The 144,179-nt window shown below is 35.5% G+C and overlaps 10 protein-coding genes and 1 long non-coding RNA gene across 16 annotated transcripts in view; 6 read left to right on the top strand and 5 right to left on the bottom strand.

Annotated features, from left to right (window-relative positions):
• slc29a4a (solute carrier family 29 member 4a) overlaps nucleotides 1-15,818 on the bottom strand; it is a 42,010-nt gene extending 26,192 nt beyond the window's left edge. For 2 of the 3 annotated variants that reach the window (NM_001362610.1, NM_001080572.2), the window contains 6 exon segments: nucleotides 1,471-1,545; nucleotides 1,644-1,772; nucleotides 3,356-3,469; nucleotides 7,378-7,509; nucleotides 12,478-12,701; nucleotides 15,600-15,818. In NM_001362610.1, the coding sequence (NP_001349539.1) occupies nucleotides 1,471-1,545; nucleotides 1,644-1,772; nucleotides 3,356-3,469; nucleotides 7,378-7,509; nucleotides 12,478-12,640 (613 nt within the window). In that variant the 5' untranslated portion in view covers nucleotides 12,641-12,701; nucleotides 15,600-15,818. 3 annotated transcript variants of the gene reach the window in all.
• A 14,218-nt stretch (nucleotides 15,819-30,036) lies between these two features.
• On the top strand, nucleotides 30,037-34,258 carry atp5mf (ATP synthase membrane subunit f). The gene is given in 5 exon segments (NM_001303129.1): nucleotides 30,037-30,172; nucleotides 31,343-31,450; nucleotides 33,557-33,673; nucleotides 33,773-33,796; nucleotides 33,798-34,258. Coding segments are annotated over 5 exon segments (270 nt in total). The 5' UTR covers nucleotides 30,037-30,156; the 3' UTR covers nucleotides 33,803-34,258.
• Nucleotides 34,259-35,802: 1,544 nt separating this feature from the next.
• On the bottom strand, nucleotides 35,803-41,660 carry cpsf4 (cleavage and polyadenylation specific factor 4). 2 transcript variants are annotated; one of them, XM_087242075.1, is made up of 8 exons: nucleotides 41,255-41,660; nucleotides 41,098-41,148; nucleotides 40,852-41,004; nucleotides 40,677-40,772; nucleotides 39,806-39,899; nucleotides 39,630-39,702; nucleotides 36,723-36,896; nucleotides 35,803-36,632 (listed from the first exon to the last, which is right to left on the bottom strand). In XM_087242075.1, exons 1-8 carry the CDS (start codon nucleotides 41,355-41,357, stop codon nucleotides 36,564-36,566), a joined length of 813 nt encoding a protein of 270 aa, XP_087098201.1. In that variant the 5' UTR covers nucleotides 41,358-41,660; the 3' UTR covers nucleotides 35,803-36,563.
• A 1,844-nt stretch (nucleotides 41,661-43,504) lies between these two features.
• Nucleotides 43,505-46,251, bottom strand: bud31 (BUD31 spliceosome associated protein). Its single transcript, NM_001003860.1, is given in 4 exon segments — nucleotides 43,505-43,721; nucleotides 43,832-43,998; nucleotides 45,722-45,844; nucleotides 46,072-46,251. Coding segments are annotated over 4 exon segments (435 nt in total). The 5' UTR covers nucleotides 46,166-46,251; the 3' UTR covers nucleotides 43,505-43,670.
• Nucleotides 46,252-46,506: 255 nt separating this feature from the next.
• Nucleotides 46,507-53,506, top strand: pdap1b (pdgfa associated protein 1b). Its single transcript, NM_200210.1, is given in 6 exon segments — nucleotides 46,507-46,798; nucleotides 47,018-47,109; nucleotides 48,614-48,709; nucleotides 50,288-50,406; nucleotides 50,879-51,030; nucleotides 53,008-53,506. Coding segments are annotated over 6 exon segments (537 nt in total). The 5' UTR covers nucleotides 46,507-46,785; the 3' UTR covers nucleotides 53,073-53,506.
• A 1,720-nt stretch (nucleotides 53,507-55,226) lies between these two features.
• Nucleotides 55,227-68,572, top strand: shmt1 (serine hydroxymethyltransferase 1 (soluble)). Its single transcript, NM_201046.1, is given in 12 exon segments — nucleotides 55,227-55,283; nucleotides 56,219-56,315; nucleotides 58,278-58,423; nucleotides 58,583-58,698; nucleotides 59,090-59,250; nucleotides 60,067-60,148; nucleotides 61,171-61,383; nucleotides 61,460-61,576; nucleotides 63,740-63,862; nucleotides 63,981-64,097; nucleotides 64,189-64,299; nucleotides 68,128-68,572. Coding segments are annotated over 11 exon segments (1,446 nt in total). The 5' UTR covers nucleotides 55,227-55,283; nucleotides 56,219-56,228; the 3' UTR covers nucleotides 68,301-68,572.
• On the bottom strand, nucleotides 58,940-60,907 carry LOC147845975 (uncharacterized). Its single transcript, XR_015481102.1, has 2 exons — nucleotides 59,581-60,907; nucleotides 58,940-59,498 (listed from the first exon to the last, which is right to left on the bottom strand). It is a non-coding gene; the product is annotated as an uncharacterized LOC147845975 (long non-coding RNA).
• A 160-nt stretch (nucleotides 68,573-68,732) lies between the features above and the next one.
• smcr8a (Smith-Magenis syndrome chromosome region, candidate 8a) lies at nucleotides 68,733-74,368 on the bottom strand. Its single transcript, NM_001353855.1, is given in 2 exon segments — nucleotides 68,733-71,082; nucleotides 71,995-74,368. Coding segments are annotated over 2 exon segments (2,562 nt in total). The 5' UTR covers nucleotides 74,109-74,368; the 3' UTR covers nucleotides 68,733-70,634.
• Nucleotides 74,369-74,879: 511 nt separating this feature from the next.
• On the top strand, nucleotides 74,880-92,501 carry top3a (DNA topoisomerase III alpha). Its single transcript, XM_087244994.1, has 19 exons — nucleotides 74,880-75,250; nucleotides 75,328-75,387; nucleotides 75,932-76,005; nucleotides 76,565-76,640; nucleotides 76,736-76,844; nucleotides 77,468-77,611; nucleotides 77,695-77,865; nucleotides 79,673-79,776; nucleotides 79,890-79,964; nucleotides 80,379-80,461; nucleotides 80,545-80,752; nucleotides 82,699-82,884; nucleotides 83,822-83,951; nucleotides 84,052-84,165; nucleotides 86,488-86,653; nucleotides 86,785-86,931; nucleotides 87,025-87,147; nucleotides 90,016-90,716; nucleotides 92,239-92,501. The coding sequence occupies exons 1-19, from the start codon at nucleotides 75,080-75,082 to the stop codon at nucleotides 92,391-92,393; spliced, it is 2,997 nt and encodes a 998-aa protein (XP_087101120.1). The 5' UTR covers nucleotides 74,880-75,079; the 3' UTR covers nucleotides 92,394-92,501.
• Nucleotides 92,502-95,226: 2,725 nt separating this feature from the next.
• Nucleotides 95,227-121,416, top strand: flii (FLII actin remodeling protein). 2 transcript variants are annotated; one of them, NM_001257146.1, is made up of 30 exons: nucleotides 95,227-95,349; nucleotides 98,569-98,679; nucleotides 98,781-98,852; nucleotides 101,432-101,512; nucleotides 101,726-101,811; nucleotides 103,471-103,632; nucleotides 103,777-103,880; nucleotides 103,965-104,140; nucleotides 105,237-105,394; nucleotides 105,476-105,560; nucleotides 106,233-106,380; nucleotides 106,530-106,663; nucleotides 106,743-106,955; nucleotides 108,293-108,472; nucleotides 108,563-108,645; nucleotides 108,735-108,809; nucleotides 108,902-108,985; nucleotides 109,063-109,234; nucleotides 109,316-109,420; nucleotides 111,272-111,463; nucleotides 111,553-111,741; nucleotides 113,525-113,664; nucleotides 113,851-114,058; nucleotides 114,142-114,296; nucleotides 115,521-115,581; nucleotides 115,698-115,826; nucleotides 115,915-116,021; nucleotides 119,432-119,537; nucleotides 119,633-119,698; nucleotides 121,244-121,416. In NM_001257146.1, the coding sequence occupies exons 1-30, from the start codon at nucleotides 95,287-95,289 to the stop codon at nucleotides 121,376-121,378; spliced, it is 3,780 nt and encodes a 1,259-aa protein (NP_001244075.1). In that variant the 5' UTR covers nucleotides 95,227-95,286; the 3' UTR covers nucleotides 121,379-121,416. The 2 variants fall into 2 exon arrangements, 1 of the variants encoding a protein (NP_001244075.1); XR_015479879.1 differs by lacking the exons at nucleotides 111,272-111,463; nucleotides 111,553-111,741; nucleotides 113,525-113,664; ... (6 more) ...; nucleotides 119,633-119,698; nucleotides 121,244-121,416 and adding an exon at nucleotides 109,819-111,157 and having other exon boundaries at nucleotides 95,278-95,349; nucleotides 109,316-109,619.
• Nucleotides 121,417-126,300: 4,884 nt separating this feature from the next.
• Nucleotides 126,301-143,676, top strand: znf598 (zinc finger protein 598). Of its 2 annotated transcripts, none has more exons than XM_087242459.1 (12): nucleotides 126,301-127,453; nucleotides 127,613-127,725; nucleotides 129,359-129,488; nucleotides 129,573-129,784; nucleotides 134,970-135,187; nucleotides 135,300-135,408; nucleotides 135,484-135,659; nucleotides 135,744-135,828; nucleotides 137,413-138,260; nucleotides 139,055-139,211; nucleotides 139,984-140,128; nucleotides 142,716-143,676. In XM_087242459.1, the coding sequence occupies exons 3-12, from the start codon at nucleotides 129,435-129,437 to the stop codon at nucleotides 143,076-143,078; spliced, it is 2,367 nt and encodes a 788-aa protein (XP_087098585.1). In that variant the 5' UTR covers nucleotides 126,301-127,453; nucleotides 127,613-127,725; nucleotides 129,359-129,434; the 3' UTR covers nucleotides 143,079-143,676.
• Nucleotides 143,677-144,179: the final 503 nt, after the last annotated feature.

Here is a 144,179-nt window from a genome sequence, read left to right as displayed (position 1 = left end):
ATGGTAGGAGTGTTTAAAGATTCTATAAAATTAAAATAAAGTTGATTAGACTTTAGATTCAGTAGGCTAGTCTATGCACTGGTTCTCAAAGTGGGGTTTGCGGGACAATGACAGGGTGATTTCTAAAAGTCAAATACATTTGATTAAACTATTAGAATGACCATATTTTATCCATAATCCTGTGGAAATATAAATTTCTATCAACTAATTCCAAATGAACAATAATCTACGTATAACTGAAAAGTTATAATCTTGGTTTTTAATTAGATAATTTCATTAACATCCCAACTAGAAGGGACATTAACCTTTTGTCTTTCTGAATACAAGCTAAGGCAAAGTAATGCAAATTATCAGTTTCTTCTCTTCCTTTTCACTCATTTATTTTTTTACAACAATCCACAGAAGATATAGTAGTTTATAGTTACATAAAAAGCAACAACATGCAAATAAAAAGTCATCAGCCTTTCAATAATTATTGTTTTCATACATACATACAATCATCAGTGTATTTTCATTAGATTAACAGCACATCAATAGTATCAGATGCAGCACATAACACCGGGTTAAACTCTCTGACACCTTTATGGCAATCAAATACATTCAAAACGAACACAGGCCACAACTGAACATTGAGAATGATCTCTGAGTAGCAGTCTCCAAAATTAAACTAAGAATAGACTTGAGCTGAAAGCGTTGTGCCCACCAGTCTCTAGCTAAGGTTAATATTAAATTAAACAAATTATTAAATGACTATAAAAATTTTAGGTTTTTTGTTGTCAATATGCTCATGTTTCTATAGGCCTATTGTTATGTGCGCAACTTTTGTATATTTATAACCCCCCCCCAAGAAATGTGTGGGTCGTGAGTCACTGGTTTTGTTATTTTGGGTGTCACGGGTTGAAAAGTTTGGGAACCTCTAGTTTAAAGGATATCCATAAGCTAGTGTGCAAAATAAATACAAAATTTGCATTTAGAAGATATAAAACATCTAAAAGTTGCAGTTTGTCTCTTTCACCTAAATCTATCAATGATTTTTTTGACGTTACCTCATTCTTCAGTTTCTCATCAAATGCTCTGTGGTATCCCACATGCTTCGCCCCCTTCAAGACTCTTTTCATTTGCTTTTCATATGATGCTTTTCAGCTTAACCACTCTCACTGATAAAAACTAAACACTTTTGGCTTTTAAAAATGGGGAGGAGCTACAATATCTCCCGCCCTTTCTTTATGTCTCAGTAGACATTACTTCAAACATCGAATAAACATGCACATTTTAAAGCACTTCATTGGACCTTGAAGGATAATCTGCTCAAGCCATCAACTGAAGTCATCAGAGAAAGAACACTAGGAGCACATTTTTAGATTTTGATTAAAGGTAATTGCGACAAAATGATTAATTCACCATAAGACTACAATTTTGACGTCATGCAGATGTGGATTATGAGCCTATCTGATGGCAGAACCTTCTTACTTTCTCCGGTCATCACGCCCTGTGTGTAGCGTTTCGGAAGCATCCCCATGTAGCCATAGAAACTGGACTGCTGCACTGAAGACACAACAGGGGGAGACGCTGTTATGGCTGATAATGGCTGATTGAGAACGCAATGTACTGAGCACACGTCTGCAACCAGGATCAACACATACCTGTGCATCCGAAAGCTACTGTACCCATAGACATCAGATTGATGACGTACGCCTGCTTGATGGTGAACCTCTCCAGCCACACATCAAAAATGGTGACGAAAAGGAGAGGTCCAAGTGCAAAGAGGTAACCTATAAGACATGACACAAGTGTCAACAAATCTAAAATTGCACCAGGTTATGATTAATTTTGACAATTCTGTTGACTACAGGTCAATTGCAAAACACAATTATGAATTAAAATACACATTATAATGGCATTCATAATAAATTACCAGAATTACAATGTCATAAAAGAATAAAATTTACAAATAAGCTAGCAGAAAATTCATTTTCTTTGACAGTATTCACAATACCAATATATGCATATAGGATTATCAAATCTAACACATATTATGGAAATTGTCATAAATGGAATTTATTTATAAACATAATAATTTTAGTAACTCATTTCTAATAATTGATTTAGTTTATCTTAGCCATGATGACAGCAAATAATATTTTATTAGATATTTTTCAAGACACTTCTATACACCTTAAAGTGACATTTAAAGGCTTAACTAGGTTAATTAGGTAATAATAATATTATTATTATAGGTATAAATAATATACACATATATTATGTAAATAAAAATTAATTCTATTATTTATTATTCATGATTAATTCTATTATCTATTTTTCTATTATTTATTATTCGTGATTAATCATTAAACAGCACTAATATATACATATATGGATATTATTATTATTATTAGTAGTAGTAGTAGTAGTAGTTGTAGTAGTATTAGTAGTAGTGTACAAATATATAAAGTCTATAAACGTCAAACCACATTTAATTTTAGTTCTTTTTTGGTAATGAGTACAATTAATTTTATAATAGTTTGACAAACAAATGTAATCATATATTTGTATAGATTTGTACTTCACTCATGCTCCAGTATTCATGCAAAATATCATAACTGGCCATGCATGCAAGATGGCCAGACACAGTCACAGTCATTTTTGGTCATTCGCATAAGAGTAAGACGTCATTAAAAACTTTCTGCCCATTTATTTTTTTAAACTTGAGCGCATCACAAAGATAAAACAAAACAAAATAAAATTTGCAATGGTCATATGATTGGGGCTTGACCAATCAGCGAGGGATGTAGAATGATCCAGAAGAGTCATTTAGGGAAAGACCCATCTTCCTATTTGAAAGTCACAGTTTTAGTCCACCTACACTGAAACACGGACTTTTCTGACTAAAGAGTTCTGTTTTCAAATGTCAAAAGCTCTGAGGTTGTGTGGATGGCAAAAGTTGTGCATTTTAAAGCTAAATTGCACTGGTTGTTCTGCCACCCAATGCTCCTTACATATGTTAGCAGACACCTCTCTACAAATCCCCACAAGTGAGCAGATATCCACTTCAGCTTGGTGATTGGTAAAGTATTGGGTGGCAGAACACTGGTGTAAACAGTCTGATACTGGTTTTTCTGCTAGATGTGAACCATCTCAGTGTGTTTCACAGTATTTTGTCAGTGCTTTTTTTCAGGTTGAGATGAGCGATGCAGCTGTCAGCCTCCACCCTCTTGCCTCAGGCCATCAACTCCCGCTCTCTCTCTCTCTGTCTCTCCGTCTCTATCTCTCTCTCCGTCTCTCTCTGGTCAATCAGTGGCCTCCTCCTCCCCCATCTCTTTTTTTGTGTCAGTCTGCTCTGAATAAACACACTCACCCACAGTGATCCTGGTGTGCAGGCTCAGCATCTCCACCAGGACATTGTTCAGGATCACGGCCACTAGCGCCACAAGAATATACGTTAAACCCATGTCAAACACGATGGATGTTCCTGAAAGACACACAAGACAAAGACCTTGATCTTTATTGTATTTTATTTTCACACCATCACTGAATGGCAGGAACAAGAGTGATGCAGTTACATTCAGATGTCAAACCTGAAATATTAGAAAAATCTAGTTTTTGACATAGTTTAAAAGATGCATCTGAACTCTTTATACATTGTTGACTTTTGAAGATTTTAAAGTTTGCTTTAAACTGAAAATTATCAAAAAATATTTAGAATATAATAAAAAAATGTAACTATTACAATTTAACATTAGCAATTAAGATTTTTTACATAATATTTGATATATAAATCTTATATTACGTTAACAATCCAAAAAAATTAGCTTTTACTTTTGATAGATATATGGATTTTGCAATGTGTATGTCTGCAATAGTCACATTGCAGGATATACACAATGTTGAGTTGGGATTATAGTTGATCAACAATTGAGAATACATGAGATTTGTGTGGAGGTATTGCAAAGTGTAACCATAACAGAGTGAAACTTTATCAATTGCATGTGTTTTAAAGGCATTTCAAGAAAGTGTAAAGCATTAGGCACAATAATGTAAACATTTGTAAGTTTAATGAAGCAAAATTTTACTGATTTATTAATACAATGAAGACTATACAGTGTTATTTTACATTATATTATTCAATTTCTGTTTCTGAATACTGTTTAACTCTCTCGAAAACCATAAAGCACTGTTTATTTTACTTCTTCTTTCCTCTATAGTAATTATTCTTGCAATTTTATTATTATTATCTTTTATACATGATTTACACTTTACAAAATTGACCCAATCAATGATTTTTTTAAATAGAGCTATTTGAGATGTATTCATATCGCAATATGTATCACAGAAAAAAAAATTATCGCAATGACAGATTTTTTCAACATCATCCAGCCCTACACTCAAAATTATGATAGGGCAAAATATAAAATAAAATTGTATAAAAGAGGAAAAAAAAAAAAAAAAAAAATATATATATATATATATATATATATATATATATATATATATATATATATATATATATATATATATATATATATGTATAAAATGTAGTAAATAAAAATTTGTAGGTTGTAATTTTTTTTTTGCAATATTTTGCTTTAATATATATGTATAATCTTTATATTTCTAAAGATGTTCATTGACTAAAATATTATTTTAATGAATATATCTGTTTAATAAACCTGTTTTGTTCAAACGCACTAAAATATATTAGCTATGAGAAATGGAGAAAGGTATTAATTTTCAAAAAGAGGTTTACTCACTTGTGCTGTTTTTATTAGTTTTATATTTTATAAACAGCTATGGAACAAAACAACAAAACACGAGAAAATTCTCAGGAATTTCTTTGGATTAACAATTGAAGAGTTTGTTAGCAAAATCAGACAAATCCGTTAACGGTTATTTTTCAGATAGCATTTTTTTGTTGCGCACTGAAGAGTGCAATTACAAAATAATGATTTATGTTAAAAAGGGATTTTATTTTTTTCATTTACATAATTTATTCATGTATTGAAGAGTACAATTGGAGAAAAAAAACTGAATATCTGATAAAAAAAATGCAAAAATAAATTAAAACATGGTTATTGCTTTTTGCAAATAAACTCTACCATGACTGAATAACACTTTAAATAAATATAGAGCAACACTGAGCCATTTTTAATGTTTCTTGACCAGCAAAAAAAAAAAACTATAACATAGGGCTCTGCAATATGACAATATATATATCATAAGGACAAGATGAATTCTGTAGTTTCATTTGATGCTTGTCACAGGCCCTGTTTACACTAAAATGTTTTAGTTTTAAAACCGTGTTTTAGAATGAAAACGATTCACGTCCCCACTGGCGTCTCACCCAGCGTTTCTGAACAGCCCTCTGTCCACACTACACCACTGAAAATGCACATTACCTGACCACACACACACTCTGGCATGCACTGCAGTGTGCTTTGAGCACATCCACCCATTTGAGAGCTGTGCACATCTGACTGTTCATCAAGGATCTACCGCTGGATCTAATCTCACTATATATTTGTAAAACGTGATATTTAGTTCATCTTGTTGTCTTTATCTAACAACATATTCTCATATGACTTTGGTCATTTGAATCTATTACTTGTTCTCAGGTAACATGTTTTGGCTGAGCGCAAAGATAAGTTAGGGTAATATCTTAATTAATGTAACCACGTACACTGATTCTGCACATCTGACTGATTGCTTGCATTTATTTCCTACATATAAACTTATTGTACGCTATACTTTTATAATGGCCATTATTGATTATTAAAACTGATATTCAGCAAAAGAGAGGGTATGTTTCATAATTTTTCACTGAAAATGAAAGGATGCAGTTCTGTTATAGGCTCTGTTTTGTTATAAATATGCATACAGTCAAGATGATGCTCATATAAATATGTAGCTACACGACGCCTCAATATTTTGGTGTCTGTTAAGTTGCTAATATCAAAATGAAAACAGGCAGTTCATATCATGTTTTTATCTATTGTTAAGATAGCCAGGGCGATGTGAATGACGTTATACAGTAGCCTACACTGTTCCCTTTAAAGATTTACCAGACAAGTCCTCGGGAGTTTGTTTTCCATATCAGGCTTGCGAAGTCTGAACTTACAAGCAGAGGATGCAGGACTGAACTGTATGTAGGCTACTTAATATTGAGGAAAAAGCCCCAATCAGAGAGAAGAATGTCTGTATTCAGATGTCTCAGTTTTCCCCCATCCACACTGGCACAGAGCAGCAGCGTTTTAAAATGAAAAGGCCTCTTCAGCATTTCCAAAAAGCTCAGTTTTCAGGGCTTAAAAACTCCGGCATAGTGTGGATGGATGGCGTAACCGTAGCAAAACGTACACGTTTTAAAAATGAAAATGTATTAGTGTAAACGGGGCCACAGTCACCAGCGATCTAGCCCATGCAGATCACTGGAAAACTACAAATCTGCCAGCAAAAAAACTACATATCCAGTCATGCACCACTCACACACCTGGCTGCTCAGGACTAATCACATAGACTTTTTATACACCTTTCAAACACAAACACGTTGCTGAATCTTGTTTGAATTGTAAACATTAAAACGCGTTTTTCCTGCCTTGCCAGTTTTGACCTTCGCCTTGTTCGTTTGTTTGTTTGTTTGTTTACGTTGTTTACATTGTATGCCGCCTCCCTATTGACCAATCGCCTGTGTTTTGACTCTGGATTGTCTGTACACATCTGTTTTTGCTTCTGCATTGACTGTTGCTTGCCTGACCATTCTCTGCATAATAAACCCTGCATTTGGATCCACACCTCTTTTGTCAGCATCCCTGTTCACATTACAATGCTATATTGTTGATATTGTGGTGTCACAAAATACCTTGTTCACAGTAAAACTTTTTAATCATTTATATGAGCACAATATAACATTACACATCATTATAGGGGATGTAGACAAAAATATGTATTACAGCATCATGAGAAAGTTTAATTACCCTTTCTAAAGTTTAATTACCCTTTTTATATTTTATTCAAATTTATCTGATATTTATACATTTTTAATCAGATATGAATGAGTACATTTCTGAGAATATACTTTAAAATGTAAAAATAAAAATAAATTATATATATATATATATATATATATATATATATATATATATATATATATATATATATATCCTTTACATGTGCTGAATATATATGAACTATTAATTGATTGACTTTACAGAAATTGTACTATATCCTAATATTTTGTGATCATGATGACTTATAATGTGATGTAAGGTCATATCGCCCAGCCCTACCAAAACATTTTAAAAACTGAAATTTCAATCATAAATTACTGCCTTATTTTCATTTTCATTTATATGCCAGGAAATGATATGAGGCATGAATATAATGTACCTTCAAATTTATGATGCAGGTAGTCGACATCAGTGATGAAGCTATTGTAAGGCAGCAGGAAGCCCACTCCAGCCAGGAGCATGGCAAAGTAAATCCCATGGTAGCGATCATCTGGAACAGCCTCTTCAAACGCTACACACACACACACACACACACACACACACACACACATACACACACACAAATTACAAACACAACAACTGACAGTTGTAAACAAATGTCCTGTCCTTATTTTGTTTGTATAATACACTAAAACATGTTAATATTTTATAAGTTGATATTTTATAAGTTAATATTTTATTAGTTATTGTTTTATTATTTTATTTAGCTTTAGTATTTGAGTTTAGAGATGTAAGAAATAAAATTAGGTTTGTAAATGGAAATTCTGAATTTGTGAGATATAAAATGACTGAGTTATATACACTTGAAAGATTAATGTCAGATATCTAAACCTATAGCTCACAATTCTGACTTTCTTTCAGAATAATTCCTTTATTCTTTTTTTCAGCTTATCCCTTTATAATCAGGGGTCGCCACAGTGGAATGAACCGCCACCTTATCCAGCATATGTTTTATCCAGTGAATGCCCTTCCAGCTGCAACCCAACACTGGGAATTCAGAATTATTATTCTGTAAAAACACAGAACTGTTATAATGAAAAACTCATGAATCAGATTTCTAAGATTTTAACTTGCATAAAAATGATGATGAGAAAAATCTGAATGGTTACAGTTGAAGTCGGAATTATTAGTCCCCCGTTTTTATTTTTTTTCCCCAATTTCTGTTCTCCCCAAAATGTTCTCTGTTTTCGCCAAAATCTCGGAGAGATTTTTTATAACACATTTTTAAACATAATAGTTTTACGAACTTACCTCTAATAACTGATTTATTTTACCATGATGACAATAAATAATATTTGACTAGATATTTTTCAAGACACTTCTATACAGCTTAAAGTGAAATTTCAAGGCCTAACTAGGTTAATTAGGTTAACTGCGCAGGTTAGGGTAATTAGGCAAGTTATTGTATAATAATGGTTTGTACTTTAGACCTTCAAAAAAAATTACAGCTTAAAGGGGCTAATAATTTTGACCTGAAAAAAAAATTCTCAAAAAATAAAAACTGCTTTTATTCTAGCCGAAATAAAACAAATAAAACTTTCTCCAGAAGAAAAAATATTATCAGACACAATGTGAAAATCTCCTTAATCTGTTAAACATAATTTGGAAAACATTTTAAAAAGTAATTCTGTCTTCAACTGACTTCAACTGTAAATAAAACTTTTTTATTCTGTTTGAGAAATGAGATTCCACAGTTGAATTAGTTAACTTTTTACTGTATTATTTTAATGTTTAGTGCAGTTTAACATGTACTAGCTATGGTAATTACATGAATAATTACATGCAGCTTAACCTAAACCCTTACCACAGACAGGTAGTTAGTTTATGAAATTAATGTTACTTAGTACTTAAAAGAATAGTTACACTGTAAAAAGGGCACCTTACACTATCAGAAAAAAGGTACAGGGGGGTACAAATAATGCTCCTTAAGGACCTTTTTAAAAGTTGTACCTTATGTGGTACAGAAAAGACCTCTCATGATGCTGTTCTGTACCTTTATGGTAAAACTGAAATAAGGGTACACAATTGTTCTTATAAAAACGGTACATAAGTGTTTGACTCCTTCTTTATTACAACATCTATAAAAATAAATATTACTGGAAAGGCAAAGTGATTTTAAAAATAATTTTACACATTAAATCATGAATCATCATTTAAAAGCATATGCTTAAAGAAACCCATAAATATTAATTATTAAGTTCTATAAAACAAAACAACTGGTAAAACAAAACTATAGGTATTGTAAACTAAACTAAACATTTAAGGCATTTTAATAAACATTTGGTGAGCATTTTCTGATAAATACAGTTTCATTATTTATCTGCTACTTTTGGCGTTTGCTTTCTACAACACATGTGAGCTGGCAACAGTCCTGCATATGCAAAGTGTTCATGCAGACATTTTACGATTGTAAAGCGAATCAAACATTGTGCATATCTCGTTACAATACTTTTGCATAATTCTATTTTTATGTTTTAATTAAGTAAATTAAATGAACTTTTAAGTGATTAAAGAGTAAACAAATGTTTTATATTGTACATGGGAGAATGTATTCCTGTTACATTTTTGTCAAAAGTGCTGTGAAATGTTTAGCAGAAAAACTTATCTTTTGATTTGTTAAAGTATTTTTTAGTATTTATTGTAAATGGAAAAGGTGCATTTACACACAAAAAACAGTTTAAAATGTATTTGATGTTTTATATCTACTGAAAATAAATTGACGCAAATTGTATATAGCAGAATGCCTTTAAATAGTTCTTGAAGGAACACATTTGACACTGTTAAGGTACAAAGTGTCTTGTCACGGTAGTGGTACTTCATGGATCAGATGTGTATCTTTGATAAAGGTACAATATTGAATCTGCAGGTTTTAAAAACCAAAAGTACATTTTGATTTCCCATGGCACATATCAACACCTTAAAGGTACAAACTGCAATGGTACAAATTAGTTTCTTTGTCTTAAGGTACAATTCTGTTCCATAAATAGATACTGCCACATTGACAAGGGTTTGTACCTTCTTTAGTGCAACATTGTACCATTTTTTTCTGAGAGTGTAGGGTGCTTTCACACCTGTGAATCGATTCAGTTGTTCCGAAACAGAGATTAAAATTGTTACATTGTTGCTCTTTGCTCTTGGAGCGGTTCGCTTTCACACTGCAAAGTTTCTAAACGGACCAAAAGACCTAAAACAAGTCACGTGCGAGTAAACTCTCCTTACATTGGTCAGTGTCAGGGTTTATTTTGCAGCGTCCCGCTAAGCTGTCAGGAGAGGTGGTGGTTTGGTGGTGATTGACAGGGTGCGTGCGCGACGTGTCTGAGGAGAGACGCGGTGGGGAGGGATGAGAAGGGTGCGCGACGATGCCTATTTGAGGACTGGGAGGGAGACGCGAGATTACCAGGAGATCATCACTCGTTTGCGGGCTTCCAGAGACTCGTGAATCTTCCCGCCGTACTCATAATTCTCTCTTTATATAGCCGTAAGCCTATTACATATCCATAAAACACTGTGATATAACCGCGCTCGGATCGGATCGCTTTCTCACTGCAATCGAACCGCTCCAGGGTTCATTTCAATCGAGCTGAGACCACCTCATTCAGGCGGTCTTGGAGCGATTACTTTGGCGCGGAACAGATCGCGATTGCCCTGTTCACATATGCCAAACGAACCGCGCTAACTGGGCAAATGAGATACGTTCCGAAACAAAAGTGTAGGTGTGAAAGCACCCTAAGATAGAGTAGAACCCAACATATTCCGATCCTGGAACATCATTCCTGTTAGCAAACTAAATCCAAGCCAAATACCTACACATAAACCTAAACCTAACTGAGAGTTATTTCTAAAATCAGATGGAAAAATAGGTGAATAATAATGATGTATAGACACCAAACTATGCCTATAAGCCTAACCTAGAAATAAACAATTAAACTTTCCCTCAAAGCTGACAGGATGATTGAGATGTTGTTCTAGGATCAACAAAAAAACTGATCCAGGAACTTGTTGCACTTGATATAATCAGTTTTAGCTGTACGTTACTATGATAATGCCTTGCATTTCTGTGCATACAGGGTGGGCCATATATATGGATACACCCTAATCAAATGGGAATGGTTGGTGATATTAATGTCCTGTTTGTGGCACATTAGTATATGTGAGGGGGCACATCTTGTATCTCCACACGATGGACAACAAAGATAGTGGGGCCATTCTTCATCAATGGAAACCTCAAGGCCCCTGGATATTTGAAATTGCTACATGATGATGTGTTTCCCTCTTTATGCACTGAAGCTGGCATGTTCCCTGAGTTTTTCCAGCAGGATGGTGCACAACCACATTATGGTGTCAGGTCCGAGCATTCCTAGATGAACAGTTTCCTAAAAAGTGGAGTGGGTCAGTTAAATGGCCCCCAAGGTCTCCCGATCTGACACCCTTAGACTTTTATCTTTGGGGTCATCTGAAGGCAATTGTCTATGGTGTGAAGATACAAGATGTGCAGTACCTGAAACTCCGGATCCTGGAAGCTTGTGTTGGCTTTTCTCCTGCGGTATTGCTATCAGTGTGTGAAGAGTAGGAAGTTTGATGTGTCAAATGACCCTCTTCCTATTGAACAAACAAAAGTTGGATCCAAGATGGCCGACTTTAAAATGGCCACCATGGTCACCACCCATCTTGAAAAGTTTGCCCCCTAACATATACTAATGTGCCACAAGCAGGACGTTAATATCACCAACCATTCCCATTTTATTAAGGTGTATCCATATAAATGGCCCACCCTGTACATTTTGAAAATGGCTCTTGAGTTTGCATTTCTTATTTTGTATAATGCAAAAGATTTGTATTTTTTTATTATTATTTTTACATACAGCATAATGTCTAATGTTTTTACTCTGCATGTTCAGCTAGAAGAATCTATCAACCTCCAAAGAACCAGAGATCAAGAATTAACCAGTTCACAGATCAGTTAATGTAATAAGCACGACCTCTGTAACCAGGCAACATGAAGACACAGCAGACTCAGCACATAACATGATTAGACCCAGCTAGTACATGCCAAATAATGTCACCTTTGCAACCAATCCATGCCAAACCAAAATCAGCATTAAAGAGATAGTTCACCCAAAAATTACAATATACTTTTTACTCACCCTTAAATAATTCCAGAATTTATGGGTTTGTTTGTTTTCTGCTGAACAAAAAAATGAAATATTTTGAAGAATGAATAAAGCAGTAACCACTGACTTCCATACTAAGTAAAATAAATACTATGGAAGTCAATGGTTACTGGTTTTCAGCTTTCTTCAAAATATCTTATTCTGTGTTCAACAGAAGACAGAAACTCAGGCAGGTTTGGAACAAGTGAAGGGTGAGTAAATGATGACTGAATTTTCAGTTTTGGGTTAACTCACAACATACAGCTAATTACAAAAATGTTAATATTGCATCGTTATACTGAGACAAATCACATGCAGTGTAGACTCACCGGGCTCTGAAAGGGCCAGAACTCCTTTATCAGAGATGTCTTTGCCCTGACAGTCCTCTTCCTCCAGCTGGTAGCTCTCGAAACTGAAGCTCATCACCACGTTCCCTTCAGGGGTCTGGCCTGGGGTGGCCTGTTTACGTCTCTCTGCTCCTTTTGAGCCCATAGTCCCTCTTTTGGACTGGGATGTCTTTCAGAAAGGCCTTTAGCTGCGTGAGAATTTTGTTCTGTAAGAGGACGAAAAATATTTTGTTATGTATGCCAGAAAAGTACACTACTAGTTAGAAAACAGCAGGATTTGTTCATGTTTTTGAAAGAAGTGTCTTATACTCACCACAGCTGCTTTTATGTTATCAACAATATGATAAAAACTGTAATATTGTGAAATAGTTTTTATGTGTTCCTTTATTTATTCATGCTTGGTGGAGTAAATATCATCAATTATTCATTATGTTTGCAAACGCTTGATTCATACATTGAAAAAAATGGTTCAATGCAAAATTGATTACATTACAATTTCATTACAAAATTTAATATAAGCTGAATTTAAACCAAAAAAAAAAAGCTTAAATTAAATTTAGTTTGTTTAAATTCAGCCCATATAAATTGTTTGCAACCATCAAAAAAATCTAACAAATCCAATGAGTCATTTTTTACAGTGTATAGTCTATAAAACAGGTGAGGAAGAATAATATAAGCTCCTTTTTTAATAGTAATATTCCAAATATGTTCCAGAAAAACTATTTTAGCATCAAGTTATGTTTTCTTAAATAAACACAGCCTTGGTAGAGTGTAAAAAATGCAGATCCACACAATTAATTTATGTCCCAACATAAATTGATAAAGTTAACTTTCACATTTAAGTGGATTGAACATAAACAATTAAGTTATCCCAAAATAATCTCCAGCATTGTGTTGTTTCAACTCATTTTAAATAAGTAGTTTAAACAAACAGCAAAAATATTTTTTGGTGTGTAGGTAGATATTTTTTAAATAAAATAAATTTCAGATTTCAAATTCAGTATATCAATATTACATTAATTATTTAAAATGTCAAATGTTGTGCATTTAAAGTAAATGTATTTAAACATTATTTTAAAAGGATAATTCAACCAAAACTGAAACTTCTGTCAGCATTTACTCACCCTTCGCTTGTTCCAAACCTTTGTGAGTTTATTTATTCTGTTGAACACAAAATATTTTAAAGAAAGCTGAAAAACTGTAACCCCTGACTTCCATAGTATTTGTTTTTCCTACTGTGTAATTCAATAATTACAGGTTTTCAGCTTTCTACAAATCATCTTGTGTTCAACAGAATAAAGCAACTCATAAATGTTTGGAGTTGTGAATAAAATTTTCATTTTTGCCAAAATATCTCTTAATATAGTTTTATTAGTTTATTAATGTCCTCTACTTATCCATAATTATCATCACATATTAATCTTAACATCTTCAACAAATAAACAATATCTAAGGATGGGTCCAGGGATGTTTTATCTATATTTTTGCAAGCATCTCTGATGCACATCAAGTTCAATACACACTTTACAGGCATAATAACTTTTGATTGTACTCTTTTATATTGTTATAATTCACTGAGATGAAAGGACCCTGTGATGTCCAATTGGCTCTAGTGACCGAACACTGAAATGTAATAACAGCATGTGAAGAGCCGCCTCGAGCCACTGTCTGTGAAGTCAGCCATGCCATTTGACATTTCACTTTTGGCTACATACTGCAAAGTAATATTCTTTTCTATTTCTATTTGCATATGAATGCATGTGCATCACTACTCTCATGTATAGTCAAGGGATATATTGCATTTCTGTGTGGTTTATTTTAGGAAAGGACAGTCAGATGCTCTCAAAAAAAATAAAAGAAAATCTATTTTCCTAATGCAAATCAGCCTCTTCCAGCAAGCAGAGCCTTGGCCAGGATGCCACATGATATTGAAATTTCTTTCGCCTTGGAAATCTGCCAATGTCTTTGAAGGAGGATGGGGCCAGCAGAGCACGACTGCTTCAAAAGAAAAGCAATCTTTGATATCAGTGTTACGTCACTGACTAGAGAGCGGCTGGGCACATTTTGTGCCTCGTCTGAGCGTGTTGCTTTGTGTAAATAGTGAATAAACCAACTGGAAATGTTCATCATCAACTGTCGATCATTTAACTTTGTAAGCAAACAAAGATGTACAACAGCATATTCACCAAGCTGTCGTGCGGTCCGTATTATCACAGTGACTCATGTTGTTTAACTAAGATATAGCATGTCAACATGCAAATACAAGGCAGGAGCAGCACCTGCTTCTGAACTGTCAAGACCTGTCAATCATTATAGACTCCTCCTATTTACTATTGATGAGTAGTAAAGACACAATAATAACATTTATAAATATATAATAAAATATTCAAAAACTTTCTAATAGGACACAGAGAGCTGATGAATGCAGATGAACTATTGGAGAGGAAATTAAAAGACCCTGATTCCCATATGCATTGTTGTATATTTGTGTATAATAATGTTATAATAATTTAATAAGTGAAATTAGTGTGAGAATTTGAGATTTTACAAAACAAGTTGCAAGGCACTCTAAATGCAGTTTCTGTGAAAACTTTTGCACCTGCAAACCATGGTTTTATTGTAGTAAAAATGTAGTACTCGTGTATTCTGGAGTGTTGATTACCTTTTCAGTACAACCATATTAATACAAATGCCGTGGTTATAAACTATAGTTAATTTAGCCATTAAACAAGGTTAATTTGTGGATATAATTGGTTTAACTACAATAAATACCTTATACACTCTGGTTAGCTTACTTTTCATAAGGACAAAATATGCTAAATAAACTAATCTACTTAGCTAATATCAACGCTAGCTGCAAGGCTAATAAAACAGCTGTATATCAACACACGCCTTCCCGTGGACACATCACTTTTCTTCTTATCAAAATGTTTTACTCGTGGGAGAAAACCTTATTATGTACACAAAAATCGATATCTGCTTTATTTACCGTCCCTTGCCTTGTTATCGCAGCACATATTTCCATTATTCATCTAGCAGCTCTCATGCATCATTTTAAGACAAAAGCGATCCAGTCATCAGACAGACAACAGGTTCAATCTTACCCCCGAACAGTCAGATGCGTCTTTGCGCTCTTATTCGCATGTTCCTCCGTGCAACCGTAAGCCTTCTTCTCTAAACAGAAAACCGTTTCATCGTCCGTGTGGTGTTGTTTGGGTTCTCCGGTGTAAATATCCTCCTGCACAAGGTGAAGAGGAACAGAGCCGCTGTCATTCTCCCACCCACACAGCGTTTGAATCGGTCTGTGAGCCTCCAGTCTGTCAAGGCAACCGCTTTCATTAGGATACTGCTTTAAAGACGCACTTCAGGATTTTAGTTGCATGATGCATATCTATACAGCAATAAATAATGGACACAGAGTAAAAATATTTGAATATTTTAAAATTACATACATATGAGACTAATCATAAAACATTTTACGCAAAAAAATATTACGCAAAATTTTTCAACAACAAATAATAGACTGGAGTAATGTAGCTGAAAAGAAATTTATTCTTAGATCAAATAATAATAACAAATAATAAAATAGGTGTACAGTTTTTTTTTTTGTTTTTTTTTTTTTTGAAGATGTAAATATGTTTGTTTAACCATAACAAACAGTTTTAGGCTAAGCCAGCACTTTCCCTATCCAATCTTTTTTATATGAAAACATGGAGTAATCTCAAAAAACAACTTTGTGTACACTGACTGAACCAGACTGATACAATTGTAGTGGGTTGAGACATGGGCTGATGTGACATTATAATGACATTATAATTTCGCAAAATGTACAGATTGGCTGTACACACAAAAATGTCAAGGTTTTATTTTCCGATTTACCCATTCTGGGACCCAGTTTGAAAAAAATAGTTTCAGTCTCTCAATATGCTGGTTCGGTTTGGATGACACCTATACGACACAACATTTTTTGCATATACATCTACTTGTCATCCTTGTCATCTGCCTTAGATTTTGAAGTTTATTAATATGCCAAAGAGATCCATATACGACAAGAAGAGGATCTTTTGCAGTACTTCTAAAATTCATGCATATATTAATTTTAAAATGAAACACAGGGGATAAACATCAACAACAGACAAAATGAATACATTTTTAAATCCATCCATCTATTTTCATTTCAGGCCATGTAAGAACATTTTAAGTAAAATAAAAGTAAAATAAAACTATTTTAAATATGTGACAACTGTACAGACTCTAGGTATTAAATACTTATAGATTAAAACTAAACTGGAAACAGGTGTGCAACATAATCAGTAACTATGAAAAAAAGATATGAACATGTAAGCTGTATTAAAATTTAGTGGATGCATCCTATAAAGAACAGACATTCAAAGTGTATCTACTGAAGTCCACAGACTGAATTACTTTGGAAAATAGGATTGTCTACATGTGGTTGATTTGTTGCATAGCAACTTAAGACAAAATGCCATTGATGAGAAGCAGTCATTTTTATACTGGTCTTTTTAGATATTATTATTAAACTGACATTTAAACTCTCTAAAAACAAACAGTGTGTTCAAACTGTCTAAATTTGTAAGCCCTGGGTCCATTGCATCTCATAAAAATCATTTCATATTATATGTTGTTTGTATTTTTACCAGCTGTATTGACAGATATCCAACTTAACCGAAATGCAAAACTTACATTCAAAAGTGTGTAAAAATCTTATTATTTGTTTTATTTTAGTCGAAATGTACTGTTTTAAACAGCACACAATAAATTCTGGGATATTCTGAGCCATAACAGATCTGTCAGTTGTATCCTTTATTACCCTGGAAAAAAAAGAAACACACATTTGAAGGCCACATTTGAAGGGGGCTTTGAATTGAGACAGCTTTTGTCCTTCCAAAAGGAAACCATGCATATTTTGTTTGACATTTTTAGGCTAATTAATGTGTTGTACTTCTCAAAACATTACAGGGCAGCATTCAGCCTTGAACTTAATTTTGCAGTAGATGTCAAGACAGCATTACTGGGAGAGATCAACATTGACTGTCGATTAGGAAGAGCCCTATGATAGATTGCTTTATTTGCAATTTGAAAGAATCAATGGGACACCTTTGCATATTGAACATACTGACTCCAAGGTCTACATGCTACATGCATAATACACAATACTTATAAAGTGTCTGTGATCACCTATTGATTCAGAGATGGAAACAAAAACAAGTTGAACATGCAGCGTTCAGCTGTCAAATGACCTGCCAAAAAAACTATGCATTATAAAGCACCCTCTGTGTAAACACTGAATAACCTTTGTTTCCTGTTTATGATAAACAGTGTATTACACTTATTCTGTAACCATGTAAAAGTGAAAGTCCGCTTTATTTTTCTTCTGTGAGGTAAACAATTCAATTAGTAATGAGAAGCTGCAGACAGATTTCAAGTTTAGATTACAAAATGTAAAACTGTTTTAAACAAAATTATGCATTATTAATCGCTTGATGATGTTCTACATTTAACCACACTTATATAGTCATCCGTTGTCATCATTTTTTTACTTTGTTTACTGTTAGCTGTAAAAATGTGCATTTCTGAGATTCAATAGTGCAAGGTAACCATCTTGTTTCCATACATGACTGATTCAGAATACCACTAAAAACTCATGTGGCGACGATTGTTCTGTTTGACTGATTGATAGTGATGAGGAAGCAAGTCAATATCATTCAATCAATAAGTCATCAGTCTATGTATTTCATTCATTTTCACATGCAGCATTTGCAAGCTTAAGGAACTGGTGAAATTAATCCTTTCTACATGAGTTAAATGAGTGTGTCCTTACTCTAGATGCTATGTTAACCCAGTGGGAATCTAATTTCCTTCCCAGTGCCATTTCCCCAGAAGGCCTCTCTGTGCTTGTGTATTCACAAAGCTGACTCGGCTGTTTGATTAACTCTTCTATCACCTGCTCTGTTTTGTGTAGTGTTACATGGCTTAAAGGCATTTGCCCAAAGGCATTTTGTAGATTTTGAGCCAAATGGTAACGGCACTCTTTACCTTAATTTGAAAGTTTCCATATGCATATTGACAGAATGAATATGATCTGTTTGTTTCTTTATTAAGACTTGGTTATACAAGTAGGTGAATAAATAGATATTTATACCATGAGAACATTGGCTCATTTTGAAAATTTAGCCCTATATACGTTTCTGGAGACCGCAGATTATGTAGCCAGACGTACGTATGGTGGCATTTCATTTTAAAAATAAACATTATGTGGCGATATGATGCCATTCCAGCTAACTGATTACAGAGAGGAGTTGACCATGATGGCGGGGTGCGAGTCCGGTGAAGAACAATTCCAGAAACCAGAGTAGACAAAAACAGAAGCCAAAAAATAAAATAAACAAGTAAATAACAGGGCGAGAAAGTGGTAAAATCAGTCAGTCAGTCAGTCAGTCTACAGCAGCCTCTAGTGGATTTACATGAGAACAGCAGGCGCAAATGGCACTCGCGAGACAAATTTGAAATCTTAAAAAACGTACACAGCGGCCTCTTGTGAATTCGCGAAAACAAAAAAAGCAAAAAAAAACTAGCTCCTGGGACATATTTGGCGCACTCCAGAAAAGTATATAGCAATACTTTTTCAGAATGAGCCAGGGTTGCAAACAATGGGAAGGAAATTAACCTACACTGTAAAAAAAAATCAACAATTTTATGGTTTTGAAAAAAATGGAAATTAACGGCTGTTAAATTACGGAAACTTACTGTAAAATAACAGAGGTTGAATAACAGAACTTTACCAGAAATGTACATTTAAGGAAATTTCTGTAATTTAATGTCTGTTTCTACTAAATTTTTGTAACTTAACGGCCTTTATTTTTTATGTGGTTTTTTTTGGCACCCCAGCTGCTGGAAATAAACCATAAAATATGGATTTTTTTACAGTGTACAATATACAGTAAATAGACACATTTCAGCAAATAATTAATAATAAAACAAACAGGACCTTCCTCAAATGTAGAGGAAAGCCACTCTTATCATGAGCAATAACCAGCCCTGAACTTAAGAAAAAAAGAGTAAATTAACAAAGCACAGGTAGACACAGTAGACAACCATGGTAGCAAACAAAAAACACACTTGGAAAATAGTCCTGTGTACCAAAGCTCAGCCATAACATTATATGTTTAATATGTTATGTTATATTATATGATTAATATGTTGACCTTTTTGGATTTTCTGAAGCTTTAGAAACTAAAAATGTAAAACAGGTAATAGGTTAAGACCATTGTTATTGTTTACATCCCTCAAAATGGTCTACACACTCTTGCACACACATACACTACAGACAGTTTAGCTTATTCAATTCACCTGTATACCGCATGTCTTTGGACTGTTGGGGGAGCCAGAGCAGCAGAAGGAAACCCATGCAAACACGAGGAGAAAATGTAAACTCCACACTGAAATGCTCCAGCCAGGGCTAGAACTAGCGACCTTCTTGCTGGGAGGCGATTGTTCTACTGCGCCACCGTGACATCCAAGATGGAAACAATTTTATTATTAATAGACAAACCAGCGGGCTGACCGTCATCACAGTAGTTTAATAGCATTATTATTAGATTTGCAGTGATGTTTACAGTGGCCTCTAGTGAATCTATGATAAACGACACATATGAGAAACATGCCAATGTAATTGAGATTTTTAAAAATGTATATGGTGGCCTCTAGTTGATTTATGTAAATAAAAACAGCCCGAAAAACAAAGTCCAGGCTACATATTTCTTGATTCTCAAAAATGTAGCCCTGTGCTCATATTTTCCCATGTGGAAATGAAAATAAACTATGAAAAAGTTTAAAACACCATTTTTATTTCCTAAAGAGCACATTCAAACATGAACAAAGTTCTATTAAGTAAGGGAGGTTGTTATTGTTACAAAGCCATAAACCCTATTTTGGTAAAGGGATAGTTCACACCAAAATGAAATTCTAAAAAAAAATACTCACCCTTCACTTGTTCAAAACCTATTTGAGTTTCCTTCTTCTATTGAACACAAAGGAAGATATTTTTTAAATGCTAGTAGCTGATACCTATTGAGGTTCATAGTATTTTTTTCCGACTATGGAGGTTGAACGAACATTCAACAAAATATCTTCTTTTGTGTGTAAGAGAAGAAAGAAAGTTACTGTTTAAAGGTTTAAAACAGCACAAGGCAGAGTAAATAATGAGGTATTTTTCATTTTGGGGTTAACTATAAATTTAAAACTAATGTATTGTGTGCAAGTGTAAATATGGGAACTGTTAACACATAAAACTAAACCATAAAAGAATACAAGAAGCTATTTTAAGTTAAATTAATAGTTCCTATAGTACTATATCGACCAGCACACAATCAATCAATATTTAAGATTGCACATTCTACCTAAAACTAAAATGGGATTTATCAAAAAAGAGCTTCAGTTAACAAGGTCCTGAGTTTATCTCAGTAGTATAGTTGGCCTCTAGCTGAGTTTTGAGCTGATCGCTTCTTATTTAGTTAAGTGCAAGTAGCAGGGCTGCTGTTTCAGCATATGGTGCTGCAGGAAACAAATGATGAACCAAATCATGCACAAGATCCAGATCTGCGAGAGAGTAATGAGATATAGCTCAAACACAGTCCGATCATTAATCGCATCTACCACTGGGGCTTATAACACATCCTGAGCTGAACTGAAACTGGTATGAACAAAAAAATATAAACTGTCATTACAACATTTTCCAAACTGAATATACATGTATCACAAATCCCATTTATCAAAATGAAAAATATACTGTTATAACGACGTGAACAATACATGTAACAACTAAATTAGCATACACAACCACAGCAGAATTTTATTAATAATATTATTAGCATGTTGTCAATTTAAATGTTTGCACACTTTAAAGATGGATTATGATTGGCTCTGAATGTTTTTATTGCACTTGGCTGCACGGTGGCGAGGTAGGTAGTAAGTTCACCCACAGCAAGAAGGTCGCTGGTTCAAGCCTGGGCTGAATCAGTCGATTAAAAGTTTCTGTGTGGAGTTTGCATGTTCTCCCTGTGCTTGCGTGGGTTTTCTCCGGGTGCCTGTGTTCATGTGGGTTTCCTCCGGGTGCTCTGGTTTCCCCCACAATCCAAAGACATGTGGTAAAGGTAAATTGGGTAAGCTAAAATTGAACGTGTATGTGTGTGAATGAGTGTGTATGGATGTTTCCCAGAGATAGGTTACAGCTGGAAGGGCATCCGCTGCGTAAAAACATTCCGCTGTGGCGACAACAGATTAATAAAGGGACTAAGCCAAAAAGAAAATAAATGAATGAATGTTATTGCACTTTAATTAATGTTTCATTCAAACTACATTCATTAATACATATTAACAATGAAGAATTATTCTACATTCTTATTTATTGTTTCTTTCGACAGTTCGTCACCTTAGAATTATAAGGTTCTATCTGCGTTCTGAATGATTTTGAGATGTTGAGCTTTAAAGTTTTTGCATTTCATAGCAAACAGTATGTGTGTAACATTTGTTGTTGTTTTTTTAAAGTCTTAAAATGTAAACAACTTATAAAAAACATGCCATAATGTAAATAAGATGTCGTTTAATAAGAATATGTCAATAACTCAATTTTGACAAAAATGTCAGATAGAAATTTATAATTGTAAGGTGACAATTTGCCAATGATTTTTTAAAATTTTGTATGACGTTTATGAAGTCAAAACTAAAGTTTTTTGGTGTTACTATCAACATGTTAGTCAAGGTGTGCTCCAAAACAGTGGCAAAATGCACATTCAGAAGATATAAATGTTCAAACCTCGTAGTTCATCACTTTCACCAAAATGGATCAACAATTTTTTTGATGTCATCTTTAACTTTATGTTAAATTTTCTGAAAGAGCAAATGCTTTCCAGTATCTGACATGCACTGCCAACTTCCAGACACTTTTTTTGTCTTTTTATTTACCAAATAAAAGCATGTCGATAAAACATATTGGAGCCATTTACCTTATGCAAAATGCTATATTTTAAAGCAGAGACATGGTAAGTATTGATATTACAGACTGTAGATATCATGAGTTCAATTCATACTTTTTTTCTATAACGCTTTTTACAATGTAGATTGTGCAAAGCAGCTTCACATAGAAGATTACAGTAAATTGAAACTGTCAGTTCAGTTTTCAGTGGTAAAGTTCAGTTTAGTTCAGTTCAGTGTGGTTTAATATTCACTGCTGAGAGTTCAAACACTGAAGAGCAAATCCATATATGCGCAGCTACACAGGTCCCAAACCATACAAGCCAGTGGCAACAGCGGCGAGGAAAAAACTTCACCAATTGGCGGAAGTGAAAAAGTAAAAAAAAAACCTCGAGAGAAACCAGGCTGAGTTGGGCACGACCAGTTCTGGCCAAAACGTCTTGTGCAGAGCTGCAGTCTAGGCGTCGAAGGCTGGAGAGCGCTGGAGAAGCTGCAGGTGGGAGAGGTCACCGGCTGGTGTACAGGATGTCCCTTCAGGATCAATGCAAGAACTCGTCTGGGGTCTTACAAGGATTAGTCTCATGCTCTCCACTCCTCCATGACCACCACAACAGCTGCTCAGGATACAGCCTGGTCCAGGATTATGGAAACCTCTAGAATAATAAAAAACAGACTAACATATGCGCAGATGTCGTTCAAATTATGCCTTTTGTGAAGTGTTCCCGCTCCGGTTGCCCTAAATCAGTGGTTCTTAAACTTTTTTTAACAAGTACCAGCTCAGAAAAAATAGTCTCTCCAAGTACCACCATAATAACTGGTATAGAAATACATGGTAGGCCTAAATAAGCGGCTACAGCTCTGCACAGTTTACAAACATGGCAGATAAAATCTTATTATTACGAAAATTTATTATTGTCAGCCACTTTAAAAATATTAAATAGTTTGAACAATAACACACTTACAGGTACAAAATGAAGATAAATTAAACATCAACGTTTAAATTAAAATGTGATTTTAAAAATTAATTAAAAATGGCACTGTTCTTAAAATGTTAAAAGAAAATGGCTGTACTTAAAAGTAAAGTATTATCATGAATAATAATACTGGCCAGCCCAGGTGGGCCACATGCAGGCAAACCCATGTGGTGTAAGTACCAGTGTAAGTAAGCCACATTAACATAATAAATAGTTTGAACAATAACACACTTATAGGTAAAAAATAAAGATAAATAAAATGTCAACGTTTAAATTAAAATGTGATTTTTGAAATTATTTATGGCACTGTTCTTACAAAGTTAAAAGAAAACTGCTGTACTTAAATGTAAAGTATTATCATAAAGTAGCCTATTCATCAAAACCTGCAAACGTTACTTGGACCTCATAAATATAGGTTATATACATATTTGATCAATTTTGAAATATATGTTGCATGCATGTATGACTTATTTGTAGATCTTTGAAATCTAAAGGTTAACTTGTATTTTAAATATATGAATTGGATTTACATATTTAAATTAGAAATTAGATCTGCTTACTGCTCATTAGAGTAGGATATGTGTGTCAGAGAAGCAAGTGATTAAACTATACCTGTCAACATTGAGATAAAAATTTATGAGATATGCCCCCAACAACCGTTACAAGTATGCGGAGGAAAATAACCTCAAATAATTGAATACATAACAAACATTAGAAAAATGAAAATAAAATAAAGTTTAGCCTATTAAAATTAAAAGTGTGTTGATTTTTTTTAACTTGAATTATTAGAAGGAAGCCTGCGTACCACTTGTGGTACATGTACCACAGTTTGAGAACCCCTGCCCTAAATAATGCAGACTAACAATCCTTTAGAGGATTTGGATTTCAACAACATTTGTGTTTAATGTGTATGCTAATGCAAAGAGATGTGTCTTTAATCTAGTTTTAAACTGACAGAGTGTGTCTGCTTCCCGAACTGTGCTAGGAAGGCTTTTCCAGAGTTTAGGTGCCAGATATGAAAAAGATCTTCCGCCTACAGTTGATTTTGATATTCTGTGAATAATCAATTGTCCAGAATCAAAAAAGTCTGATGTGCTTTAGCTCAAGTGGCTGAGAGTGATATTAACTAAATGCTATTGGTTGTTTTCAAAATGATTTGATGAAAAATGTGCTGTTTTGGTGGCTGTGGCTTTAAATTTAAATGAGATTGTGCTCTTTTCAAAACAGGGCGGAGCTACAAACACCTGTTCTTCAGCATAGCAGCAGATTTAAAACAAGACTAACGTTATCACTGTGAAAAACGGACAATGTCAAAACAATAAGGTAGTCTATGGAGACTCCACTGTTCACATGTGCATCCTAAAACTACTTTTATAATCCCTCTTAGACGCCGAAATTAACTTTGACATGTACAGTGCTGAAACTGTAATGGTGGACGGGTGCTACTCACTTAAGGCTGTTCATGCTAATGAGGGAGACATCATCACTACTGGACAGGACTTTCCCATTTGATGACACATTCAAAGGGAGAATGTCAATCAAACTGGTTCTGAAGACAAGTGTGATGTAGAAAAATGTAATTTTACCATTAGAGACTGGCTATATTCACACACTGTTGCCACACAAGTGTATTTATACCACTTATAAAAATGTTTTTTGCATAATAGGTCACCTTTCACATTTGAGTTGAAATTTAGCTTACTTTATTGTAAAGTCTTACCAATAACAGTGCAAAATAACACATAATGTATGACATAAAGTCAAATTATAAAGCTGAAATACCCACTATCATCCAACACTCAACAAGAAAAATTAACTCACAACCAGTATTTCAGTGTGTTTGAGTAAATCCATTTAAATTAAGAAACATTATCTCTTTCTAGACCTTCCTCTATATTAATAATAATGCATTCTGAAGACTTTGTGTGTTATTAGCAAAGTTCTGTAAACACTGCTTGCACAATCCTGTAATTGCAACTGCATTTAATGATTTTGAAACATTATATCACACTGTTGTGATTGTAAATCTCATTTTGATGTATTGTTTTATTTTAACACTGAATAGTGAATTGTGGTCCCCAAACAAACCTGTGCCTGAGGCTCTCGCAAAACCACAATCCATCCTGAACCTGAACATATACTCGCAGTGCAAGTTGACTTCATCAGAACGGTGTGAACGCTACGGGGAATTACAACATGGGTTCAATTTAAATCATTTTCCTACCATTGAAATTAGGTACGAGGGCGTTAAGACTCCTAACAGCCTCAGGGAAAAGCTGTTTCAGAGTCTAATAAAGTTAGTCTGTGTACTGAGACTGTAGGAGGGTGAAGGGCTTTCAGAGGTGGCATTAATCATACTGTAGGCCTTGTGCATCCAATTTAAGCAGTCACTACAATAACAATTTTTTTCATGTATATGTAATTAAATTGAATATCGTAACTTAAAAATCATTAAGCTGTGTGCGTTAATTCCTATCAGGACAGTTATTGCAGATAGGAATAATGCAAAGCATAATGGTCTTTCAGTTCAGCAGGACAGACTTTTGATATTCTATCAAAACCAATTAATGGGGCGAGATATGCGATGAGGGACGGGTGAATTACTTGGACACACTTCAAGTGCTTTTTTAATATAATCACTGTAAACTGATTCCCCACGACAGCTCTTACAAGATTAAAAAAAAAACAAAGACTGTGATTAGAAGGCAATAGTTTAGAGGCAACTTAGGTTGGGAGATTTAGATTCAATCTGCATAGCATTACTAGAACCTTACTGAACGTTGTCAACATTTGAACTGCTCTTATTCTAGCCGAAATAAAACAAGACTTTCTCCCAAAGGAAATATATTTTCAGACATACTGAGAATTGTCCTGGCTCTGTTAAACATCATTTGGGGAAAAAAAATATTATATATATATATATATATATATATATATATATATATATATATACATATATATATATATATATATATATATATATATATATATATATATATATATATATATATATATATATATATATATTTTTTTTTTTTTTTTTTTTTTTTAAAGGGGGGGGCTAATAATTGTTTCTTCAACTGTGTGTGTGTGTGTTTGTGTGTGTTTGTGTGTGTGTGTGTGTGTGTGTGTGTGTGTGTGTGTGTGTGTGTGTGTGTGTGTGTGTGTGTGTGTGTGTGTGTGTGTGAATAGTGCTCCGCATATAAGTACACCTCTCTGTCTTTTAAATTCAGATTTTTAAAAGGAAGCTATACAATATTATATTTGTGCATATACATTAGAATACTTAGTACAGATGCCAAATCTGGAGCTTATCTAACAAAATAACTTATGAAAACGGCCCAAAAACTAGTCCACCCAAATGTATGTAATAGAAAAATATTGAATACAAATTTAAAAAAGAGAAGAAAATCCCTTTTTTCCTTTGGCTGAACCCACCAACCATGTAAAGACGACCAGTTTAATATGAAAATTGCTGATTTATAAATTGAAATTGCTGTCATTATTTGTGACGTAAACACGACAAATGTACCATGTTCAAAACTCAAACCACTATTTAGCACACATAGATCTTAGCAGTCACAAAGTAAGTCCTCAAAAAAAGTACATTCTCAAGAATCTCATCCAAAAAATCCAATTCTTGATGTAGTCTGTGACAAGGAAAATGCTGTAGGACATCCGAGTGTCCTATGCATACCGAAAACAATTGCTTTACTGCAACAGTAGAATAAGTATGATATAAGTGAGTTTGAAAAAGTGCTAGCAGACATTACCAGAACAGTCCACGCAAAAAAGAAAATTCTGCTAACATTCAGCCTCCAGTTTGAATTTCCTTCTTTTGTTGACCACAAAGCAAGATACAGTGAAGAATGCTGGAGGTAAAAAACAGCAGCTGACGTATGTAGTATTTTTGTTCAAACATGAATAATTGTTGTTTTTCCCAGAAAATTCTTCAGAATATCTTGAAGACAATTTGATGCATTACAAAAAAGAAAAGACATTTCAATTCATATATTCTCCACATGGCAGATGATAAAGCTAAAACAATAACATTCTTTCCATTGCCTCATATTCCTAATCATGAGGATTATTAACTTATTGAATTAGAGTCTGGAATTGATATTGGCCTGATCCTCCATCTGTCAGCAGACATCGCTGATGAACTAATAAACCCGGTCCTCTGAAAACGCAGATTAGAAATAATATTATGTTAAAATGTGATAACCCAACTATCGTGTGTCCTTCAGTATAATAATAATATTTGAGCAGCAAACATACGGATAGAGAAAATCAGAGCAGGCATGTGAATGATGAAATCAATACAATGTAACTGCACGCTGGACAGTTCTGAAAGCCTACCAACCCGGGCGTCCTTTGATGTCACTGCAGCACCATCTTAATTAAAATCTGAAAATTATCATTCTGCCTGGGATTTGTTTTTATGGCGGAGCGGCGTAATGAATGGCACTTATGCCTTTGACCTCCTGTCTAACTGCATCCACCATAGTGAATCATGCAGCTGCGTGTCTCTCATCCATTCTAATGAGATCTCATTTACCCACTGTTATTATTGAACACTGGTGCAAAGCCATGGTGAGATAAAGACAATCATCGCACATTTTTAATAGTACAAAATACCTAGCATTAATACTGTCTTAAGAGAGATTTCCCCAACTATAAACAGACATATTTAAAGGATACTGGCATACATACAATAAATGTTGATTCTAAGATATCTCTCCACTCAAAGGCTTTCAGCTGGCATGAGAGCTTTTGGTCTTTTGCCATGAAAGAAGATCTATGTGCACCTAAATGCAAATGGCAATAAGAAAGACTTGGATTGAGGTTTACTCTGGGCTTTCAATTAAGGAGAGAGCCTGTAAATAGTGATGCAATTTTATGTTACCTGTAGTACTCTGTGACTTTGAAAAGTTTTTATTAATAAAATCTTAAATGCAACTCAACCCAAATGCAGTCCAGATGCTGAATGAATGATTGATGACTGATGAAGAGTACTTGCTTATAAACATGTCTTTTGCAACAATTATTTTAATAAAAAAGGTGCAAAGAATTTGCTTAGCCATAAACCTCACAACTACCACTACAAAAATAGTCATATTTTTGTGGATAAAATAAAAAACAATCAGATCTGATTCTGCACAGACATCTGATGGTACATGCATGAGATCGAACTATTATAAACCAACCAGTATTTCTTTTACTTACCATAAAGCACATGCTTTAGCACAAGAAAGATGCACGATATGTTTAGATTCGTTTACCACATGGCTGTATTATCAACAAGTTTGTGTATGCGGTAAATATCTCCCTCCAGTGGTAACTGTGTGTAAATGCAAGGCCTAAGAACATTTTGCCCAAATGTCCCTGTCTATGAGTGTGTAACTTTAATGTACATTTGAATAAGACATTAAATTTTAATAAAAAACTAGTAATCTTTTTTTTCAGTTTTAATTTCACCTTAATTTGTGATCTTAGTTAACTAAAAATCATTCATTCATTTTCCTTCGTCTTAGTCCTTTTATTCATCAGTGAATTATCGCCGTCATTCCACGCGGAATGAGGGCCAGAATATGGGGAGATGTGGGCCATATCTGGGCCAGATGTAATTTGGTATCTGGGATTCATTATCAATGAACCGCCAACTTATCCAGATTATGTTTTACACAGCGGATGCTGCGATACAACCCATACACACTCAATCACTATGGATAATTTTGTTTATTCAATTTATTCAAAGCCAAATTATTTAATGGCTTTGAGAATGTATGAATGAAGAAAAATTTAAAGAGGCATGTGGTGCAATTTAACCGTTTGATCCCGAATATTATTTTTCATAATTGAACTTGACTTTAAAAACTTGACTCATTGAAAAGTTGCTACTTTTGTCCATGTTTTGCACAGATAAGCAGGACTGAGAAAATTCCTTGTTTTAGCTTTTCCCACAATAGGCCCAGCCAATCACTGTCCTTATGTGTTTTGATTGAACCCTTTCTGCATGTCTAGGTTGTTGATGGAGCATTATTTTATTTTGAAGGTGATTAAATTATCGGTGGGGACATTTCAGTAATTGCTGGATATTGGTGGGGGGACATCCCCTCGGTCCATGGCAAATCTATGCCCTTGGCAGTGATAGACTTTTACCAAATGTTAAACATGGTGCTTAAAATGAGGATAACCAAAGCTTTTCCTTACAAGCACAATGAGAAAAGCCCTTGCCTAATTTGTTTACTTGCATTTGGGTTGCTTTTTGATGTATATGTCCCTGTTAAATAAGAATAAGAATAAAAATAATAATTAAGAATTGGTAAACACTGAATGCGTGCTTAGATTTCTCATACAACATACTTGCACTAAAAAATTGCAGAAAACATTGTGGTTAACTTAGCACTGTCGCCTCACAGCAAGAAGGTCGTTGGTTCAAGTCCCGGCTTGGTCAGTTGGCATTTCTGTGTGGAGTACTTTTCCTATATATTGACATCATTTATTTTCAGGACAATGGTGTGTTATTCCAAAACATTATGAAAATATTTTCCTCCACTTCCTCCACTGAGCAGTCACTCCCTCACCCACTCACACGCTCTCTAAACTCCGCCTCACAGCTTGTCCGTCGACGTCACTTCATTTTACTCCCAGCATTCCCCGCTGCAGCTCTCATCTTGAAGTTCAGAGCAAGATGGCGGATAAAGCAGGTATGGCTCGATGAGATGTACATAGCTTATTGTATTCCACTGTTTGATGCGATGCTTTAGTAAACTCTGCGTTTTTATTGTTCTCTGCGCCGTGAGACGTGTTTGCAGTGAATCTTCAGTGTGTCGTTTATGTGTAATGGCGCTAAAGGCCTCGATGCAGACAGACGCGAGTCATGTCAAGGACTTTCAGTAACATTGACTGTCAGATTACATTAATGACTGAATACAATGTTCATGCTTTCTTTTAGTGTGTGTAAGATGTTGATTAGTTAAGTGTGCTGTGTAGTTAATGAGATGAAGCAGAATTATTAGGCTGCTAACGATAATGCGTGACTCCTTTCATTCAGCAACTGAGAGTTTTAAAGCTACAGTGTTTGGCTTTGTACATTTAATTTGTCATTGACTTGTGCAAACGACTACGTTTAATAACTGTTTAATGATTAGCTATTTTAAAATTGTATTTGTGGTCGAATTGTCGATCATTAAAAAAATAGCATTATGGTCCATATATTTACACCATTAATTTACAAAATAATATCGTCAGGGCAAACAAACATACTTTATGTAACTTACAGTTGTTTGGATATTTTGCAAACAAATAATTTTTTTCCCTAAGCCATAGCGTCAATGTGACTTTTTTTAGTCTAATAGCAATACATTCATTTATTTTATTTTCGGCTTAGTCCCTTTATTAATTAGAAGTCATCACAGCGGAATGAACCGCCAAGTTATCCGGCATATGTTTTACACAGCGGGTGCACTTCCAGCCAAAACCCATCATTGGGAAACAACCATACACACTCTTTCATGCACATACACTACTGACAATTTAGTTTCTTTAATTCACCTATACCACATGTCTGGACTTGTCGGGGAACACCTGGAGGAAACCCACGCGAACACTGGGAGAACATGCAAACTTCACATCACAGAAATGCTAACTGATTCAGCCGGGGCTTGAATCAGCAACCTTCTTGCTGTGGGGCGACAGTGCCAACTACTGCGCCACTGTGACACCCATAGCAATATAGATTATTTTTAAAAGTTAGTATTAACCTAATTTAGATTCACAAGGAAACTATCTGACTGAGATAAAACAATTGAATACCCATAATTTATTTGCTTTTTTACCCTTCTTTGTTAAAAACTTAATTGTGTTTTGTTGGTTAGTTTCCCTGGCTGAGAAGAAGCTTATGGACGTGAAGCTCGGGCAACTGCCAGCTTGGCTCGGAACAAGAGACTTCACCCCAAATGGAGTTGTTAGAGGAATTCGTGGAGGTACAATTCAGTGTATTTCACCCTCGTAACATTTGTGACTGTTTGGGATATGTGGGAGATGGATAAATGGCTCAAGTTTGGTTAAAAGTTTTAGTAAGATGATAAAGCTTTATATAAATGCTTTGACATCCAATTTTCAGCAATTTACTTAAAAATTGTAACAAAAAAGCTGCACTGTTCTGTTCATTTTATGGCTAAATAGCACCTTTTAGATGTCAAAATTATTTATAAAATGTTGAAATTACAAATGTGTGTATGAACTGGACATACAGTTACAATTTACTAGAGCTTCTATTTTAAAGCTGCTTTGACACAATCTAGATTGTATAAGCGCTACATAAACATGAATTGAATAAACCTTTGTAAAATATATAAATATTTAGCCTTTGTCCCAAATCAAACTTAATTTTTAAAAAGAATATTGTTCATTAACTAATACACTCACCAGCCACTTTATTAGGTACACCTTACAGAACTGCCTTAATCCATGGCATAGATTCAACAAGGTTAGGGGGCCCGCGTCGTCGCGATTTTCAATAATTGAAAATCCGGCAACCGCAATAATCAAACTCTTGGGAACAACTGTGGTCGGAACCAAAGTTCACAGGTCTGTGTTCTCTGAACACCTCTCAAGCGGTGGACTACTTCATTCTGATTGCTTGCCACCAATGTTGCCAACTTAGCGACTTTGTCACTAGATTTAGCGACTTTTCAGACCCCCCTAGAGACAAATCTAGCGACTTTTTTGTGTGTTATTGGAGTTTTTTTTAGACTGTCATTTGTCCATACTGTACCGTCCCTACTCTTCTCAACGAGCTGCGTGTGATGCCGCCAACCCCTCCCCCGCCTCACAGCACTGACAGGCAGCCCAGTCAGTCCTCGTACAGCAGCCTCTCCCACCTGCAGCCCGAGAGCAGATCACCCCTCTGCGTACCGACGACAAATGATTTAGCACAGGCAGTGTGAAGGTATTTCCCTTGTACAGTCAAACCGATCTACTTCTACTTTATTTACACAATTTAATTGGAGCGTTTATTCTTTTCTTGTTCACAATCACAGATATTTTAGTGACAATTTCTGAACTTGTCTGAGTTTGTTACATATGATAGATCACTGCACATTCACTACACATCTATAATGACATACTGTATTCAAACAGCAAAACATTTAGTTAAATAAACATGCTTATATAAAGTGTAGTGCAATTATAAATACCCCTTTAGTAACCATAGGCTGTTAAACAAACAGAAACGGTAGAACTTGACGTATGACGTATCCCCCCCCCACTTCATCAGGGGGCCCAGTCAGCGATCCCTGCAGGGGGGCCTCCGCATTTTGCCCTACGCCACTGCCAGTCTGGCCATCCTCCTCTGACCTCTGCCATCAATAAGGCATTTGCGCCCACAGAACAGCCGCTCACTGGATATTTTCTCTTTTTTCGGACCATTCTCTGTAAACCCTAGAGATGATTGTGTGGGAAAATCCCAGTAGATCAGCAGTTTCTGAAATACTCAGACCAGCCTGTCTGGCAACAACAACCGTGCCACGTTCAAAGTCCCTCAAATCACCTTTCTTTCCCATTCTGATGCTCGGTTTGATCTGCAGCAGATCTTCTTGACCATGTCTACATGCCTAAATGCATTGAGTTGCTGCCATGTGATTGGCTGATTAGAAAGTTGCATTAATGAGCAATTGTGCAGGTGTACCTAATAAAGTGGCCGGTGTGTATTTATGACTAATATTGACTAATTCAGCATAAAATGCTGATCACTTTTTCATTTGGAAAGTGAATAATTAATATGTTAATATAGGTTTCTCAAATTTGCACTTTAAGAGCAACCATGAGTAATAAATTCAGAGAAATATAATGATATTAAAGAAATTCTGGTAATACTGCTATTATGTTCATAATGATAATAATATAGCTCATAATTTGCATGCAAAGAAAATTCCACATAAGAAGTAAACATGGTGACGAGTCAAAAATAATTGTACTTCATGTCTACATGTACAGATTTGAGGGTTACTATTAGACAAACATCTTTATTAAAATCTGTTTGTGATTTGGCTGTGCTATGATCATTCACCAATCAAATGTTGTCTTAGGTTATGAGAGATATTACAACAAATACATCAATGTGAAGAAGGGTGGCATTGGTGGAATTGCTATGTTCCTTGTTGGTTACGTTGTCCTGAGCTACGCCTGGGAATACGACCACATCAGTAAGTACAAACTAAATAGATTGAAGACACTCGTATTATTATCCTTTACTTTCGTTGTGTACATTAAGCATCACTAAAGAAGTTTCTGTCCATCTATAGAGCACGACAGGTGGAGGAAGTACCACTGAAACCAATGGACCACCGGGCCGCTCAAATCTATCTTCTGCAGCAGTGTGATCACCTCTCAGCTTTCTCTCTTTGTGACTGTTGTGACCAAGAATAAAATGACATTTATTTAAATTGGACTCTTTATTGAACGCATACACTAACAGACCATTAAAGCTGTAGTTCACTTAAATGAAAATTCCCTCACTGTTTACTCCAGAGGTTTTAAATTTTAGATTTTTTTTCTGTTGAGCATTGTTTTGAAGAATGTTGGAGGCGAAAGCAACAACTGACTTCCATAGTAAGTCAATGGCTGCTCTTTTCCCCCTAACATTCTTCAAAATATCTTCTTTTGTGTTGAACAAACTCAAACAGGTTTAGAACGTGATGGGTATTTTTTTTTTGGTGAACTCGCTATGTACTGGAATTTGACTACTCGAGATGAATGTCTAAAATAAATTGGTTGTATTTAAGATTTTACTCTGGTGTTTAGTATGATTTCTTTGAGGGTATATTTCAGGGGTGTCAAACTCAATTCCTGGAGGGTCGAAGCCCTGCACAGTTTAGTTCCAATCCTGCTCCAACACACTTGCCTGTAGGTTTCAAACAAGCCTGAAGGACTCAATTAGTTTGATCAGGTGTGTTTAATTAGGGTTGGAACTAAACTGTGCAGAGCTGCGGCCCTTTTGGAACTGAGTTTGACACCTGTGGTATATTTGCACAATGTTTTAGGGCAGGGGTGGCCAACCCTGTTCCTGGAGAGCCACCTTCCTGCAGATTTCAGTTGCTACCCATATCAAACACACCTGAACCAATTAATAAGGACCAGAACACCTTGTGATAATTACAGGCAGGTGTGCTTGATATGGGTGGCAACTGAAATCTGCAGGAAGGTGGCTCTCCAGGAACAGGGTTGGCCACCCCTATTTTAGGGCCTTAAAATGCTAAGTTTGAACTGATTTCAAATAGTTATGTTTAATATTTTTATATAAAACTCCATTCAAATACTGCATAAGGGCAAAACTGATACACTATTGTCTTTATGTATGTTGCAAAAGTGCTATATTATCACATTGTGCAAATTTGTATTACGTACTAGACGGCTGAAACAAGAAAGGTGGAGTTATAAATGAAGAGTTCAGAAGCAACAACCTGAATTCCTTCCATTTATCTTCAGTTATTTTACTTTAAAGGCAATATAAAGAACTTATTTGTCACTGTAAAAGAGAAATTACTGAGCCTACACACGAGTCAAAGAGAGATGCTAATCTTAGAAGAAAATATTAAATGGCTTTTAGAGGTTTTTGCATCTAAATATATATAAAGTTTTACTAGATTACTAGACCATTACTAGATTAGTTTTAACATTGCAAATATCCCAAAGGAAAACTAGTATAAAGTTCATCATTGATATGTAAGTATACACAGATTTTAAAACACAATTCAATATGTTGCAAAAAGGCTTTGACAGGGTTCATATACATTTTTACTTCTATAATTCAATGACTTTTCCAGCACTTTTTAAGCAAATTTTCATGACCTAATGTTTCATGTAATGTCTACGTATATGTGGTAAATAATAGAAAAAAAGATCCATGTTTAAAGTTTTTACAGCATACCACAAAACATGCAACAATCTATTTAGTTTAAATAAATCTTTACATCTTTGTAAAATGTATTTAGATAATGTTCACACAGCACTAACAACGTGAGAGCATGTGTTTGACCATGGACGGAAAAGAAGCAAAGACAACTAGCCCATATTTAAGTTTACAGACAGTTGTTCAACTAATTTCCATGACTTTTCCAAAACTTTGTTGGTTTTTCAGTTTTTCCAAAACTTTTCCAGGCCTAAAAAATTCCATGTTAAAATTCCATGACTCTTCCAGGTTTTTCATGACTGTATGAACACTATGTTTTAGGTGATGAAATGGTCTTACATTTGTAAAGCACCAACATCTGAAGAAGTGACCATCTAGCAAATTTTCATACTATTGAATATAGATAAAAACAAGACCATGGTCTCATAAATCCAGATAATCTTTATTGTAAGTACAACCCAAACATCTGTTTTAAATGTAATTTATATAAACAAGCCATTTTGATGCTGCAAAACGGTGCTCTTCAATTTCAGATCACACTGGCTGCTATTGCCAAAAGTTCCCCAAAAGACTTTCATATATTTTGCTTTATCACTTTAAAATGTAAAGGGATAGTTCACCAAAGAAGAACATTCTGCCATCATTTACTTTCCCTTGTTCAAAATCTATTTCAATTTCTTTCTTCTGTTAAACACAAAATAAGATATTTTGAGAAATGTTAGTTGTTGACATCCTCTTCCATAGTAATTTTTTCCCTACTATGGAAGGAAATGGGTGACAGCAACCAAAATTCTTTAAAATATCTCCTTTTGTGTTCAACATTTGAAATAAACAAAAAAACATGCAGGTTATTGTCATTTTTGGGTGAACTATCCCTTTAAGCATTCAAAAAATCTTCCAGCTCTAAATAAAATAGCAGAGATTCACGTTTCAAAGCATGAAATCGGGTATGTAAGGTTTCATGTGAAAGAAAAACAAAACTCAATATAAAAATCTTTTACTGATGTGTTCTACCTGTTGAAAGTGTTATGTGACTGTGATGCGCTTGGCATACGTGATGGTGGTGAGGTAGAGCCACATTTATGTCACTCAACTACACCCTTCTCAGTGAGAGGGTAATGTACCAGGAATCGAATACCTCACGTGATGACCACATTTATTGGAGATGCTTTTTACAGAAAGCTTCACTGTCCACTCAAAAACGCCAGGTGTCCTTTTGTGCATTTGTTTGCGTAATGGCCCTTTTCACCACACTGCAAGAAACGAGCAGACGTTGAATGTGATCGCACAATTTTGAGGGAGAGGGTGTGTATTTTATGCATGAAATCAAACAGAGCCTTTACCTTGTAACATGTAACTTGGTCCAGCGGGCGAGGGCCACGAGCTCCACCCATGTGGCTGTTAGAGTGCACTATCCCAACAGCGTTTGGAATTCTCTGGTGGTTGTTGTTGCTGATGTTGGGGTTGGTTAACTGGATGAGTGACTGTGATGACCTGTTTATGGGCTGCATGTTTTGCTGCTGGAGAATCAAATTAACATGACAGATTTTTACAATATATAATAATGAATTATTATTTATAAGTAGGGCCAGACGGATTCTGCGGACACTTTTGCTATTTCTGCGCAGAATAGGGTATATGCTGAAGCATGCTAACAGGACTTTTAATTTGCCAGTAACCTGGGTTCAACTCTTCCGGTGAACTTTATGTCAATGCAAAACCGGCGCATTTAAGGTCTGTTTTCTTTAAAAATCATCAATCTCCACTGGCTGAGTGATATCCGATATAAAATGGGTCTCAGATTGTACAAGAAGCACCGCATTAAATTACATTTCTCCCCGCCATGTCTTTATAAAATGAGCATTTATTTTACCCCAGTATATTGAATGGAGCTTCTGCGCTAACCTGCCGATTCTGACGGGCGCGTGCGGGCAAACGGCTTTTTGTCTCGTTTTACGCTTGAGCATCTAAATGAATGCCAAAGTCTGTTTAACTGATTGTATTTTGATTATATTACAACATTGATGCTATGAAAGGAAAAAATAAAACAGAAAAAAACTGACATTAACAGCTCACCGGAAGTTTATCAGCATGGCAAGAACACTAGCTCGGCATATACCCTACTTTGGTAAAAATCTGCGGATTTATGCCGAATTATTTTGGGATTATCTTAAATAAAACCTTAATACATGCAATAAAAAGTAATACATTTTTAACTTGTATTTAATGTTTACAATGCAGATCCAGTTAGATTCACTTCATTTAGTAAACATAACAAGTCTATCATATATCTACTAAAAAACAGAAAATGTTACTTCACAAACTGTTTTGTAAATAAGTTATATAAATATTTTCATATTAGTCAATAAAATTGTAATTAATTTAAAAACAGAATAAATATGAATTTACACACATTTACACAAGTAATTAAACAGAACCAATGATGGGCTAAAAATCTGCGGAATTCTGTGTGCGCAGATTCTGTGTGGGCCTATTTATAAACATAATATATATATATAAATAATTATTTTAAGTTCATGATTGTTTATTATCTTTAAAGCGATGCTCCACTTTTTTTTGTAAAAAGGCTCATTTTACAAGTCGCCCAGAGTTGAACAGTTTGAATCCATTCAGCCGTTCTAGGAGTCTGGCAGGAGCACTTTTAGCTATTGGTGGGCAAAGCAAGGCTTCATGAAACACTAAAACAGTCGAAGCTTCGAAATGTTTCAAAACCCCACTCTACAGTGACACCTAGTAGTATTTTTTTTGTATTGCTTGTATTGTACTTCAGCAAAGAACAGTTGATCATATTGAGGTATTAAACCCCACTTTGTAGAATTGAAGCTTGAACCTTCAAGTAATTTAGTGGAGCGGAGAGAGTTTCTGATTAGCATGCAGGGATAGTGGGTTTGAATCCCAGCTGATACAGCTATTTTGAAATGCTTAATATCAGTTTGAAATGCTTTGTTCTTGTATCGTTTTGTTTCAACATTGGTTTGATATCCGAATAAACACTTTGTGAATAAATATGTCTTGTTTTGGTCATAAAACAGGGTTGTTGCTAGATCAGACATGGTTGTGGCCAGAAGTTAAAAAGGATTATTTATAGTATTCATTAAGTTTCCCATTTATTGTATTTTATTAACGACTACCCAATTCCTAAACCCAACCATCACAGTACTGTACAAATATTAATTATTCTTATAAAGTAAAAATATTAATTATTCTTATAAAGTATTAATTATTCTTACAAAAATTATGTTGAAGTGATGCCATTTCCGCAGCTGTATCCTATCTAGACTACACCATAAAACAGTAACATTATTAAAATATGTAAAATCTGAATTTCGGAGTATTTGTTCAAGTCGGGATTCGAACCCAAAAGCCATTTGAAGTACAGTGACAACATGCACACGCACAGACCACTAGGCTATTGGAGACAGAATTTTTTCAGACCCTGTCAGTCAAATGCAGATTCGTCAGGTCTCGAAACGCTTCTGAACTGATCGATGCTTTGAATCGCTTTAGTCACATGACCAGGTGTTTCTAAACACTATAGTCACGTGACCAGGGTGTTTCGGATCATGCTTCGGTGCAGTGTTTGAAACACTTGCGCTTCGGAATCTCGACACTGTCTTGAAACGTCAGTTTCACATAAGCCATCTCTACTTTTAGCTTAGTTTAGCAAAAATCATTGAATTGGAATAGACCATTAGCATCTTGCTCATAAAAAAAAAAAATTCATAGTTACATTGTGTACTAAGACCGACAGAAAATGAAAAGTTGCTACTATCTTGGATAGTATGGCTAGGGACTACACTCTCATTCTGGTGTAATAATCAAGGAACTTGTTGTCGAGCTGTCATAGCATGGCACAATGATTTTACACACCATAATATCAAAATTTAGACCATGTGGGAGTGAGAAGCTAATGGTCTAATCCGATTCAATGATCTATGCTAAGCTAAGCTAAATGGTACAATTGAACTGTTTAATGCTAGGAGGATTGAAAAATGAGTCTATTTTCAAAAGGGCCCTCCCATTTCTTATTTGATGGCTTCTGAAGAAGGACAATAACAATCAATACAATCCTAAAAAACTGAATCAAGTCCCACCCAAAAACCTTCTTCTCATTTGAGAGACCAATTCAGAAGGCATGTTTATATCACAGTAAAGAAGAAAAGATGATTATAATCTATATTTCATGGCAACTAAAACATTTTGTGGAAAAAAAAAAAAAGATTAAAAACCTTTTGCTGAGTCTGTACTTGTTGTGGCAGTGGTGGCTGTTCAGTCGCACCCATCGGAAGTTCAAATCTTGGGCTAGAAAATGCAAAATGAAAATTCAAATGATTATAATTGATACAAAACTGTTTAATAAAATTACATATATGAATATGCAAAAAATACAACCACGGTTACTCACTGCATAAATTTGCATGACTTGCCCTCTGGACAAAAGCCAACCAGGTAATTTACACAAATGACTCTTCTAGTGTGTCTGTGCCTGCAATCCGGACCTAAAGGAAGATGAGGTAAAATGATCTTATTGTGTTACCAATTTTGAAATAATCTTTCATTCAATACTAGGTATTTTTAAGTAATGTAACTTTCTTTTAAATATTAATTTAAACATTCATTAAACTAAGAGATCCTAGCTTGATCTAACAAAACTGTGTGTAATATATGTTGATGTAATCAAAATCAGCTTTCTGAAATAGTTCCTCAAGGCTCTGTGTTAGATTCAACCTTATTTTCAGTTTCTATTACCGGGTGACACATTCTACATCCTGCAGTATCATCATACAGTAAAGTTCTAAAGCTTTTAAGACTTTTTTAGGACTTTTAGTAGTTTTTTTTCTACAATGAAAGACAATGGTTGCAGGTTTTCAGCATTCTTCAAGATATCTTCTTAGGTGTTCAACAGAAGAAAAACTCAGAGGTTTGAAACCGCTTGAGGGTGAGTAAATTGCATTTTTGGGTGAACTATCCCTTTAATTTCTACTTTTTAAACATTATTAGTTTAGTAAACTAGCTCAAGAGGCAAATAGGAATAATTAATCATTATTAGTTATAATTAATTATAATATTTACATAAGCTATAGGCTTTTGCTTTATGTCTTTGGTTGACAATAAACTGTTACATTAGGGAGCTTTGTTGTTGTTAATATTGCTAATTATTTTAACTTTTTTCTACCCTGTAAAATGTTTTGACAAATCGCATATATATGTATGTGTGTATGTACGTATGAATGTATATGTATGTCAATATCTGGAAATTATAGCAAAAGACTTACCATGTTTACAAAAACCCCTATCATACCACGGGCAATCTTTAATCTTAGATTCTGGGTCAATGTGCAAGAATGGACACTCTTTATTACTGCACTCCCCTGCAAAACAATACAAACATTGTATTAGCATTATTAACAAACAAAATATCGATGGATGGATGGATATTACAATACTAACCAAATTTAGAGTAGAAATAACACTCGGGCATCTTAGTCATGTCGTACTCGTGTAAAAATTCACATTGATCTCCTTTCTTGCACAAGCCTCTAAGCCAGTGCTTGCACACCACAGTCTTTTCTCCACTGATGTGTCTGAAGGGACACATTCCACCTGTCAAAAACGGGAAAGTAGAGTCAATGAAGGTCAATAATAATCTGATTTAAACATGAACACTCCAACAAGCTTCTGAAATGCACAACTCACCTTTCATACAAGCAGCTCTCATGAAGTACTCGCATACAGCAGCGCCAGATTCTGGAAACAGAGAATATTTATCATTATTAAACTGTTTTCTGTGCTTAGTTAGTCTTATGTTTTGAAAAATAGACGAACATAAGCAAATATCCATCCATGAACTTACTATCCATTCCTGGAAATGGCAACGGCTGAGCGCCTAATTGTTGTTCAACAGCGATTTCAAGATCAAACTTGATGTGATCGACAGTGGCGATTAATTCCTGCATTTTGGAATTATATTGAGTATATTATTAATATTTTAACCAGCAGCTGAACCTCTTCTCGTTACAACACTTGATCAGAAAAGTAAAGCAAGTCTTAATGGCTAACAAGTTATCAGTTTGGCTTTGTTGTGGTTTAATATCAGACGTAAAAAAGAGAGAATGGCTGAAAAAGCACGCAGATATATTATCTATGTAAACGTTTTTTAATAAAGCGCAAGGGTGAACCGGTAAAGCAGAAAAACATTGTAAATAAACAGTTGGTTTCAGAAACGTCCACTTCCACAGCGCTGCTCGAGTGTGAACTCTGACCCACGAACTCTAGGCCATATAATCGATCACAGAGAATGGCGGTTTCTGGCAACGCGGGAGTGCACTTTATAATAGCTTATCTATACAACTTACAGTTTTGTATTGAAAGTGCATTTAAATGATGTATAATGTAATTTGACAATTTATTGTTAGAAGGCGACATATTTTAATAATGTGAAACGCTGTTGATCAGTGTGTTGGTTGTTGATTAAAAGGTCTGCTGTAGTCACTCGCGCCATGCAGCTTTATGAAGGAGTGCTGACAGTGGTGTGGTGTGGCAGGAGGTTCCTATTGACAAAGACAACTAGGATTTTAATGAGATAAATACGTTTATATGTTTAAAAAATATGATAAAATGTAGCTTTCATGCGTATAGATACAATCTAGAAGCTATTTTTTTCCAAGAAATCGATATTAAATAGTGTTATTGGGAGCTTATTAAAACAATTTTCGAAACGTATGTTGCATTTCTACACTGTAAGAAAAACTATTTATACCCTTGGCTACTATTAATATTAAGATGGAGAGAAAACTTTTTTCAGCAGCATAAATCTGTTGTACATGATAAAATGAAAACCACGATAATCTCATTGATCAATATTGAGTAAATTTCAGAATGATTTACAGTCATATTAAAACAAGAAGAGTTCAGATGGAAAAGCCTTTAAGTCCTATCTGAAATTTTCTTCTAAAATTTTTATTTTTTTCTGGATTCGGTGTTTATGACCAGTTATTTTACTTTATGATGATACATATTTCATTTTCATTGCTTTTAAAGTGAAATAACTGACCATAAAGGAGCAAAGTAAAATGCAAATTTTAGTAGAACACTTCAGATGGCACTTCTGCATCTGTACTCATATATTTGCTACTTTTTAACATTAGCTCAGCTGAATGAGTGTCCTGAACTTCAGAATTCCTAATCTGCAAAGTCTGGCCTACTTAAAATAAACAAATACATACATTTAAAGCATAAAATAACATTTTTCAAGACTTATTTCAAAGAAACCCCCATTTATCTTTTTTCCAAAAGCATCAGCTGTGTTTATTCTAATAATAAAAAAACAACAACTTAAGTGTCATTCTGAATCCTAAAAAAGAAAATACTATCAATGCATTAGCTGAAGTCCTATAGTTTCTCAGTACTTAGTTTAAATACGCTGAAGGCGAAAGGGAAGCTAATTATAATACATCTGTATTGTAAATATGGATCATGTTACATTTATTGCAGTGATTTCTAAACAGTAGTTTCAATTGTTTTATAAAAGAAAACACTGTATAATGCAACAGCTTTGTAGCATTTGAAGCCATAGTTTCATGAATAAGAAATGCTTTTGTAAATATGGTGCATTTCAGATGTGAAATCAATAGCTGAGAAGTTGGTAAGGGAAAACTTAAATTTAAAAAAAAGTTTTGAAAGGGTGTATGAGGAATTGTGTACCAAAAAATGAATTGTGAAAAAAATAAGGGTGAAAAACTATAGAGTGGGTGTGCAGCTATCAATGAAGACAAAAGAATCAAGACCCATACAATCTGGTTGGTGCTAAAGACACACTTGGCCCTCTAACACTACTGTGATGAACTTTTATTTAGTATTAAAACAACATTGTTGCTTTTAAATCAGTTTGTTTTATTTCTATTGTCCTCATTTGAAAGCCAGTTTGGGTAAATGCGTCTGCTATTAAATACAATTAAATAAAAATGCAAATATTTTGATTTGTATGGGATGGGAATGCCTATCTAAACCCTACCTTAATATTTTTTTCTCTAGAGCAAAGCTATTTAAAAATACATATTTTATAAAGCACATGTAAAGTACAAGATTGATTAAAAAGAATGATTAAGATCCAGCACAATTTAATAAAAATACCAAAAAGAAATCAATGCATACACAAACAATAATCATACGATTACAAGAGATCCAACGTCATAAATGACAAACCAATAAATGTATTAAAAATACAAATCAAAAGTTCAGTAAAGTCAGAAAGCTGTTTTCCTGCAGACTCATCCAGAACATCCTCTGCATCCACAGTGAGTGCACTCAATGATACGACCCTAAGAAAACAGAGAACAAATAAAAAAACCTTAGCTCACACAGTTACTAAAAAGCAATTGAAATTAAGACCTGAATAACTCTTAACTGTTTTTATAAATGAATAACTTACCACTTCAAGCTTGCCCTTAGGAACCCTACATATGCAGTTTGTTCCAAAGTTAGTGTCTCGGGTCTGAATGCAACGCAGACAGCACAGATTTTCATAGCCCTGTTTCTTCCATTTAGCGATCAGATTCTTGTCTGCATAGCCCTCTCTGATGCAGTACTCATAGAGCTCTGGGGGAAAAAAAAAAAGAGTTAACAACTCGCATAAAAAACAACTGCAATATTAATATATATATATATATATATATATATATATATATATATATATATATATATATATATATATATATATATATATATAGGGATGTTTATAATATGCAAACAAAATGATTATTAATGATAAAAATATCAGTGTTTGACGTTATGGTTATATATATAAAAAAGAATCTTACCAAAATATACAATCATACCTAAAAAAATAGGCCTGCACAATATACTGTTTCAGCATCAATATCGCAATGTGTGCTTCCACAATAGTCACATCACAAGATATACAATGTTGAGTCTGAATTACAGTTGACCAGTATTCACAAGTCAGAGCACATGAGACACTGCAGAATTTGACCATGTCCATGATGTAGTTTTTTAAGCCCTGTGACTGTGTGATCATTTTAAGAGAGTTTAAAGCACTTTAATACCACATAAAGAAGCTTAATAATGATTATTCATGAAGATTATGCAATGCTACTTTACATTTTGTTTCATCTCTGTACCTAAATACTGTTAGACTCTCCCCAGAAATCCATAAAGCACTGTTTATTTCACTTTAATGTTTGCTCTATAGTGTTTTATTCTGTGACTGTGGTTTGTTTGTAATATGCATATAATAAATTACATAAAATATATTTATATCTAACTCCGCTACAAAGTTATCACAATCAATCTAAATGAATGACTTTCCAAATAGAACTGCTTAAGTCGTCTGGTAAAATTGTATTTATACTAGGCATGGGACTATAACCGCCTTCAAGGTTTACAGCAGTTTGGTTTTAAAACTGCCAAAATGTTCTGGTATACTGTGAACAATATCTCCAGCAGAAAAGATATCTAAATATGCCATTTTAAATTGTGAAAAAATCTCTGTTTTTAAACCAAATGAAGACAGCAGAAATCATTAATTCATTTGAATTATTTCAACTGACATGTTTACTGCTCCAAAATATTTTAAATGTTTCTCATAATAAAATATAATGTGTTCAAAAGGAAAAAAAGTTTTTTACCCAGACATTTAAAAAGAACATATTTCAGAGCAATGAACACAATACCGTAAAACCATGATTTTTTTTATCCAAGGTTATCATATCGTCAGAATCTTATACCGGCCTATGCCTAATTTATACCGCAACATATGTTAAGTTTTTTCAATAACATGCATACCAACAAATGCACCTCTGTAGTCCAATTAAATAAATAAAAAAGTACATAATAGTTTAACGAGAGCAATACTTCAGATTAATTAGCGTATCTACTCTAGGTATGGGACAATAACCGGTTTCAAGGCTTAACAGTTACTGCGGTTTGGAAAAAAGTCAAGGTTTTAAAACCATCAGAATTTTCTGCTATACTGTATGGACGGTATATGTGCAGTTTTTTTTTTTTTTTACAACGTTTTTATTTAGTTTTCTAGGGCAACAGTATCTCCAGAAGAAAAAGACTCTTCACATCAAAAGCTACAGTTTGCAAATATTTTAAATGTTTCTTAAAATAAAATATATTGCGTTCAATGGGGGGAAAGTTTATTTTTATACCCAGACATTTTAAAAGAATATATTTTAGAGCAGTAATCTCAATATCGTGATGGTTTTTTTTATCCAAGATCATTTTGAACAACTTGATTTGTGTACTTCGTCTCCTACAGATAAAAAACTGATGTCAACAAAAACTAACATCATACCTCGACTGATGGCCTTCCTCTTGTAGAAGAGGTCGAAGATGTAACGGCTGCGTTGGTGGTGAAGTCGGAAGATTGGCCACAGAGACTCAACTTTACGTTTGCCCTCATGTGGCTCGGTTTCAGCTGTGAATTGAAAGCTTCAGTTGTTCACTCCGTAGCAGACTCAAAATGTGAAATAATTCATATTCATTACAGTCTAACCACCTATTTGGTTTAACGTATTAATGATGCTATAGTTATTTCAAGTGCTCTAACATCCATTCTATTAATTTAAGAATCAATATTAAGTAAACAACCGTTAGCGTTAAGTTAGCTAGCATTCTGACAAGCTCGTCGACTGTAAAACAAACCTTCGCGCATTTTCTGGTCCAGCTCGTCGAGAGTCGGTTCTATGAGCTCCCACCCATCTGGAGGAGGTTTTCTACTCCTTTTTACTTTCGGCATTATATTATTTTGGGAATATATAATCAACTCGACGCTATTTAGCAAAAAACGAGATGCTGCTCTAGAGCATCCCCGATCTCCGGCGCAGAGTGGTGGCGTCACACCAAAGGTCCTTTCAGCATTTCATTACACCAAAGTTACGTCAACAAGCTGTCTTTGTTCTTTAACAAATAAACACGAACCACAGTTGTTGTCCGCGTTATATTTCGACTTATCCAAATGCTAATATCATTTGTTATGAATTACTGAGTATCTCAGTTATCAGCAATAGTTTTATTATGGTAAAGCTGTGATGTTATTCTGTAGTCCACCATATTGCATCAGGCTAGGTGTCTGATCGTGTGCCTGAATGTAAATATAAGAACATGGACCCGCTGGCTAAATGCTAATCGATGACTGTACCTACATAATCGTGGAGTTTTGTGTTGGTGTCATTTACTGTATATCACCCGAGCCGATAAATACCTCGAGCGGTTAAATACTGGCATTCAGTACTTAGTTAAATACGCTAGGTTGTGAACTGTGGCAACCTGATATCGTTACTGTACCAAGCCTTTATTGGGATTCCTAGTGTGTTTAACTCGATTATTTTTTATTTCAAGTCAAGTTTATTCTTCATTATGCCTAAAGGAGGTAAGAGATTGTTTTGTTTTTGGTGTGGTCAGTGACTGAGCACGTTGAGTCGGTACACGTCATGAGCTCGTGCTCGTCAACGCTCAGCTGTCACAGTCTGTTGTTATGATTGATAATATATGGATATTATATAGATATATTTAACTTTTTACTGAGTTGTATGACTAAGTTATGTGACCAATGTCGTTTAAAAACGGTTTCCCATGTGTTTTATAATAGGGAAAAAAGGTGGCCATAAAGGTCGCATGAGAACCTACACAAGTCCCGAAGAAATTGATGCTCAAATGAAAGCAGAAAAAGAAAGAAAAAAGGTCAGTTTGTGTTGAAGAATGACTTACATTTAGCATTAAAATTTATGTGAGAGTGTTAGTATTGAGTAGTATCTCTCAGGATAAAGTAACTGCTGTTTAAAGTTGCCATGAAATGGAAATTCACTTTCTGATTTATCAAATGCTTGTTATTTTTGGTAGATTTACTTATTAGTCCATTTCATTTTGTTACAATTTGGGTTATGTGATTTTAACTACTATGTACAATCATTAAATGCAACATGTTGACCAATTCAAGTTGTTTTGGAAAGTTCCAAAATTTAGAGGTAACTATAATGTACTGTAGTCAGCATTTGAAATGGGTCAAAATATTGTTACAAAAATATCCAAATACAAGAATGGGTGTTGTTCATTAGTTTGAGGACAAATTTAATGAAATGCGATGATCCACTTAAAATGTTGACTGATATATATATATATATATATATATATATATATATATATATATATATATATATATATATATATATATATATATATATTGGATTTTGGAGCAGTAAACATGTAAGTCTTAATAATTCAAATGAATTATTGACTTCTGCTGTCTTCATTAGTTTCAAAAACACTGATTTCTTCACAATTTAGAACGGCATCTTTGGATATCTTTTCTGCTGGAGATACTGTTATCCAAAAAAACAACAAAAAAGAAAAAAAAAAACATTTAAAAAAATACTTTAAGAGCAGTACAGCAGAAATTTTTTTCGGTTTTAAAACCTTGACTTTTCCAAACCATGGTTTACCTAGAAAACGGTTATCGTCCCATGCCTAATATGTGCTACTTAATAATAAATAGTGTCAAATAATAAGGATAATTTTGTACATATTGGTTAAGATTGATATTAAGTATGAATGTGTAATTTTAAATGTTGTTCTTATCACATAATTTAAATCAAAATCTGAAATTGTGCAAATATCTAAATATCTGTATTGTTTTAAAAAAATGAAACAAGTGTCTGCGTTATTTTAAATGAATTTTTCTTGTGTTTTTTATGAGCTTGTTCTGAATGAAACTGTATTTGTTTGGTTAAAAAAATGTATTGGATGTTCTTGCACTGATTTCTAGAGAAATACCCATTTGGACCAATTTTCTTCAAATCTCATCCTCTTTTGGAACTAAATTTTGATGATTACCAATTATATATCAATTATCATATATATTCCTTTTGACAAAGCGTAGCAGCTAAAAGATTAATCAAAGTTTTCAGCTGAAAGTGATAGCTATGCAGTTAAAATCAAATGTATTTTCAAAACAATATTTATATTATTTGATCATTTTTTTTGTCAAAATATTTTTTTCATTATTAAGCAATCGTGAGATCTAAATCTACATTAGTTTAATTAAATTACAATAATTCCAATAGGGCTGATACTGATATGTTTTGTGTTGTAATACATTTCAATTATATCAAAATATTTGCCCTCTCAAAAAGCAAATCAGCTAAGCTAATTCATTACTGTTTGTGTAATGTTGAACTGTGCATCATAGAATGAAGAAGAAGAAGGCGCAGCAGTGAACGACAACCAGAGTGAAGACAAACTAACAGCATCAGGTTCAGAGGACAGTGACGATGACGGGTCTCAGGTATACTTTATCTCATAATTAAATGAGTATGAGGATGTTACTATCCATACATGTAGACTAGGCATCTATCGCAGATTAATTTACATTATAAGAGACCAGTGTGGCAGTATTTGAACCTAAAGCCAGCTTCTCCAGCATCACACAGTTAAATGAAACCTGTTTGGGTGGAGCAGAGTATTGCTTTCTGATTAGTCACTTAGCCGCTGTCTGTAAAATGTAGCAGTTATAAATGTGTCTTTCAGTCGTCTTGTGAATGAAGATTGGCTTTGTGATACTCAAGCAGCTGCAATATTAACCCTGTCTTTCAGTGCACACTTATATTATATATATATTTGGTGGGTGGACAGACTTTGAAATTTAAGCTAAATACATAAAATCTTGCGTTCAAACTAGCTTACTGATTGGTAGAAATAATTAGCAGTGGGCACTGGGCATTATAGAATTAGCCTAAGTGGCTGCTTTGGGAAAAATGTCATATAAGCTGATGGACGAAGTACACTTCTACTATAAACAATCGTTCAAGTACTTAGAAATAGGACGGTCAAAGATTGAGAAATATTATGACAGTGTTAATTAGATGGGTTTATAAGAGCTGGTTTTATTTATTAATCTCATTTATTGTCATATTTATTGCTAGTTGATTGTTTTTTTTCTCACTTTCTGACGTTTTGTATTAATTGTATTTAATTATAGTCAAGTTGTGACTTTAGTTGGGCACTAGTTTGTTTGGGTTTGTTAACTGTAAAAATTAGATTCTGTACAGTTATACTATATTTGATTCTGTGTTTTACTTGATAATCAATACAACTGTTAATCACTAAAATTCTACTGTGTGTACATATGAAACATATGTACATTGTCAGTATAAGTTCAGGTTTAGACAAGTTTTACATGTATTGAAAAAATGTTAGTTAAGGTGTTAAATATTTGAAATGAAATGTCATTATAATAATTACCATCCCTAAACACCATTTTTGTATTTACACACATTTTGCTTTTGCTTTTAGTTGTATATTTCTGCTTAGCTTTATGTTGTTTTGTCAGCTTTTGTACTTTAGTTACTTGAACTTAATTGAATTCAGATTCAGATGCTAAATTTATGATTTCTGTTTAGCTTGTTTTTCCCCCAAATATATTTATAGATTTTTTTTTCTTTTTCTTCCATCAACTATACAGTTACAATGCAGCCTACGAAACAGCACATATCCACCTCCTTCTCATATATGTATATACACATATAATCATTCAAATAACGTGACAAAAAATAAATAAAATAAGTAAATAAAATAATAATAAATAAATAGAAAATAATGAATTGAAACATTGAAAGATCCATAATGACAAAATAACAAAAACTTTATAAAACAATAAAATAAAATACATGTTTACAAACACACAATTTACATATTATTTGTATATGGTTCCCAAAGATAGTCAAAGTCCTTCTGCTTGCCTGTTTAGCTTGTTTTTATTTGTGTTTTTTTTCTTTTCCGCTTTATTTCACTTAACAAAATTAGTCAGTGTAGTTTATTTTCAACATTAAAAATAACAACACTGGCAATCTCAATTTGGTTACAGAAAAGAAAGGGGGTTGAGGGCTTGATAGAGATCGAAAATCCCAATCGAATCGCCCAGAAAGCGAAGAAAGTGACAGAAATAGAACTTGAGGGACCTAAACAGCTTTCCAGAAGAGAAAGGTAAGAGACGCTGGGGTGAGTTGAGCCAACATTATTAGGTGTGTACATGGCATGTTGTTAGTAGCATAATAACCATGATACCAACAAGATCACATGCTCTGTGAAATTATAAATGCAACTGGAAGTTTTCTAAAAGCTATGACTTATGGCATGAGATCACTGTATCGCTGCAGCAGAATAACCTATATTTTGATACTGTTGTATGTGTCTGCGTACATCAGCAGTTCTGAATTAAACATCATGTGTTGTCATCTTGAAATTACATTAAGTATAGCATGGTGTGCACACAGCAATTTTCTTTTTGTACTCTATCTTTATTACTGTAATATTATATGTATTGGTTTTAGTCATTACTGCTTACACTTTGCTTCATTGTTTAAAATATTCTATAATACATTTAGACAAAATCATATTCTCATGTCCGTGAGTACTTCTTCAGCTCTTTTATTGTGTTTTTTCTTACACATTTCAGAGAAGAGATTGAAAAGCAAAAGGCGAAAGAAAGGTATATGAAAATGCATTTAGCAGGAAAGACGGATCAAGCTAAAGCTGACCTCGCTCGACTCGCCATTATTAGAAAACAGCGTGAGGAGGCTGCACGGAAAAAAGACGAGGAGCGTAAAGGTAAATAAGCAGCATTCGGTGGCATTTAGACATGGAGATGATCAATAACATATTGTGATAATGAACATGAATGATGTTGTTATAATGGGTCCTTCAAAGTACAGTAAACAATTATTTGTTATTTAAACTCTTTTTATAATCTGTGTTACAGAGTTGACCAGAATGTAGGAAAAGGCACAATATGTACTGTATTATCAGGCTCATAGCCAGCCTTGTGAAAAGTGGTTCTTTTTTTTTAAAAGTGGACCATTTTGCAGTTATTCACCTCATTTTCTATTGAAATATGAGATTTAAATACTGCATTTTAGTGATATTTTAAGCACTATTTTTAATTGGATTAGCTTGTCATATTGTCATCAACCACAGTTTTTGAGTTACCAAAAACTTTTGCTCAATATATAGAATAAACTTATTTTTAAATACAAATTTATTACATCATATATCATTAGAAAAAGGAGTTAAAGTTTTAAATAGAAGAACAACCTGTAGCCTATTGTCATTTATTGGGCAAATATCAAACTGGCCAGCATATTCAACTTTCTTCTGTCAGAATTTGGCCATTTGAATAAAAAAAAAAAGAAAACTTAATAATATTAATAATGTAGAGCTTGAAGATTTATTTAGTCTCCTCTACAAAAAAAGTACATTTGGATGACAAAAATAGTCAATTAATTTAAATAGATAATTAATATTTACTTTAATATTTACATAATTGTTTGCATTAAATTGAAGTCTTTTTTTGGTGGACTATTTTCACATTTTATGATGGCAAAGAAGTCGAAATAACACAATTGAGCTCATGTAAAGGATGAATTCTGGACCTTTTGGCAGTGGGGGGTGGGTCTTTCGAACCACCCGAACCCCCCCTGGCTACGGGCCTGATTATAACTGAAATGACAAGTAATGCAAGTAACCCGTTTAACTTGTTAGAGTGAACATACAAAAAAGATGAAAGCTTGACTTAATTATTTCAGGATAATTGAAGCTGAATGTATGATTCAGAGGCAGAGATAGTAAAAAAAGGTATACTGGGAGTCTAAGGTCTAAGTTATATAACAATATATATATATACACACATACATACATACATATATATACATATACATATATGTAAAAATAGGTATACTGGGAGTCTAAGGTCTAAGTTATATAACGATATATATATATATATATATATATATATATATATATATATATATATATATATATATATATATATATATATATATACACACACACACACACACACACACACACACACACACACACACACACACACACACACACATACATACACGTACACATATACATACATATATATACATATACATATATACACACACACACACACACATACATACATGTACACATATACATACATATATATACATATACATATATACACACACACACACACACACAGACACACACACACATATGTAATGTTTGTATGTATGTGTAGTTAGAGATATTTGTTTTAAACTTAAGTTGCAATGTTGTAATGAATGAACAACACACAAACCCTGCCCTAGGGCCCAAAAAATAACACAACATGGAAGATAGAGCAAATGAATTAATGAATGAAGGAATAAACAAAAAATAAATAAATTCATGCATGCAGAGGGAAAAAGGGCTGAAATGGACAATAAATCTACAAAATCTACTCTAATAGTCTTCTATTAAAACAGATCTTATCTAGTCATAAGATACTGCACCATAACGATGTCAATAGTAGTCAATATAGGGCTTCAGGTTTTATCAGTTATAATAAAAAAAAGTTTTATCTTGGAGACAAAAAAAACATACCTGCTATTCTTGAGTCACCAATGTGTGTAGACTTTTTGGTATTATACATGTTATAGAACAATTTTACAGCTAATCTGATTCTAGCAAATGTCTAGGAGTATAATAGAACTGTTGGAATGTATGGAAATGTCTGAAATTAGAGATTGATGATGGTTTCTTTTGTCATTTTAGCGAAAGAAGAAGCAGCAGCGGCGGCAGCAGCAGCTAAAGGACTGCATACATTGTCTCTCAAATAATCTAAATCGTGGATTCTCAGAGGTTTTGTGGACAGTAAACAGTTATATTGACAATGTTATTTTTGAAGAAAACGCAAATGATAGTGAGGTATGCGATGCGAAACGATGTAACACAATGTTCTATTGAAAAGGAGCATTTCAGAGTATATTAACACAGAAAAGTGGGCATCGTCCAAAAACAAAACGCCTTTGTGAGAGCCCGGATTTGTTCAATTTTAATGCTTGCTTTCACTCAATGATATTAGGAATATAGTCATATTTATTAATATATTAACATATTGCCACATTTAACTGAGGGGATTGTACAATATAAAGACGCCATAGTCTGTCCTCAGTTGTAAAGGACCTGGTGTAATTTAGAGCGACGTTCTGATGGTATTCTCTTAAAATATTGTAAAGGATAACAATAAAGTGTCAGAACTTTTTATTGAAAATTCATCTGTTTTAGTTTGTCAATTGTTTTGTTATTCTCAATAGCATTTTTGAAGATCTTTTCAAATTATAAAGGTGAAGGTTTGTACTTGAATGTACAGCTATGGGGGAAAAGAGAGACTCTTACATTTACTGGATTTATTGGGTAGGGGTTAATCTTTGTTTTAATCTATAAAGGTTTGAGAACATTTCTTTTAAATTACAATTAAGAAAATTTTTACTACATATTGGCCTTTTAAACATTTATTTCCAAAATATGACAGTATAAAATCAGAGCCAGAGCTTTGAATCAGAGCTTTTGCACCAAATATTGATTTGGAGGGTGAAAAGTTAAAATGATACAGTGTAACACACACACACACACACACAAATTTCTAATCAGCCAATTACAAGCCGGCAACTCAATGAATTTAGGCATGTAGACATGGTCAAGATGGTCTGCTGCAGTTCAAACCGAGTATCAGAATGAGGAAGAAAGGTGATTTGATCTGTGACTTTGAACATGGCATGGTTGTTGGTGACAGATGAGCTGGTCTGATTATTTCAGAACATGCTGATCTACTGGGATTTTCACACACAACCATCTCTAAGGTTTACAGAGAATGATCCAAAAAATAGAAATAGTTCATGCCAGAGGTCAGAGGAGAATGGCCAGATTGGTTGGAGGTGATAGAAAGGCAAAAGTAACTCAAATAACCACTCATTACAACCGAGGTATGCAGCAGAGCATCTCTGAAAGCACAACACGTCCAACCTTGAGGCAGATGGGCTGCAGCAGCAGAAGACCACACCGGGTGTCACTCCTGTCAGCTAAGAACAGGAAACTGAGGCTACAATTCACACAGGCTCACCAAAATAAGACAACAGATGATTGACAAAACGTTACCTTGTCTGATGAGTCTCCATTTCTGCTGCAACCTTCAGATGGTAGGGTCAGAATTTGACCACAGTGTACGCATCTTCTGGTGTCCAGCAGGACAACTCGTCATGTCATAAAGCGATAAATCTGCAGCAACTGCGTGATGCTATCATGTTATTATAAAGCGAAATCTCTGAGGGGGAATATTTCCAATTCCTATGCCACAAAGGACTAAGGTAGTAAGGTATTCAAAAAGGGGTCCAACCCGGTTGTACCTAATAAACTTGCCAGTGAGAGAGTGTGTGTGTGTGTGTGTACATACATACATACATATATACATATATATATATATATATATATATATATATATATATATATATATATATATATATATATATACACACATACATACATATATATATATATATATACACATACATATATATATATATATATATATATATATATATATATATATATATATATATATATATATATATATATATATATATTAAAAAGCATTGTAACAAATGTATTCACTATTAGTTAAAATCGATTGTTGCATTAATTTAACTAACAGACCTTACTATAAAGTGTCGACTATATTGCAATTAGCTTTAACAAATGTCTCAAAGCTCCAGGAAATTTCGTGTTGTCTTCAGGTTTTCGAAGACATAAAGTAGAAGAAACATGTGTAATAATGTGAGTCCGCATCATTATAATAGGATGAACATTGCAGTTGTTCAGAAGTCGCTCTGTGTATTTTAGATCTTTCCTCAGTGGGCGGAACAGGAATTGCCCGAGTAGCCACGCCCCGCAGCCGCTCATTGGTCTCCAAATTTCGCGGACTTTGGCACGAGGAAAGCTGGAAGAGACCACAAAGTAGGTTTGGGCAAAACTTGTCTGACACATTTGCGAAGGTAAGTGAAATGTGATTAATTGCAAGTGTTTAATGCTTACACATAAACCGTTCACAATAGTTAACGTTAGCGTGGGGCAGAGTTTTAACCGAGTGTGTCAAATCAAACCCTTGTGACTTTTTGCATGTGCTTCGCATTCTCGACCGATGAATGCCGATCTGTTATTCTTGTGTAAATCGTTGCATGACGAGCGTGTTAAAGACAACTATTTTGTACTTTTTATACAGTCACATCTCCGTTTTTATGAGTATAACATTAATCATGTGTATCCAAAGTTTGTATCGTTGCTAGACGTTGGCGAATGTATTCGCGGCAAAAATATAATCTTAAAGGCAGAAGTTCCGGTTAATGTGTCGCTTAACTTTAACCTAAAGTTATATACTTGTGCTTTAAAAGCACTTCTCAAAGTTGTTTCATAACCTGTAACAGGCGTGCTGTGCTCTGGCAGCTGCATTCAGTTGCATCATTTGATAGACAGCTGAGCAGTTTTGTGTGTGTGTGTGTGTGTGTGTGTGTGTGTAAATATATCAATTGTCTTTTAATATGATTCGTAACATTTTGTAGTATTATTTGCTTTGGTGATCATTTAATTGCAATAATGTATTCGCACGTGATTAACTGCTTTATTTTTCATTGTTCATGTTAACTGATGTAGTCGTTATTGTAAAGTATTTTAATAATGACCATTTATCAGTTGTTTTATTATACTAGTTCGAGGTTATTTTTCCCTTTTTTGCAAGCGTACCTTTATTTTACACACACATTTCTCAATATCTATATATTTTTTTTCAATTGAAGACCATGACTATTATTAGTTTTATTTGATGCATCCTAAATATATGATTGCTACTCGCAATTGCTACTACTACTAGCACTGTGTTTACACTATGTTTTGCATTTGGCAGTCTTGTATAGATTAATGATGTTTATTCCAGTTCATCAACCATGTCCCAGCTCAACGGTCATACTGAGAAAACATGGGAATCTCATAACAAGATGATGCTGGAGCCTCTGAGCACCAATGATCCTGAGGTAAGACTGATTGTTACACCTGGCTCAGGGATGTAACATAGTAAGGGAGACGACAAGGAGAAGTATAATCAAAAAGAAGATTTATTTAACTCAATTTAAATTATATAATCAAAATATCAGTGTGAAATGCAAATGAATGGATGCGGTAAATGTTGTCAGTGATAGTGTATGGATGCGAAACAAAACATAATGTCCAAATTGGAGCGCAGCTCTGGCCAACTGCCAAGTGAATCGACAGCGCCCCGACAAGCTCTCTGACCAGCATCAGGTGCACTGAAGGCAGCCCCCAATCTAGAATCAAATCAAAAACACAAAACAACGCAGTCCTAACACTAATCATATCATGGACTGATTTAAAGTGACTGTCCATCCAAACATGAAAATTCCTCAAAATGTACTCACACTCATGTGGTTCAAAACTTATTTCTATTGAGCACAAACAAGATATTTTGAAGAATGTTGGAAAGTAACAACTATTGAAATCCAAAGTAGGAACAAATATAAAGTAGAGCTTAATGGGTACTTTTATCCAACCGTCTTCAGAATAACTTTATATTCAGTTCTAAGAGAATAAAGTCAAACAGGTCTGGAATAAGTGCAGCATGAGTAAAGCACTTACTTGTAACTTAAACAAATGTTTTCTCTCAAAGCAATTTTGACATGTCTATCCGAATGTTCTACCCATGCAGCAAACATTTTTAGATGGCTAGAGAAAAAAAAGCTGTAGAGAAATTCTCATCTAAAACATTGTAATATTTTCTCAAAAACACCTGCGAGCCTATGCTTGGGATCATTTTGCTCACAGAGGCTGTCTTTGTGTAAATAGATCATTCTCTGGAGAATTAAAGCAGTTAAAATACTACCTTTATCTGACGTTATTCAATTTCAGTCTTCACATTAAAATGTATTTCTTGTGAACAGGAAGAAAATAATTTGCTGTTACAAAATAAAGCAGCATACGTTGAGGAATTCGCCTCAGTTACATCAGCCATGCCTGTTCAAATAAATGAACTTAAGCAAAAAATTCACATGGGGGAAAACGTCCTATAAGTAAACTAGAGCAAGTGACTTAATGCATGTGGTGTGAAAAAAGCATTAGCTAGAACAAAATTCTATCTCTTGACTAACCAGTCAAAAAATAGCCTTGGGCAAAGACACAAGTGCAGTGATGACACATTCACTAACAATCAGAATGAGCTTTATTCTCCAATTGTGCACAAACACGCAAGGAATTTTTTTTTCACATCCATTTATAACAATAAAGAATGGCTGGAATGACTGGTCAGGCTGATAATGTGAAAACTGGCCAATTCTGGCCTTTGGCCAGTTGATTGGTGCATCTCTAGAGCAAAGGGCTGTTTTGGGAATTCTGATGAAATCACGTCTCTTAGACTATGATCTCCCCTTTGATGTTTATCTGCAGAGCAATTCATATCAACTCAATCAAAATAGATTCTATCTGTGCTTATTTGTTAATACCTGGACATTGTGGAATCAAAGGCAGTGCTGCAAAAACAAAAAAAACTTTTGAAGGACCCCAAGATTTGTTCACTGCTTTAATCTAAAACCAACAATTTGTTCACACATTAATAACAAATGGCAAAGAGAATGTGATCTACATACAAAAAACAAACTTCACGAAATTAGCCCTGATGTCAGTAAAAAAAACTTTACAATCGGTGTGATCAGATTGTTTTTACCCCTTGTATATTTGGTCACATATTTTTTTTGTAAAAGCACTTGAACTATGAAGCCTGTTGCATTGGATTGTGCTGTTTTTTAATTCTGTGTGAAACAAATTTTATTCAGTTTATTCATTTGAAGCAATTTAATGTTGTTAATCCAAATATAGTTTTACAGTTTGTCTTCAGTGTATGTTGTCTTGCTAATGCTAATGGCTGTAGAAGCTGGCATGGCTTTAAACACAAACAAAAGCAATAATTTTTTTTTGTTTTACTCCAGGTGTTTGACATCATAAAGAAGGAGAAGAAGCGTCAGACGTATGGGTTAGAGCTCATTGCTTCTGAAAACTTCACGAGTCGAGCTGTTTTGGAGGCTCTGGGCTCCTGCATGAACAACAAGTACTCTGAAGGTTATCCTGGCCAGAGGTGATTGTTCTGTATTGTTAAATTACAGTTTAATGCTGTTGTTGTAAAGCAAATAAGATTAGCATTATGTAATGAACACTTTGTACTTGTTCTTTGCTCAGACACATTTTAGAATTAGCCTTGTGTTAAACATCAGTAAAGCTTTGTTTAATGTGTTAGGTATTATGGAGGCACAGAGCACGTTGATGAGCTGGAGCGTTTGTGTCAGGACCGAGCTTTAAAGGTGTACGGCCTCGACCCGGAGAAATGGGGAGTGAATGTTCAGCCGTACTCTGGTAGGTTTGTTTCTGTGTCACTGGACTGTTGTTGCAGTTAGAGATGATGTAATCATTAAAGGGACAGTGCAGCCAAACATGGATATTTACTGGCCTTTTGCTCAATGTCCAAACCAATGTTGGTTTCTTTTTTTTATTTTATTTTGTTGAACATCAAAAGAAGATATTTTGAAGAATGTTGGGAAGCGGTAGTCATTACTATCAACAAAAACACTAGGCAAATCAATGGCTACCGGTTTCCAACATTCTTCAAAATCTTATGTTTGTTTTTTAGCAGAAGTTAAGAATTAAAAAAAAAAAATTTACTGGTAATTTTCAAGTGAACTAAATCTTTAACTCAAGCTCTTATTTAAACTATTATTATTACTGTTGTTATTATTTTTTCCTTCAGGGTCGCCCGCAAACTTTGCCGTATACACAGCTATAGTGGAGCCCCATGGGCGAATCATGGGCCTTGATCTGCCAGATGGTGGTCATCTCACTCACGGTTTTATGACTGACAAGAAGAAAATCTCTGCCACGTCCATTTTCTTTGAGTCTATGCCTTATAAGGTGACCTTGTAAGATAAATTTAAGTGGCTGGATGCATATGATCTGTTATTTACAAGTACAGTGATCTCTCGATATAACGCAGTTCACCTTTCGCTGCCTCGCAGTTTTTTTTTTGTGTGCAATTTGGCATGCTTTTTGTTTACAGCGCATTGTGTTTGCGTCCTGGTTGGCTGTAGACCACTGTCAATCAGTCTTCTTTGTGCTGTGTCTCCTGTACTGTACAAAATGCGTTCAGCTTGCCAAATTTGCTTGAATCTTCTACCGTTAGGAGTGTGACTCTAAAGTGCTCTACTGTGTTTGCAAGTTTTCTCCCCATAATGTCGACAAAACGTTCTGCACCGTCAAAGGCACCTACGTTAGCACCCAAAAGGCAGAGGAAGATGTTGATCATAGCACAAAAAGTTGAACTTCTGAACATGCTAAAGGAAGGTAGAAGTCACACTGATGCAGGGCACCATTACGGAATAAATTGAGGATCAAATGGTTTTCATCTTGTGTCGTCTTCTATAATACAGGACTTATTTTACTACGAAGGTTTGAACTTTAAGTGTTTAAACAAGAGAAAAATGTGAAAATGTTTATGCATGTCTAAGAAAAGTGTATGAAGTGTATAATGAGGGGTTTTACAGCTTTACAACGTCTATAATAATTGTAAAAAATAAAGTGCGCGACATGGCGGATTAAATCTTTTGTGGGTTAATTTTAGAACGTAATTCCTACAAATAACGAGGGACCACTGTGTGTTATAGCTTGCTTTTTTTTTCTTCAATTATTATGAATTATCATTTTCAAATAATAAGTGTCTTATTTGTCCAGGTCAATCCAGAAACTGGGTACATCGATTATAACAGACTTGAGGAAAATGCTCGTCTCTTCCACCCAAGACTAATCATTGCAGGTCAGTATTTTTTCTTAGAAAATCTGAGGAACTCATTTTAGTTGGTTTTTTTTTTCCCTGAATCTTGTCGTTTTTCTTTTTCCTTATTTTCTTTTTTAAACATCTTATGAGTTGTGATTTTGTTTGTCGTGTGTGCGTGCGTGTGTAAAAAGAATCTATAACTTTTTATTCCCAATTATTGGTGCATCATAAATTATTTTCAGATTACTTTGCCAAAAAAAGAAAACCAAGTGTGACTACATAATCAAGGTTTTCTTTAAAGATTATATTGAGTGACAGTTGATGATAGTCTAATGTGTAAATATTTAATAGATATTACATGCATTGATGTTGAGTGACTTCTCTTACAACATTCACAACATTAATTTTAGTCAGCGCTAATAACAGAAACAATTATATTAGAGAATAAAATTAAGTTTATAGATGTAGAAGTATTGTTATTATAATTATACTATATTAGTTTTTATTATAACTAATATAAGTTAATGTTAAATAATGTATTTACTGACATAAATAATGAACAATGCCTTTATAACAGCATATAGTTAGTCATAAAGTTGCTCGTTGTTAGTTCTTGTGAACTCAAAGTGCATTAATGCTAACAAACACCTTTGTATTTTAATAATGCATTAGTACATGTTGAATAATGATTAATAAATACTGTACAAGTTCGTTCTTAGTTCTTGTTAGCAAATACATTTAATTAATGGATCCTTTTGGTAAAGTATGAGCAAAACTGTTTCTGAATATTTAATTATTATTATTTTTTTAATGATACATGTTTATTACTTTGTTTTTTATAGTTTTTATTATAATTCATTGTTTTAATAGTGCTTCATACATTAGTTATTTAGCAAAAATGAATAAAACAACATAAAATCTTCTCTTTCTGCTTGTAGTTGGACAAATAGCTTTCTCAAATTCACATTACTAGTTGAGCCAGTGTTGCTTGGATGAGAAAAAGAACGACTAAGATTTGTAAATATTTATATTAAAAAAAGTTGATGTGTTTAATTAATAAGGCACCAGCTGCTATTCCCGAAACTTGGACTACAGTCGGCTGAGGAAGATTGCGGATGAGAACGGAGCGTATCTTCTGGCAGACATGGCTCATATCAGTGGTCTGGTGGCAGCAGGGGTCGTTCCTTCTCCATTTGAATACTGTGATGTTGTTTCCACGACCACCCATAAGACTCTGAGGGGCTGCAGGGCAGGAGTCATATTCTTCAGGAAGGGTGAGTTTGGTTTGATTTTGTAAAACTGAATCAAGGTCAAAGATACTGTAACGACTCGCTGTCTCTCGTTTTTCAGGAGTTCGTAGTGTTGATGCAAAGACCGGCAAGGAGACGATGTACAACTTAGAGAGTCTGATTAATCAGGCTGTGTTTCCTGGACTGCAGGGCGGCCCGCATAACCATGCCATCGCAGGTAACAGCTGAGCTCCTATATGTCTTTATTGACTACATGTTTGTTTATTAGATGCTGAAAACATTGCCTGCACAGTTCTCAGTAGGGTTGGGTCTAACGCTGAGCCCCGCCCCCATCGTAGCAGCAACCCGCTCACGAAAAATACACACTCAGGCCCTGTTTACACAAATGCGTATTAATTTTAAAAAGGAATTTTAGAATGAAAACAAATCCACGTCCACACTGGCGTTTCATCTTGCGTTTCTGAAAAGTCCCCTTCACACTATACAGCTAAAAATGCACATCACGTGACCACACAAACACACACACTCTGTCATGCTGTAGCGTATACACGCATTTGAGCTCCAGCAGACAGCTTTGAGTGCAAAACCCCTGAGAGCAGTGCACGTCGGACAGTTTATCAAGGATGACCTGATTGATCGCGTCTCACTCATCGCAATGTTTCACAGTAGACATCGTACCATGTCAAATTGGTCGACACCTTCCAACCCTAGTCCGCAGGTGTGTTAATAGTCTGTTAGCTGTTGCAAGTCTGTATGATGACCAACTTGGGGAAAATCACCTAAAAATCACTCTAATTCATCCTGTTTTACTCATGAAGTAAAATGCACGCAAATATATCACATGCATATACAACTTATTTCATCCCTTTTAAATAAGAAAAAAACTAATATGCTCAAAGAAATAAACTAATAAATGTAAAAATAAATTGAAGCTGATTTCTGGGCTTTATTGATCTTAATATACATGTTTATGTGTTACATGTTTCAGACAGCTTAATTTCTTTGTTAATTTTACAGTTCTCCAGATATTAATGGGTTATAAAATGTGAGACAGCCAATCATGCATGTGCTTTTGTAATTGACAACCAAATCTGACATTGCATTTTTTATTTTTATCAGTTTACAGCAAAATAAACAGAAAATAGATAAATTAATGTATTTTGGTAATTAATATTTGACACCCTCAATTTGTTTTCATTTTCTTTCTTCCAAGTATATTCTTTGTCTTAAATAAAACAAGAAGTATTCATGTAATATAGGGATGTAATGGTATCAGAATTTCACGGTACGACAATACCTCGGTATGGATGGCACGGTACGGTATTTATTGAATAATTTACAGAAAAAACAAAACTGATGAAAAGACTCAAAGTGCCAAAAGTGTTTATTTACCTTATCACTGAACATATCAATGACATATAAATTAGCCATCTATCTGTAAGTTTCGAAACAGGAGCTTCAATTTTAATAAAAAACTATTTAACTATACAAAAAAATAAAGTTTCAATTTAGTATTATTGAAATCTCATCACATTCAACATTTAATCACTCACTCACTTAGATAGAGATGGGGTTTTTAAGGAAAATTATCATTTTAACTATAATCTGGTAAAAGACAGAGAGATATGATTTAGCCAAGGTTAACAGCAGTGGGTAACGTTGTGCATTGTCTTTCCACCACTTGAAAGGATAAGCCATGAGTAAGATAGAGGTCTCTTTGCGGTACAAGTCAATGTCTGCAACAATCTAACTAGTGTGCCGTGTTCTGCAGTCCCCATGACTGTTTTTAGTCGTATTCCCCGACTTCTATTTCACCACCGTCTGCCAGTGCCTGCATACTGTTTTTTTTCTTTGTCTGTCACCTTTTCTACTTTTTCTAGTATCTTTTTAGAAAGAAACTGAAATGCTTCCACACATCCGATTTAAAACCCGCTTTAGGTTCGATCATTTCCAGCTCTTTTTCTTCCCCGCTACTAGCAAAACACACTCCATTTCCGCATTACTGGATCTGTAGTGACAACAAACCGCAAAGGATGATGAGGCCTAGGCTGATGGGAATTGTAGTTCCCGCTACCTCCTGTTTGCTTCATTCGCCTAAGCTAATATAGTTTTGAGTCATGCGCCTAGAGTAATATTGAAAAAAATTACTATTGCTGTATGACGGTATTTACAATATTGTTACATCCCTAATGTAATTTACACTAACCGTTCTCATTCAAATTAATTCATTTTTAGAATTGTGAATATTTCTGAATGCTGATATATTTTTATATTTGTCTATACAATATTTTTTTTCTATAAAAGATCTTTTAAATGTATTGCATCATTTGAACCAAATGTTTTCTCCAAATCATGTGCTTTAATTTGTTGTGATTCACAGGTGTCGCTGTTGCTTTGAAGCAGGCGCTGACTCCTGAGTTTAAAACCTATCAGTTGCAAGTTCTGGCAAACTGCAAGGCTTTGGCCTCTGCTCTGATGGACAAGGGCTACAAAGTTGTTACTGGTAGGTTTCTTAAGGATTTAGGTGTAAATTATAGGCAAAAGTAATGATTCGCTGAGTGATATAGATTGGATACAGAAGGGCAGCTGTGTTAAGTAAATTATTTTATTTTTAAATAAAGGCGGCTCTGATAATCACCTCATCTTGGTTGATCTCCGTTCAAATGGAACTGATGGAGGAAGAGCAGAGAAAGTTCTGGAAGCCTGTGCCATCGCCTGCAACAAAAACACCTGCCCAGGTGCACAAACAAACACTTCTTTTTGAGCTGAATGTTTATTTTTCTTCTGCTTTTCTTTCCACTTAACCTTTTACAAAATTCTGTTTCGAAGGTGATAAAAGTGCCTTGCGGCCCAGCGGCCTGCGTTTAGGGTCACCAGCTCTCACGTCTCGAGGACTGTTGGAGGAACATTTCCATAAGGTTGCAGAGTTCATTCACCAGGGTGAGCTTCACAGTAACACAACACTGAATCACTGTTTTTGTATTGGTGTTTTGGCTGTTTCAGGTCTGTCATGGGTAATAAGTATGACACTTAAACCTCTAATAGCTGGGGGAAATCTCATCTTTTATGAGGGATTCATTGATTCAACAGAGTATCCATTTAAAAGTAAATAAATGGCTCTCCCTCTGAACCAGTGTGCATAATATCTACACTAGATAGCATGTCCGATTAGTATACTAAAGTACAGTATGCCAGAAGTTACCGGATGGTCTACTGTTTCTGGTAGGATGTGTCCATGAAAACTCTATGCCTTTGTTTTATGCATTTCATTTTGTTTACACTAGCCCCTTTCACACAGTGATACCGCTAAATATCTGGAAAATTTCCGGAAAAATTTACAGGTAAATTAAAAAAAGCGCTGTTCCCACAGACGAGAACGTTACAGAAAAGAGGTTTTTCCAGAAAAGAGCACTCGCACATCCATTCCAAAATACCGGTATATAATGACATAATTAACTAGAAATGACCTCTAAATGGCTGTACTTGTATTTGCAAACATTTGACTAAATTACTAACTCTGTGGATGGAAAAGTATTGTGAATAACTTCGATGAAAACCATATGAATCTGCATAAATAATAAATAACATGATATTACCCCGAAAATAAATGAAAGACACTTGACAAATTATAATTTTGACACCAGGCATGATCAAACTGTCTATACCAGATATCAAATTGGACATTTTACGTTGACTCATTTGTATTTACTCTAACAAAGACCCACCTAAATAATTACTGGCAGACTGCTCTTACCATGAAACCTATTTTGTTGGAATGTGGAAGTTTGAATTCAATTAGACATAATTTATATAAGGAGAGTACTTCGATGGACTTTTTTAAAAAGGTACCACCAGGAAGAATTTAAAATTATTTATCAAAAATTTTACTGAAAAATCATATAACTTTGTATTTATTTCTGTGTGAATTTTATTTATTTATATTTTATACAGTTTATTTTTTAAATTGTAATACAAATTTGTTTTTATCATGTAATATTTGTATGTATATCCATTTTTTCCATGAAATGGCCATAAGTTGCTGATGTGGCAATAAATAAATAATAAATAAAAAACACTTTGCATGTCGAGATGTTCATAATATGCAAGTGTGTGCTGGTGCTCACAGGCTGCTTCACAGGCACACGCAATGCGTCAAGCAACTGAACGAACAAAGCATCTTATCAAAATTTTTTTGCACAGTTGGCATTAAGAAGGAACAGAGAAACAATCTGACTTACATCTAGCAGCTGAATGAGCCTGGAAAAATATTCAAAGGCTTTTATTTTCATAAACCGTGCAAACGTGAATGCGTCTGACTGTTCTGATTGGCTAAAGTAGACCACTCACGTCTCACAGAAGGAAGATTGCCGGAAAGAGCGCGTTCACGCCTGCAATCTTCCTTCTGCGTACACCCAGAACAGCATTCCGGCAAATTACCAGTAATGTTACTTCTCTTTCCAGAAAATTGCCGGAACAAATTTACCGGTATTTTCAAAAAGAACCTTTTCACACATACAGACCTTTCCGGAAAATTGCCGGTAATTTTCCAGAAATATCTGTATGTGTAATAAGGGCTACTGTCAGGTACAGGGAAAGGAATAAGGGACTTTCATAAAAAAAGCATTTAAACCTCATTGCCTAATTGCATTTGGGAAGTGTTTTTGTTTTTTTACTCGGGAATAAATGGCCACTCGCATAATTGGATAACAGTTTAAATATTTCCATTTTTCAACAATTCTAAAGTTTGAAAGGATGGCTGTATGACCACTGATAAAAATTCTGCATGTGTGTGTCTGACGTTCTACTTCCTGATTTATTTGCTGTGATGTTAGGGTAAAAAAGCATGAATATGAGCATTTATTTTGTGGTTTATTTCATTTTCAATGTAAATATCTATAAGCATCCATTTAGCCTTTTAAATGCATCAATTGACAAGTATTCTCCTGCTAAAAGAGCAAAGGCTGGCAGATAAGTTTGCTACTTTTTTCGTTCTCCCCAATACAGAAGGAAATGAAATGTGGAGGTTGTTAACTGGGACAAGATGATTGACAGGCCAGTTTACATGGACAGGATGCACATTACTATGAGTGTCTGTTACAGCAGGGCTGCCAACACTCATGCATCTGACACTGTTCTCACACTCTCACGCCACACGTCCAGTTTCACACACAGTGCCAGTGACGTTTGTCTGTAGGATGGCCAGACATCCTGTTTTTCCTGGGACAGGGCTGCATTTCATCATTATCATAGAAACAGTATTTTGTTTTTCAATGTCTTTATTGCTGTAGTAGTCTAAAGCCCTGCTCACACTGTGAGATTTCAGCCATGATTTTGTCATCTGAGACAAATTTTGGGAAATCCTTAAAGAATTCTGAAGTCTTTGGCTAAAATATGTCATCTTAGTGGTTTAACATGTTCACAGACAGCCGCTTGGTGCCCGTTGCGATCAGATTTTTTCTCAGATGAAGTTCTGGCAGTGTCAGAAGATTTCAGACTCTTTCCTACAGTGTGACAACCGCTGTGATGAGCGTCAATCTAAGAACCAACCGAATTTGATGATGTGATTCACGCGACAATTCAAATGACTGTGAAAATCTCAAAAGGAATTTTTATTCTTCCTGGTTTTATTAGAGACACGCCATGTGCACATTTGCTGCAACAGTTTGTTTGTTTGCTGTGAGGAATCATTTCAGAATGTGGGATATTGAAAGTGTTACCAGGTGGATGACATCAAACTCCAGGGGAGTTTTTTTTTTTTTCGTGTTTGGTTTATCTTCATTCAATGACAGCTGAGATTTTACAGTGTAACATGGGAGCCATGTTCATGCAGTCTGGCGTGCTACAATCATTCAGGATTATTAAAAAATAAGTAAAAATCGCACACTGTGGGATTTTTAGGCGAAATGGTCAAATCAATTGTAGCAAGACTTAGAATTTGTTAAAGAATATTTTTTGTTAATTTGTTAAAGAACTAAAGAATATTGAATTTGTTTGTTTTATTTTTTTTATTACAATGAGTGTTTAATGCCTCGTTCAGACTAGCAGCGACTTTGTAGCTGCCTGTCGTCTGAGGGCAACCAGTTGTTGCTAGATCAGATTTGGTTGTGGTCGGAAGTTAATGAGAATTATTTGTATCATTTATAAAATTTTCCATTAATTGTACTTTATTAATGTCTATCCCAAACCCTAAACCCAACCGTCACAGTATTGTAAAAACAGTAGTTGTACTGAGTATTATTTGTTATTTATTAGATTACCCAATAAATTGTAAATTTTAATGTCTACTCCCAACCCTAAACCTAACCGTGACAGTAATTGAAAAAACAGTAGATGAAGGATTCTCAACTGTGTTGTGTCACTCGACATGGCCATCTGGTCACCAACGGTCGCTGCCGCACACATAGATGGAGGTCACCGGAAGTCGCTCGCTCTTCATTGAAATAAACGTTTGCCGCTGCGAGTATCTCATAGTGTGAATGAGGCTTTAGGAACTGACATGACTGTATGTTATACATTTTATATTTACTAAAGGCATGAATATAGCCAATGCTGCTGATATGACATTAAAACATAAACGGAAGATATTAGAAGACTAAAATGACCATCTTTGTTTTCAACAAGTTTTTTTTAACATGTTTTTGTGGCAAAACTAAAACTACAATTAAGATGTTATTATGATACTTATCATCTTAAGTGAAAAATATATCTTCTGATATCAAGCAAAGTTACAGCCCTACTCAGAGACTGACCATGTCAATCTGCTTTCAGGCATTGTGTTGACTTTGGAGATCCAGAAAAACATGAACCCTAAAGCAACATTGAAGGAGTTTAAGGAGGAACTGGCTCAAAATGAGAAGTACCAACTGAAAATAAAGGAAATCCGAAAGGAAGTGGAAGACTTTGCTGGAAAGTTCCCAATGCCCGGGTTGCCAGAGTTATAACTCATTTCTGCTTGACTTTTCTGTCCAAAAGATTTCCTTTACATTTGATGAGCACAGAGGCTTCAGTACAGATCACTGCAGTCAGAATACACATCAATCAGATGATTTCCCAATTATACAAGTCAAAGTTGTCCTGTTTGTCCTCAATATCACACATCAGGGTGGTTTCTGTAGACTTTTCTTGTATGTGGGCAAACTATAGTGTAACCTGAAACTGCACAACCAAGAATGTGTACATGCTGTGCAAATAAAGCTGGAAATATTGTCAATGTGAACACGTGACGTCTTTCTTGATGATTATGTAGAATTTACTCTAATGGTTTTACATGTGCAAGTCATTACCAATTCAGAATGAGACACATCATGTGCCTCAACCATGTAATAAAGGAAAGGATGTCTCCACCCAAACATAAGAGACATATAACGCAATGAGCCAAATCATAAATAATTTAATGAAATTGAAGGCAGAGTATTTTCACAGTGGGAAGCAACTTAGATGACCCTCAAAATTTACTAGACATAAACACCAGAGCATGAAGATTACACCTCATCCCAGACAAGCTCACTACACGGACTCGAAACAGACTGGAGAAAAGTAGCAAAGCATGATTTACAGAGCAAATAAGATTTGTTCGAGGAAACCTTCTTAGAAGATAATGTGCACATAATGGTATGGCTTATTCTCGATTTACATTCAACAGACTCCACAATTAGATGCTGAAAATCTGACTTACAAATCGTTACGAAGGCCGATAATTACTGGGTAGCCAAAACAACTCCATATTAAAACACACTTGCATCGGAAACAGCGGTGGCAGTTCAGATCTATAATTTTGGATTACGACTGCGGACATGCAGTAGTGGGAATAACAATTACAGACGATGGGTTTTGACGACAACCACCATTCTCGTTCATGTCACATCCTCACAGTTATCCATGCTTGTACACAACTTAAGACAGCGGTTTATAACCCTTTTAAATATATCTAAAACGTCTGACCAGTACAACACTTGAGATACTATGGAAGTGCCATCTTATTCGTCATCACATTTGTGTTCTTCAAACATGCAGGAGGTCGTGTAACAGTTCTTCACAATCTTGACATGCAGTACATTCATTCACTGTATCACACGATTACATTAAAACACAGAGGGTGGTTGGCTTCATTTTTGTTTGTGTAATATCTTCCACCTTTTTATTATTATTATTATAAAAAAAGATGGAAAGGGCAGAAAAAACAATTACTTAGCAAGTTTTTCCCCTATATTAATATTAGCACATTAACGATTTCTCAAATCAAGAACACAAGTATCAAAACAACTAAATTACTGACCCATTTCTGTACTCATATTAATACACATGATGCTAATGTGTTTAATAAAGGCTGTTGGGTGAAGGTAAAGCAGGTTTAGTGTTGTCACAATTATGCTTGTGATTTCCATGCACCGTCGGTCACACTCCTTGTAAAGGCAAGTATTAAATATTAAATAAGCCACCAGGAGCAGATCAATTAAATCACGATTAGAGATCCTCTTGCTGTTTCTTTTTTCCGGGGTAGCTGTGAATGGAAACTACACGCTTAAATAATGGCCTCTTTCGAAATGAGTCTACTTGCTGAATCTGGGGTTTTTAAACCACAAGAGGAGCCTATTTCCTCTCTTTCAAACGATTTGGTAATATATCGAAATATGAAATCTCTACTAGACTAAACAAACAGTCAAGACCACTTTTGTAACACCAAACGCTCAACCTGCCGCTTCCTGGAATGCCTTAGAAATATGCACACAAAAAAACCAAACAAAATGCAAGCGATTACATTCAATACATTTGGTCTCCTGATTTTTATCTGGATTAAAAAATAGTTCAGCCAAAAATGTTTACGCACTGTCTACTGTAGTGATTCCAAACCTTTATGAAGTTTTAGTCTTTTAAACAAAAGAAGGTATTGTGAAGAATGCTGAAAACTGGTAACCATTGACCTCCATTGTAGGAAAAACATAAATGATGAAATTTAATGGTTTCCTGCTTTAAAATGTCTTCATTTGTGAACAGAAGAAACTCAACCAGGTTTGGAACAAGCGAAGAGACCGAACTTTCAGTTTTTGCCGAACTATCTCTTTAATTCAGCGTTTCCCAACCCTTTTCCTAGAGGCATATCAACAGCACATATTTTACAGTCTCCCTTATTTGACCCATTAACTTCAGGTTTTGGAGTCCTCTAATGTTCTGATGAGTTGATTTAGGCGTGTTTAATTAGGTTGAAAATGTGTACTGTTGGTGTGCCTTTAGGAACAGGATTGGGAAACGTAATGTCGAACATACAGCGGACACATTCAGATCTTATACAAATAGCTGGTGGTGTAATTAAAAGAAAAAGACGGGTTGCCCACTTTGGCGGACCCGTGAATGTAATGCTGCTTGATGAGCTCACTCAGGTACTGGATGATTTTACTTTCCTCCACAGTGTAGCCGAGCTGCAACAAGAAATTAGTCCTGCGCGATGTTACCGAGCCCTGGTCGTTGATGTCCATGGGAAGGTGAATGTGATGGCAGAATGTATAAAGGAAGGCCTTGGCTGTAAGCTGAGTCAACATACCCTGAATGTGGAGGAAGTAGGTGCTGCCACGTTTGATCTGAGTCCTGTGGTCTGCCAAGTGGCTTATTAGTGTTCCCTTGTATGGCGGACACCGGAGGGTTTTGTTGTCACAGTCCAAAATGCTTATGTAACGGCTGTATCGATTCAAAGAGTGGAGGATGCTGGATCCAGCCGGAGAGGCAGCTCTGTAATAAAAATAAATAAATAAGAATTGGAAATACAATAAATCAGACGCTGCACTTTTGGTCAATGATTTAAAGCATTGCCTGCAAACTGATTTTGAAGTTTGACACAGAACTCCCCAGTTGATCTGAATGAATGAGATCATCTGGTTTAATTATATTCATATCGCAATATATATTGCTGCAAAACTTATATCACAATGTCAGAGTTTTCCAATATTGTGCAGCCCTACACATTGATCGACTACAGGTAGATGTATGCTGGAATTCAATATTCAATGTATCAGGATAATGAAAATGTACAATATTGATTTTGTGGGCACTTGAAAAAATAATACAGTAAATATTTATGATTTAAAATTTAAGAGGATCTACATTGTATTTTCAGTGGTGTTCATAACGCTGACAAATGCATTTGTTTGCCTTATTTTTTACCTTAATATTTCAAACACTTTAATGTCAAACATTTCAAATTAATCATGTTAATATTGTCTACTACAGGCTGAATACTGACAGAAGATTTTGATATTTTCAGTTAATGCATAATGACATATTAAAATTGTATTTGTGATTTTATTATCTTGCTACAACGTGTAATAGTTTTATTAAATGGAGTTAATAACTAACAAAATTCTGTTGTATAATAAACTTGATTTAAATCCACTAACCTTTACTAAGACCTAATTGTAAAGGAGTTTTACCTATAGTACTTTATAACCTTTTTGCAATGTAATTTGGTGAATATTTATCTACAATAAAGCAACACACAAAGTATATTTTGTCGATATTCTTGTTAAAGTAATCCTTTTTTGCAGGTCAATATTGTGATAACAGTATACCCTGATAAAAGCTTCAGCAATTAAATCACAACAAGACAATTTGACAGGGTCATAAACCTAACTACAGTCATTTTACCTCTGCAATCCAATAAGTTTCCATCTCTGCAGGTCTGTAAGCTGAAATGGCGTTGAGAGCCATGGCTGGACCGTTTCACCATACTTTCCCAGATTTGGCACAAAAATGAATAAAGCGTTCACCAGCTTCCTCACTGTACCCTCATCAACTCCCAGAATAACAAGCGTTCGGCCACTCAGAAGGCAGGAAATGGCTTGCTGAGCAAAGGGGTATTGCCTGATGAAGCGAAGGGCGCTGTGACCAGCTTTCTTCTTCTGCTTTACGGTCAACGCACTGCCGTAGGTGAAAGGAGACACGGCTCGGTCGGAGCTGGTAGAGATGCTCATGAAGCTGGTGCGATCAAATACATCCTCGATGTTAATTTTTGCCACCTCCTCAGAGAGAACGCTAGTGTTGAGTTCAGAAAAAGTCAATCCCATGTTGGGGCTCTCTTCCAAAATGTAGTCCATCTGTAAGGCAGGATCTCCATGAAGAAGAGACAGAGGCTCTTGGTTGACCACGGTGTCGCCGCAACACTCCTGAGCAAGCTCAGGTAAAGGATCCTCAAAAATAAAACCATCCTGTCCAATACAGCAAGCTGCATCCATCTGGACTAGATTCCCATCAGATCTCCTATGTGGGACAGCAATAGAGCTAGATGCATTGTCAGAATAGGACGGAATGGATATCTTGCTTCTCCTTTCAAGGCCATCAAAGAAATTTGTTTGTAGACTGGAAGGACTAACACTTCCTAGAGCCTCTATACTCTTGTCGCTACTAAAACTGCCTTTGGTCTCAGTGTCAGCGTTTTCAGAGGTTTCCTGTGTGATGTCTGATGTGCTGGACTCAGGTGGACCTTCCCCAGACTCCACACCTGGCTTAAGGTGGTCTACGTCTATGCAGGTTGTGTAGGAGTCCAGACTCAGCGGCTCGCCGGAAAAGTTCAGGATGGGGATTGTTGGGTTGTTGGAAGGAATACTGAAGTTCTTTGAGGCTCCTCCGTCCTCCCAGTCGTGTTCGGCTTCGAAGAGAAAACTAGTAACTCTTTGTTTGCTCACAAGAGCCCTGTCGATCTGGCTGGTGTAAATGAAGCACAGATCTCCTCGGAAGGACTTCTCCACTGCATTTAGCTGCTCTAGAGTTTGGAGGAAAAAGCTAGTGTCGCAGAGCTCCTCCAGCGTTTTCAAGCGTTTATCAAAACACTTTGCGGATTTGGCCTTGATGAGCTGCGGTGTGTAAGAAGACTTTCTACTTTCTGTTTCTACTGTGTTTTCTGCACTGTCAGAAGGATTAGTGTCCTTTAGCGTCTCGTCCATTACAGGAGGTTTCTCTGCCTCACACTGAACAAAATCCACATCTCTCTTTCTCCTGGAAGGATAGGATGTGATTTGTCTCAGCAGATCTTTGTGCTCATAGATGGACTTCTCCACATTTGCTAATTCATTCGCCTTCTCGATGGCTTGTGTGGAGTAACAGCCATTGTTCATTTTCTGCAGCTCCGTCTCTTTGTGCAACACTGATCTGGTGTACTCCAGGTCTTTTAGTTTCTTTTCCAGCTCGTTTGCGAAAGCTTTCCTATTTCCTGATTTCAGACATTCTGAGGCCTTGGAAAACTCCGATGACAGCTCCTGGAACTGCTGCATGATCTTCCTCTCGTCTGCAGAAATGTAGGCCATACAGAAGGGCCGTACAAATCCTCGAGCCTCCAAATCATACAGCGTCAGGTGATGGACGTAGGCGAATGCACCTTCCTTGGAGTCACCCAGAACCACTTTTGAGTCCTCCACAAAATTAAGCTTTGGGTAGTTACTCCCAGGAGGATGACCGACAAAAGACGCCTGGTAGTCCACAGACATGATGCGAAGCGAGAAATAGTTAAGGTCAAACGTCCCACACACCTTGGGGTCACTGGGAATGGTGAGTAAAGGCTGTGGACCCACCTGCTCTGAGAATTCAGAGATGAGAATGAAATCTTTCGAGAATTTCGCATAGGATGTCTTCGTCCATGGATTTGCATTGGCAGCATGAGTAAACAAAGGCACCGAAAACTCATCTGGAAGTGACAACGGATCTGAGAATGAGTCCCCAAAGTCATCTTCTTTGGTAAAAGCCACCACATCTGGTGAGCCAATCATGTTCTCTGAGTTTATAGAGAAACATCAGCAGAAATACCTTTCAGGTGTCAATATATCCACTGATGAAGACACGATTCCACTGATGAAGACATGATATTTCACAAGAACATCGTTTTGAAGTCAAAATCATTCATTCGAGGGCTCTCACCGTATACAGCAGGGCTGTTTAAGTCCACTGAGCCAGATCACGATCTGCTGAACATGAGATGAAGGCGATGCTCGCCAGAATGACAGACCTTTGACGTCACCTGCCATACATCCGACGCATCCATCAATGGCCACCGCCTATATAAACCGCTTTATATTCGGGCGACTACATAATATATGTCAGCGAAAACAGCGCTGTTAGACTGTAATCCAGCTGCTCAATAAACTGACATCCTCTAACAGCAGCCATATTTAAACGATCGTAACCTCCCCATGTGACTGTCCTGATGAGGAAGTGGTGGCGTTTCAAAACACAGTGAGCTTGCTAGCTTACTAGCATTTCCAGTCAGCGGACTGGGTAGGCGCTCGTGAGCCTAAATGTGCTGTCTAGATAGGTATCTACAAGTGTTTTGAGATACAGCCGATGCATTTGTTATGATGTGTTTTGCGCGTTTTTTCGAGGGAAGAACTTAAATTATTCGTATCGTATGACAAGTTTATTGTTCATTATCTATCTGTAAATTTATTATTTGGTTTTATATTTGATTCTGAAATGTTTCGAATGTAAAGTACACAGTACATCTTTCTGACACATTGCTTTACGGTATTTTTACGACAATTTCCGTCAGGCGCCGAAATTGGAAGTTTTTAGTGTTGTTACCTTCGTTGTGATCACAGTTTTACAGATTTACTTTCCGATTGGGTTCAAATGTTTTTATTTCAGTTAACGACCAAGTTGTTAGTGTTTTTATGCTAGTTTGGACGCTGTTCATTTGATGTAATGTCCGGAGTGCACCGTGATCATGCGCCGTTAGGTCACAGTTATGAACGTTTTGTTTAGGGCACTAAGAAAAACTGTCAACAGTCGATTTTATAGACATATATCTGTAAGCATGATAAGACGCACTCAGATTAAGAAAGTGCTGTGTGTGGCCGAGAAAAACGATGCAGCTAAAGGCATAGCAGAGATCATGTCAAATGGCAGATCCAGAAGAGTGAGTGCTCACTGTTGTGCTGCTATTTGGATTTATTTTGTTCATCATGGTCATAATGAATCTTGTTTTCTTGACAGAGAGAAGGCTGCTCTGTTTACAACAAAATATATGAGTATGAATACAACCTGTTCGGCCAAGTAAGTCATTTTTACGATTAATCACTTACTAACTTGTCTAAAAATGAATATAGACATGTCAGAAAACATGACGCATATTTGTTGTTTTGTGCAAAGAAAAATACTGTGAATGATGACAGTTTTATTTAATATTCGGAAGAAATGTCACCAGTAGTTGACAGAATAAAATGTTTTACTCTGATTAGGATTTATCTGAATTAACTGTGATTTAGATTATATAACAGCTTAGACCATTAATTTAAACATAGAGCATAAATGAGTCCGACACCCTGTCAGATTTCTCAGAAGGTGTACTTTCAATGGGATGATGTGCAATGAGAAAATTGTGCAAAACTGGCTTATTGGATTTACATTAGCTTAGTCAGTGGCAAGCAAAACTGTATATAACCAAATCACTTAATATCGTTGGCAAAAATGAGTACACTACAGTGAATATGTTAGGAGAAAGTCTGAACAATATTTGAATAAACCAGAAGCATCAAGAAGGTCATGCAAAATATTAAATGTACTTAAATCTTTTGTGTATTTTATTTCTGTTTCACAGAATGTTACTGTAAACATGACGTCAGTATCAGGGCATCTCTTGGCTCTTGAATTCAAAGCTCCTTTTCAGAAATGGTAAGTTTTATATACAGTTAAAGTCAGAATTATTAGCCCCTCTTTGATTTTGTTTTCTTTTTTAAATATTTCCCAAATGATGTTTAACAAAGCAGAGATTTTCTCAGTTTGTCTGATAATTTTTGTCTTCCGCAGAAAGTCTTATTTGTTTTATTTCCACTAGATTAAAAGCAGTTATTATTGTTTTAAAAACCATTTTAAGGTAAAAAAAAAAATTATTAGCCCCTTTAAGCTTTATTTTTTTTCGATAGTCTACAAAACAAACCATCGTTATACAATAACTTGCCTAATTACCCTAACCTGCCTAGTTAACCCAATTAACTTAGTTAAGCCTTTAAATGTCATTTTAAGCTGTATAGAAGTGTCTTGATAAATATCTAGTCAAATTTTATTTACTGTCATCATGGCAAAGATAAAATAAATCAGTTTTTAGAGATGAGTTATTAAAACTATTATGATTAGAAATGTGCTGAAAAATTCTCTCTGTTAAACTGAAATTGGGGAAAAAATTAAGGGGGGGGGGTGGGCTAATAATTCTGACTTCAACTGTGCTTCACAGGCATAGTTGTAGTCCAGTCCTATTGTTTGATGCTGAGGTGGAAAAGTACTGCCCTGAGAACTTTATACCGATTAAGGTACTCATTTCCAGTCATTCAAAATATATGTATAATTTTACAATGTGAGGTTGTTGGTTTTTTTTACCAAAATGTTGTATTTACACACAATCTAGAGGACTTTGGAGAGAGAGGTGAGGCAGTGTCAAGCTCTGATTGTTTGGACTGATTGTGACAGGGAAGGAGAGAATATCGGCTTCGAGATCATTGATGTCTGCAAAGCAGGTAAGTAAAGACTTTTTTTTTTTGTGCTGTTTCTGTTTTTTGTTATTAAAGGATAATTTAACAACTTGTACGCAACACAAAAAGAAGATACTTTGAAGAATGTCGATAACCAATTAGTGAAAGATAAGACTGACCTCCATTGTGTTTTGTTTTTGTCTGTATTGTGGAGTACAGTGGAACCTGAAGCTGATTTGTTACCAGAATTCTTCAAAAAATCATTTTAAATGTCAGAAAAGTTTTGAAACAACATTAAAAGAGAAAATTACTCACTATTTAGTATTTACTATTTTCTTTAGTGGTCCCAAACCTTTATGAGTTTCATTCTTCTGTGGAACACAAAAGAAGATATTTTGAAGAAAACTGAAAACCTGTAACCATTGACTTCCATAGTAGCAGATACTATGGAAGTCAATGGTTACAGGTTTTCAGCTTTCTTCAAAATATCTTCTTTTGTGTTCCACAGATAAAAGAAACTTATAAAGGTTTAAAAACATGTAAATATTGAGTAAATGATGACAGAACTTTCATTTTTGGGTGTACTACCCCACTAACAACAGTTAAACACTGACAGTATGTATAATCAGTTGAATAATTCCCTAAACTTGTTATATCTTTTAATTAAGTGAAGCCAAACATCCAGGTCTTCCGTGCACGGTTCTCTGAGATCACCCCAAACTCCATTAGGAGAGCCTGTGAGACCCTCACGGAGCCTGATATCAATGTTAGCGATGCGGTCGACGTGAGACAGGAGCTAGATCTTCGCATTGGTGAGCATTTCACTATATCAGATGACACAAGTACTTTCTAGACAAGATAATCTGTTTAACATGACTATATTATGCTTCTTCAGGGGCATCGTTTACCAGATTCCAGACTTTGCGCCTGCAGAAGATATTCCCAGAATCTCTCTCTGATCAGCTCATCAGTTATGGCAGCTGTCAGTTCCCCACTCTTGGCTTTGTGGTAGAACGATTTAAAGCCATTCAAGCCTTCATCCCTGAAACATTCTTCAAAATCAAAGGTACTAGTAATTTGCTCACCTAACATTTGATGGCACAATATGTAAAATATTTATTAAAACAAAAAAACATATACAAAAAAAAACTTTAATTTATAAAAAAAAAAAAACATATTGTGTAGATGTATATCTAGAACCGCGTCTTTATTTAGAGGAGAAGAGAAGCGAATCCGGATCTCCATTTGCAGCAGAGAAAAGCTCTCGGGTAAACAATGTACCTTTAGACACGTAAGTTATTGTTGTCGCACGTCGCATACACTGTAATCCATGCGTGATTCCAGCTGCGCTCTCACAGAGAAAATGAAAACAAACTTCACTTCAGCAAATTAGGAAAGCAACACTTCACGTTTGTTTTGCCAACACAATGTGGCGTCTCTGCCGTGACGCCGTCTACACTGTAACATTAATGAATGTTAATGAAGTTGCACAATAGAGCGCGCTGATTGGTTTGAACCAAGTCTTACTCATGCATTAATGCAGCACACTCTGAGACGTAATACGGTACACCCAGGTACAGTCACCCAGTCTACATGCTGGAATACACACTATGATCTCATGGCCGTGACGCAGCTACAAAAATTCGTTTCAAACCGGAAGTACGAATTTGCTCGAAATAACGCAAAAACTGCCAATCTTCACTTTTTAGTGAGATATATGTGTCCTAATAGTGTTTTTAGCAGTGTGGGACACATATATGACTGTCAACAGCTCAAAAAATGTGTTTTGGTGTTTCGTGACCCTTTAAATGAGCTAATAATTTTGACCTTAAAATGGTGTTTACAAATTTTAAAAAATTGCGTTTATTCTAGTGGAAATAAAACAAATAAGACTTTCGTCAGAAGAAAAAATATTATTAGACATACTGTGCAAATTTCCTGGCTGTGTTAAACATCATTTGGGAAATATTTAAAAAAGAAAAAAAGCAATTTTAGCTCGTGGCATGGACTTTGTCCTGCGTCACCATGCTAATGATGTCATACAGCCTCAAGTTTTCAGTTTGGTTTTATAGAAAACTAGGAAACACCAAATATGCTTTAATATGTTGTGGGTATTATTAGACTGTACAGAACAGCATTATGACAGAACCTTAAAATGGTTACAGGGTATCCGCAGGGTATTAAAAAGCCTTAAATGCTATTTTGCAAGGTATTACATTTTGTATATTTGATTATACAATGTATAGTTGTATGCTAAAGCTTGCTTGAAGTTAATCTGTGAATATTGGGATGTTATGTAGTTTATGAAATGGATAAAATCTGGTTAGATTTGATGTCAAGCTGCTTTGTTTACTGCAGTAACCAAGGTGACCCCATTATTCTTGCTGTTATAGGAGGCGCCACCTGTTTTAGTTTAGGATTAGTTTCTTACAATCAGAATTTAGTGAATACACTGCAAGCTAAAATGCCGCCAGTGTTACCAGTTGAAACCTAGAGTGGTCGATGAGGTCTTCATATGTATGGAGACTCTCTGTATATACCCTGATTTATTATGATAAAACAGGGCTACTTTTTCTCCTCACAATCTCGACAGGAAGAACTGAAAGCGGTCAACTGTGTCATAATAAAAGCTCTGCTACTCTCTTTCACAGCTTTCAGCCTTACTCTGCTTCATAATACCATGAAAATCAGTTTTGAATACTTTGAATACATCCAGTATATGATTTCTGCAGGAGTCCCATAGGATGTAACTCAGTCACAGCATCATCAAATGGCTTTTTAATATGGATATGCATCCTCTAGCTGCAGAAATAAATAATGTGGAGTTTAAATGCATTACTATATGCTTCATGTAAAAGAAAATCTGTTTTTAGTTGTCCATGAACCTAATGAAGAGGAGTCAGTGGAATTCAACTGGAAAAGACATCGACTGTTCAATCACACCGCATGCCTTGTGCTGTATCAGATGTGCATGGAGGTCAGTGCTGAATTGTATTTTTATAAACAACATAGCTTTTGAGTAGTTTTTTCATTAATTGTAAAGAAATTCATTTTTGAGTCATTACAAATGAAGTTTCTGTATTTGTTTAGGAACCCATGGCGAAAGTTATATCTGTAACAAGTAAACCAAAAAGCAAATGGCGACCTTTACCACTGGACACTGTGGTAAGTTATTCAAAACATGTATCCTTTATTCCTTTATTCAAAACATGTAGTCTTGAAAGATTTACTACATGAAAAGTAATTGAAAATTGAAGAAGAAAAAAACGTGTACTCACTGCCGTGACATATTAAAATGAGCCATTGCTTCATTCTTCAGTGTCACATGATCCTTCAGAAACCATACTAAAATGCTAATTCAAACAAGAAGCATATCTTGTTATGTATGGTGGGAAAAGTTTTGCTGCTTATTATTTTGGTGGAAATCATGATAATTTTTGTAGGATTTTTTTAAACTGGAAAGAAAAAAACAACAACATTTATAACAACTATTATTACATTTGTATGATCACAACAATGCAAAATGCCTTAATTCTTGCTTGTAATATGTTTTCGTTAACTTTTTGTAATCTTCTTCAGGAACTTGAAAAACTGGCCTCCAGAAAATTGAGGATAAGTGCCAAAGAAACCATGAAGATTGCAGAAAAGCTGTATACTCAAGGGTATGTTAGTGGCTATTTCATCAACTCTTTTGTGGTCTGCATGATAAGCCCCGTCACAAATCAGCTTGTCTGTTTCCCTGCAGTTTTATCAGTTATCCTCGCACGGAGACCAACATGTTTCCACAGAACCTGAACCTTACCCGTCTGGTTGAGCAACAGACACAGGACCAAGAATGGGGAAATTTTGCCCAGCGTATTTTGGAAAGCGGTGGGCCCACTCCTCGAAACGGAAACAAATCAGATCAGGCCCATCCCCCCATTCACCCCACCAAATACACCAACGGTTTACAGGTGAACATCCTTTTTCTTTAGAACATTACAAAAGAAGAAGGGCTGAACAATATATCGTTTGAACATCGACTTCGCTATGTGTGTGTATCCGCAATAGTCGAATCAATCTAGCTGAAATAGATTATTTATAAAGATTAAAATATAAAGATATTATAACCAATTTTTTTAAAACATCGATGAGCATGTTATATTGTTTGATCGTTAAATGTTTGTATTTGATTAGTCCACAGAAAAGCCATTGCACTGTTTGTTTAACTTTTATTTTTTCTCTCTCATATTTATTTGTTCATTTTCTTTTCGGCTTAGTCCCTTTATTTATCAAGGGTCTCCACAGCGGAATGAACCGCCAACCTATCCAGCATATGTTTTACTAGTGATGTGACGTTGTGCACCGTGGCTTCGAAGCATGTATTAAAAAAAGATACATGTCACAGTGAAGCAGTGTACCGGAGCTTGATTCGTTTAGCCATAATCATGTGATCAGTGACGTTCGTAGCTTCATTTTTGCTTATACCTACTGCTTAAAATTTTAATTCAAAGATTAAACTCTCGTGGGTTAGTAAAGTGTACAGCGAGACATTAGGCATCAATTACATACATTTTTACTGTTTTAAAGCACTGCACCGATCCCACGCACCAGTAATTCAACTAAAATGCTATAGTAATTTATAGTTAAAAGCTTTTGAACTATATTAAAGTGTATTAATGTATTTTTTACAACTATTTTTAAAGAATGCCACTGCATATTGTAGTATAGTGTGTAACCGAGGACAGCAAAAAAGTCTCACTCTCATAGCATCCTCCTTGGAGCATTCGCCTCCCATGCAGGAATCGCTGGTTCGGTCCTGGCTCGGAATGAGAGTGTGTGTGTAGGATTGGTTGAAATAGATAAATGTTAATACATATGAATACCCTGGATTGTACAACAGTCATTGGTGGTGTAATGCGATATACCTTATATGTACAAAAACTACAGTAACTGGGTAATTTGTTTATATTATTGTTGTATTACTACGTAAATGAGATTGTCAGTTGTGAACATTTGACATTTTAGCAACGCAGTGCATTCCCACACTTTAACCAACAGAGGTCCTCATTGAGATCTGATTTGGAAAGCTTCGAGTAACAAACCTTTTTTTCTGATTTTTACAATTGAGTTGAACGGTTCACTGGTTCATAAAGCTTAATTTCACCATCACTATATTTTGCGCAGCGGATGCCCTTTCAGCTGCAACCTATCACTGGGAAACCCATTCACTCTCAATCACACAGATACAATAATGACAATTTTAGTTCTCCCAGTTCATGTGTAGCGCATGTCTTTGGACTTGTGGGGGAAACCGGAGCATCCAGAGGAACCCACATCAGAATATGCCAACTGACCCAGCCGAGGCTGGAACCAGCGACCTTCGTGCTGTGAGGTGACTGTGCTACCCACTGCGTCACCGTTTTATATGGAGATCACCTGTTGAACTGAATTATTGAAATCTTTCCAAATAGAGCTATTCAAATCATTTGGTGAAATTAGATTTATATTGCAATATATATCGCACCAAAACAAAATAACGCAATGTGAAATTTTTCCAATATTGTGCAGCAGCCCTAAATCGAAGCACAATTTTTATCAACAGTACTCCTTAAAAAACGTTTGAGATTTTATCATATGTACTTGATATCATAAAAGATTTTTATCATATGTATTTTTTATTGCAGTTGATGATTTTTTCTTATTGTTTTTATTATTTTAGAAAAGTGATATTTATAAAACTTATTTGTAAGTGTATTTGTGAAATGAATCAATTTTATCTGGTTTTGCCATGGAATAACCAGAGAAGCTGATATGGCAATAAATTCAAAGATCTCTCTACAAATGAAGCTGCAGTTTGCTAGGAATTGACACCTATTGCAGTGATTTTTAATAATATTTTTTTCTTTTTTTTAAATAGGGAAATGAAAAGAGACTTTATGAGTTCATTGTACGTCACTTCCTGGCCTGTTGCTCCAAAGATGCTCAGGGTCAAGAGGTCACAGTCGAAATTGATATAGCGGAAGAGAGATTCTCTGCTAGCGGACTGACGATCATCGCTCGCAATTATCTGGAAGTGTACCCTTATGACAAGTGGTACAATAAGGTCAATACTGTTCATATCATACTTTATAAGTAAAAGTATTAAGTTTTTGTTTTCTTAACAAGGGCGCTGTATTTTTATAGTAAACTTTTTGCTTAATTTTTTTGTGGTGCATGAGTATATAACATACAACAGTATAAATGTTTGTGAATATCCCAATACTAATGGGAACAGTGTGTTTTTTTCTTCTACAAACACAATAAACAACAAAAATGACAAGAAACATTTGTTTGGAAATCATCTGATCAAGTCACATCTCATTACTATGCAGCACTTTAGATATTGTTCATTTAGATATAGTATAGTTCACCCAAAAATGAATATCCTCACCATTTAGTTGCACTCAAATAGTTCTAAACCAGGGGTGCCCAGAATCGGTCCTGAAGGGTCAGTGTCCAGCATATTTTAGCTCCAACGTCTTTCAATACACCTGCCTGGACGTTTCTAGTATACCTAGAAAGAGCTTGATTAGCTGGTTCAGATGTGTCTGATTGGGGTTGGAACTAAACTCTGCAGGACAACAGCCCTCCAGGACAGAGTTTGAGCACCCCTGTTCTTAACCCTTTCTTCTGCAGAACGCAAAAAGAAATTCTGGAAAGTGCTGGAAAAAAATTAACAATTGAAATCCATAGAAGAAGAAAAAAACTCTCCAGTTCATTTATGTTTTTACTTTTGTAAATCTGACATTGATGGACTGAACCAATGAAAAGAACTGGAGAAGATTAAAAAAATTGGAGCCTCAGAGCTATTCTTTTCTATTACAGTAGATAATCAACACTGGCCAACGTTAGTTTAAAGATATTGATCAGTTGGAGAAAACCTTTCTGCAATTATTCATTTTAGTTTGGTTTGAAACTCTAAATGTTACACCAGTTTATTCTTCAGTTTGCTTTGATGTATATTGTGGGCTTAATGATTTATTCGTTTACCTTTTGCACAGGTGATTCCATCATACAGCCCTAACACCACATTCCAGCCCACAGCGATTGAGATGGTGGAAGGACAGACCAGTCCACCACAGCTTCTGACAGAGGCAGATTTGATATCACTCATGGAGAAACATGGCATTGGTACTGAAAACTATCAGTCAAGCTTCGTTACCTTGAATATTTTACATGGTTTTTAAAGAAGAGCTAGTTATGTAGCATTCAACTTGGGTTGTTACTGCAGGTACCGATGCAACACATGCTGAACACATTGAGACCATTAAGAGTCGCATGTATGTGGGGCTGACGGCAGACCAGAGGTTCCTTCCCGGAGAGCTCGGCATGGGTCTCGTTGAAGGTAACACATCATTGGTATATTAAAGGTGCCATAGAATACAAATCAAGATATATCTACGGATAGCTGATTAAAACGAGTTCAATACATAGGAATGACATACTGTCAGCCTCAATCATGGTTTCATTTGTGTCATGTAAATCTTTTGAGTGAAAAAACTTGGTAAACGCAAAACAAAACCATCTGAACAAAAAACAAACTCTGGTGATCCACATGGGATCATTAATATGCACGCCCCCAGGCAGCGTTTGATTGGCCACAACTTTTCTAGTGAGATTACGAAGAGAAATTTATGCTTAGTTTGTCTAAACTTATATTATTCTGAAATTTTACATCTATTTTTTTCTAAACAAACACATGTAGACTGCTGAATATAAGTTATAAAGGCAGATTTATGCATTGTTTCATTTCACTTAGCTCTTACTGTGTCATTCACAATGTTAATCAGGAACAAATTAAAGAAAGCTCATTCCTTCTAGCTAAAATGAACTTCTCTACCACATAAGTAAAAGGCATCTTGCATGTGTTGATTTCAGAGTACATCACGGTCTTTGTGTCTGCACGTGTGTTTGTGTGTGACCGAGACATGAACTGCTGGAAGCATCAGAGCAGAGCACATTAATATACACAACCCTTCCAAATATGGTCAAAATCAACCATATGATATTTGGGCCAATACCTAATGTTTGAAATTGACCTGTAATGGACCATTTCTGGAACATCTATTCTGTTTAGATGTCAGAAAAAAATTTAACATTGAATCAATGCATTCTATCGATGCTTTAATGGATGGTTCAGTCAAAAATGAAAATTTGGCATTAATTTACTTAGTCTTATGCCATCCAAGATGTAGGTGACTCTTTCACAAAATGTAACTAAACTAGCTTGTGCTTCATCCCACTCCATTTTCGACCATGTTGAAATGTATTATTTGTTAATGATATTTTATGTATGATATTTTGTTAGAAAAAAAAAATCAAATCAAATAAACATACAGGCAAAATAAAAAATAATAGCCTACCTGGTTCTCCTGATGATATATTGAGGTCGTATAAAAAAAACAATTAACAATTGATCTATTAAAGAAAATGATTACAAACTATGACAGTCTAGAGCAGTGGTTCCAAAAAGTGGGGGTCAAGGGACAATGAAGGGAGGGGTCGCTAGGTGATTTCCAATAATCTAATTAATTTTATGAAATGATTAGAATTACCATATTTTATTCATAAACTTCTTAAGTTAAAAATAGTATTTTATAGTAACAGCCTTTTAATTTTTTTTTCTATTTGATTGCGACCCGTTAGGGTGGTTACATTACATTAAATACACAGCATTAGCGTCAGATGAAGCAGATTGATTTTGTGGTACCAGATTAAGCTTTCTGGCACGTTAATAGCACTCGCATACATTAAAAAAAGATAATAATCGAAGAATAGACTCTGGGCTATTGGTATGTGTGCACCGTTGCATGCAAGGTTTCTCTATTTATATTCACCTCAGATGATATTGGGGATCATGACTCATGAGTAGGCCTACATGGAATATGTGCGCGCAGAATTCAGCAGATTTCTACAGATTTTTAGCCCATCATTGATTCTGTTTATTTACTTTTGTAAATGTGTGTAAATTTATATTTATTCAGTTTTTATATTAATATCAGTGTTATTATTGACTAATATGAAAATATTCATATGATTTTTTTTTACAATACAGTTTGTAAAATCATATTTTCTGTCTTTTAGTAGAGATGTTATATGAGAAACTTGCTTTGTTTACCAAAAAAAGTGGATCTAATTGGATTTGCATTGTAAACATTAAATAAAAGTTAAAAAGGTATTACTTTTATTTCATATATTAAGGTTTTAGTTATGATACTCCCAAAATCATTCCGCATAAATCCGCAGATTTTTAACACAATGCGCAGAAATATCAAAAAATGTCCACAGATTCTGTCTGGCCCTAGTCATGAGTCACTGGCATTGTTATTTTGGGGGTTGCAGGCTGAAAAGTTTGGGAACCCCTGGTATGGAGCTTTCTGTTGTATAAAGATGTAAGTTTTGACACAAATGCGCACTTTAGTTGATGCTGTTTGTCCACTTATGTATGAGTTTGAGCCTGCACATACACTATTATCACAGTTGAAGCTCCCTTATAACGAATTCAGGATCATTTGCCACATTGACATGCTGTCTCAAACCTCAAACAAATTTTTAAAAATGTTTTTAAACTTAAATCACACAAGTTCATTCTGAGAAGTATTCAGTAGCATTAAAACCTTCAAATAATTGCTTAATATCAGTAATTTATGTCAGTTTATTGTTTCAGGATATAATTCTATGGGATACGAGATGTCTAAACCAGACCTGAGAGCTGAGCTGGAGGCAGACCTTAAACTTGTGTCAGAGGGCCGGAAGAATAAAGCATCTGTCCTCAGTTATCATGTGGCAAAATACAAAGCCGTTTTCATCGAGTCTGTGAGGAAGGCAAAGAAGTGAGTCTTTTATTTCTACATTAGTTACACTGCAGTCATCAGATTTGGTTTTGTTAGTTTCAACTATACTTGCACTTACATTTCTACATGCAGATTTACGTTGATTTTAATTGGTGTCTTAATGTCTCCAGATTGGATGAGGCTTTGTCCAATTATCTGGGTCCAGCTCAGGAGATTGCAGAACAGGAGCAAGTCGAGTTGGAGATACCATTACCTGTGCGAAAGTGTCCTCAGTGTAACCGAGACATGGTGCTGAAGAAGAAGAAAGACAGTACAGGGTGAGATGACATCATGTGGTCATTTAACAACTGATCTCAAATGGAATGTAGTGTATTTACTAATGTTGTGCCTCTTCTGTGTTTTTACTCCAGGATGCTTCTTTCATGTATGGGATATCCAGCGTGTAAAGCAGCCGTGTGGTTTCCTGACACTGTCCTGGAAGTCAGCAGAGACGAGAGCATCTGTCCAACTTGCCGTCCACATCCGGTTCATATGTAAGAATTGTGGCTCATATGTTGCTTTGTAATAATTTTTATATTTTTTAAGGTCGCTGGTTCGAGCTTCAGCTGGGTCAGTTGGCATTTCTGTGTGGAGTATGCATGCTCTCCCCATGTTCGCGTGGGTTTCCTCTGGGTGCTCTGGTTTCCTCCACAAGTCCAAAGACATGTGGTATAGGTGAATTGAATAAGCTAAATTGGCCGTAGTGTATGAGCGTGTATGGATGTTTCCCACTGATGGGTTGCAGCTGGAAGGGCATCCGCTGCATGAAACATGTGCTGGATAAGTTGGTGGTTCATTTCGCTGTGGCGAAACTCCAGATTAATAAAAGGACTAAGCCAAAAAAGAAAATGAATGAATGAAATGTCCAGTTGTATATTTCGAGGCAACATGGTGGCTCGGTGGTCAGCGCTGTCATCTCACAGCAATAAGGTCACTTGTTTGAGTCTCGGCTGGTTCAATTGGAATTTCTATGTGGAGTTTAGATGTTCTCCCCATGTTGGCATGGGTTTTCTCCGAGTGCTCTGGTTTACCCCACTGTAAGCTGGAAATATGCGGTATAGGTGAATTGAATAAGCTAAATTGTCTGTAGTGTATGAGTGTGTATGGATGTTTCCCAGTACTGGGTTGCAGCTGGAAGGGCATATGCTGGATAAGTTGGCTGTTCATTTCGCTGTGGCGACCCCTGATGAATAAAGGGACTAATCTGAAGGAAAATGAATGTAGGATTGTATATTTATAGCATTTCATTAATATTTATTTCTAAGCTGTATTAAAGGGCACATAGGTTACCCCTTTTTTCATATTTAAGATAAGTGTTTTGTGTCCCCAGAATGTGTCTGTAAAGTTTCAGCTCAAAAAACCCATCAGAGTATTTATTATAGCTGTTTGAAATGTCTGTATTATAGCTGGGAAAAGGTTGTTGCTGGTTTTTGCACTGGGCCTTTAAGGCTAGTCATCCCCGCAGCAACATGCCTCAATCGCCGACCTCGGCTGCCTCAGGAAGCAGATCTCACGTAACGCTTGTGAGAAATACTACAGTAAGAACTTTACCAATCAGTATTTGATTTTTTTTGTGGAGTTGCAACAATGAGTTCACACACACACAGCACAGACACGCAGACACACACATAACACAGACACGTACGTAGCACAGACACACACACACACACACACACAAAGCGCAGACATATACACACACACATAGCTCAGTAACACATAGCGTAGACACACACACACATATCGTAGACAGTCAGACACACACATACATAGCGCAGACACATACACACACACACAGAGAGAGAGAGAGACACGCGGCTGTGCTGATGAAGTGAATCTAAAGTGAATCGCTGTAATTCATTACACACGTGCACTGTTTTAAAACTTGTAAAACTCACTCTTGATCACGTTTGATGATGATTAATGATCCTAGCAAACTGAACAGACCTTTTATACCCAGTTGCTTTGCGCTCATCCTGTCTTGTTGATATGATTATATGCTTTACTACAGAGACATGGTAATGCACGCAGCTGTCAATCAATATTGGTGGGTGCACTCCTACGTCAAGTTGCGGTCTATCTGAAAACCGCTCCAATTGGTCCACCGTTTTTATGTTGTTAAATTTGAGAAAAAAGGACTAGGTGTATTTATTTCACCCCAATATGACAGTATATACACTATACTTACACACATGTATGTGCAAACAGCTTTAAAAGTAGATTTTTCACCATAGGTGCCATTTAATACATTTATACAACACAGTAAAACCGGTTCTAGTAACCCTCCAGCATGTGTGTTTAGATGGAGCAGAGTTTACAAAGCAGAGTAAATAGGTTTAAAGAGAATCGGTTTAAATGAATTATTACTACAGATCATTTTGGAAGGGTGCTTTCTATCCAAGACTTAAAAGGGCATGTGCACTGCACAGGTTGAGCCCCATGTGTGCACGTGCCTGTCCCTCAACTATTTTATAAAGAATCCTCTCTGCTTCAGTTCTGCCCCCTACAATCAGTCATTAATTACATTAAGATGGTCCTGGTGTCCACTATAGTGGACATTTAAAAAAAGGATGATATTTTGAAACACAAACAAGTTAACAGCTTTGAAAGCTAAATGTATTGTTCCTGACACTTTAATAAACAAATATATATAAAAAAAACATATAATAATAAAATAATATATATGTCTATGTGTATATATATATATATGTAATAATAATAGTAGAAAAACATTTAAAAAGCAAAATTTTACATACCTCTCTCCTTTCCATAAAATGTGCTTGTTTTTATGCCAGCCATTTTGGATGCAGTCTAAGAAGCAGTTCCTAGCATGCCAGCCAATCAAATGACATATCACTAGAAAGTATGTACTCTGAACAGTACAACTGGATTTGACAGAGTAGCTAAAAAAAATCAAAGAAAATTAATGAAAACTAAATGTCCACCACAGAGGACACAAGTCAACGGGCGGGGTCTCAGGAGGATATAGTAACATTTTACTCCTAACTCATGTTGTAAGTACAGTTGAGTGTTTGAAAAAAATCCTTCTGTAAGACTATTACATAGTCGTGTTTATTAGTCACGCTGCTGCAACAATGGAAGTTAAATCTTGTGTTTAGCTACCGCTATTTTTCCTGGGACATTTCTTGAGTTACTTCATGTGTATGGACAGGTTGGTGGGTTTCTGCAAGAGCGCCCTCTGGCCTTCAGATGAGATTTACTACAATCACACCATGCTTCTTTGAGAAGATGTGCATGAAATCACAGCTTTGTTCTATTGTGTTTGCAATTTCAATTAAATTAATCGCCCAACTGTAATTAAAGCATATAATTTTCTATGCTGATTCTGGTTTTATCTTTGACAGGCTGAAGTTTAAATTCAAGAGGGGAAGTTTGCCACCCATGATGCCTCTTGAATTTGTTGGATGCATCGGAGGATGTGATGACACTCTCAGAGAGGTTTTAAACTTGAAATATCTCAGAGGACGTGATGCAGAATCTGCCCCTCAGGCCAATAACAGCTCCAGATCCAGTCAACACCACATACATAGAACCAGCTCGGCACCTCCTCCATCCAGGGTAGAGAACATTAGACCTCCAGCACCCAGACCTCGAGCTGATCCCGGTTTGCAACCTCCACCTTCAACTCAGGGCGGTGCCATTGTGTGTAACTGTGGTCAGGACGCCTTACTTCTCACTGTGCGCAAAGAGGGTCCCAATCAAGGGCGTCAGTTTTACAAGTGTAACACAGGAGACTGCAAGTTCTTCCTGTGGGCCGATCAGCCACCTGAACAAGGGGTGCCTGAAAGAAACAGAGGGCCCTTAAGTCAAAACGTCCAGCCTCCCAGGCCTTCCAATGGGTTTGGGAATGTCTCACAGCAGAGGCAGAACCACAGAGGGTCTGGAGGCGATGAAGGGGAAACTATGTGTAACTGTAATGAGCCTGCAGTCACCAGGACTGTCATGAAGGAAGGGCCGAACAAGGGCAGAATGTTCCACACCTGCGGGAAACCACGAGATCAGCAGTGTGGCTTCTTCCAGTGGGCCAATGAAAATGTGGCACCAGGTATGTTGACTCGTTTTGTTGGAGAATATGTAGCTATAAAGTTTATGGTTTAAAGTTCTGTGTTTGTGTATAATGTTTTTGTTTTATTCTGTAAAGTACAACAATCTAAATGTAAAAATAAAATGTAGTTCTGAGCATTTAGTTAAAAAAAAATGCAAAAAATGAAAAAGGTGCCAATACCAATCTTCAGAACATTAAAGAAATATTTGTAGTACTTTTTCTATTTATTATGATAGGACAGTATTGATGGAGGGAGATAGGTTTGGGAAAAGGTCTATGAATTGAGACTCGATCTGGGGACAACTGCAGTGCTGTTGTGCTAAGAAACATTTTTGATTGAATAACCCAAAAATTTCAATTACAACAAATTAAACCATTTTTGGCGGCATAGTTGGTCAGTGGGTAGCATTGTCACCTTACAATGAGGGGGAAGGTCACTGATTTGAGTCCCGGTTGGGCCAGTTGGCATTTCCGTTTGGAGTTTGCATGTCCTCGCTGCCTTGGCGTGGGTTTCCTCCGGGTGCTACGGTTTCCCCCACAGTTCAAAGACATATAGTGTATGAGTGCATGTGTGAATGTATGGGGGTTTCCCAGTACTTGGTTGCAGCTAGAAGGGCATCCGCTGTGTAAAGCATATACCTGAATAGTTGCTGGTTCATTTTGCTGTGGCGACCCCTGATAAAAAAAGGACTAAGACGAAGGAAAATGAATTAAACTATTTTTTATTCTAACCAGTTGTCAAAAATTCTCAAACATACACATATAACATATATCTGTTAATTCAGATTCCTGTAACTTCTGTTTTGTTTAGTTTTTATTTTTATTTTAAATTTTGATCTCTCTTTTGAATTTTATTGACATTGTCTGTGGTTAAGTATTATTTACAGAACTAAATCTGTACAATTATCGACGACTCATTACTCATTATCTGTACTGTAATTTGCATGACCAAACCAAAAACTATAGTTTCTTTCAAACTGCCATTTAGATGTCAGTAATAGTCACTGCACTAAACATTTCTACAGAAAAGGGTCTACTCAACTAGAAAGTATTAATAAAATGCAGATGTTTGGGGTAAGATTTGTTCAAGTAGATTTATACTTTTGATAAAAAAAGTGATTGAAAATGATGATAAAAATGTATAATATTACTGGAGACTGGGATAATTAAATGAATAAAAAATCTAGCTAGTTAGAAAACATTTATTTTAAATTGTAATAATATTTTATGATATAGTATGTGTAATATTATTGCATTTGTGATTAAATAACTTGCCTAAGTGAGACTTCTGTTTTATCAGTCATTTGGTTTGATGTAGCTATACAGTGTAATAAATGTATGGCATGTTTTTTTGGCTTTAACTGTGCTGCAATGTGCTACTCTTTGTGACAGAATAGAGCACTAATGTCCTCATTTCTATGATTTTTTTTTGTTCAAGTATTTCTGTTGGGAAAGATATCAATATTTCTATATTTATTTTCAAAAAAATTTAATTATTTTTTTTTTCTATCACTTTTTCCAGCCACAGCGTTTTCTGGAGGAAATGGTGGTAAACCATCTGGGAACAAAAAGGCCAGTTCTACCTCAGTCAAGCCTCCGACTGCCAAAAGGCAGAGGACCTGTGGAATATGTCATGAGCCAGGACACACCAGAGTCACCTGTCCTCAGGCCCACTGAAAAACTAAATTTGTAAATAAAATTAATTTGTCTTATGCATATTTAATGTTGTTTTATGAATTGTAAATTTGTAATGTAGTATGTAAAATAAAGTTATTTTTAGGTTTATATTTTGTGTGTGTGTGTGTGTGTGTGTGTGTGTGTGTGTGTGTGTGTGTGTGTGTGTGTGTGTGTGTGTGTGTGTGTGTGTGTGTGTGTGTGTGTGTGTGTGTGTGTGTGTGTTATTCTTGCTCACATATACAGGGTTTCTTTGGGTCTTACAATAGTCTTAATTTCTAGGTTAAAATTGTATTTATTCAGAGCTGAAATACATCAAATTATTATAGTTTTCCCATAGAAATAGCTAAACAAGATAAATTTGTTTTTCATTAAAACACGTTTTCAGGACAAATATTTGTCGGTGAGATGAAGCAATTAAATGCTATTTACACACAATAATGCATTTATTATGTTTGTTTATTTATTTACCTGTAAAAGGAAATGAAAGTTATGTAGACTGGTACCAAATTTAATTTACTAACATTCAAAGTGTGGCTAATACAACTCACTCTGCTTCCATTTGGAGAAAATTTGGATAAGTATTAATGTATTGTCCAATGATAGAACAGTCTTGTTCTTAAAGTTTTGTTAAACTTTATTAAGCCTCTGGAAACCCTCATGTTACTATTGAATCTTTTTTCTACATGTAAAATGTTGAACAGGTTTGAAAATGGGATGTCCCATATGAGAAATAAGCATTTTCTTCTGCTTATAAATGTTTCTTTAGAAAGTGTAAAGTGTAATAACATCCTATTTCTCCAAAACCTAGAAGGTTTCATATGAGATAAGTATATAGTATGAGAGACGTCCGTTATAATAACTAACCTTTGTTTTTTCCACCTTTCAGAAATGGGGTCTTCATAGCCATATACATTTTGTTCTTTTCTCATATGACATTCTATAAAGAATAAGAAACTTTTTAAATGAGGACCTTTTTCAGTAGTCTGTAGTGAAATAAGGATATGTTTGTAACAAAACAATTTAAAAAAAAGTATAGTTTAAAATAGTAAGAACTGGACTGCGCTGCTTCCACCCACCATAACCCTTGCAGCAGGTCCTAATACTGGCCTGCTGTGTTTCCCTGAGGGTTTTCAAAGTCCCGTGTAGCACCCTGCCAAAGCGTGCATGAGCCGCCTCACCTTAGGGAGTGTACGAACAATCTAGATGCCTGTCCATGCCGAATACCTGGAATGTTTCTTGCAAAGAACTACACAAACTGCAAAGAACTACACACAGATGGGCACAAGTGAAGCTTCACAAAGCAGACTTTGTGAAATTGGTGTGGCTCCAGTCGTACTGTCGGTGTTGAACTTACCTTGGTCAAGTACAACACTGCGCGTCTGAGAGAGAACTGAGTAAACCAAAGAGCTTTAATAGAATGCAGATGGATTGTTTAAAACAGGATGTCATGACGACGCTCATGAAGAGGTTTATAAGCCTCTATATAGGCATTTTTTTCCAAATATATTTAACATTTTTTAAATGACATTTGAAAACAGAATAAGCTAGCCAAAATATGTATTTGCTAATATAAATGTTCTACAATTGTAATAATAATATAATAATAATACCTTTTACTTATAGGTGCCTTTCAAAAGACACCTTACAGCAGATCACAAGCAAATCATAAAAATACAAGCAGTAAAATAACAATCAACATAATATTAAACCAGCAAGTCATTAAAAGCTATCCTAAACAAAAACGTTTTTATCTGAGATTTAAAATTGAAAATAGAGTCCACCTGGCGAATGTGCAAAGGCAGGGAATTCCATAACTGGTGCTGTACAGCTAAAAGCCCTGCCACCAAATCACTTCATCTTAAAGTTTGAAACAGATAACAGAAAATGATCCCAGTGAGTGCAAAGGAGTGTAAATGAAGAGGATCAGAAAGATAATGAGGGGCCAAGATATGAAGAGCTTTGTATGTTAAGAGGAGGATTTTGTATTTGATATTAAATAGGGAGCCAGTGGAGGTGAATAAGAATTGTAGTTATGTGATCAGAAGCTCACGAGTAGGTATCCTAGCCGCTGAATTCTGAATTAACTGTAGTCTATGAAATTGCTTATCAGGGATGTCAGACAGGAGAGAGTTACAGTAATCAATCCTTGATGTAACCAAAGCATGAACATTGTTTGTGTATTGAAAAACATCATTAAATACATTAGAAAAATGTATAAAACTAAGCTTATAAACTTTTTAAATTACATTTGAAACTTGTGAACTTGTGAACACAGCAGGCCAAGAGCCTTTATGGGACAGGGCATCAATACAAATCTACCAAAATGACTGACATACTTAAAAATCTTGTGTAAAAGCCTTTGCCTAATAAATGCTTCAAAAATGTTTGTAATTTTATTTATTACCTTATGAGTTTATTATCTCTTACACATGTAAATATGAATATTGTTGACTCTGACAAATTGCTTTTGGTGCACTTATGTTGCATTAGATAAATGCAAAAATATTAATATAAATCTTTTATAATACTACAAAACGGAGGTAAAACACAAATGGCCAGTGCCACTGGGAATGTTGTGATGGATGAACCCTGAGATAAGGGGGCCCCATCATCACTTTTGTGTCCCAGGCCAGGTTTCACTATAGCACACTTTAAATGACTCATAAATGAGTGCGTTCTGAGTCAGCAGTCAGAAACTGCAAAAAGATGTAGATTTGGGCGTGTACAAAAAGTGGAAGTAGTTGGTTTAGAGAAGCGGAAACAACTTTTACAGCGTATGAGTGGTTGTTAAGACAGTGGGCCGCACCGGGCGCGCGGGGGGCGGGGAGTGTTTGTTCCACCAGCCGCTGCCAAACAGAAATAGGCTGCTCTGCTGCCATATCCCGAATTAGACATGGCTGCGACTGGAGTTCTCCCCTTTATCCGGGGAGTAGACCTGAGTGGGAATGACTTTAAGGTAAGAGTTTTACCTTTAAAGGTGTGTAGATACAGGACGGTGTTCATAAATCATGTGCTTACTCGAGGGAAGTGATGTAGGTTAGTTAGCGTGTCGGAACTGGTTGAGATGATGAGCTAGCAGTGCTAACTGTGCTAGCTCTGGGCGTTAGCTCGCGACTTGTCAAAATTTGTTGCGGTCAATCAAGCTGTGACGGCCCGAGGAAATAACGAGAAGTTAGTTAGTGGGTCAGCTGGGTTGGTTGACACCTTGTCATGGTTGTGGCCTCAATAAATGAACTGCGCTGCTAACAGGCAAAACAGAAGCTCCCTACAGACTAGATAAGAGTCCAACATACTGTACGCATGACAAAGAGGTTTATTTTAAGCATTTGTAAGTCATTGTTGGTTTTTTTACGTTGGTTAAACCAGTATTGCACGGTCTCTCAAGTGTGTCAGTTCACTTGAGTGAATTTGTGCTGATGCTCTGTCTTATATAAAGCCACTTCAGTCAGTCAGATCTGATCATCTTGAGATGATCCTGTGAGCAGAACAGAGTTTCTTGTGTTGAAGTGACATCACTCTACCAAGTTCAGCTTGTTTCACATAAAAAGTAGGATTTTATGGCATTTTGGTTGGCTAGAGATGTCAGAGTATTTTATTTTTCACAATTAAAGTGACACAAAAGGCATGGTTATCAATATTATAATAGTTTTGTCGAAATGAGCTCAAATTGTAAGAAATGGTATACAGATAAACAGACATGAACAATTCCAGCGTTATGGATGTGAGATTTACGGAAACTCAAATTTACGAAATTTACGAAAACTCAAAACATAAATTCAGTAAGAATATAACATTATATTGAAACATCTGTTTTCCAAAACTACTAACCACAGAGTTATTGAATCAGATTATCAGTCTGTAACCATTTTTATAGGTTAAATGAGGAAAATAAGCATACGTTACGGATGTGGCCAAAAAAGTCTGCGAGTTTACAGTATACAACAGAATTTGTTGAAATTCTGTTAATTAAATTGCACAACCACCAAAATATTATGCTAATCAAAAGGATAAGACTTGGCTCTCTATAGAACAAAAATGATTGATTTTATTTTATTTGACATTTTTGTATTTGTGAGGAAAAAGTCTTTGTTATGGATGTGACCGATGTGTAATTGCCACTTGTGTGACTTTGGTAAATCAAATATAATTGTTTAAAAACATTGACGGAGATATTATTGAGTATTTTTACAGTCCTTTAAAATACAAGCCTACACAAAGAACTTAGAAAGGGTTTCGCTATTTTGCTAAAAAAATAAAATAAAATCCGGGCAAGGTTGACATTTGCAATTGCTCATATATTTAAAAGCATTTTAACCAAATGTTCTTTCTGTAACTGAACACAACAAATAAAATCTGCAGTTTTATAAGTATAAACTACAAGAGAGCTACGAGTTTTCATAGTGCAGGTTTTAATGAACTGTACGTTAAATGTATTGTCTTTAGTATGGGCATTTTTTTGGCAATTCAGTTAAAATGCAATTCAATAGCCAAACTACAATTATGGTCAAAATTATTCATTTGATATTAATACAAAAAAATGCTTAGAATATTAATTAACGAAGGATGGTGCAGTGGGTAGTGCTGTTGCCTCACAGCAAAAAGGTCGCTGGTTCAAGACTCGGATGGGTCAGTTGGCATTTCTGTGTAGAGTTTGTATGTTCTCACTGGTTTCCCCCACAAGTCCAAAAGACGTGCACTACAGGTGAATTGGGTTAGCTAAATTGTTCATAGTGTATATGTGCGTGTGAATGAGAGTGTATGGATGTTTTCCAGTACTGAGTTGCAGCCGGAAGGGCATCCGATGCGTAAAACATATGCTGGATAAGTTGGTTGTTCATTCTGCTGTGGCAACCCCAGATTAATAAAGGGACTAAGCCGAAAATAAAATGAATGAATTGATTAATGATTACGTTTCATTAAGATGTTTAGTCAATGTCCTAACTTAGAGGGCCAGTTCACCCAAAAATGAAAATTTACTCACCCTCAAGTGGTTCTAAACCTTTATGAGTTTCCTATTTTCACAAAATAAGATATTTTAAACCATTGACTTTTATAGTAGGAATAATAAATACTATAAAGTGGTTTCAAACGTTATATATATATATATATATATATATATATATATATATATATATATATATATATATATATATATATATTTATTTATTTATTCTGTTGTGTTCAACAAAAAAATGAAACTAAGACAGGTCTGTGACAAGTGAAGGTTACAAAAACAATGACAGGATTTTCTGTTTTGGTTGAACTATCACTATAATTTAGACATTTTTTTTTTATCTCTGTCTGTGTGTCTGTCTGTCTGTCTGTCTCTCTGTGTGTGTCTGTCTGTGTCTGTGTGTGTTTTAACTTTTAGATTTCAGAATTTCAAATAGTTGTCTTTTCCCAATATTGTTGTATCCCTCCAAATCGTACATCAACAAAAAGCTTTTTTATTATTCGTTACTTATTACTTTATTCATTACTTATATGCATTACTAGTTTTTTCATCAGCTTTCAGATGATTTGTTAATCTGTTTCCAAAAGCCCTCACTAGATTTGTGGTCCGGGGTTACAAATAAAAACAAAACAAGCAAAGCGAAGTACATGTAATAACACAATTTTAATAATCCATTTTATTTCTTACATTGTTTGTACTTAAAAGCACCATTATAATACAACACTTATCTGTGCCACAGTGTTGTATCACAGTGAACATGCTCTCTTTCTTTACTGAAATCAAACGTATGGAATATTTTGAAAATAAAAGCAGAGGAATTCAATATTAAGATAACAAACTTCTCATTACAATTTCATGTCTGGATATTATTAATGATGTAGTACAAATCTGTGTTATAAATGCACATTTTCTTTAATTTTACCCTTTTTTCATGAAAGATTAGCTAATTTTAAGTGAGATAAAATCTAAACACCTATTTTGACAACATTACATGCTGCGTTTACATGAAACTGATGATGGCAGTGGAGCATTTACAGCTTGTTTTTAAAACTGCAATCAAATGCTATTGAAATGTTAATATTAATCATTAGAAGAACGTTTTCCATGGTAATCATTCCATGCCCAATAGTAGCAGTCAGCCAGATCCATCAATAACTGTCTCACTGCCTTGAGTAACTCATGTGTTGCGATTGTAATACTTGCATTCTTTGTTTCCAACAGGGGGGCAATTTTCCTGAACATGTCAAGTCTATGACCAGTTTGCGATGGCTGAAGCTGAACAGAACGGGCCTTTGCTATCTTCCAGAGGAACTAGCCTCCCTACAGAAACTGGTGAGTGTTTGTTACTCAGCTGAGTCACAATTTCATAGTTTGCAACTGGGATTTGTCAATGATCTAATGTTCATTTTTGGTCTTTTTTTGTGTGAAATCAGGAACATTTGTCTGTGAGTCACAACAGTCTCACAACGCTGCACGGAGAATTATCAAGTCTTCCCAATCTGAGGGTAAGTGTGATTACAAATTATTGTGAAATACATCACGTTCCTCTACTTGTACTCTATTATTTAGTGTATACAGTGGTCGGCATATGAAGTGGATCAAAACGTTTTATTAAGATTCTCCAAAAGCTATTGAACAACATTATTCTTGGAAAAACTTTTTTAATCCACTTTAATTGTTGACTACTGTTCCTTAATATTTATGCAACCAATACATGAATCTTTAAAGGGCCATGAAACCCCCCTCTTTCAGGTCAATGCATCAACATGTGCATGGAGCTTTGTGGACAGAGGGGGAGTGGGCATGGCCGGCAGTGCAGGGGAAAAAGATTAAAGTGTCAGTTGGTTCACAAAATGAGAGACAAACGCGGAGGAGACGCATGGTTTTATAGTTTACAAAGTTAAATGTAAAAAAATAAACAGTAATTAGTTTAATGTCCTGCTACATTTGTTATTCGGAATTTCCTGTACATATAACCACAATTTGTTATATAATTATAAAGATTGTCGTGTTTATATAAACACTATAAATTAGGAGGACTTCTCTCAATCCCCCGGTCGGAATGCAGACACAGTGGATAGCAGTGCAGCCAGTCTCTTGCCCGGTCTATTTCAACCATTAACCCTGCTGGTAATTTGGAGGATTTTAAAGATGTGCGAACGCAGCAGCATGGATATAGACAATGTGTCTTAATATCGAGCCATAGACTGTAACAAACTCAACTGATAAAAGTCTGCCATTCTCCAATTCTCGTACTGCTCTCCAGACAAATATGCTGTCTGCAAACCAACAGCTTTGCTGTATCAGACCTGACAGCATTGCGGGGGAAAACATGCAACAAACCCTGTGGATCATGGAAACAAACACATATGACCTGTGTCTCGCTTAGTCATTGGGTCTCCCAGCTTGGCAGGTCTGCTTTGCCTTTCAAAAGCACATGCTCTCATAAATAATTAAGAAGCAGGGTCTCCTCATAGGATAAGAAAACTCTGCTATGAATAATAATGAGAGACTGACGTCTCATCACTTCACTTGTAGTTTTGTGTATGTCACTGATTTTGATCTCGCTCCAAAAATTATTTTCATTCCGATAGATGAAAATAGCTGACAAAAGCTCAAAATGATCCAGTTTTCCCTACAATTAAAGCTGACAGGTGCTAATGTTGTCTTAAATAATGCTCAACACGCACACATCTGTTAAAATCTCAACAAAAAAAAAACTCCTTGGTTTCTTGAACCTTTATAAATGTTTTGGCCTGTGATACTTTTGCAATAATTGAATCGTTTTAGTGAGAAAGAAGGCTTTAAGCTGATCAAAATGGATCGTTATAAAGAATTTGAGAATTGTATTTCAAAATAAATGCTGTTGTTCTTAATTTTCTAAATGAATCCTGACAATACATGCATACATGTAGCATCAAAAATATACTTAACTAATTTCAAAATTATAAAGAAAATAGTTATATTTGGTTATAAAATATTACCATTTTACTCTATATAGTGTATATTTTATTTTAATAAAAATGCAAATCATATGGGCATTCATTAACTTAAAATTATCTAATGCCAGTCTGTGTATGCCTGAATCAAATACATTTTCCTAAGCTTTATTTGAAAAACAATATTTGTATACTAAAATGATTTGAAATAAATATGCGGATTTCCAGCATTATGGATGTAACATTTGCAGTAAAAGCTCAAGATGTTAATTCACAGAGAAAGTATTTAACAATATCTTGAAACATCTGTTTATATTTTCCAAAACCAGTAGGCACAGAGTTATGGGATCAGGGAAATATCAATCTGTGAAATTTCTTTATATATTAAATGAGGGAAATAAACATGGGTTATGAATGTGACCAAAAAAGTCTGTGAGTTTACAGTATACAAGATTTTTTTTTTTTTAATTCTGTGAATTAAACTGCACAACCCAAATGAAATAAGACTAATCAAAAGGAAAAGAGTTGGCTTTTTATAGAACAAAAATTCTATTTGATTTAGGATTTTTGCATTTATGAGGGAAAAACTTTGTTATTGAAGTTATAGCCCTCAATTATGGATGTAACGGATGTGAGATTGCCACTTGTGTGACTTTCGTAAATCAAATCCAATTGTTTAAAAACAATGACAGAGACATTTGATAGTACTGTTAAATACAAGCCTACACAAAAAACTTGTAAAATAATAAATAAAAAAAAATTAAATGAAAATAAAATGCAAAATATGTGTCATTATTTAGTGTATTCATGCAATGATGGAAAGAAGTGCTTTTTCTTGTCTGTACTCATTAAAACACGCTAAAGAACGAGCTATTTTACTGAATTATTCTATTTTAAATAATTAAAAACTTAATTGCTGAAAAATCTAAAAAAATGTATTTTTTTACTTAAGAAAAATAATATGCAGAAAAAGATTAAAGCTATATTACATTTGCATTGGTTTATGCTTGAAAACCCATTTCCTCATTTGACCTGTACATAAAATAGCATTTTTTTATGATTTACACAGCATTATCCTAATTTTTGTGTAAATATTTCTGGTGGTGTAGACCCATAATTAATCAGCTCTTGTTGTTTTCTTGTAGGCGGTTGTGGCCAGAGCAAACAACCTGAAGAACTCTGGTGTTCCTGATGATATTTTTCAGCTGGATGATCTTTCTGTGCTGGTATGTTGAGAATTGCCTCATGTTTATTTCTCACTTAGGAGAAAGATGAAGTTCCTCAGTTAAGTGCAAAACTGCAGGCATGACTTAACTTCGTGTAAGCAAGCCTGTGGTTGATCATTGAACAAAGTGTATATTTGTCTTAGATTATGTGCTGTAATGATGGTAAAAGAGATGAGTGTTTAGTTTATAGTTATCGTTTGCTGTTCTATTTAGGATCTGAGCCACAACCAACTAACCGAAATCCCCCGGGACTTGGAGAACTCCAGAAACATGTTGGTTTTAAACCTCAGTCACAATAGGTATGTTTTGTGTCTATTTTGTTCCCAAGAGAGGAACAAGGATCAATCATGAAAACACACTTTTTAAATATATATTTTACATTGTAGTGCTATTGTCCTATTTTAAAAGGTGATCTCAGAGGATGATTTTAGTGTAGTAATAATCCAGTAATAGCTAGGCTAAGTGGTTCTGATGGGATGGAAAAAAACTCCTGAGTTCTTTAGACATGTTTTTAAAAGTTGAACTATTTTTGAACTTGACTCACCATCTTAGAAATGCTTTTTAAATGGCAAAAGATGTTGAAAGCTCTAAGGCCTAGTATGGCAGTATGGTTCTCAAACTTTAGATGCATTTAGTTGCATTAAATATATGATGCTTTTTAACCTTTCTATTCTTTATGATGTTTTTAGATTTTCTAGTGATTTTTTTTTTCATCAAAGTATCCAGAAAGAGTCATGGTTTTCCCCAATATGCTGTTGAAATGTTATTTTCACAATATCCTAATATAAAAAATGCTGAATATAATATTTAAAACAATGATAATGAAAACAGTAGTAATAACATTATTATTATTATTATTATTATTATTATTATTATTATTATTATTATTATTATTATTATTATAAATAGTACCTAAACAAATAAAGTATGGTAATTTGAGTACCATATCAGTGATAAAAATTCTCATTGGGTTAACTTTATTTTTTATTCTTTTAAAGGCCTAGAAATCACTAATTAGGCTACTTTATAGAATATTTAGGTTTTTCAATACCCGTTTTTTTTCATTGACAAAAAAAAAAAAAAAAAGAGAGTAGTTATTGAGGAGTTATAAAAAGAGTACATTTTGCTGATATAATTCTGTAATAGATTTGCTGAGACCCCTATTGAGTTTCGGCCCACTGGTTGAGGGCTCGTTTTTAAAATGTTTAGGTTTTGTTATAGTTACAGTTGGCGTCCACACTACTCCGGCATCTTCAACCCATGCAAACATAGCATTTTATAAAATCCAGAAGATCCCATTTTAGTTTGGAAATGCTGATGTTCTATTTCATTACAGAATAAATGAAATGCGATCTTTTGAAATCTATCATAGTCGCTCTCTGACTGGTCTTTCGGACTATTCTGTGTCGTTCCCTGATTCATTCCTGATCACCTCTCTTATATGACCATTTCACAACTGGTAGACTCCTAGTATGGATGCTGGTTATTTATTGTGTATTTTTGGTTGTGTAGTGTGAAACATTGTGAAACACCACACTGGATGAGGAGCATTTTCATTCTAAAATGCTGTTTAGAATGAAAAATGCACTAGTAAATGCAGCCTATATACACAGTGCCTATAGAAAATCATTACTGTGAAAATGTATACCTTAACTCACATTGCACCCTGCTTTTAAAAGACCTTCAGGATAAAGTTGTAGAAAGGCACAGTTTAGTAGAACGCTACAAAAACATTTCAAAAGCTGTAAAAGTTATTTAGAATGTGATTTGATTTCAGGCTGTATGACAAAAAGATTTAATTATTTCAAAGGGTTTGATGATGTTCTAGTGGCACTGTATGTCTGCTTACATCTAAAAAAACAAAACAAAAGCAATCCCATCCTGTGTACTTAAGCGATGACATTTTCTTGATGCACTGTAATCTGATACAGTTCATTGACATTTGCTCTTTCCCACAGCATTGATAACATACCAAATCAGCTGTTCATTAACCTCACTGATCTGCTGTACCTGGACCTAAGTGACAATAATTTGGACAGTCTGCCGCCTCAGATGAGACGATTGGTCCATTTGCAAACCCTCATACTCAACAATAATCCGTTGATGCACGCACAGCTGAGGTACGATAGATAGTTTTATGGTTCCACTTATTTTCATCGATGCAGCTAGCAGGCTACATTTAGGTGAGATGACATCACTGCGTTACCATCATCACCTCAGTTAAACTCTAATCTGGGTCAATTGTGTGCATTTGTTCATCACAGGCAGTTACCCGTTATGGTGTCTCTTCAGACCCTCCATTTAAGGAACACACAGCGTACTCAAAATAATATGCCCACCAGTCTGGAGGGCCTCTCTAACCTAACAGGTAAGATCTAAACCCGTTACTGCTCTAAAATCTATTTCTGTTTTTTCAATGTGTAATGTTTTTTATAATATGTGTTTTGTGTAGATGTGGACCTGTCCTGTAATGATCTGACGCGGGTTCCAGAATGCTTGTATTCTCTAGTTAATCTCAAACGGCTGAATCTGAGCAGCAATCAGATATCTGAGCTCTCACTGTGCATAGATCAGTGGACCAAACTCGAAACGCTCAACCTTTCTAGAAATCAGCTCACATCTCTGCCTGTAAGTCCATCATTGACATATAAATTCACACAGGGGAACTTTAACTAAAAGTGTTTGCCCTTAAACGAACAAACGCCACTTTTTAAAAAAAAAATATATATTGATTTTACAACTGCTCTATGGTTAAATTAGGCTCTAGGGTTAGGGTCTACAGGTCTGTTGGAGGTACTTTTAGCTTGTCATAAATCATTGAATCTGATTGGATAATTAGCATCTCTCTCAAAAGCTAAAAAAGATAAATTTGGTATTTTAAACCAAATTAAACCAAATGGTATTTTTTTGTTTCTTCTTTATTTTAATTGTGTTCCGAGACTGACAGAAAATGAAAAGTTGCTTTTTCCAGGCTGATATGGCTATACTCTCATTCTGGTGTAATAATCAATTAATTTTGTTGCAATACCGTGGCTGTAGAAGGAACAATGATATAATGCAGTGCTTGAAAATAGTCCCCACCTAGATAACTAGGTAGCAGTGCTGCGTGATATCATTGTGCCTGCTGCAGCCATGATGCTGTAGCAAAATCCCTTGATTATTATGCCAGAATAAGAGTGTAGTTTGTAGCCATATTGAAAAATAAAATATAGCATTCTTAAAAAAAAAAAAAAAAGAAAATAGCAACTTCTACAGAAGAGTGAAGCTTTAAATAGGAAAACTATCAAAGTTCTTTTTGTTGTTGTTGTTGTTGTTGTTGTTGTTTTATTTGATTTGAGATGCTAATGGTCTAATCCAGGGATGTCAAACTCAATTCCTAGAGGGCCGCAGTTCTGCACAGTTTAGTTCCAACCCTAATTAAACACTCCTGATCAGACTAATTATGTCCTTTAGGCTTGACTGAAACCTACAGGTAAGTGTGTTGGAGTAGGGTTGGAACTAAACTGTGCAGGGCTGCGGCCCTCCAGGAGTTTGACACCCCTGGTCTAATCTATTTTAATGATTTATGCCAAGCATGTCAATCCATTTCAATGGTTTATGCTAAAGTGTTACCGCCAGCCCTGTAGATTAGCTGAATGTTTTCAAAAACTGTAAAAGTCAACTGTTTAACTCTAGGGGAGATGCAAATTATATACTGCCTCTTCTTTTTCCATTTTTAATGCAGTCTGCCATTTGCAAGCTGTCCAAGCTGAAGAAGCTTTACGTGAACTCCAACAAAATCGATTTTGATGGCCTTCCATCTGGTGTTGGGAAATTATCTAACCTTGTTGAGTTCATGGCTGCGAATAATAATTTGGAGCTTGTTCCAGAAGGGCTATGCAGGTGAGAACTGGCATAGTTCATTTTAAACACCTATTCATATTGTATTGAAAATGGTAATATGTGTTGTTTTGATTTGCTCAGGTGTGGAAAATTAAAGAAGCTGGTTTTGAACAAGAACCGGCTTGTGACATTACCAGAAGCTATCCATTTCCTCACTGAGCTGGAGGTAAAACTTAATTGTTGTTGTAAGAATTTTCCAAACCTTTGAGTTTCTTTTTTCTGTTGAACAGAAAAGAAGATAATTTGAAGAATGCTAAAAACCTGTAAGCATTGACTTACTTTTTTTCTATGGAAGTCAGTGATTGCAGGTTTTTAGCTTTCTTCAAAATATCTTTTTTTTTGTGTTGAGCAGAAAAAAGTAACTCCATAAAGGTTTAGAACCATTTGAGGGTGTGAAAATAACAAGTACATTTTTATTTTGGGGTGAACTATTCCTTTATTCATAATTTAATTGAAGATTGGAATATTTGCTGCTAAAAAGTAAGCTTCACTAGCACAGTAATATATTAGTCTTGAAATATGTCGAATGAGAAAATGGCTATTTTAAATGTTAAAACTGCAGTTTTCCATTTGCAAGGCATTTATCCGTTTAAACATTTTTTGGGTGTATGTTCGAGACTTGTGGAAAAAATGTATTGCAATGATTTGCATTTTTAAAAATTTTTAAAAGGCCAATGCCCAAATATATATTGTGATTCAGTGTACAGTCTTTAAAAATATTTTTCCATCTTATAGAATGCATGCAATGTACATATTCATTAGAGAAAGATTCATGCTGTGTCAGCATCTGTGCTCTTCATCGTGGATGTGACGTTGTATTTGTGATACTGATGATTAGGTTTTGGACGTCCGTGAGAATCCAAATCTAGTCATGCCCCCTAAACCAGTGGACAGGACAGCTGAGTGGTACAACATAGACTTTTCATTGCAGAACCAGCTACGATTGGCTGGTGCATCTCCAGCCACTGTAGCAGCAGCTGGTGGAGGTAAAGAGTGCAGCATTTTATTTGATCTTTCTTCTGAGTTATGTTATTGGATCATGAGTTATCACCGCCTGATGATTGCTAGCTCATGTTGCTGGGTTTGCAGTAACAAAACGAAAAATATGTACACTTTTGTGTGTCTTTGTATACAGGAAATAGCCCACGAGACCATATGGCCAGGAAAATGAGGCTAAGGAGATGCAAGGACTCTGCCCATGATGATCAAGCTAAACAGGTGCTGAAGGGAATGTCAGATGTGGCTCAGGAGAAGAACAAATCCATTGAGGTGAGGAAATAGACCGAAACGAACAGTACCTTTTAGTTTATCTACAAATGATAATGGTGTTCATGTGGGTTCACTTTAGGAGAACGGAGACTTGAAATACTCTGATCTGAAAACCAAGCGCTGGGATAAGAACCTGGAGAAGCCTCAGCTGGATTACTCCGAGTTCTTCTTGGAGGATGTGGGCCAGATTCCTGGCGTTTCGGTTTGGCAGATTGAAAACTTTATACCCATCCAGGTAGACGAGGCCTTCCATGGGAAGTTCTATGAGGCAGACTGTTACATCATTCTCAAGGTCAGTCCTGTGCAATTCTAAATAAGCTTTTCCTAATAGCTGTTTTGTTTCTAAGAACACGGCTGTTTTCAAAATTGCACTTTTTTTAATATGTGTTTTCGCTGTTTGTCCAAATGTCCATTTTTTTTCTAAAGCCTGGATATAATGTGGTTATGTGGATACTACAATCAGTAGTTTTCGCCTCATGAGCATGCATGTTGTTGTTTTCTGCTTTCGAATTGGCCAACAAGGCTGGGTTCACACCAGATGCGAATGAGGCAGCAAATGTATCGCATTGTTCGACCATGGGACTGTAATCCTTCTCTGTTCAGATGTTTGCATTGACTTTGAACTTTTGCACATTTGACTTGAATTTGATTGCGTAATACTTAATTCCCAGTTTGGTGTTTTTTTTTTTGGTTTGTTTTCATGTGGACTGAGATTTGTGTTTTAAAACAAATGGGGGAAAACTGTTTATAAAAATACTTGTGTACACATGCACGTGGCCTAAGAGCCGGTTACTGAGGTGGTTTAAAATTTTTTAAAATGTCTTTCTTCTGAACACAAAACAACATCTTTTGAAGAATGCTGGAGTAAAGCAGCTATTGATATTTATAGCAGGAACTCAAAGAATAGTCAATTGCATTTACTTCCAACAATCTTCATTATTTCTTTCTTTGTGTTTAACTGAAGAAAGAAACTAAAATATAGGGGTGGAGGTAAATCATGAGAGAATTCTTTTTTTTTTTTTTTGCGTTAACTTTCTCTTTCTTTAAGAAAGATTGTCTGGACTCCCATGTAGGTTTATTACAAATCATTATAACGCCCACCTGCAATCTTCATTGGCTGCCTACAAAAACAACAAGCCTTGGTTGCCTTTAAAACACTGTAGTTAATCCGTTTTGTATTCACTTCCAAAAGACTTGAACCCAAACTTAAACAGTAAAAGAAACTTTTCATCATTACTTATCTCACTTTTTTTTTTTTTTTTTATCTCAGATGTGGTAATGGGTGTTTGGCTTTCAACACATCCTGTTAACTGATATTCTGATCCTGATATCAGTCGTAACAATAGGATCAGAAAAAGAGGAGTTTAGAAACACAAGATCTTTTCAGACAGAGAAATTAGTGATTTTTGCAGTGTAAATTGAGATAAGTGTTTTGTTATTTTGTTTTTTGTCTTTGGTTAATACTAAATCAGTAAACTTTTACAATAATACATGCGAGTGTCACTTTAAATGAGCCATAGTTTAAACAATGTTTCCTAAATTTTGTAAGATTTTCTCCCAGTCTGCATCTTTAATGAATAATAATTAATAATTATCTACCAATTAATCTACTGTAATGCACTTTGGCAGACATTCTTGGATGAAAACGGAGCTCTAAACTGGCAAATCTTTTATTGGATCGGGCAAGATGCTACTCTTGATAAGAAAGCCGGCGCTGCTATCCATGCTGTCAATCTCCGTAACTATTTGGGGGCAGAATGCAGGACTATCAGAGAAGAAATGGGAGATGAGAGTGAAGAATTCACTGTGGTCAGTAAAACAACCATTTTCCTGCACTAAAGCATGCAGTTTTTTTTGCAATCTCAGCACATACTTAGCTATATTTGTCCTGCATTTCAGGTGTTTGATCATGAAATCTCCTACATTGAGGGTGGAACAGCCAGTGGATTTTACACAGTAGAGGACACACAATATCCAACCAGGTGCAACACCAAAAACAACACCCAGGACGGACTATGCTTCATCCCTGTTCTGACTCACACTAATCCTGTTTGTTGTGTATTTTGGGCAGGTTGTACAGGGTTTATGGGAAAAAGAACATCAGATTAGAGTCCGTGCCTCTAAAAGCATCCTCACTCGACCCACAGTGAGTTTAGTGTGCTGTTTGATCTATTTTATATAAATATTCTGATGTAGATGAATCATACTTATGATCACCCTCTTTCTTTCCTTTTTAAGATTTGTCTTTTTGTTGGATACTGGTCTTGAAATCTATGTTTGGAGAGGAGGCAATGCAACACTCGGTGGTACTACAAAAGCAAGGTAATGTGCAATATGATGAGAATTATTTTGATTCATCTGTTTGTTCAGATTTATAACAGCGCCTTTGCTATTTACAGGTTATTTGCTGAGAAAATCAACAAAAATGAGCGAAAAAGCAAAGCAGAGATAACAACTTTGATGCAAAATCAGGAACCTCCTGAATTCTGGGAAGTTCTCGGAGGACAGCCGGAGGAAATCAAGAAGCATGTGCCTGATGACTTCACTCCTATCAGACCCAAGCTCTATAAGGTGAGGGAATGACCTGTTTGGTGATGTATGTTTTCACAAAGATCAGTCTGTGTAAAATAGTTTGTGCTTTTTGTCTGTTAGGTTGGCTTGGGCTTGGGATACCTTGAACTTCCTCAGATCAACTACAAACTGTCTGTGGAGCACAAGGACAAGCTCAAACTAGATGTTGTTCCAGAGCTCAGACTGGTAATTATTAGTTTTATACATACCATCAACGTTAACATCAACGTTTAACATCAATTTTAGCCACTATAGATAAATTAACATTGAAAATGTACACTACGATTCAACAGTCGAGTCAGCAAGATTTTTGTTATATTTAGTGATGTTCCGAAATGAGAATTCTAGGTTAAATCTGAAAGTCTCTAAACAAAACCTTAGAGCAGTGGTCACCAAACTTGTTCTTGGAGGGCCGATGTATTGCAGATTTTACCTCCAATCCTAATCAAACACACCTGAACAAGCTAATTAAGGTCTTACTAGGTATACTTAAAACATCCAGGCAGGTGTGTTGAGGCAAGTTGGAGCTAAACCCTGCAGGGACATCGTTCCTCCAGGAGCGAGATTGGTAACCCCTGCCTTAGAGTGACTTTTTAAAATACAAATGTCAGTGTTTTTATATCATTTGTAAAACTGAAAATACATTTTAACTTATTTACTGTCAAGTATTTCTGTTGATTGTAATAATAATAAAAAAAAATGTTTAATTTAAAATCAAAATGCATTTTATCAAATTTAATAGTCAAGTATAATACTAATAATAATAAAGGTTTAATAAATTCTTTGTACACATTTTAATTTGTAATAATGGTATTTTTTATGATTTAAAATCTTAGTCTACTATTATCTTAGTAAAATAATTATTTATTGTTTAGTTCAGGGTTCATACGGTCCTGGAAAACCTGGTAAAGTCATGGAATTTTGGCAAGGCATTTTCCAGGCCTAGAAAATTTTGGAAAAATAAATAAACACAAAGTTTTGGAAAAGTCATGGAAACGTGTTTAACAAATTTGTGTGTGCTTGAATATATTTGAGAGGATAGTATTGGATACACTTCAAATACAATTGCGATGTGTATCCCTGGCCTTCACATGATATTTAATTGATGCACTCCTTAGGAATCCCCTCGAAAATGAGATGGTTCATCTCAAGGGGCTATCCCATTCAATAAATTCAATTCAATTCTCTGTGTGGGGCAAAAAGCAACTGTTTCAGCTTCACCTTTCTTTTACTTTCATTCATTGTAATTCAAGATACATTTTGAGTGTCATGTCCAGAAACAATCTACAGAGGTAAGATAATGTGGGTGCTAAAGGCTAATTTCTAAAAGTCTTATGAAGACAAGCCAACATTTCTAAAAATATCCCCACGAGACATTTTCTAAAAACTATTTGACAGGTATAAAATAAACATAAACTACATAGATTGTCACATATTTTTATATATGCTGTAAAAAATTTGAACATGCATTTTTTTCTTATTTACCACGTGTGCATAGACATTACATGAAACATTAGGTCATGAATATTTACCTAAAAATTTTGGAAAAGTCATTAAAAAAATCCTGGAATTTTAGTAATAAAAATGCATATGAACCCTGTTGGCAAATATAGTTTACATTGCAAAAATGTTTACAAATAGTCTTTTTGAAATAAATTCTAATCTTTCTATCGTTTTATTAATGAAAGAATCTGATAACAAAAAAAATGGTTGCACAACTTGAGAATTGTTTGATCAAAACATCTTATTAGAAAAATTTCTGAAGAATCATGTGCTACTAAAGTCTGTAGTAATGAAGAAAATTGAGCTTTAACTCACAGGAATAGATTGTATTGTAAATATTTTGTAATAATATTCAGGTTTTCAAATGCAGCCTTAGTGAGTATTTTAGACTTCATTTCATTAAAAAATCTATGACGTTATATAAATTTATTATTATTTTATTTATTTATTTATTTATTTATTTATTTTTTACCAAAATTTACTACCCAAACTTTTGTATTTACATCCAACTCTTGGAATATGGCTTTGTTTTAGGTACAAGGTCTATTGGACACTAAAGGTGTCTACATATTGGATTGTTGGTCTGATGTGTTCATTTGGATTGGCCGTAAGTCTCCACGTCTCGTCCGGGCAGCTGCATTGAAGCTGGGTCAGGAGGTTTGCGGAATGCTCCATCGGCCAAAACACGCTGTGGTCATCCGTAATCTGGAGGGCACCGAATGCCAGGTAAAATTGACAAAATAAGAGATAAAAAAACAAACCTGTTTATACAGAGATAGATGATCACATCTCTTATTTCATGTTACACTCGACAGGTCTTCAAATCCAAGTTCAAGAATTGGGATGATGTGCTGAAGGTGGATTATACCAGGAATGCAGAGAGTGTAAAGCAGGAGGCGGGTTTGTCTGGTAAAGTGAAGAAAGATGTAGAGCAGAAGGACCAGATGAAAGCTGACCTGACGGCTCTGTTCCTGCCTAGACAACCAGCCATGCCCCTTACAGAGGTGAGACTTCAGATATCTTTGACTTTTTCATCCTGTTGAAGTGGTCATGAACTGTTGAGTTTGTGCTGGATTCCTTCATTTAATACCCTCATTAAATAAAGGACCAGGATCCTCTCTTTACTACTAGATTCACATCTTACCACAAGGTATGATGGATTCTGCAAGTGAATCAAATGTCCACTCCAGGAAGCAGATTAATAAAATAAATACTCTTTTATTAACAAAACGAATCGGTGAAAAAGATGAATAATACAAGAACAAAACGTTTTACTTCATTCTCTGTTGAGAAAGCCTCACAATATACAGAAGTCTGATTAAGCGTGCTGCTGGTCTGCATGTTCCAGCCTTTTATACAGTTTCCATGCTCATGAACACAGGTGTTTGCAATCATAAGATATGTTTCATGAAGCACAGTTAAGCATAGCAAAGCATTTGTTTATCAGCACTTGGGCAGGCAACCCAATGTCTCCACATCCAGGGTCATGGCTCCCAATCAGTGAAGAACTCCTTACTCTCCTGATAAGTCTCCCAAACATCCTTCCGTCTGCGATTGCAGTAGTTTGTTAGGAGCTTTGATTGAGCCATGTTCTTTTTTTATTACAAGCATTTAACTGACCAGCCTTAATAAATCACCCTGCCTCAGTCGGAAACATCTCTGTCGTCTCTTATGCTTCTTCTCATCTCTAATAGCTGCTTTAGCAAGCACAGGGCTATCAGAATATGTAAGTGATGTTTTGTGTCTTACAATTAATGTCATTAAACCACCAGGAATTTTACTTGCTCTTAACTGGTGAGGTTTAGAAGGGCGGTCTAGTCGCAAAGTCCGTAATATAAATACATAAACCTATTCGGTCCCACTTTATATTAAGTGGCCTTAACTAATATGTACTTACACAGGAGTTAATAGTTTGTTACAATGTACTTATTGTGTAAATACATGTATTTACTGTATACTTGTGCCTGATTAAATACCTGTATGTAACTACATCTGTAATTAACTTTTGTAATTACATTTGTAAATACACTGTTGACCATCCCTTACACCTTAACCCACCCTTAAACCTACCCATACCACCAAACCTGTCCATAACCCAACCTCTATCCCAACTCAAAAGCAGCACAAGTGTTCTCAAATACATTATAAACACAGTAAGAACATTGTATTAATTTTTTTCATTTAAGAACATAGTAGTTAAAGACACTTAACATAAAGTGGGACCACCTATTCAGACAGATCTCCACCCGAGAGCAAATGCATGACGGTCCTCTTGGTGTGACATGCTTATTAGGCAGCGCAGCTTCATTCCACTCCCCAATCAGCAGTACAAAACCAGCCACAAGTCACACCACCATAAACAAACCTGAGAGCGCAGGCTGCGAGTTTACAGTTTAGTTAAAGACTATTATCAACCTTGAACATGCAGAGGATAATAAGAATACTTTTTATTTGTTTAGAACTTTAGTACCACTCAAAGTGCTTCACAAGCGTAAGCAAATATAATAAACAACATCAATGTCGAGAAACTCAAAAATAGAAACAGATATAAGCAAATATATGAAGCAAAATAAACACAAAACAAGTATAAGCAAATACTAAGAGCAAAAATAGGCCACAAATATAAGCAGATAAATGCATACATATATACATTACATACACACACAAATACACAATGTTCTAGCTTTTATATTTGTATGCAGTTTTTGGACTAATAAGAAGATACTGATGTAGTTCTGTAAAATTAATAGCGTGTTTTTGCTGTGGGTTGGTTGTAACTCTTGACAGGCGGAGCAGATGATGGAGGAGTGGAACGAGGATTTGGATGGCATGGAGGGATTCGTTCTGGAGGGGAAGAAGTTTGCCCGTTTACCAGAAGAAGAATTTGGTCACTTTCATACTCAGGACTGCTATGTCTTTCTCTGCAGGTTTGTCAGATCCCTGCATTAATATTAACTGCACAATTTGTGGCCACATTTAGAAATCTTCATTGGAAATCATGTCTCTACTAGTTTTGCTGGGTTTACACGTTGTCCTTTACCTTACAATTCATTACAATGCAGTGAAAATGAATGGGAAGCAATGAAACGATGGGATTTTTGTGTCTGTTCCAGGTACTGGGTGCCAGTGGAGTACGAGGATGATAAGGAGAAAGGCAAAGAGAAAGGAGAAGAGGGAGACGATGAGGAGAAACAGCCTGAAGAAGACTTCCAGTGTGTGGTTTACTTCTGGCAAGGCCGTGAAGCCTCCAACATGGGCTGGCTGACCTTCACCTTCAGCCTGCAGAAGAAGTTTGAGAGCTTGTTTCCAGGAAAACTAGAGGTACAGCATGCTTGTTTGGTTAAAGCTTGAAGTAAAGTCAGACGTTAGCATTTAGGAGACCTCATATCTCTTGTCTTTGTCAGGTTGTGAGGATGACGCAACAGCAGGAGAATCTCAAGTTCTTGTCACACTTCAAGAGGAAGTTTATCATCCACAAAGGCAAGAGGAAGCTGAAAGTGGACAGCGTGCAGCCAAGCTTATATCACATCAGGACAAATGGAAGCGCACTATGCACCAGGTAACTATATAACTTATGGCCAGACGGAATTTGTGGAAATTTTTTGCTATTTCTGCTGATAATTTTGTGAAAAAATACGCAGGTTTATGCAGAATGATTTTGGGAGCATCATAGCTAAAAACTTAATATATGAAATAAAAAATAATACCTTTTTAATTTTTAATTAATGTTTAAAATGCAAATCCAATTAGATCCACTTATTTGGCAAGTCTCATATAAGATATCTAATAAAAGACAGATAATATAACTTTACAAACTGTATTGTAAACAAATCATATGAAGATTTTCACATTAGTCAATAATATTACTGAAATTAATAAAAAAAAAAAAAAAAAAATATATATATATATATATATATATATATATATATATATATATATATATAAATGTTAATACATAAACTTAATGATAGGATAAAAATCATGTGTTGGACTATTTATGACCAGGTAGTATCTTTTTAACTGCTACAGATGAGGGCAAACTTATTAGCCCTCCTGTGAAATTTATTCTTTAAATTATTTCCCAAGTAATGTTTAACAGATCAAGGGAGTATTTTCTATGTATTTTTTTCCTCCAGAGAAAGTTTAGTTTTAGTTTAGCTGGATTTTATTGTATTTTATTTTATTTTATTCTATTTATTTTTTATTGTATTTTTTATTGTATTTATTATTTATTTTATTTCATTTATTTTCCACTTTATTTATTTTATTTTCTATTTTATTTTTTTATTTTATTTATTTTTTGTTCTATTTCTTTTTCATTTTTTTATTCTATTTTTTATTTTATTGTATTGTATTTTTTTTCATTCTTTTATATTTTCATTCAATTTATTCTATTTTATTTAATTTTTTATTATTTTATTTTTATTTTCTCTTTCGGTTATTTTTTTGCTTTCCTCAATTGGCTACAAAACAAACCACTGTTGTCCAATGACTTATTAGCCTAGTTAAACTAATTAACCTAGTTACGCTTTTAAATTTAAGCAGTTTAAGCCAAATCCTAATATCTTCAAAATAACTAGTCAAAAATGATGTGCTGTCATTACGGCAAATACCCAAAAATGTTACTATAACGTTTTGAAAAAAAAAATCATCCCTATTAAACAGCACTTGAGGAATATTTGAAAGAGAATTAAAATTTCATAGGAGGGCTACTAATTTCTAACTAACTCTATATCTATACATTATATTCATGTGTTGTTGTTTTTCTTTTTTTTTTTTAAAGGACTATTCAAATAGCCACAGACTCCAGTAACCTAAACTCTGAATTCTGCTTCATATTGAAGGTAAGCTGGCATTTTTTGTACATTATTACAAATTTCTCATGTATTGTAACTCCTCATGATATACGTGCATATCCATATGCGTAAACTTCATGAATCTAATGTTGCCTTTTGTGTAGGTGCCATTTGAAAGCACAGACAATCAGGGAATAGTGTACACATGGGTGGGACGAGCAGCAGACCCAGATGAAGCTAAACTGGCAGAGGAGATCATGAACACCATGTTTGATGACACTTACAGCAAACAGGTACACACCAGCTGTAGAAATCAGTAGCTTCCTCTTTTAAATGCATCTTGGTTTTAACAGTTTTAAGTGTTTTTCCTATTTTCTTCAGGTTATAAATGAAGGAGAAGAGCCAGAAAATTTCTTCTGGGTTGGCATTGGCTCACAGAAAACGTATGATGAGGATGCCGAGTACATGAAATATGCTAGACTGTTTAGGTAAGGAAATGAATTCAAAACACTGCACACTTTTTTTCTTTTTTAATGAACGCATACTAAAATTATATTCTGTGGAAGAGTGGTTTATATACTAGAAAATCTTGTTGGGTTGATTGACCCTTCGCTAGGCCACACCCGAAAACCGCCCCACACCAATTGTGGCTTAGCAACCGTAGCTAGATGCGGAGGTCTGTCAAGCTAAAAGAGCGGAGTTGAAATGGTTTTGCTTTCGATATTCCTGACACACTCAGTGATAGACGCTGAAAGGTCCACCCAGTTGGCCCAATGCCGGTGTCCACTGGTGGATGAAGGTTCACTGCATGTTCGGTCTTTCCAGTGCACAATGTTGATTTATATTAAACTTAACTCATATCTGACTCCAATTTTAGTATGAGGTGGTTTAGAATATTAATATATTTATCCTCGTTTTATCTGACTCCAATTATAAAACATTAAGAAGATTATATCAATATGTAATTTAGATAAATGTTTGAACCGTTTGTCTTCACTAGTAACTATTACATCCGTTCATTTGGGTGCTCATGTCGCTCAGAGAAATCGCCTCGGCCGAAGGCGTCCCTCACGGTCACACTCCGGTCAGTCTTGAATATTAAACAGAGGTAAATTGACTAATACTTTAGATGGCCGCTACCAGCGCGCTCGTTCTAAAATACTTTAGTTAGTCCCGCTTAGATGTACACCTTTGAGTTAAGACAATCATCATTTCTAATTAGAGGTTAGGGCATTAATATAAATGTACCCGACTACTGGACTCTATAGTAACTTTGGTTTTCACCAAGCCCATGGTTTCCCATATGAACTTAATTTAGAATAATATTACCTTCAAACAAAGGTCGGGTACCCAATCTAGGTTAGTCGTGCAACACCTTGTTGACCTAGACGGAAGTTATCGCCCTTTCCACCTAAGTACACATGAATCAATACCAAGAGTCAGCCGGATCCCTAAAACACAATTAGTGTGCCAATGCTCCATCTCAATTGGATTTTAGTCCGTCTACTGACCTGACGCAAGACGTGCGGAAACAAGGATACAGCGTAATCTACTTGAATTAATTACAGAGTGAGCAAAATATGGTCAAACATTACAATTTATTAGTCAGGTAAATGTATTATGCCAATTCAATCAGTCAATTCATAAATGATCAATACAAAACATCAAATTATCAAAGATAAATCCAAGATGAAAAAGATGCATTCCTGACTTTGAAATATACATAACATGGAGCAGACCCCATGTTATGGGCTGATCTGGTTAGGCAGAATCGCCCTGAGTTTTTCTTAGACCTTACCTTAAATAATCCAAGAATTCTCTCAAGGAAGGGGGTGTGAACAAAAGGCATTCACACTTAGTGGCACACCCCTCTCAGTGGTTCAAAAGATGCCTGAAGTTATATATTTATTGTTCTGATTATGTCTATTTCTGAGAGAATGAGACCATTGTACCAATCGCACTGAGACATTTCAAATGATATCAAACATGATAATTAAAGTCAGTTTGGTTAATCTAAAACATTCAAACATTGAAATGACCATATGCGTGAGTTGGGGGGATGAAACTGAGTCTCAGCATAGTCAGATGCAAATGCAGCAGGAACTGGTTTTTCCCGCATTCCTCCCTGGTGGGTTGTGAAGTCACCAGTCTCTGTTTTCAGCTCATGTTTTGAATTGTCAAAGATATCAGAATATTTGTAATATTTCAATTCTTACAATGCCAATAACTCACACTCCTCCTACCGTAAAAAGATCTAAACTGTGTTTCCTACAAAATTACAAAACAGGTGATGTTTCACAAGTGTCTTTTTCTTTTTTCGCTCCATATTACAAGCACTGCTCTGTTTAAGCCCTCGCGATGGCTGTAAGAGCAAGCACAATCTAGTCATATTTCAATATTTCATATTTGTTTCAAGCTACGAATATTTGAAATCGCATATAAACAGAACAAAACCGAGATGTGATCACAAACTGAGCACTTGCGATCAATATACTTCACCCGCAGCTGTTTTTCAGTCATTTATAATCGCATGTCCATGTCAGAGCTACATTTCACCATTGTTTTCGTCTGTGTTTTAGAGATTTAGGCTGCGTCCAAAACCGCATACTTCCATACTATACAGTACGCTAAAATCAGTATGCGAGCCGAGTAGTATGTCCAAATTCATAGAATTCGAAAATCAGTATGCGAGAAGTACCCGGATGACTTACTACTTCCGGCGAGATTCTAGTGCGCATCCCATGCACGCTGCGCTATCCCATGATGCCCCGCAAGCGAATTCATGAATGGGAGTAAAGCGACGCAATTGATGCAGGTAGGTCACGTGACCATGACAAAATGGCGGATGTAGTACGTCGATAGTATGTAATACTTTTCACGTTCATACTGTATAGAACGTACTTTTCTGACGGCCGAGTAGTGCGTTTTAATTCAAATGCAGTACCTATTGAGTAGTAGGCGGTTTCAGATGCAGCCGTTGTCATTTGTGACGACGGTATAGCAGGTTAGAGCCTGCTTTCATATTTGATGTCGGATTAATATTAATATAATCCCCTTTCTGGCCTTTTCTTTCTGTGAATGGATGATTTAGAAGCACTGTCCATGCATGTTACCTCGTCGGTTAGTAACGCTGTATTTCATTGCCCAACAATTAATACATTTTTAAAATTTTTATTATAAGATTATTTTTACATTTCCCCTATCCTGCTGTGCATGAACTAAGCTGTTGAATGCTCAGTGAATGAGGCGGCTAGAAATTATGTTTCGATTCAATTATTTTCTAATCGGTTGCGTATTATGTGGTGAATATACCCCTGTAATGCATAATACAGTCCTTTTTGTGTGGCTTTCTCGGATATCCCACCAGTTTGCCAAAAATGACTAATTGTATCCCTGGGAATGTCTGACACTGGCACAGACATATTGTTATAGACGTGTCAGGCGCGAAAGCTTGACAGGCATAATGACAGTAACTAAGGGTAACTTAGCGAAGGGTCAATTAGATGTACATAATAAAACACTGTTCAAAGAACACAGTGCAGCCCAGAAATACAAATTAATTTAATTTTCATTTAAAACAAAATATACATTTTATAAACATTTTATACCTGTTTGGAAAAGTAAAGAGACCGAATTAATATTTTTACATTACTATTTCTGTTAAGCTACATGAGGATAATATATCCCTGAAATTTTGACATTTTTTTACACTGTATTAGTTGAAATATTAAACTCATAAATTTAACACGCTTTCTATATACAGAATCACTTTGGTACATTTTAATTTTATGCACATATCAAAAAACGTAGGTAATAAATGCACCTCTCTCCATTTACAATAATCTTTTGTTTTTCATAAAAAAACATGTTGTTATTCACATTTTTCCCCACATCTCAGGTGCTCAAATGAGAAAGGCTACTTTGCTGTATCAGAGAAGTGCTCAGACTTCTGTCAAGATGACCTGGCTGATGATGACATCATGCTTCTGGACAATGGGAAAGAGGTAGAGCTTTGTGTTTTCTGTGCTTTCAACCAAACACAGTGTCTCCTTTAAGTGTGTATTTTTATGGCTAAAATATTTGTTTGTGTGTTTTGCAGGTTTACATGTGGGTTGGCACACAGACAAGCCAAGTGGAGATTAAACTGAGCTTGAAGGCTTGTCAGGTTAGTTTTACTGTACACGAGAGGCCTGTTTCATAAAACCAGTTGAACAAACTCCAGGTTGACCAAACCAAACAATGGAACACCAATTTGATTTGAATAATGTAGATCCACAAACAGCTCAAAGGAATTAAATTTAATCGCGGACCTTGGATCAAAAAATAATAAGCGTAAATCAAAAAATTGACATCACATGTAAAATTATAACACGCAAAAATGAAAACTAAATGCAAAATAAGAAACAATGAGGTTGCGTACTGAAAGATGAACGTGAATAAAAAATTAAAACATGTTTAGAATTTCATTGCACAAAACCTGAATTAAGATTTTCCTACAGTAATTGCCAACAAAATCAGTTTATCTGCTCTTATGTGAATGTTTTTCCACATTCTGTGCTTGCGTTTCCAAAAGATGCAGAGTTTCACGTAAAATCATGGGCGGGCTTTAGCATAATCATTGGTCCATTAGTTGAAATTGACAGTTGCTCCTCCAGCCAATCAAATGAAGGGAGAGTTGACATCACTCTAATGCAACTCATGACTGTTCAGTGTGCCACTTGTTTCCAAGATTTTGAAATAATACTGATGCCTGTTTGTGATCGCAGGGATTTCATACAAATTAAACATATGTATTTCATAAATTATTCATATAAATGTATTATTTTTCAGTCCACAACCATGATATATTTGGCAGGAATTTAATCCCTTACAAAGGCTTCATATAGCAAAGCAAATTTATATCTTAATATCTGAATGTAGATATTTATTTAAAGCTATTATTAATAATACTGACAGTTCAAAACAATTTGAATAAGTAATATAAAATATAAATAACTATAATTTAGAAAATATAAATTATTAGCAACAAAAGACAAATTTGACTCAAATGCTTTTAGTGTAAAAGCAAAAAAAAAGCTGAGAGATTGGGAGTGGCTTTGTTGCATCACATATATTTCACTTTACTCACAGCTGATTGGTCCAGTTTAAGTTTGCAGTGTTTAACCCAGGGTGGATTCCATTCAGAAGGGCTCATCCCTATGCCCTAATGCCTTTGGAGGGTCTCTCTGAAGAGATAAGGGCATAGGCATGAGCCCTTTTGAGTTACAGTGTGTGACCCCATAAAAACTTCCCTGCTCAAAGGTTAATTTCCCGAAGTGTTCTTCAGTTGTATTTTTTTTAAATCCTTAATTTTAAAGGGCCCTTCGAAGTGGCCAGTTGCGGTTTCCCCTTGGTTTGGAACGACACTTCAATATGGTGGCTATTATTTTTTTCACTCTGAATTCCCCTTTCAGATGGTGATATGTCCTGTTTTGGAATGCACCAACAGATTAAATACTGCTTCAGAGCAGGTTAGCTGTGTAGTGTACGTTACAATGGCAACAAAACCTAATCAAAACCAGCCCAAAAACTCAATCTACGTGTGTTCTTAAGTGTGAAAAAATCCATTCTAGCTTTGTGGAACAGGCCTCTACACTTCAGACTTCCATTTTTGGACACACAAACACATACTCTCCCCTCTGTGGCTTCTAAACATTTGTGTCCCCCTCAGGTCTATATTCAACACATGAGGTCTAAGGATACGGAGAACCCCAGAAAACTGCGCCTGGTGCGCAAGGGCAACGAGCCTCACTGTTTCACCCGCTGTTTCCACGCATGGAGCGCCTTCAAGACGGCACCCGCATAAATCAGCAAAGTCTGTCTGAATACAGTACGAGCATTCAGAAAACAAACAGCACACTCACAGCAGACTCTCCATTATTAATGTGCACTGCATCACTCTCTTTAAAAAGCTCACGTACGTGTTTGCTAGTTAAAGCAATATTATCGAATTTTTATATTTCTGGGTAGATTTAAGAGTCTAAACGATACAGCACTGGGGGGTAAGCCCCAGCAAGCATTTTTGTTTTTTAAAAGATGTCAAATAAATGTCTAATAGACGTCTAAACATAGTTGTCTTGGCTAAAACAAGAGTAAATTTCAGTGAAAATCTAATAGATGTCTAAGAATAGGCCAAAACTAGACTAGTCGTCAAATAAGCAGAAATGAACGACTACACGTATAAAGTCTGTCTATTTGAGGACTAGTCTAGATTTGGGCTAATCTTAGACGTCTATTAGATTTTCACTGATAACCCAAGTTTAGTCTTGTTTTGGTCGAGCTGTCTACGTTTGGATGTCTATTAGACGTCTATTAAACACAAAATTGTTTGCTGGGGCATTTCCTCGAGAGAACGGATGCTGTATTTCTGAAGGGACGAGTTTTAGAGGAACATATCGATTGAGGGAGAGTCTACTTTTTGTTTTAAAAGTCATCTGGCTGCACAATTGTTGTGAATTGTCATCTGTTTACATTTTCTAAATCCTGCAGCAGATCTCTTCAAGATGGCTCATATCATTTGTTTTGGGTTGACGTTCTTAAGTTTTATTTCGTAGATGCATATCACACTTATTGCCAAGGCTTTCAGGTATTGGAAGTTCAACACCCGGGTCAGTTTTTATTGCTGATTTGGTGCCTCTCACAACAGTTTTTTTTAAATGATGTTTGCCTTTGAATGTTTGATTCCATCAGCCTGATCTATATTTTGCTTCACTGTTGGGATGTTGACTTGCCAATGCTGATGGAACAATGAATTGCACAGTTCATGTGGGATGTTTTTTCATTTATGATCTAGTTTATGCTTTTATGCCCTTAAGCTGCCCTGTTTATCCATACCAATGCAGCAGTCGGCTAGGTTGAACCTGGTGATTTTTAATTCAAATCTCAATCTGTAATGGCTAAGACTGGCGCTACAGCTTAGTCTCCACATATCAAGGCTGATTTAGCTGTTTAGCCAACACCGTTTCATCAAGCACAGATTGTGCTTTTTTTTTTTTTTAAAGAAAAAAAAACTTTATGGTCCTGTGTGTGGATCACTTTTTGCTTTTTGAGTATTTGTTGATCTTGGACAGGGAAATTGGTTTAGCCAAGGAAATGAATATTCTTATTTTAATTATGCTAATCAAATTTGTTATGACGGTCATAAAAGGGATTAGGTAGAGGTAAAACGCGTTTTTGCTATTGAAGGTGAGTTGCCCTGTTCTGTTTCTTCTCGTCACAGCAGCTTTTTTGTCTGCATAATATATATAAATGTATTTCTATGTGTACAAATATTTTCTGCCACTTATTTCACCTGCAGATGCTCTATTTATGTATTTTGTATTGAATAAAGTTTCATCGCACATCGGTATGGAATCACTTTGTAAACTTGCAAACCTGTCACAGCTTCAGTTTGAGTTCAACTGTTGTTTTATTTTAATTTTTTCATAAAACGCATATTTCTTATACATTAAGTATTTCACTCTTTCATTTCCTTTTTGGCTTAGTCCTTTTATTAATCTGGGGTCGCCACAGCGGAATGAACCGCCAACTTATCCATCATATGTTTTACGCAGTGGATGCCCTTCCAGCTGCAACCCATCTCTGGGAAACATCCATACACACTCATTTACACACCACAGACAACTTAGCTTACCCAATTCACCTAAACCATGTATAAACCCACGCTAACATGGGGAGAACATGCAAACTCCACACAGAAATGCCAACTGACCCAGCCAGCGACCTTGTTTTTAGTATTTACCAAATACAGTAATTTGAGTAATGGGGTTAAGTTGAGCTAGGTGTTTGTAAAAGACATTTTACTTTTACTTTTTTACTGCTCACAGCTACAAGGCATTTCTTTAATTAGTTATGGCTTTTATTTTAAAAACATTCACAAAGGTTTTTGATTCTCATAATTGGGAAATCGTAGGAATATGTTTTTAAATAAAAATGAAATATAAATTTTATAAAAAGAACATTGTAAGTAAAAATGCAAGCAAATGTAAATTCTTATATTCATTTATAGAATATGTTATTGTTTTTACATATTACTGTTAGTTAAATGTATATTATTGACTTGGGTCATGGTTATTTTTAAACTAATTTGTTATTTGTAATTTGTAGTAATAATAATTATATAATCACCCAGTCAACATTGTTTTGAAATGTATTTACATTTTACATTTACATTTAGTCATTTAGCAGACGCTTTTATCCAAAGCGACTTACAAATGAGGACAAGGAAGCAATTTACACAACTATAAGAGCAACAATGAATAAGTGTTGTAGGCAAGTTTCAGGTCTGTTTAAGAAGGAAAGTATTAGTAAAAAAAAATTATTATTATTATTTTTTTAGTACAGTTATTGGTATATCCAGAGAGGCAATTGCAGATTAGGAAGTGAAGTGGAGACTAAACAGTTGAGTTTTTAGTCGTTTCTTGAAAACAGCGAGTGACTCTGCCGTTCTGATGCAGTTAGGGAGTTCATTCCACCAACTGGGCAGATTGAATGCGAGCGTTCGGGAAAGTGATTTCTTCCCTCTTTTGGATGGAACCACGAGGCGACGTTCATTCACCGAACGTAAGTTTCTGGAGGGCACATAAATCTGTAGAAGTGAGAGCAGATAAGAAGGAGCAAGGCCAGAAGTCGCTTTGTAAGCAAACATCAAAGATTTGAATTTGATGCGAGCAGCAACTGGCAGCCAGTGCAAACGGAGTAGCAGCGGAGTGACATGTGCTCGTTTAGGTTCATTAAAGACCACTCGTGCTGCTGCGTTCTGGAGCAGCTGAAGAGGCTTGATAGAGTTAGCTGGAAGCCCAGCTAGTAGAGAGTTGCAGTAATCCTGTTTGGAGAGAACAAGAGCTTGAACAAGGAGTTGAGCTGCATGGTCAGATAAGAAGGGTCGGATCTTTCTGATGTTATAGAGTGCGAATCTGCACGATCGAGCAGTTCTAGAAATGTGGTCAGAGAAGTTTAGTTAGTCATCAATCGTTACTCCAAGGCTTTTCACCATTTTGGATGCAGTAATGGTTGCCCCATCCATCTGGATTGAAAAGTTATGGTGTAGAGTCGGGTTGGCAGAAACTACAAGCATTTCCGTTTTTGCGAGGTTAAGCTGAAGATGATGATCTTTCATCCAGTGTGAAATATCCAACAGGCAGACTGAGATGCGAGCTGGAACTGAGGGATCATCAGGATGAAAAGAGAGGTATAGCTGGGTATCATCAGCATAGCAGTGGTAGGAGAATCCATGTCTCTGGATGACTGGTCCTAGAGATGATGTGTAGATGGAGAAGAGAAGTGGCCCAAGAACAGAGCCTTGAGGTACCCCAGTGTTTAGATGCTGTAGGTTGGACACTTCTCCCCTCCAAGACACCCTGAATGACCTGTCAGAGAGGTAAGATCTGAACCATTGTATAACAGTGCCCGCAACACCCAGTGACTCGAGTGTAGATAGCAGGATCTGGTGGTTGACAGTGTCAAAAGCAGCTGACAAGTCCAGCAAAATGAGGACTGATGATTTAGAGTCTGCTTTAGCCAGTCTGAGATCCTCCACGACCGAGAGCAGGGCAGTCTCAGTTGAGTGGCCTTTCTTAAAGCCGGATTGCTTGTTGTCCATGAGATTGTTTTGAGTAAGAAAGTCCAGAACTTGATTGAACACTACTTTCTCCAGAATCTTGGCCATGAATGGAAGCAGGGATACTGGTCTGTAGTTTTCAAGTAGCGTATGGTCTAGGTTGGGTTTCTTTAGCAGTGGGGTTACCCTAGCCTGCTTAAATGAAGTGGGGAATAAACCAGAGTCAAGAGATGTGTTAATTATGTGAGTCAGTGTTGGTATGACTGCAGGAGAGATGGCTTGAAAGAGATGAGAGGGAATGGGATCAAGTGGACAGGTGGTTGCATGGCTAGATAGCACGAGTTTGGACACCTCAGACTCAGAGAGCTGAGAAAAAGAGGTGAGTGTGTGTGGTGTATCTTGCGTGTTTGTTGTAGGTGCAGCAAATTGAGCACTGATTTTTGCAGTTTTGGTGCAGAAGAATGTAGCAAAGTCATCAGTAGTACGTGTGGAGGATGCGGGTGGAGGAGGAGGATAGAGGAGGGAGGAAAATGTTTTTAAAAGTAGGCGAGGATTAGTGGCATTGTTGATTTTCAGACGGTAATATGTCTGCTTTGCAGAAGTAACCTCAGCAGAGAAAGAGGACAGAAGAGTTTGGTATGTTAAGAGCTGTGCAGGATTTGTAGTTTTCCGCCAAATTCTCTCTGCAGCTCGAAGTTTTGAGCGATTCTCACGGAGAGCATCCGAGAGCCAGGGTGCAGGAGGACTGGCATGGGCTGGCCTAGTTGCAAGAGGACATAATCTGTCTAGACATGATGCTATGTGTAAGAATATTTTTATAAAAATGTATCATTTGTAGTAAGCTTTTTATCATAATTTATATATTTTAGATCTTGTTATTGACTAACCAAAAATATATAACGTTAATTAAATACCAACATTATTATTTTTTTTTACATGTTTTTACATTCATGTTTTATTTTATAGTAATGAAGGTGATGATTATGTGGATTTTTGTTTTCTTTCAATTTAATATAATTATCCTGTTTTAAAATTTGTAATTATTTTCAATCATCTTTGTTATGTTAAAAACTTTAATAAAATGGTATAATTTAAAAAATAATAAGCACGTTTTGAAGTATAAAAGTCCGACGTATCAAAATAAAAGCTCTTCCTGTCAACGGAGAGTCGACCGGTCCCCATAATGCATTGCGCAGAACGATTACGCACAGAGGAGCGCGCTTCTCCCGGCCTCATTGCCTGTACTGCCGTTCACAAACCCTCCAAATCCACCCGGATTAAACCGACAAAACCACACCACACGCCTTCGAACAGCATGGAGTCTGCCCTGAAGAAAGACACGGAGAGCACCTGTGTGCTGTGCTGCCAGGACATCGACCTGTTCGCGGTGGGGAAGTGCGATCACCCGGTGTGTTACCGCTGCTCCACCAAGATGCGGGTGCTGTGCGAGCAGAAGTACTGCGCCGTCTGCCGGGAGCAGCTCGACAAGGTGCCGCCGCCTCTCCTCCTCCAGGCCTCGGCTAATGCACACAGCAGATAAACACAGAAACCCGGCCTCTAGGAAGCGCTGAACCAGCTCTCTTTACGCTAACTTAGCATGGCGACTTATAATGGGAGCGGCCGCGTCTGTCACGTTGTTGTTGTCATTACAAAGTTTAGTTGAGTTGTGTTTTCTTTTAAAAGTGAAATGGGGGTAGTTGTTCTACTTACTGTTTTGTGTTGGGTTGTTGGACTTCTAACTGTTACATTTGATTCGAGCGTGTGTGGGAGGCAGTTTAGCGTGGTGATTTATTACCTGACGTTTCCCGGGACGACCAGTTCCCGTGTTGGCTTTGCGAATCATGACAGCTGTGGAAACTGAACTTTGTTCTCTTGTGTATCCGAGAAGGTTTGATTACTAGATAGTACTGCTTTCGGAGGACTGTTACGTAACGAGCTTTCAGATAACTAACCGTTAGAAACTACTAGACGTGTAGCTTTTCTGACAGACTGTCAAAGTGTGACGTCATGTTGACAATGAGTGGCTCACGTGTCAATCAGTCAAGAGTGCACACTGATCCGTCACCCAAGAATGAGACTTTACTCCTCATTTACTCGCCCTTGTTCCCAAACACGTTACAGTTTCTTCTGTTGGTCGCAAAAGCTATATTAGTTAACTATTGACATGGAGAGAAGTGAAACATATGTTTGTCAAAGCTCTTTATGTTCGACAGAAGAAGAAAGACTCAAACATGTTCGTTCATTCATTCATTCATTCATTTATTTTTCCGCTAATGCGCGGCCGGTGTGAGTAAATGAATGATACCAGAATTTTAATTTTGGGTGAGCTGTCCCTTTAATCAGTAAATCTGTCACAAGCTTGTGTTGTTAGTTTTGATTAATATGCGGGAATTGTTTGTGCAGTTTGTTTCATGTAGAGTTTATTCATCAAATGTTGAGATCTGCTTTAAGTAAAATGTGTTTTTTATATATATATCTCAGGTGGTCTTCTTAAGGAAACCAGAAGCGTTTGCCACTCTGAACATTCATCATTATCAGTGTGAGAAGAAATATGACATTTATTTTGGAGATGGAAAGGTTCATGCACAGTTCAGGTACTTTTTTTTTTTTTACCTTTTTTTTGGATGCTTTTGACAATGTTCAATTGAAATGTGTAACTGCCCCACCAAGAAAAAAAAAAGTTTTTGATTGCATTTCTAAACTCCTAATGTCGCTAGTTAACACACTCAATGCGTTTTTTTTAACACATTCTATAATTTCCAAAATATCAACCTCTAGCCATAAACATACCAACCATTTGGTAAAGTATCATAATTAATATATCTACTATAAAAAATTTGAAATTATTTAGTATAAGACTAATTTAATTAAAAAATATCAAACTAAATCATTTTTGAATGCTAAATCATCTTTATTTTTTGAAGTATGCCATAAAATATTTCAGATTCTCATTTAACACAGTAATTTAGACGTTTTCTTGTTGTTCAAGTTTAGTGAAGAGTAGGATTATGTTTGTTAGATTTTAAACCATTATTTAAAACAATCATTCTTTAAATGACTTTAACAGTCAATATTTATTTGGTAGAGCAGGCAGTTAAAAAGTTATGTTGTTTTGCTATAAAATCATAGGAAATATCTTTGTCAAACATGTATTGTTTACTAAGTATTCAAAATGATTTATCCAATAATACATTTTTGGACAAAATAAAGAAGAATGGTATATTTATTTTTTGTATATTTAACCACCAATATGCATTGCATCACAGCAGTAATATAAAGGAATAGCTCCAAAAATGAAAAATACTTTTAATTTTTTTCACCCTCAGGCCATCCAACAAATTGGTGACTTTTTTTTCCTTAAACATAGTTAAAGAATAGATAAGTTGTCGGTTCATTCCGCTGTGGCGACGCCAGATTAATAAAGGGACTAAGCCGAAAAGAAAATGAATAAATGATATTGGAAGAGCTCAGATGCAAAACCCTCTAAATGCTGTCTAAAATTTCCACAAAAAAATAAACATTTTCCCAGCCTCCTTTGTTTATGTCGAGATATTTAACTTTAAAATCCAGGAAAAGGACATATTCTTTGCCATTAAAGTGATATTTAAGGTTTTTGCCTCTAAACTCTTCATTTGTTATTCAAAAAAACTCAAGTCGGTTGCTACCAACACTTCAAGAAAGAAGAAAAAACTACTGGCAAAAGTAAATTAATTTAATTGGCTTGTAATGACACATAAAGGTTTTATGATGTGAACATTCATAGATAATTTCTCATAAAGCCCTGCTTGTCAGATGTATTTCAATAATAGATCTCAACAATGAGACCCCTTTTAACAAGATTGTTATAATGCTTTTACCAGTCATCCGATTCTTAAATCCTTAAAAGTTTTTAATATATTACAAAAAACGAATTGCTGCTTATGCAAGGTGTTTCTAATGCAGCGTATGTGTGGCTGAGAGTAAATCTGACATTATTCTCTCCTCTGGCTGCCGTCATCAGTCTCTTTTTTTTTTTGTTTTTTTCTGAAAGTCTTGATAACACCATCAGGACGTTTTTCTTATATTATTTCAGCAAATAAGATTGTAAAAAATTAATTTCAGTTCTCTCTTATTCACTGAGTTCTAAGTTTATCAAACTATGACGACTTCTGCTGCTGAGAAACCCTGAAATGTGAAAAGGGTCTATTGTTAAATGCAAGCTCTTTTTATCTTTTACATCAAATGCAGGAAGATTTTGTTAAATGAATGTCCACATTGCCCGGAACCGAAAGTGTTCTCCAAATTTGAAGAATTAGAGCAGCATATGCGGAAACAACATGAGCTCTTCTGCTGCAAGTTATGCTTGAAGCATTTGAAGGTAGTTTATTACATTTTAAATGTAGTCATTTATTATTATGTGCTCTTCATTCCAACGATGACTGATGTGCTCCAATGTTTACAGATATTCTCATATGAGCGCAAGTGGTACAGTCGTAAAGATTTGGCTCGCCATCGAATGCAAGGGGACCCGGATGACACCTCGCACCGCGGGCATCCGCTTTGTAAATTCTGTGACGATCGATACCTGGACAACGATGAGCTGCTGAAACACCTGCGCCGCGACCATTACTTCTGCCATTTCTGTGATGCAGATGGAGCTCAGGAGTATTACAGGTAGGTTTTGTAGGGATGGTATACAGTTTGACCCAAAGAATGTCCAGTCTGATAGACGAAGAAGAGCCGGAGTCAGAGATTTAAATAAATAAATCAAGTTTACTGAAGATAGTTTGGAGTTTCATCAGCAGAAGCCAGCTTCAACACTCGCAATGAGTTCCTAGGCCGCTCTGCTTACAATCACCAGTCAATAACAATTATACTCTCACATAACATCATTAACTGCGTCAAACATATAGGTGTTCTAACCTGATTGGTTAAAACACAGATAGACTAGGAAATTTCCATGTGGAGTTTGTGCGTATATTCTGAACAATATCTTAAGCATAAACGTCAGACATCCCTTAGACCAGGGGTGTCAAACTCAATTCCTGGAGGGCTGAAGCCCTGCACAGTTTAGTTCCAACCCTGCTCCAACACACTTACTGTAGGTTTCAAACAAGCCTGAAGGACTCAGTTAGTTTGATCAGGTGTGTTTAATAAGGGTTGGAACTAAACTGTGCAGAGCTGCGGCCCTTTTGAAACTGAGTTTGACACCTGTGCCTTAGACTGATTAGAGCTGACTCCAGACCTGTGAAACGGATCAACAATCAAATAGAACACAGACACTTAAAGTATAATCTGTTTCTTATCCAAGGCTGAGTGTATTCTCAGCCGTCTTTATCAAAACTGGTTAAAAACTGGTATAATCTACATTCAGGCAGTTATATTCTTACTTTACAAAGTCTATCTTGAATAAAAATAGAATTACTTTAAAAGAATTAACCGTAAAAACAGCAAAATCACTTTAGACATTTTAGATAGTAATAACTACTAGAAAGTACAATAGAAACAGTTGATTCCAGTCCTTAGCCCTCAGTTCCACTCAAGGTCTCCGTGATCTCTGACCTAGTTTGGTGGCTTCTGAAAATAGTTATAAAGAGACAGGCAAATGCACTGAACATTCTTATATTAATCAATTCACAGTTAAATACTCATTCAAATGATCAAAAAATTATATTTAATAAAATAAATCATGAGAAACAAGATGATGAGAAAAGGATAAACGTTGGTCCATGATGAGACGGATTGGAAAGCAGAAATCCGAACCCTTCAGTTTTGACTCATTTCCAGTTATGACCCAAATAATTGCAGGATTGGACTTGGAAACCTTCGGGTAAACACCTCAATTGATGCAACCATGCTTTATACACCTTAAATTTATCCATTGACACAAGTAACATGAAAACAAATAATTTCAATTCAAGGGATGATCACGGTGTTTTTAGTAGGTGCCAATTAACAAAACAAACACATGGCTGTTTATTGAAAGTTAATGAAGCACCCTCATTGAGAGCAGGGATTAAAGTCCAAAACCTGACTTTAGTAAGCCCAACTACATGTCTATGCTTAAATTGGTTCCAACAGCAAATTGAAGATCATTTAATCTAACTAATCTGAGTTCAGTTTAAATAATCTAGATAACTGCTCTTGCACGTTACTGTCGTGAAACCCTGAAGGTCGAGCATAGGTGCATTGATTATGTTGTATTCAACCATGGCAAGTACAAGAACTGAAAGAGCTCTGAAATTAGGCGCAGCTGTTCACAGCGACTGAGCTGCGTTAGTAATTTGTTCAAACAATTGTTCAAGAGTTCAAACATATAAAAATTTAAACATAATATTCAAATCTACAGTACGACTGGCAACAAAGCAAGAGAGAAGGCTTACAGGAACTTGCACATAAAAAAAAATAGGCCATTATTTAAGCCTATTAACATTCAATTAAATATTTGTCACAATACATTGGAATTGAGCTTGAGCACGCACCAGAGAGAGAATATGCGCTTACTGCCAATTGTTGCTTTCAAAAAAAAAAGTTTTATTGCATTGCAGGCTCCCGGTAACATTCAAAATGAGCTTAACATCATCATATTTAGTTTAAAATAATGGCTACAAAGAGCCGTGCACGCATAAGGGGCAGGATTTTTAATTTGCTCCCAAAACCACTGCAAATTGCTGCTTTCCCTTTGACACTTGTGTTTCCTGCCCCCTGTGGGAAAATATCTTTATATTAAAGTGAGGCTACTGCTTGGCCCAGACATATCTCCTGATTATTCAACTCAGGGTTTGATGCTTTAAACTTATTCTTTAATAAATGTCCCCTTCTTTATGTCAGTAAGTGCTTTTTTAATATTATTTTCTTTCACACACTCGGATCACAGTTCAAAAACTAGTACACCCTATACACCCTAACTACTACACCCTATACACCCTAATTAATATGTTTGGGGAAAATATATAATATAAAATAAAATTGTAATAAATGGGGAAAAAAAGACTCTTAAACATAAAAAATATCAAATTTAGTTAAAATGTTGTAGTTTTTATTTGTAATAACTTGTGTGTGTATGTATATATATATATATATAATTGTTCTATTCTTAAACGTGTTTGGTGTATATAAATTTACTTTTAACTTTCTTACGGCAGGTGAATGTTAACATTACCTTGATTAAGTTTGAACTTAGGCTGAGAGTTAACCTGCCCCAGACCAGGCTAGTTTCCCAGCATAAGTTGCCAGAGTAACTGAGTTTGAACTGTCATAAATTTGATTTATGAAACCGCATCCACCATTAATAATCCTGACTTACCAAAATAAGTGGCTTTTTCTCTAAGCTTGGTTTATGGAGCAGCCCTTTGGAGACAATTGGAGACTTGGATTGAACTTTTACTATAATAATAATAATAAGAAGAAGAAGAATATTTAATATTTGGTTTAGTAGTTGTTTTGTGTAGTATGTGTCTGTGGCCTTGTTCATGTTTGGTTATTCAATATATATTGGCCACTGTGTTTACATGAACATGATTGTCACCAACATTATAATTGATTATTCTGCTACTATGATCTTGTTTGCTCTCTGTGGCGGAGACGAGGCAGGGCCTAAAGAAGCTGCTTTACACAAACTGCCAATAACAAAAATGATCAAAATATAGTTTATTGTATTTCTGGCAACTTCAGTCAGTATGGAAGAATAGATCCAAAAGGGGTGACGCGGTGGTGTAGTAGGTAGTGCTGTTGCCTCACAGCAAGAAGGTCACTGGGTCAGTTTGCATTTCTGTGTGGAGTTTGCATGTTCTCCACGTGTTGGTGTGGGTTTTCTCCGGGTGCTCCAGTTTCTCCACAAGTCCAAAGACATGTGGTACAGGTGAATTGGGTGAGGTAAAATTGTCTGTAGTGCATGTTTGTGAATGAGTGTTTATGGATGTTTCCCAGAGATGGGTTGCAGCTGGAAGGGCATCCGCTGCGTAAAAACATATACTGGATAAGTTGGCGGTTCATTCTGCTGTGGCGACCCCAGATTAATAAAAGGACTAAGCCGAAAAGAAAATGAATGAATGAAGATCCAAAGGCCTCTAGGCACTACAGCTTTGGTGATAATACAAAGGTAGCGTGAGGTAAAAAGTTCAATGGTGGTTCAGTAGTTTAGATTTTTAAAGCTACTCATTTTAAATTAAAAAATGGTTTTAAGAAGAGTATTTTTTTTAGTTAAAAAATGTTTATTGTTGGGATTTGGTTTGGGTTAGATATAAGGGAGGTTTATTATACATTTATTACAAAAGCAATGCTGATATTTTTCATGTTATGTAGAAAGTATCTATTGTTGTTACACTTTGCGTTAATAAAAATATTGTTATTGTAAAATAATGTTATTGTAACAAAAATATTCTTACTGTAAAATAATGTTATTGTAACAAAAATATTGTTATTGTTAATTTTGTTTTTAATGCTTGCCCAGTTTTTTAGTTTAAGATTGTTGTTGTTTGTTCTTTTTTTCTTTTTTGTTGATTTTATGATTTCTGTTTTTTGCTTTGACACTATTAAAGAAGCCTTGTTGCTGACATGACAAAAAATATATACATTTCAATCAGATGCGTAGTCAGGTGCTATAAACCTAATGCAATCTAAATGAAAGAATATAAATGCACCTCCTAATAAGTCTTCCATTCTATATATTTTTAATAATGTTAATAATGAACTTGACTGTGCATGTTTTTACAATATATATAGGGCCATATATATATATATATATATATATATATATATATATATATATATATATATATATATATATATATATATATATATTTTTTTTTAAGTTCATTCTGTTTTGCTAAAACAAATTTTAGAAAAATTAGTGGATATAAACATACTTAGTGTAAGCTGAACTACAGAATTATTACTCCATCTTAATGATTACTACCAGGGCTTGACAATAACACCTGGCTACCCACCAAATGCGGGTACATTTTAGCTGGCAGGTTAGACAGCTGCTCCCACTTCCCACTTTGGCTGGTTGAAGATAATTTTTTAATTGTAGTTTTCTTAAAGAGCAGAGTTCAACAATAAGAATTTCCCAATGAGTGGCCAGCGATAGAGTTGACAATAATAACTGTGTTCACGTGAGCAAAAGAAAGCAGTTGAATATTGAATGAAAGGATGATCATGCAGATGACGAGACACAGGTAATCCTAATGCACTGATGAGGGCTTTCGTATCAAGGCTGATTTCAGTTGATGTGATGCGCGTGAGTGTTCAAGTTTCAAAAAGAAACGTTTACTTGCGCGAAGCATCTGTGCTTTGAAACACAACTGGTGGGATCAGTCTTTTTTAAAAGTCTTTTTGTAAGCAGCAGGTTGCTTTCACTTTAACCTTTCATGTGATCATCCTTTCATTATCGCACAATATTTTTCTTCTTCTTTTTTTTTGCTTGGGTATTTCGGGCTAAGAATAATATATAATTTTTTTTTTTTTTTTGGTGTTGCTAGAGAAAAATTTGGCAAATCCTAAGTGTTAAACCCTAAAAAGCCATGTGAAATTAAAACTAATTGCAATGCGACACTGAATCCATAACCCATTTGCTCGCGCTCATTGAGAAAGGTCATACACAACACAAACCATTGAAATGAAAGAGGCTTGTGGAAATAAAACAAAATCTAAATCGAGTAATCTAAATCAATTTTAGCATGTCCAAATCAAATTTTATGCATATAAAATATATTTTCCCAACTACAAGATTGTGGCTAATAAAAATGGCGAGTTGCTAGTAATGTTGGAAAACTATTAGCCATAGTGGCTGGTGATCAAAAAAGTTAATGTCAAGCCCTGACTACCACTTATATAACTGCATTTTTTTGTTCTACAGTGACTACCAGTACCTGAGTGAGCACTTCAGAGAGAGCCATTATCTGTGCGAGGAGGGCCGCTGCAGTACAGAGCAGTTCACTCACGCTTTCCGCACAGAAATTGACTATAAGGCTCACAAAGCTGCTGCCCACAGCAAAAACAGGGCAGAGGCAAGGCAGAATCGTCAAATCGACATTCAGTTCAACTATGCACCCAGACAGCAGCGCAGAAATGATGGTAAAGCAGAGTGTGCACATTTATTATTTTTGAGTTAAATTAAATAATTTAATCGATCTATAATAAAGAAATACATTTTAATACCTTAAGATTTTTTTCTAATGTCTGATAGTTGGTGGCGATGATTACGAGGAAGTGGACCGCTTCAATAGACAGGGAAGACCAGGAAGAGGAAGAGGCCCAGGTGGACAGCAGAATCTCAGGAGTTGGAGATATAACCGGTAGGTCTTCATCACTGCTGTATTCTGACACATACAAGAGCCCTTCTGGAGGACTAAGAGAGTTGTTTTCTGCAGAGAGGAAGAGGACAGGGAGATGGCTGCAGCTATGCGAGCTTCAATGGCCAGTCACCAAGAAGAGAGAAGCCACGTGCAAGAGAGAAGCATGCTGAAGCCACGCAGAGAAGAAAAGTTGGAGCCGGATGAGATGAGGAATAACAGGAGCACAGCAAGACCAACTAATGATATTCAAGGTATTAGAGTTGGGGTAAAATGTATGGGTTTTATTTATTATTTTATATAAGGGAATGAAAAATGCATGTCTATATGCGTTTCAGCTCGATCGATGAAGAGTAATGGCTCTTTGGCTGGTCAGGACTTCCCTGTCTTAGGGGCAGGTGCACCTCCTGCGCCAGTTCAAAGGTATGTTTGTCCTGTTTTTAGTATAATGAATATATAATTTGAAAGAAAAATGTAACTGATAAATGATGACAGTTTGCTTGTAATTGAGGCTCATTAATTTTGTCTAGATTGATTCCTTAATTTTGCATTTAGTGACTTTAATAAACAATAAAGAAACTCTCATTCGTGTCTTCAGACTCAGTTAAAAATAAACAGATTTAGGTGACATTCACCAATCAATAAACACCAACAACATAAATCTGCATAAACAGTGCAGGCCGAAGCTTGACCATATTAATACACTAATTCATTGTTGTGTTTTTAATGTGTATGTAAATTATATACATAAATTATATATATACACATATAGATATGATGGTCAGAACAGCAGAAACCTACCTGCTACTTCACAAACGTCACTTTAGAGCTAGTATTTGAATGATCCTCCGGCATAGTGTCTAAACTTACTGCAAAACAGGTGATTTTGCTGACATTTTTAAGATTATAAGGTTGAACGGCATGAAATGCCATCAATATACAGAGATTTCTCAGTATTTCTCTGTTGCAATCAGGATTTCACAATAGTTAAACCCGAAAAGCCAAAGCAAAGCAAACACTACCAGACTCTGGTATGAATACAGCACTACAAAATACAAAAGAGAGAGGTCGACTTAAAATGTCACGTACCTGATTTATAATGATTTGTTCATCTGTAGTTTGAAACTTAAGATGAGTAAATGCTGTTTTCCTGTCTAAGGACTTATTATGTGGTCTCTTTCACCATTTTCTGATAAAACGTCAACCGTCACTTTCTTTGGTCTGCTCAGACAGGCTGATTGCGGCCGATGAACTGAATTTCCAAAATTATATATAGTTAATTATGGGCAGTATCCTTATAAATAAACTGCATAGTTGCAATCTAAACAACTACTTTCACAAGGTAATACACAGGGGGAAATGTTTAAAAGGCTGGATTAGTGCTGTTATTTGCAGAATATGGCACGGCCATCAGCCAATCAGATTCAAGAATCGGACCGAACTGTTAATATTTTCCGAAAGATGTTTAACAGAGCAAGGAAATTTTCACAATATGTCTGATAATTTTTTTTCTTCTGGAGAAAGTCTTATTTGTTTTATTTTAGCTAGAATAAAAGCAGTTTAAAAATTTTTTAACACCATTTTAAGGACAAAATTATTAGCCCCTTTAAGCTATATTTTCTTCAATAGTCCACAAAACATATTTATTTATTATTATTTTTTAATAAAGTAAAATATATCAGGCTAAGACAGCTGTTCTGGAACCAGTGTTATTGTTTTCTAAAGCTGAAATTATCTATAATATTTTGGTTAAATTTAAATAAATTATGAGAATTAGATAAACTTCAAAATTTCAAAGTACAAAAATGTACAAATTGATTAAAACAAATAAACTAGAGATGATAGAATATATATTTAGGATAAGGAAAATAAAAAAGCTAATTATAAAATATTCATAATATAAAAATAGTAAATAATGGGCAAGAACCACTTAAAACTAGCATATTAAAACACCTAGTTTAAATGAACCACATTAATAATTAATAATGTCTTTTCTCATTATTACAGCATGATTCAAAAACCTTCCGTCTCCCTGAAAGAAGATGACTTTCCAAGTTTGTCTGGCTCTGTCGTTTCTTCTCCAATGACACCAGCATACACCAATCAACCCAGGAAACATTCTTCCTTCCAAGAAGAGGATTTCCCTGCTCTAGTCTCCAAGATCAAACCACTGAAGCCCCAGTCCAGCGCAGCATCTGCCTGGTCTCAAGCTGGAAGCAAACCTGTCGTGGCTCCCAACAAGCCTGTCGTTCTGCCCACCAAAATGACCCCTATGTCCTCCTCGTCCATATTGTCCAGCACTGACCCGCTTCCCAGTGCAAGTGTTCCTCAGCCTCTCACTGCCTCCTCGTCTCGCCGCAAAAAGATGCTCACTCTTACTGAAAGCCACAAAGATCCACCAAAAGTCAGATGTCCGTCTTCATCCGACGACGAGGACCCTCATAGTGGTAAAACAGCCCAGGAGATTCGAACAGTGCCGACCATGCTGGACATTTCCACTCTGTTAACGGTGAAAGGAAGCTCACCTCAGGCCAACCCCAAAGCCAGTAAGAAGAAGAAGCAAACTACGGCTTCTTCTTTGGGATCTCCTTCACGTACTCCAGAGACTGTTTCCAAAATGGCTCACAAAGAGAACGTTCCTGAGAAGAAGCCCCCAGAAACGGGTCTCAATAAAGCTCCTACAGCCCCTAAAACAAACTCTATTGTTAACGGAGTCGCAGAGAAGCCTGCAGAAGCGCTGTCCTGTACATCATTTCCTGAAAATATTACTTCCTCAAAGCAGCCGGTTACTGATCAAGCTCCTCCATCTAAGGAAGAAGAGTTTCCTGCTCTTATCTCCAAAAAACCTCCACCTGGTAAGAGGGTTTCTTTAAAGGGAAATTACACAAGATGTTTTCTTTATTGTTTTTTTTTTTTATGAACTGCATGATGGGGAAAAAAGGGAAATCAATGTGATATGGTGGAATTGTCAAATGTCATGTAGGCAATAAGGTAAGTAAATATACTGCTAGTTTCTTTTATGATAGTGATGTAAAATCTCAAAGTCTCAAAGACATCGTTGGATGTGTTTTCTGCTGAAGATACTGTTGTCCTTAAAAAAAAAAAAATAAATAAATAAAAAATTACATGTACCGTAGGAATGACATAACAGAAACTGTTGTCAGTTTTAAAACCTTGACATTTTCTAATCCCGGTATACCTTGAAAACAGTTATCGTCCCATGTCTACTTGGAATTCGATCAGATTAAAATTGCTAGTAAAATAGTTAAATAGTTATATTGCAAGAAATATTTTCATCGTAATATTTGACAACAATATTTTTATTTGTTTATTTATTAAACTGCACAGCCATTAAATGTATACACCCATTTGATAGTGTATATAAATGCATGTTCACAAGAAAGATTATTGTGATGCTTGTTTAAACATAAAATATTGTTTAATTCCTTCACAAATCTACTTATAACTTATTAGTGCAAAAATTGGTTGCATTGTTAGAATAATAAGCTGAATTTTGTACTTAAATGATGGGGACTAGTTTCTCCGTAGTATATACACCCATATAAAGACAATATATCAAAATATCTGTTGTTTGTTGTTGTTGTTTTCAGTATCTTGCAGCCCTACAGTGTTCCCTTGTGTTTTCCAGGTTTTAAAAGTGCGTTTCCGTTGAGGAATTCTCAGAGTGCTCTTCCTCCTCCTCCTCCTCCTGGCCTCGGGCCTGCTGTCAGCAAACCTCCTCCAGGATTCACTGGTGTCCCACTCAATAGTAATGTGGAGGATTCTTCAGTGTCCGCTGTTAACAGGTGTGTGATTTCTGTCTCCACTCGCTGTTGCATTTCAAATTGAAGTTTGACTTAAAGGAAAATTTAAATTACCCCAATTTTCTCACTCTCAAGCCACCCATTATGTATATGACTTTCTTCTTTCATATGAAACCTCTAAAAGATTAAGGTATTATGCAACCTTTAAAGGAATAGTTCATCCAAATTCAAAATTTCCACATACATTACTCAATTACTTCAATTCTCAAGTCATCTTCCATGTATATGACTTACACAGTCAAGAGTAGTTTTACATTTTACCCTGACTCTTCTATGTTCTATAATGGTGTGGGGTAGTGGCCATTTGGTTGGCGCCTTCAAAAGCTTCATTATAAATCCTGTCAAACTAACCCTTACAGTGATTAGAGTTTCTAACATTAAATATGGGTTAATTTGACCCGGGATTTATGTGCTTCTGGAAGCAAAATAATCCAAATAAATGTTGGATAGCCACTATTACATAAGTTAAATAAATTAAATATAAAAAAGTATTCCTTTAATAGTTACACAATACCTTGGTATTCTTGATGTTTCAAACTCAGTATTTTAGAGAATGTTGATAATATAATGGTATGCTCTATGAAGGACAGTATACATATACTGCATAAATATTAACATAATAATATCGAACAAATAGTGTCAGCTTATTAATTAAGTTGAACAGTTTTTATTATTTCAAAGAATAGTTTTCACATTTTTAATCAAACCATTATAATAAGTGCTTGACCTCACTAGTCATTGTGTTTTCTTTCAGACCAACACCTGCTATTGGATCCTACCTCATACCTGATCATTTCCAGCAGAGAAACATGGACCTTATTCAGTCTATTAAGAATTTCCTTCAAAATGATGAAACCAAGTTCAACGAGTTTAAAAACTATTCAGGCCAATTTAGACAGGTAACTGTTCTCTTTCATAAACGTATAGTTGTCTCATTGTGTAGCACTATTTAAATCTTTTAGTGAAGGAAAAAGATGGTGGCAACTTGTTAACTTTAATTAGAATACTTATATTACTGACACAATCTTTAAACAATTTTAACCTTAAATCTTGATGTATATTAAAATCTACTCACCAAATGTTTTGGAAAAAAGTCACAACTGACCAATTTGCACTAGGTCAAAAATTGCATTGATGGGGAGAAACAAAAATACAGAAAATTTGCATCAGCGTTATATAGCCCTTAATAAAACCACCTTCAAAAATGTTATAAACACATTAGATTAGTTGTTTAAGTTCTATTAATTTGACTGTATTCAAGCAGAAAAACAAATGAAAAATGAGCAAAGCAAATAGAAATTATAGTAAAAGTCACTATAAACCACATTTAGTTTTACTCTGAAGCCTTACCAATAAAGTCCTTTTCTACAAGTACGCTCATCTCTTATTCCGCTCCAGTCCAATTATGTATCACTGGGCACATAACCAATCTTACGTTGCACGTAAATTTTTGGCAATAGAAAAAAATACATTGCATGGGTCACAATTATAGATTTTTCCTTTATGTTAAAAAAAAAAAAAAAATATATATATATATATATATATATATATAACTTTTTGATAAGGATAATGCATTGTAAAGAGCTTAATTTGAATTACTTTTAAATGTAATTTTTCTGTATTTAGATTCCAGATTTTCAATTGGCATTTCATCCAGATATTAAACTATCCTAGCAAACCATAGATCAGTGGAAATGCTCCTTATTCAAATTTCAATGAATGCATAAATCTCTATTTCTAAAAAAAAAAGAATGACACTTATGACCAGGGCTTGACATTAACACCCGCCAAATGCGGGTAGATTTCAGCGTGTTAGACAGACACTACCACTAGGCACTTTGGCTGGTTAGAAATAATTTTTAAATTGTAGTTTTCTTAAAATCAGGGTTTGACATTAAGGACGACCCAATATTCAAGCAAATGCGATCTTAGAATCGAGAAGCAGCACGACTGACAAAAATAATGTTCGCGTGAGCAAAAAAAAAAGCAGGTGAATACTGAATGAGAGGATGATCACTCGCGCTAACAGCTGATGTGAGGTGAGCGACTGTTTAAAAAGCGCGACTGTTTACTGCCATGAAGCAACCGTGGCTAGAAATACAACTGATGTTATCGGTTCTCTTTCAAATAGACTGGAATAGACATAAAATGTTATGCTCATGCACCCAGTCTTGCAACTTTCAAGAGCTCCAGATTTGTCTTTTTGTAGACAGCACCAGTTGATTTCGCTTTAACCATTCTTTGAACAGATTCTTGGCCTAACGTTAACCGTGTGCATGTGATCACTTTTTCAGTATCACACATGGTATGTTTTTCACCTGCTTTCTTTTGCTTACAGTTATTTTTGTAATGTGGTTTAACTATCATTTTTTACAATAACATTGCTTTTAAGAAAGAATAACTTGCCATTTATGTGTAGTTAACTGTTGATCTGGGACTTTTAGCCAGGACAGATTTCTGTGCATAGTTTTAGATGCATGATAATAATTAGTTTTTAAAAGTCAATTGTTTTTTTGTTTTTTTTGTTTTTTTAAAGAAATATTTTGTTAAATAAAAAAGTATAGTAAACGGCTATACTTTGTTTTGACACATTTAAAAGTTGCGGCTAAGAAATATTAATGTTTGGTGTGGTCAGAGATAAATTTGGTAAATCCTTCATTTTGAGCTCTGGAAAGTGATGTGAAATGAAAACTAATTGTAAAAAGACACTATGAAACCATAAACCATTTGCTCATAGTTATTATGCAAGCTCATACACGACACCCAAAAAGTGAAATAAATGAGGAGGCATGTGGACATAACAGAATCTGAATCAAGTCATTTTAGCTGTCAGATTTATGCATATAAAATATATTTTCCCAACAACAAATAATGGTTAGTGAAAATGCTGTGTGGCTAGTAATGTTGGAAAACTACTAGCCACAGTGGCTGTTGATCAAAAAAATTAATGTCAAGCCCTGCTTGTGACTTGTTTTGTGCTCATTTTGCACAGGTTTCCTGTTAGATGTAATTGCAATATATGAGCCTCGTTAATGATGTAACCCTCCACTGGTCTCAGTTTATATTAGGTGGTCTTAACTAATGTGCACGTGCATGAAAAAATAAATACAATGTATTTACTGTGTTTATAATTTATTGCAGAACACTTCTGGTGCTCTTGAGGTGGGATATGTGTAAGGTTAGGGACAGGTTTGGTGGTATGGGTAGGTTTAAAGCGTGGGTTATGGTGTAAACAGTGCAATTACAGAAATTAATTTCAGATGTAATTACATGCAGGTCTTTAATTAATCTTAAAAAAGTACAATGTAAAACATGTACTTGCATGATAAGTACACTAACGAATTATTAATTCCCATGTAGGTACATATTAGTTAAGGCCACCTAATATAAAGTGAGACCCATACACTTGGACTAATCACTCATATTTAACATTGATCTCCATTTGTTTGTTTCGTATGCAAATAAACTCTCTTTCCTCTTGACAAGGGTGCACTTCCTGCTGTTCAGTACTATAAAAGCTGCCAAGAGCTTCTGGGAGAGAATTTCAACAGGGTCTTTAACGAACTGCTGGTTCTCCTACCAGACACTCGCAAGCAACAGGAGCTCCTCACTGCCCACGGAGACTTTAAGGCCCTTGAGAAACAGCAGCAGGGCTCCAAACCTAAAAAGAGCAAGAAGAAAGCCTGGCAGACGGGCACCAGCAGCAGCAGCAGCCTGGATCTGGACTGCCAAGTGTGTCCCACGTGTAAACAGGTGCTGGCGCTCAAAGACTTCAACACCCATAAGACCCTTCACATTGGTGATGATGACTTCCCTTCTCTACAGGCCATAAGCAAGATTATCAGCTAGCGGACGTTCACGGCTGTCCACGACAAACACACACACACACACACAAGCCTGGTGCTGCACCAGAATAATAAAGCAGGATGCTTGAGAGGATGATGATTATGATGTTTACTCTGATAGTTCAGGTTCAGCAAGTTTTGACGTCACCTTCGATTTTGGGGCAGATTGATCAACCCTGGACGCACGCAGGTAGAGCTTGTTAAACATTTCCAAGAGGTTTCATCTACTTGAAAAGCTTGAGTTCTAACGTTAATTCCTTTTAATGCTCCTCCAGTTGATCATCTTGACTTGTTCTCTTCATCAGGTTTTCCAATGCTGTTAGCATGGTCATTTTTCGTTTTTTTTGTAACGGTAAGGTTGGCTGCCTTTGAAAAATAACCTATTTATTTCAGAACGCTCCTGCCGTGTGATTTGGAATCAATTCATTTCTCATCTCTGTTTACAAACTTTGCAGCGCATCAAAAATAAAATGGTTAATACGTCGAGTTTTCTTACGGTAAGCTATGTTGATCTGTCAACTGGTTCTTGACAAATGACGTTTCTGAATGTTTGTTCGTGCTTTAACACTTTGCAATTAAACTATCAAGCCAGGGAACAAAAATGCATTGCTCAGAACTTTTTAGGCCATCGCGTGACTGTCTTTCAATGTTGTGTTGGTCATTTTGTTGACAGATTTGTGGTGATTCGTGAATAATAGCCATCAATTCAGGACACGTCAATCAGTTATTCTATCTTGTTTCGTCCGTGATCAACATCCTGGCAATGTCTAGCATGTTGTTGTTGTTGTTGTTTTTTTTTCCTCTAATCCTGATCAAATCTGTGCCATTCACAAATAGGACCAACAGAAAATCTTCCAAGCACATCTTTCAAACATAGGGAAACAGAATGACACAACAGGGCAGCTTTTGATAAGAGAGCCTACAACAACAACAAAAATTAGCCTTTTTTTAGCTGCTGTCCATTAATGCTTATTTACAGATGTCGATTTCATTTTTGATATCAAAAATCTGAATGTCTCTAGTGACAATGTTAATTTCTGATATCAGGAATGTGATTGTTACTAGTAAAATAAGGAATGGTGGATATCAGAAACACATTGTTGGA

Source organism: Danio rerio, chromosome 3, assembly GCF_052040795.2.
Source record: "Danio rerio strain M-AB ecotype USA chromosome 3, GRCz13ab, whole genome shotgun sequence".
NCBI lineage: Eukaryota > Metazoa > Chordata > Actinopteri > Cypriniformes > Danionidae > Danio > Danio rerio.
The sequence above is the reverse complement of the archived record's forward strand: the minus strand, read 5'-3'. Positions and strand labels throughout refer to the sequence as shown.

Bases quoted from the DNA above. Each gene is read 5' to 3' on its own strand.
- cpsf4 (XM_087242075.1), bottom strand. From the start codon at position 41,357: ATGCAGGAATTAATCGCCACTGTCGATCACATCAAGTTTGATCTTGAA. The intron at 39,900-40,676 runs GTAAGTCTTTTG...ATCTTCCTTTAG, and splicing joins TAGGGGTTTTTGTAAACATG to GTCCGGATTGCAGGCACAGA. The intron at 36,897-39,629 runs GTTTTTAATCTT...ATTCTCCAGCAG, and splicing joins AAGTACAGACTCAGCAAAAG to CAAAACATGCAGCCCATAAA.
- znf598 (XM_087242459.1), top strand. From the start codon at position 129,435: ATGCGGAAACAACATGAGCTCTTCTGCTGCAAGTTATGCTTGAAGCAT. The intron at 129,785-134,969 runs GTAGGTTTTGTA...TTTGTTCTACAG, and splicing joins GGAGCTCAGGAGTATTACAG to TGACTACCAGTACCTGAGTG. The intron at 139,212-139,983 runs GTGTGTGATTTC...GTTTTCTTTCAG, and splicing joins TCAGTGTCCGCTGTTAACAG to ACCAACACCTGCTATTGGAT.
- flii (NM_001257146.1), top strand. From the start codon at position 95,287: ATGGCTGCGACTGGAGTTCTCCCCTTTATCCGGGGAGTAGACCTGAGT. The intron at 95,350-98,568 runs GTAAGAGTTTTA...TGTTTCCAACAG, and splicing joins TGAGTGGGAATGACTTTAAG to GGGGGCAATTTTCCTGAACA. The intron at 103,633-103,776 runs GTACGATAGATA...TGTTCATCACAG, and splicing joins TTGATGCACGCACAGCTGAG to GCAGTTACCCGTTATGGTGT.
- top3a (XM_087244994.1), top strand. From the start codon at position 75,080: ATGAACGTTTTGTTTAGGGCACTAAGAAAAACTGTCAACAGTCGATTT. The intron at 79,777-79,889 runs GTCAGTGCTGAA...GTATTTGTTTAG, and splicing joins TGTATCAGATGTGCATGGAG to GAACCCATGGCGAAAGTTAT. The intron at 84,166-86,487 runs GTAACACATCAT...TTATTGTTTCAG, and splicing joins CGGCATGGGTCTCGTTGAAG to GATATAATTCTATGGGATAC.